This window comes from Cynocephalus volans, chromosome 11 (genome assembly GCF_027409185.1).
Source record: "Cynocephalus volans isolate mCynVol1 chromosome 11, mCynVol1.pri, whole genome shotgun sequence".
Taxonomy (NCBI): domain Eukaryota; kingdom Metazoa; phylum Chordata; class Mammalia; order Dermoptera; family Cynocephalidae; genus Cynocephalus; species Cynocephalus volans.
The window spans coordinates 100,320,414-100,464,592 of record NC_084470.1 but is presented as its reverse complement, the minus strand read 5'-3'; the positions used below and the strand labels follow the sequence as shown (position 1 = coordinate 100,464,592).

The 144,179-nt window shown below is 40.9% G+C and overlaps 2 protein-coding genes and 1 pseudogene across 2 annotated transcripts; all 3 read left to right on the top strand.

Annotated features, from left to right (window-relative positions):
• Window positions 1-13,985: 13,985 nt before the first annotated feature.
• On the top strand, window positions 13,986-14,926 carry LOC134390158 (CUE domain-containing protein 2-like; annotated as a pseudogene).
• Window positions 14,927-81,921: 66,995 nt separating this feature from the next.
• Window positions 81,922-109,565, top strand: FBXO28 (F-box protein 28). The gene is made up of 5 exons (XM_063114996.1): window positions 81,922-82,227; window positions 93,144-93,253; window positions 96,903-97,041; window positions 102,552-102,747; window positions 104,977-109,565. The coding sequence occupies exons 1-5, from the start codon at window positions 81,961-81,963 to the stop codon at window positions 105,369-105,371; spliced, it is 1,107 nt and encodes a 368-aa protein (XP_062971066.1). The 5' UTR covers window positions 81,922-81,960; the 3' UTR covers window positions 105,372-109,565.
• Window positions 109,566-128,361: 18,796 nt separating this feature from the next.
• DEGS1 (delta 4-desaturase, sphingolipid 1) lies at window positions 128,362-138,871 on the top strand. Its single transcript, XM_063114474.1, has 3 exons — window positions 128,362-128,541; window positions 133,006-133,748; window positions 138,079-138,871. The coding sequence occupies exons 1-3, from the start codon at window positions 128,460-128,462 to the stop codon at window positions 138,223-138,225; spliced, it is 972 nt and encodes a 323-aa protein (XP_062970544.1). The 5' UTR covers window positions 128,362-128,459; the 3' UTR covers window positions 138,226-138,871.
• The last annotated feature ends 5,308 nt before the right edge of the window (window positions 138,872-144,179 follow it).

Genomic DNA, 144,179 nt, shown 5'->3' with positions numbered 1-144,179 from the left:
TTTTCAGCTTAATTTGATAAACCCTACTGAATGTTCAGTATGATCGAAGCACTGTCTGGGGTACATCTATATGAAAGGAAGAACCCGTATAGAATTGAAGGCACTATTTTAAGAACACTACTTGTAGGGAAGCTTTGAATTGTCCTAATTGTGAGATTTATATTTTATTCTCCTCGTATTATGAAGGCAGAAGTTGAGGCACTGAGAGATTAAGTAACATATCTGAAACCTCACAGTTGGTAAGTGGCACAAGCTAGGATTCGAACCCAGGTGCTTTGAGTCCAGAGTCTGCTTTCCTAATCACTAGGCCATTGTCCCTTTATCACTATCTTTTCCTTCAACACTGCTGTACTGAGTATCTGGAGACACAGGGCCAGTTGGTGGTGGCACAAAGACAAGTAAGATTCAAAGTACATGCAGTCTAGCACAGGAAACCTACCTAGGAGCGCATGAGTGAACTCAAATGTACAGCTGCTCTGGTGGATAGTCACCTTGTCCTCTGATCCTGCCAGGATGGGACAGTCAGAGGAGCCCTCGTAGGGAGGAGGGCTCATGTACTGAGCCTAAAAGATGAGCTTACCATGAAGTTGGAGTGTTTTCTGTTTCACTAATTTGAAGGTTTGATTTACTAAGAAGAAATTTTATTTCATTTAAACTAAGTTTTATTGAGTGTCTACTAAATATACAGCAATATGAAATACACGAATAAGACATCATCTGTGCCCTAGAGGAGCTTATATACCCAGGAGGGGGGAAATGCATGTAGAAATAATAACTAGGTCCAGCATTAATAGCACAATTACTATACCCCAAACATCATACTAAGCCCTTTACAAATATTTTCTCATATAATCTTCACTAACCCTATAGGGAGGTACTATTACCTCCATTTTACAAATAGAAAAACTAAAGCTTAGAGATGCTAACTGATGGATCTTGGATGTGAGGGGTCCCATTGTGCACACAATAAGACAAAATAGCCGCCAGCCTTGTCTTCCACTCCAGGACCAAAACCCTCCCCTCTTCCCTTTACAAGAAGCCTCCTGACTTCTGCAAAACAGAAACCCTTTTGCTTCTGCGAGGGCGCAGTTCTCCACCCTGGTTGCATACCTTTGGCATTAGCATAATGCCCCTCCTTGATGGTATCAGCCAGCCCTTGGCACCCTATATAAGCTCTCTCACCCCCACACCTGGTGCTGTCCTCCATTTTGAGCGCAGCCTGGCAGATTCTTTTCCTTTAATAAAGCTTGATGAGCAGCCGGTGTCTCAGCTCACTTTCTTTCACTAATCAACAAATACTTCCTAAGAACTTCCCATTTATGTGCTGAGGACAATTCTAAGGTGAAACAGATAAGTTCCTGCAGTGCTCCCTAGAAGTTTTTATTCTAATTGGGGATGACATAAAAAATAAGCAAATAAGTCAAATGCTATAAAGACACTAAAATAAGATGGTGTAATAGTTACTGGGGTGTAGTATTTTAGAAACAGTGGTCAGGAAAGTTCTATCCAGAGAGATGACATTTGGGCTGGCCAGTTAGCTCAGTTGGTTAGAGTGCAGTGTTATAACACCAAGGTCCAGGGTTCAGATCCCCACACTGGTCAGCCACCAAAACAGAAAACAAAGAGATGACATTTGAACTGAGATCTTAATGACAGGAGGAACTATCCTCAGAAGGCATGGATGAGGAGGGTCCAGATAGAGAGGACAGCCAAGGCAAAGACTGAGAGACGCAAGCTCAGAGTGGTCAAGGAGCAGAAGAAAGCCCAGAGGGCTGAGCAGAGGGCCTTCCCCCAAATCACACAACACCACTGATAAACAGCAGAGATGGTTTTCACATCACATCTGCTTAAGGCAAAAGCCCATACTTGCGTGATGTGCAATATTGCCTGAAGCAACAAACAGGACATTCTGCATGTCGTTATTACTGAGTGTGTTTTCAAGTTAACTTGAGCAACACCCAAAGACAAGGGAACATATGGAACCAAAAGTCAAAATAGAGGAAAGTCTTGCAAGCAGAAGGGCTTCCTCTAAGACAGGACATACAAAAACAGAGCATTGTACTGCATGAGTTGTTCCAAGCTCAGCTTCATCCAACCCCAGTCATTACGCATCCTCAATTCCTATTTTAGACTGAAATCCCTTGTAGGACTAATAGATTGTTGCTCTGATACTTCAGACAAGAGTTCAGATAGGCTTAATGTCAAAAATTCTTCCAGCTTCTCACAGATGCCAGCAGAGAACCATTCAGCCTGAAAGGTCCACACTTCTGGTGGTTCCGAGGGAAGAACAGGCAGGAACCATCTGGGCAAGAAGTTCTGCAGCAGACAGTGCAGGATTGGCTAGTCAGGCAGTGATTAAACTGGTGCGTGTATAAGAGAGGGGGGTAAGTTCAGACAGGAGTTGTTACTGAGATAGGAATCATAAGGTAAGTGGCAGAAGACCAAATTGTAGGCAGAGTAGGCTCAAGTTGCCAGGCAAGCCATCGTAGACAAGGAGGGCAGAAAACCTCACAAATCCTAACACCACAGGTGAATCCAAGAGAAATGTGTTGTCTGACAACTCATTGGGTCAAATGAGCCCATCTTAAGTCAGCTGGGATTTAACTGGACCACCCTGCCTGAAAGGAATTTCATTTCATCTTAAAGAGCTGGGCTCTCCCTGTATCCAGGCACACAGCATATTATACTCCAGCTCAGTTGGGGGAGGACATTTAGCCCGATTTCCATGCTGATAGTTGGTATAAAAGAAGATGCTAGATTTGTGTGTTCTGCCTGTGTGATCTGTGGGTAGTGGGCAAAGGAGCACATCTACTTTGAGATCTGTAAAGGCAGCTCCTTTAAAAATGAGGTGAATTATGGACTACAGTTTTTCATGATGTGATTAGGAAAAATGCATAAATAGTAGTTGTAGGAAAAGTTAAGTCAATTGGTCAGGATCCCTCAATGTTCAGAATCTTGCCGAGCATTTGATGTAAATATGATAACTGTGCACATGTGCCCAGGTGTTCCTTGGTTATTGTCTGATGTAATCGCACATGTGTACCCAGGTGTTCTTTGGTCGTCTGACCCCACCCAGGTGTTCCTGTGTTATCGGACTTGAGTATAAAGGATGAGTGGCTCTGGTCCACAGTGCTCCCCAACCCCAGGATGCCCCCTGGTGGGCGGGGGTGCACCATGGGGAGGCAGCCCTGGGACACTGCAGGAGGCCACCACTGCTGTTGCTGAAGGCTGCTGTAAGCTGCAGCTGAGGAAGCTGAGGACTGAGCTTGTGTCATCTGCCAGTGGCTCCCAGGATCTTTCCCAATTACCTAGCTTGAGACCTGCAAGTGAGGGGTCTGGTGACCCAGCCTATACAATGGGTTTGAAGGGTCTGAGTCCTAGCCTGACAGTAGTGATAGGAGCTACGTTTAATGTTAAGTTCCATGCCAGACCCTGAAAGTATACAACATATCTTATTAGATCCTCACAATCCTACAAAATTGATACTATTCATAATCCCAGTTTACAGACAAAAGAAATTTGGATTTAGATAAGTAACTTGTGCAAGTTCACATTTTAGTGAAAAGTAATAACACGTCACTCAGATGCAAAAGCCTGTGCTCTTTATTTTTTATATCAACTTTACTGACGCGTGTATCTTAAGTGTATAGTGTTTATTCATTCCCCAGGCATAGCAGCTGTCTAGTTTTACCACAAGCAATCTGCTATGGTCTGACTGTGTCCCATCAAATGCATATGTTGAAACTAATTGCCAACATGATAGTATTGAGAGTGGTGCCTTTAAGAGGTGATTAAGTTACAGGGTGGAGCCCCCATGAGTAGGATTAGGGCTGGAGGAATTAGCATCTGCCCCTCTTGCCCTTCGCCTCCTGCCACAGCGGACACAGCATTCTTTCCCCCTGGAGGATGCAGCAACAAGGCAGTCTTGGAAGCAGAGAGACCAGGTGCTCACCAGACACCAAACCAATGTCTCAGCACCTTGATCTTGAACTTCTTTCTGTTTATAAATGACCCAGTGTAAAGCTACAGGACCACGCCAGTTGTTAGGTTGAGGCAATAGTTACACTTATTGTATGGCTAGGGCAATTTCATAACTAAATCCAAAATGTTTCATTATTTTAGTTATTCAGGGCTAAGGCTCACACCCTCAATCCTGTTATACAGACTGGGTCACCAGACTCCTCACACGCAGGTCCACGCTAGGTAATTGGGAAAGGTCCCTGGAGCTATTGACAAATGACAGGAGCTCAGTCCTCAGCAGCAGCAGCGGCGGTGGTCTCTTGGGGCATCTCAGGGGCACTGGCAGCAGCAGCACCAGACTCCCAATGCCCCCCTGGGGGGCATCCTGGAGCAGGGGGCCCTGTGGATCAGAGCCACATTATACTTAAGTCCATAACCCAGAACACCTGAGCGCACATATGCAATTACATTAGACAATAACCAAGGAACACCTGGGAGCACATGGATATTTACAACAAATGCTCGGCAAGATTCTGAACATCTGAGGGGCCCTGACCATTTTCCTCTATTTTCCCAACACCCAGTCTTGCATATTTTGCTATAGTAGCACAAACAAAGACAAGACTCTTTGATTCACGTTATTTCTTCACAGGTCTGTCCTTTCTCAAAGCCCTACTTGACTCTCTCTAAGCCTCAGTTTTGTCTTCAAGATGGGCTAATAATGCCTACTTTACAATTTTTCCTACTTCATAGGATCACAGTGGGGATGAGATATTAACGTTATATAGAAAGTGAAACCTCGAAAACATGAGGCTTAGGTCAAAATGGTTGACTCAACTCAAGAACCAGCAGCTGGGGAGAAGTGGGAAAGCACGGGAAGGTGCTTTTCAGGAAACAGCAAGTGTGTGAGCAGAATTGAGTGGGGAGGCCAGCCACCTGCCAGAGCAATGGGAAAGCAAAAGAAAATGGAACCCAGTTCCCAAGTACCAAAATGGCCCAAGACTAAGACAGGACATGTCAGATGTGCTCAGCTCTGTACCAGGACCGAAGCAATTGACCAGAAGATTGGGGAATGAAATCACCCAGCTGCTCATTCACTGTACTTCAGAGTAGAGGTGCTTCCCACAAGAGAGGGGCTGCAAAGAGGGCAGGCAGAATCTCTGGGTGCAGGTGTTGTAGCTGCAAAGGACATGCCACCCAGACGCTTAAAGCAGCAGCAGCACTGGTTACCAAGATAATCTGGGGGCAACTAGAGTACCCCACAGAGACCTGGCTGCTAAGAGGCACATCAGGATGTGCAGAGCATGCAGGTATGTAAGATGGCCCGAGGGAATAACAGATTTATTATTATATCACAGGGAAATACCTGCTACATATGTGGAAACACTGCAAATTGTGTAAGATCATACAACTAGTTACAATGAGGTTATTAAAAATTGAATTAACAATTAAGTTATAACAATAAACATTTGCAAAAATAAACTTTCATTGGGTTGAAAAGTGACTTTTTAAATAATTGTTTATGAATTCTGTGAAGGCATTAGTTTTTAAATTTTAACATTATTGTTTTGCAAGCCTGAATAAGGTTTTTACCATATGCCAAAGTCCACATCGTTCCTCAGCTTTGCAAGTGAGCCTGTTTCTACAATTATCATATACATAAAAGTTGTCACATACAGAATTTGAAAGTGAAACCATATACCCCTCTGAGTATCTGATGTTTAAAAAAAATGACAAAGATCTCTTTATGTAAATCGTTTCTCATAAAAAGGTTCAAAGTATCACTTAAGAGTACTCATTGAGGGCCGAGCCCGTGGCGCACTCGGGAGAGTGCAGCGCTGGGAGCGCGGCGACACTCCCGCCGCGGGTTCGGATCCTATATAGGAATGGCCAGTGCACTCACTGGCTGAGTGCCGGTCACAGAAAAAGACAAAAAAAAAAAAAAAAAGAGTACTCATTGATAGCTGATGATGTAATAATGTTATTGTATGTTTAGAAGTAATAAATTATTGTTTTTTTTTAATCCTTACCTTCTAGTTATACATACAGAAATATATATGAGTAGAATAATAGAAGATCCGCGACTTCAAAACAGTAAAGGATGGAGGGAGTAGAGGAAGGCGGAATGAAATAAGATTGGTCTGGAGTTGATCATTGTTGAAGGTGAGTGATGGCTACATAGGGCTCATTATATAGTCTACCTTTATATATGTTTAAATTTTTCCATAATAAAGTGGTTTTTTTTTTTAAGTAAGAACACTTCTTCAAGTATTTAAAGTGTTGCTGTGTAGAAGAGGACTGAACGAGTAGAGATCTCAGGAGGAAATTTAGTTGAATTAACCAGGAGGGAAACGTCCTGCCTTGTGAGGCTGTCCCTAGGAAGTGATGATGACCTCATGGCTCTAGGCAATGATGACTGATGGCTGCTAATGTCACAAGAGGAGAGACAACCAGACATTATGCCTCCTGACAGAAGTACGCTACACTGTGAATGAAGTACCATTTTTTTAAACAGCTTTATTGGATATATTAGATTTCTATTGCTCCTGTAACAGATGACCATAAAAATACCTTAAAACAACACAAAATTATTATTTTACAATTCTGTGGGTTAGAAGTCCAGTAGAGGCCTCAATGGTCTAGAATCCAGATGTCAGCAGGCCACCTTCTTTTCTGGAGGTTCTAGGGGAGAATCCATTTCTGTGCTAACTTGGGTTGCTGTTGGAATTCAGTTCCTTGTACATGTAGAGCCGAAGTCCCCATTTTCTCACTGGCTATTAAATGACAGCTGTTTCCAGCTTCTAGAAACTGTTGTTTTCCTTCACTCATGGGCTCCACTTCAAAACCGACTCAAGTCCTTCTCAGGTGGCATCCCTCTGACCAACTTTTCTGCCTCCTTCCATTTTCCAGAGCCTATGTGATTACATTGGGGTCATCCAGATAATCCAGGATCATTTACCTATTTTAAGGTCAGCGGACTAACAATCTTAATTCCATCTGTAAACCTTAATTCCCTTTTGCCATGTAGGTAATATATTCATAGTTTCTGGGGATTAGGACATCTTTGGGGGGCCATTATTTTGCCAACTACATTGAGGTATGATTGACATTTTTTAAACTGTAGTATTTAGAGTGACAAGTTTTGGCACATGTACAAACCTTGAAAATGTAACCACAATCAAGATAATGAACGTATCCCCCAAAGTTTCTTGGTGCCTCTTGGTCAATTTGGGCTTCTACAACCTTAGACTGAGTGATTTACAAACAAAAATTTCTTTCTCACAGTTCAGAGGCTGGGAAGTTCAAGATCAGGGCTCCAGCAGATTCAGTGTCTGGTGAGGGCTCTGCTTTACAGATGGTGCCTTCTTGCTGTTTCTTCACATGGCAAAAGCAGCAAACAAGCTCCCTTGGGGGTTCTTTTGTAAGGGCACTCATGACCTAATCACCTCCCAAAGACCCCACCTCTTAATACTATTGCATTGGGGATTAGGTTTCTCCCACTCCATCCCCATCTGATTTCAGTCAGTATAGCCACCATCTTATTTTTGTCAGTAGAGATTAGCTTATTCTAGAATATTCTAGAATTTTATATAAATGGAACTATATAGTATATAATGTGGGGGGAAGGTAGCTGGCTTCTTTCACTCAGCTTAATTATTTTGAGATTCATCTATATTTTTCCATATACCAAATTTTATTCCTTTTTTGCTGTTATTGTTGTTGTTAAGTAGTGCTCTATGTCTGGATATATCACAATTAGTTTGCCCATAATCTATGTAATAAACATTTGGGTTGTTCCCAATTTTGGGCTGTTACAAATAAAGCTGTTATGAACATTAGTGTACAAATGTGCACAACACATGTTCTCATTTCTTTTTTTTAAATTTTGTTCTGGCAGCTGGCTGGTATGGGGATCCAAACCCTTGAACTTGATGTTATCAGCACCAGGCTCTAACCAAGTGAGCTGACTGGCCAACCCTACATGTTTTCATTTCTTTCAGGTAAACAACTAGGAGTGAAATGATTAGGTCATAGAGCAGGTGTATGTTTAACTTCTTTAAAAGTTGTAAAATTGTTTTCCAAAGTGTTTGTACCATTTTACGTTCCACCAATAGAAAATGAGAGTTCCACATCCTTCACATCCCTGTCAACACTTAATATAGTCAATCTTTTTCATTTTAGCCATTCTATTTAAGTTGCTAAATAAACAGTGGTATCTCACTGTGATGGTAATTTGTATTGAAAATTAAAATTTAAGTACATTAATATAATTAATTTTTCTTGATGTAATTACTTTATTTCATCACCTTCTTAATCTATTTTTATTAATTAATTTAAATAATTAAAATTAAGTACATTTACTCATGACTAATGATGTTGAGGATCTTTTTGTTGTTAGAAGTAATAAATTTATTAAAGTTGTAGTATATATAACCAACATACATAAATCAGTAGCATTTCTATATACTGAAAACAAACTATCCCCAAAGGAAGTTCAGAAAATAATTCTGTTTACAATAGTGACAAAAATAAAATAAAATACTTGAGGGTAAATTTAACCTCGTATACTGAAAACTATAAAACACTAATGGAAGAAATTAAAGAAAACACAAATAAATGGAAAGCTATCTTAAGTTTATAAATAGATTGGAAGAATCAATATTATTAAAATGTTCATACTACCCAAAGTGATCTACAGTTTAATACAATTCCCATCAAAATTTTAATGCCATTTTTCAAGAAATATAAAAAGTAATTTTTTAAATTTATGGAATTATGAAAGAACCCAAATAGCCAAAACAATCTTGATCAAAAAGAACAGAGCTCAAGGCATCACAATCTCTGATTTCAAAATATATTAGCTGTTGTAATCAAAGTAGCATGGTACTAGAATAAAAACAGACACATCAACCAATGAAACAAGACAGAAAGCCCAGAAATAAACCTAAACATATATGATCAATTAATTTTTGACAAAGGTGCAAAAAACACACAATGGAGGAGAGGCTCTTAAATGGTGCTGAAATAACTGAATATCCACGAGCAGAAGAATATAATTAAATCCTTATTTTACACAATATACAAAAAAAAAAAAAAGTTTAAATAGATTAATGAATTAAATGTAAGACCTCAGACTGTAAAACTTCTAGAAGAAAATACAGGGAAAAAACTCCACAATACTGGTCTGGGCAATGACTTTTTTGATATGACCACAAAAGCACAGGCAACAAGAGCAAAAACAGATGAGTGGGATATGGCATCAGACAGCTTCTACACAGTAAAAAAAAAAATCAAACAAATAAAATAACAAAGTGAAGAGACAACCCACAGGGTGAGAAAAATATGTGAAAACCATACACCTGGTAAGGGGTTAATATTTAAAATAACCCAAATATAAAGAACTCAAACAACTTTACAGCAAGGAAACAACCGAATTAAAAAACAGGCAAAGGATCTGAACAACATCACTCAAGAGAAAACATACAAATGACAAACAGGTTCATGAAAAAAAAGCTCAGCATAAATAATCTTTAGGAAAATGCAAATTAAAACCACAATGAGATGTCACCTCGCACCTGTCAGAATGGCTGTTATCAGAAACATGAAAGAGAAGTGTTGGCAATGGCCTAATTTTCAGCCTAATGATGAAGTCCTGCTGGTTCGAGTCCCTGAGTCCAAACACTGAAGAACCTGGAGTTCTGATGTTCAAGGGCAGCAGGAGAAGGGAGAAAATTCACCCTCCTTCTGCCTGTCCATTTCATCCGAGCCCCTGTCGATTGGGTTGTGCTTGCCCTCACTGAGAGGGGATCTTCCCCACTCCGCCCATGGACTCCCACGTCAATCTTCTCTGGAAACCTTCACAGACACACCCGTAAGTAATGCTTTACCAGTCCTCTAAGTGTTTCTTAGTTCAGTCAAGTTGCCACCTAAAATCAACCATCACAAGTCTACCCTCGTCAATTTGGCACCCATGAGTATCTCCTTAAACCATATTTAATCTCCAAAAAAGATGATCAGAAGGTAATAGTTACACTTCCTATGATACAAGCACCCTGTGTACAACTAAAAACACACTTCCCCAGAAAAGGAGGTAAAGTTCTTGGTTGGTGCTTAATCTTTTCCTGATACTCTACACCTCAAATACTATGCTGAAGTCACCCTTTGGTGACCATTCACGTGGAACACAAATATTTTCATGTCTTTTGCCCACATACCTCTTCCCCATATTTCTTTGTTACTATTTTCCAGTTATGTTTCTTCAGAGTCCCTGAACATCCAGCCAAAGAATTGACGACAGCTCATGAATAGGTATATAATCACACATCTGGCCATTCCTTCTTCCAAGCAGAGTGCACAACCAGGTGCAATGCCTGAAGTTCTCCCCACTGAGAAGATGTCCCTCCACCACTGTCCTTCAGTGATGTCCCAGAAAAAGGCTGTAGCGCTGCATCTGTCCACTTCTGAGTGGTACCTCATATTGTGCAGAAACATCTGTAAATCAGGCCATAGTTTTTTTCTTCCTCTATCAGCTGATCATGGGGTACTCCTCATGAGGTTATAGGTACAGTCTTGGAGAGGGAAGAAAGCAGAACAGGAGTAGGAACCATGGGCATTTGGACCACTTCTTCACGTAATTTACTTGTGTTTTCAGGATGTGCTTGGGCACAATCACTTATACAGTAGTCCCCTTTTATCCTCAGGGAAAACACCTCAAAATCCCACGTGGACACCTGAAACCATGGTTATATTTGTACACTACATTTTTTCTAAACATACATACATATAATAACTTTTAATTTATAAATTAGGCATAGTAAGAGATTAACAACAATAACTAATAATAAAATAGAACAATACTGTGACAGTCCATCTGATAACTGAGATGGCTACTAAGTAACTAACTGGTGGGTAGCATACACGGCATGGATATGCTGGACAAGAAGATGGTTCACACCCCAGGCTAGACACAGCAGGACAGCAGGAGATCTCATGAAGCTCAGCAGGTCCAATTAGTGTAATGTCATCAGTGTTATTTCTTGTGGAAGGAAAAGGTGACCAAAATCCCTGTGAGCCAGATTGTGACATAGGGCTGGAGAGCTGGTGTCCCCCTGAGGTGGGACAGTGAAGGTGCACTGCTGGTCTTGCGAGCTGAAAGCAGGTTATTTCTGATGGGCCTTGAGAGCAGACACAAAAAGTAATTCACCAGATCCAGAGCTGCAGAAACAAGTACCAGAGGATGTTAACATTAAACACATTTACTCGTGACTAACTATGTTGAGGATATTTGATATACTTATTTGCCACTTTTTTTTTTGGTGAAGTAGCTTTTCAAATCCTTGTTCATTTTTTAAATTGGATAGTTTTTGTATTACTGAGTTTTGAGAGTAATTTATATATTCTGGCTATAAATCCTGAAAGATCAAGCCTCTGGTCTAACTACTGGTTTGCAGGAAGTACAGGGGACAAAAGAGCAGGGGAGATGACAACTGGGAGACACAATCGGCAAAATCTAGAATATGAGAAACTCTATAGGCCAAATGAGACCATTTCTTCAAGATAACATTGCAAAGAAAAAAGAGATTGTGAGATAGGGGCCGGCCCGTGGCTCACTTGGGAGAGCGTGGTGCTGACAACACCAAGTCAAGGGTTAAGATCCCCTTACCAGTCATCTTTTTAAAAAAAGGAGAGAGAGAGAGGAAGGACCTACAACTGAGAGACTTAGGAGACACATCGACCCACTGCAATGCACACACTTTATTTGTGTCTTGACCTGAATATCAAACTACAGAGAGAGAGAACTGGGGAAATGTAAACACTGACTAGACACATGACAATAGTAAGTAATTATCATTTGTTTTCACTGTGATAATAATGTAGAATTTCTTCAAAATAATCAGCAGACAGTGGGAGTGAGTGGGAGTGGGTGGGCACATACGTGAAGTGATGTTGTCCACACCCTGGTAGCTGAAGCCGTGGTGCACATGTGAAAGCTCATGATACATAAGCACCTCTTTACTTTTGAATATATTTGAAATTTTATATTATAAAAAAATTAAAAACAAAACAAATCAAAAAAGTAAATCCTTTCATTTCACCCCAGCAGACCAGCATAGGCAAGTGGAAAATCAACGAGCCCATGAGACTCCATCCAAGGAAGTTATACAAGGACAGCAGAATAAACTCAAATAAAGCAGAAAGAAGGAAATAACAAAGGACAATAATATAAGTTGTAAATAAATATAGAAAAGAAAGGAACAACAAAATTGGACTTGGCCTCTTTGAAAACCTCAATAAAATTGGTCTTGGTTTGATAATGACCAAGAAGAAAAAAAAGATAGAAGGTTCAAATAATCAACATTGTAAATGAAAGGGGGGACATCTTAATAGAAACTGAAGACATTTAAATATTTTAAAAGGCCATTTTGAACAACTTCATGCCAATGAATTACCAAATTTAGGTGAATTGGCCAATGTATTAGTCCATTTTGTGTTGCTATAGCAGAATACCAGACACTGGGTAATTTATAAAGAAAAGAGGTTTATTTGGCTTACAATTCTGGGACAGCTGCATCTGGTGCAAGCCTCAGGCTGTTTCTACTCATGGCAGAAAGCAGGTGGGCAGCCAGTGGGTACAAGCAGATCACGTGGCAAGAGGAAACAAGAGAGAGGGGAGGTTCCAGGGTCTTTTAAACAACCAGCTCTTGCAGAGAGATCTCACTCAGGACCCTCACCCCCCAGAGAGATTTGGCACCATGACTCAAACAGCTCCCAACACTGCCACATTGGGGATCAGATTTCCACATGAGTTTTGGCGGGGACAACACATCCAAACTCTATCAGCCAATTCCTAGTAAAATAGAATTTACCAAGCTAATTGATGAAGAATTCAAAAACTAATATAGTTTTAAGATGCACGAGACCGCTACAAAGTAAAGCAAAAGAAATTATTGAGAGAAAATAAAGAAAACATAATAAATGAAAGGACAAATCTATGAGTCAGTATTCTAAGTATAGCAATTTTCCCCAATTGATCTATACATTCAATACTAATATAGTCGAAATTCTAACAGGTACTTGCACATGTGTGTGTGTGTGTGCACATGTGTGTATAAACTGACAAACTGGTTCTGAAATTTATCTGGAAATACAAAGTGACACAAATAGCCAAAATAATATTTTTTTAAAAGTACAAATTTATTATTATTATTTTTTTAAATTTTTTTAAAAGATGACCGGTAAGGGGATCTTAACCCTTGACTTGGTGTTGTGAGCACCACGCTCAGCCAGTGAGCGAACCGGCCATCCGTATATGGGATCCGAACCCGGGGCCTTGGTGTTCTCAGCACCGCACTCTCCCGAGTGAGCCACGGGCTGGCCCCAAAGAAGTACAAATTTAAAATGCATATTATTAAGTGAAAGAAGCCAATCTGAAAAGGCTACATACTATATGATTCCAACTATATGACATTCTGGAAAAGGTGAAACTATGAAGACAGTAAAACAAACAAACAAAAAAAATCATTGGTTGCCAGGCAATAGAGGGGGAGGGATAAATAGGTGTAGAGAAATAAAATGTAAATTCTTTGAAATATACAATGTCTTAGAAAGTTTACCAACCAAATACCCTCACTGAAAAATTACCAGAGGATAGACAAGAATAAAAAAAGATGTAAAATGTGAAAAATAAGATTGAACATAAAAATTGGTTATAGATCATAATATATCTAAATATAAAAATGTATTGATCATTAATAGTCAATTAATAGTATTAATTTTTGCATGTTTAAAGAGAAACTAAAACAAATGCCAATATCAGACTTAGTATAGGAGTAGAGTTTGGAGGTAGGTTGAAGTGCACTAAATTCTTCCCTCACTCAGGAAGAGGATATAAATACTAATTAACATTAAGCTTTGTTAGAAAAAAAGGCATGCATGATAAAAATTAAACTAGGGACTGGGGATGAGAGCTGCACTGTGTGGGACAAATCACTGGTGGCGCCCAACGGAGCAGAAGAGGAGAGAGCATGGAGCTGGAGAGGATCACAGATCGAGCAGGAGAGCGGAGAGTGTGGAGCTGGAGAGGATCAAGCAGGAGAGTGCAGAGCCTGGAGCTAGAGAGGGTCATCAGTGCAGCCCTCCTTGGCTTTGTCCAGACACACCTCCCCGAGGCCGGCCTCAGTGCCTTGGATGAGGTCATCTCCTATGTGCTTGGCGTATTGGAGGACCTGGGCCCCTCAGGCCTATCACGGGAGAACTCCAACATGGAGGCCTTCACTGAAATGATGGAGGCCTATGTGCCTTGCTTTCCCCATATCCCCAGAGGCATAATAGGGGACATGATGCAGGAGTTCTCAGGGCAGCTGAATGATGCCTGGAACAAGGAGAATCTGCAATTGCAGAGCTCTGGTGCCCAAGGTCAGGTGCCCATCTCCCCAGAGCCCCTGCAGCAGCCTGAAAAGTTCAAAGAAAAAAACAGTTCTTCTACTGCTGATGCTGCAGACAACCCAAAATGAGGCAGTCGGCGCTGAGGAGGAGCTGCTGCCAGGGGTGGATGTACTCCTGGAGGTGTTCCCTACCTGTTCAGTGGAGCAGGCCCAGTGGGTGCTGGCCAAGGCTCAGGGGGACGTAGAAGAAGCTGTGGAGTTGCTGGTAGAGGGGAAAGAAGAGGGTCCTCCAGCCTGGGATGGCCCCAATCAGGATCTGTCCAGGCATCTCAGAGGTCCCCAAAAAGATGACCTGAAGTCCTTCATCCTGCAGAAGTACATGATAGTGGATAGCGCAGAGGATGGGAAGACTCACTGGCCCATGGCTCTGAAGGAGGCCCCCAAGAAGCAGAGCCAATACATTGACAACAAGTAGTGAGCAGCAGAGGGGAGTGATCCAGAGATGTGCAGAACCCTGAGGCAGAGCAGACAAGGCCACATATGTCAACCTCACACCCGCCAGAAAGGACTGCTTCCACTGAGGCACTTGTCAGACTCTGCCCAAGCCTTCTAGGCTCAGATCCCAGAGGAATGGAGGAGCACTACACCCCCACACAGGGGCCTCTCTGACTCCTGTCCCCCATCTCTATCCCCTTTCTCTACTTTCTTGCTTCATAGTGTTAACCTACTCTCAGAGCCACCTCCATGGGCGCAGTAAAGGTGGCCCAAGGGAAAAAAAAATTAAACTAACCACCAAAATATTGCACCTAGAATTATCATAACAAGAAGAAAGAAAAAGGTATCTATTCAATAAAGGCAGGAAAGAAGAAAAAAGTAGTTTTAAAAAAGCATGGAAAGGGCCAAGCCCGTGGCGCACTCGGGAGAGCGCGGCGCTGGGAGCGCAGCGACGCTTCCGCCGCGGGTTCGGATCCTATATAGGAATGGCTGGTGCACTCACTGGCTGAGTGCCAGTCACGAAAAAGACCAAAAAAAAAAAAAAAAAAAAGCACGGAAAAAAGAATACACAAAATTAAATTGTAGTGACAAGTCTAAATACATTAGTAATTATGATAAATGTAAATAGTAAAACACATCAATTAAAAGACAGACGCAGATTAGATTTTAATATTCCAATTAAGTGCTCTTTGTAAGACATACATCTTACCACCTATCAAACAAAATTAACACCACAATAAACACATTACAAACTTTTAGAAAAAGCAGTGAAAAAAACAAAGAGGGATATTTCATACTTAACCCACCAAGAAAACAATTAAAAATGTGATGGAAAACGCTTGTAAAAATTATTCAAGAACTTTCTTTCCCATGGAACTTCACTTATTTCATTGCGCTCTACATTTCTCTTAACAGTTTAAGATTTTGTCCTTTATGTGTCTTTCTGTATTTAAATATAATGCAGTACCAAATATGTTCTGGCATAAAAGTAATTCAGGGACTCTGAGGAACCGATACTAAGAAAGACAAACGGAAGGTAAGAAAAGCCAATGGCCTCTTACTGTGTGGAGAGAGGAAAATGATTCCAGCTACTCCCGTGCATGCACAATGAGTTCATTATCATAAAGTGCTATGAGGTGCAGAGCACGGAGGTAGCTCCCATTAGAAGGGGTCAGAAAAGGCTACCTAGAAGAGGAGATATGGCAGGTAGAATTCTAAGAATGACCCCCAGTAACCTCTCACTCTTGTATAATCCTTTTCCCTTTGAGTATGGATGGAACCTGTGAATATCACTCCCATTAGTATGTTGCCTTATAAGGCAAAAGGGAGCTTATCCAGGTGGGCCCAATCTAATCACATAAACCTATAAAAGTTTTCTCCAGGTGGTGGTAGAAGACATCAAGGAAATGAAGTGTGAGGGGCATTTGTCTTGAGGGAGTTTCTCTGCTGTTGAGACAGAAAGGCGTCCTGGAGAGACCTGAGAGCAACAGCTAGCGAGAAGACAGGGACCTCATTTCTACAACCACAGGAAACTGAATTTGGTCAACAGCCTGCATGAGCTCAGAAGCAGATTCTTCCCCCAGAGTTTCCAGGTAAAACATCTTGATTTCCACTTTGCAAGACCCTGAACAGAGAACCCAGTTGAGCCTTTTTCAGACTTCTGACCTCTAGAACTGTTAGGTAATATATAGCTGTTGGTTTAAGCCACTGTCTTAGTCTGTGCTGCTATATAACAGAATCCCTGTGACTGAGTAATTTTGAATGATCAGAAATGTATTGGCTCACTAGGAAGTCTAAGGTCAAGGCACCGGCAGGTGCAGTGTCTAGTGAAGCCATTCTATTCTTCCAAGATGGTGCCTTGCACACTGCGTCCTCTGGAGGGAGGAAGCCTGGATCCTCAAGGGGAAGGTAGAAGGGCCAAGAGACACAGCTTGCTCCTGAAAGCCCTTTATTTTGAGTCATCAAAGCTAACCCTGATGGTGGAGCCCTCGAGGCCTAATCGCCTACTAAGGCCCCACCTCCAAATACCATTACATTGACAGTTAAATTTCAAAATGAGTTTTGGAGGGGACAAATATTCAAACCATAGTACATCACATCCCTTCAGCCCACCTGCAATTTCAGGTGACATCCAGTGATCTTTTAGCTGACTGTCCCAGGCTTTCTCTAAGACTCAGAGATTCCCAGGCCCCAGGCAAGTGCAGCTCAGAAATGCAGAGTCCCTCTCAATTAATGGGGGACAGAAGCGTTGAACAAATATGTGTCTTCTATCCTTCAGGTGAACTATTCTTGAAGGTGTTCTCTACCCTTCTTAAAAGGTCCCTGCGAAATCGTATCTCCATTGCCCAAAGCAATTTGGACCCTCAGTAATACACCCAGATATTGGCTTTTCCTCCTTTCCTCTCTTATTCTCCTCTCTCCCTCACTCCTGCTTCCTGCACCCAGATCCTTGAATCAGGTTCTGCTTTGAGGAAAATCCACACTGCTACACTCTGGCAAGGGGGCCCAACCCAGGTTGGTAGTGTGGATAAGAGAGAGAAACACTGCACAGATAGATTGGGCAGTAGACAGCACCTTTGGATATGAAGGGGACATGAAGGGAAGAGCCCAAGAGGACACCAGGTTTCAAACCCAAGGATCATCATCAGGAAAAGGTAAGTGTGGAGGGGAATGTGTAATCTGTGTGATCCTTGAACAACATTTATACTAACACCAACAATATATATACTAATCATAGAGCCGTGTACCATAATTATTAATTCATATCCTGTGCCTTATATCCCGTTGTTCTTTGTCATAAAATACTAAGTTATAGATGCCAATTGTTATTTGTGCAAAGGGGTGAGGAACACAGAAAAAAGTCACAGATGGTAACCAACAGCTCTTAAAATATCACATGGTGGCTTTGCCTCTGATGGTCACAGCATCTCTCAGGCCTTTACCCAGAGTCACCCACTATTATATGCCCAGTGGGTTTCTGCATAGCTGATGTGCTCAGCTCCTGTGTGTTCACAATCTACTAGAACCAATGTCAAGCTTACTTCCTGGGTAGAAAGAGGCAAGATTTTCTCTTATACTTATCTGCAAGGAAACAACAACATCAAGAACAAAAAGTGTGTATTTTCTGAGCCACCAGCAAAACTACAGTATTATAACTTAATCTCAATAATGTGGAAATAAAAACAAAAGCCTGGAGCCAAGATTCTAATAGCCAGAATGAAAGATGAAACTTTAAGGCTTGTCAAATGTCTTTTCTTCTAGCTGACTAAAAAAATAAAATGACATCATTTGGTCTTCCAGATAATGAGGGTTTCCTTTATTGAACTCTTACAACTTATCGGGCATGTCTACAATATCACTTTGTTAAATTTCACAACAACTCCATGAAGCAGTTATATCTTCATTTTACAGAGGAAAAAACCAGCACTCAAAAAGGTAAAGTAATCTGAGCAGAGTAAGAAGAAGAGCTGTAATGAAAACCCAGGTCTGTTTGATTCCAAATCCCGCTCTTTCTGCTATGCACTCCTGACCTACTTGGGGGCTTGGTAGCTGAAGAGCAGCATGCAGCAGAGGAGACAGGTCAACACTATTTCCTTTGTGTCAACAGCTCTTAATCTCTTACTTCATCCTTGTGGTTACACAGGGTTTTCCATGTTTATTTTCCAGAAGAGCAGAGTCAAGTGGTTTGCTTACATCATTGTGGATCAATACTAATAAGTTAACTCTAAAACAAGTGCACACAGTCTGACACTACCTCCCATCCCCACCCATGTATTACATTTCCTGAGATGATGACTCCTATCTGGTCCTCACCCACATATCAACCTGCCAACAATCCTGAAGGCATTCATTCACACTTAAACTGTATCTACTTCCACCCTCTGGGATGTCCACTTAAAAGACCTTCTGCCTCAGTGTCCAAACACTGCCAGCTCTCTCTCTGTGCCTGTGAGGGGTTTGTAGTGGAACTGAAAGGAGACCTCCACCATGTGATTTTCTAAAATTTTCTTAGGGAAAACGTGAACATACACACATACACACACACAATCCTGCAACATGGTGTAGTGCTGGAAGCAGTGTCAACAGGTAGGAGTTATATAAATGAGGAGCCCCTGGGCAGAACCAGAGCAAATATGAGCTAAAGATTCACGATGGAAATGATGGTTCAAGGGAAAGGTCCTGCCCCACTCTTTGTATCAAAGCTACCTACTTCTTCTGTGAAAGGAGAAATTGGAAATTAACAAAGGCGAACACAAGATGTGTTGCAGGAGTTTGTGCAGACTCCAGAATGCTTCATGTGTGTGACTTGTCCTTCTTTGCTATAGCTGCAGAGAAGGGGTAGGATTACTGGGAAAAGGGGTCATGTTGATTTCCCAACATAAATAACAAACTAGCCAACTTGGAAAAAATTCAGAGAATCTGAAATCCTTCCCAAACTTCTGATTTAATACATTCTATTAATTGAGACAGTAATCTACCCCTGAAATTCTGGAAAATTTGACTCTGTTTCCTCTGCCAGGCCAACAGAAATAGCCCTTGATTACAGCATTAATCAGTGATACTGAAGCCATCTAAAGAAAGAATGTGTTAGGGAAGAGCTGAACTAGGAGACAAAAGTTGCCAAAAGCATCTAGCCCTGTCCAAGGCCTTGCATCTAGGGTCACTGGACAAAACCCTGTCACTGGAAAATTAGCCTCTGATGAGAAGAAGAGATTTTTCACCAGGCTTTGCAGGGACACAGGCGAGGTACACCCACACCATGGTGCCTTCCTTGTCTGGGTCCTAGGCTTAGGAAAGAGACTGCTGACTAATGATGAGCCACCAGAGAGCCCCTCCACCAGAAATGATGGCTGCACTCCCCTAAGGGCATGGACTGGAGATCCAGCCATTCTGGTCACTGGAAAGAGAAACCCCCATGGCAAATCATGCAGCTGGAATTCTAGTGAACACATCAGTCTGCTAGCAGATTAGCAAGTATGAATCTTTCACCAGGTGGGTGAAGGAAATCTAGGTGCTGGACCTAAAAATCCAAGGACTGAGCTAAGCACTGAGCTCAGGGAACCCTCAGCAGTGCCACTTGGGGCCCTGTGTGTGGCCCATGGATTCCCATCAGTGACAACTCCCCACCCACCCCCAAAAATCCTTTTACACGTTAGGATGCTTAGAAGTCACACCTGAGTTATGATGATACTGCTTGTAAAGAAAGGCCTTGCTTGGAAATAATTGTTAAGTATTTGATTGCCCACAGAAATATCTGATTTTTTCCTTCTACCCACAATGAACTTAGTATATAACACATACAAATATACACATATTCTTTCTCTCTTCCTCCTGCTTTATCATCCATTTTTATATCTCTCTGCATCAGGACCCAAACTTGGGTGCTCAGGATATCAACCACAGTCTTTACCACAACTCATACATACAGGTGTTAATAAAAAGTTGCAGACAGAGGCTCCACCTGTGTTATTTTTCTCTCCTGCTCTGCCCATCTGATCTTCAGTATTGGACACTTTCATTTCTCCTGGTGCTGAGAGTTATGACAAGAATTCCTTTCCCTCAATTCCACATATCTAAATCCTCTCCATCCTTCTGGGTCCTGCTCAGAAGCCACCTCCTCCATAAAGTCTTTCCAAGTTCTTTGAGCTAGAAACAGCTCCCCTCATTTGGACCCCAGCACATTTGATTTATTCTTCTCTTGACACTTTAACTTTTATAGCTTTCTGCATACTTGGCTTGACCCCTTTCTAGATATGAAAATCCCAGTTTGGTAGACCTGTTTTATCTTTATTTTCCTCCCAGCCTAGAAGCACAGTACACTGGCCATAATAAATTATAAATATTTTGTCAAATAGATGAATGAATGAATTATCCTCTCACTCTGGAGCAAATTTTAAGTTTTCACATAGTTTTTACTAGTCAAAGCAGGGTATCTCAGCCTTTCAGAATATAAGTCCATGGACAGTCATCCAGGCACTTAAATCCAATTTTAATCACCAAAACACTGGACTACTTTTGCTACGTGAGCCCATGAGAATGCTGTTGTAAACTTTTTCATAATTATGCAAGCCAGAATGATTACCTAGAAGAACCTCTTTTGGCTGGCCAGTTAGCTCAGTTGGTTAGAGCACAGCCTTATAACACCAAGGTCATGGGTTCAGATCCCCCTACAGTTCAGCAGCCAAAAAAAGAGAAAAAAAAGGATCTTTTTTAACAGATACTAAGTTGTCAGTATAAGTAAGTACTCTACGTACCAAATGAAATGTAATGTTCACATAAATGAAATATATTTAATGCACACTTAAATGGAGAGCCCCATATAATAAAAATGCTTAGCCTAACTAAAGAGTATGTGATCAAGGGCCCATTTCAGTGGCCACCTTCCAGATCAGCAAAAAAACACCAAAGACATTAAAACTAATCTCCAAAATAAAAGTTAGTAGGCAGAGGGCAAGGAACTATGGATCCAAACATCACTGTCTCACCAGCACACCCCCTCCAAGGTCCCTTTCTATTCTGTAGTCTGGAGACTAACTGACCTCTTAACAATCATGCAAGGGTGACAAGAAGATGGGATTGATATCTCAATCAGGAGTGAGTAGAAGAGACCCATGCAATGCTCTAGCCCCCCACAGCTGGGGCCTCACCTTTGCATAATGTGATTACTTCCTGTAAAAAGTGTCCTTTGAGTTGAAAATCATTAATCTTTTTTTGGTTATGTAAAAGGATGACTGGGATTGCCACTAAGGCCTTCATCAAAACCATAAAGACAAAAGGCAAAACCTTGTGGTTTGGGGGGTAGAGAAGAGATCACATACTAAATCCATGCTTTAATTTCTTAATTGCTGGCCAGGAATGAGTAGAAGAGACCTATGCTATTAAATGAACTCCTCTAAAAAAATTAAATAAATGAGCTCCTCTAGTGGCCATAGACCCATTTTACAGCACATGAAAACGTGAGCAAGATCCCAAAATTCTAAACCAGAGAGAGAACAGTGCCAAAATGGTTTTGACCCAGAGCATATTTTAAAATGTTTCCCATAGAACATTTAGTTGAGTGACACAGTTTCACATCTGTTGGCACCACAACCTTGGAAAACCTGTGGCAATTTCTTTCAAATCTGAACACACACATACCCAATGACCAACCAATTCTACTTCTAGGTACATATTCAGTAGAAATGCAAACATGTATTTACAAAAGACATGTACAAAGAATACTCATAGCAGCACTACTTATAAACAAAAACTAAAAAGAACCCAAATTCCCAGCAGCAGTAGAATAGGAGAAACAAAGTGGAATGCAGAAATGAGCATGACCAACTATTGCTGCACACCACGCATGATTCTGCAGGAAAGACTGCAGACACAGAGCAGCACATGCTGCAGGATTCCATTCACACACGGTGCAGGATGAGCAAAACTAATCCGTGATGACAGATGGGGAGACGGAGTGGTCGCTGTTGCAGGAGTGGGAAGTAATGGGGGGTGGAAGGGAGCAGGAGGGAAGGCTCCGGGACTGGTAATGCTCTCTCTCTTGATCCGGATGGTAGAGGCACACTCATGGTTTGTACAGCTCTCTGTATGCATTTCATACTTCAATAGAAATTTTACTACAACACACACACACCACCCTAAGTAACAACTGACCTGCTATATGACTATCACAGCAATTACATTTTTTAAAATATCCACTAAAATAATCATTTAAAATATGGATTTTTGATCCCAAATTCTTCTTTCTGATAATAATCATATAGCAGAACAAATTGTTTATGAGACCACTTCTGGCTCATGACAATAAAACCACCCCACTGGCATGTAAGAAAGCCCTTGATGACAATGGGAGTAAGTATTTGGAGCATCTGAATCTGGTTTCTAGTCATCGGTTCTCTTACGGTATTTAAATCACCTGACAGTGGGACCTGATTTCTCCAGGCCTTGAAACCAGTCTGTGTGCAGACGGGAAATCAGGGCCTGGGGAACAGCTCAAATGAGCATACAGTGACTCAGCTGGTGAGCCTCCTGCCTTCATGTCCCCCAGGCCAGGCCCAGTACTGCCCTCTGACCCATTCCTGGGACAGAGCCCCTCCCCGTACACCCGCTCTCAGCTTGGGAATTTGTCCCCACATCTCTGCTCTGTTAATGACATGCTACTCTGGTTCTGCCAAGACTGGAGTCCTGCCTTGTTTGTACTTTTTCTGTATTTCTTAGTAATTATTTTTAAATTCCCTTTTTTCCTCTATTACACATCTGTTAAATTTTGTATTCCTTCCATTAGTTGGATATAAACATAAGAGTTTAAAAGTATTTAAAGAAACATGGGGAAAGTTCTATAATTTTAGTAGGGAAAGCTATCCAAACCATGACACAAAATCCAGATGCCATTTTTAAAAAGATTGATAAATTACATTAAATAATGGATTCCATAACCACGCAGAGGAATTTATGCAAATAAATTACTAACGCAATACTCCATCAGTAAGACATATTATAAGGACAGAAAGAACTAGGAAGAAAGTGAGTTTTCCTTAGGTTTATTGCCAGTAGTGGCACTGCTGATGCAGTGCCGAAACTATTTTGTGTGTATTGTAGGATAGAGCAATGAGCAAATTCATTGGCATTTTAGGGAACAAGGTTTTCTTGGGAGAAGGAAGATATAATAGAGAATGGGGAAAGGTGGGAAGAAGCTTCTGGTGTCAGATGTGATAGGAATAAAAACTTGTGGATCTTGTATAATATATATATATGTACGTATGTATGTATTTTAATTGCACATATTTAATTTCACATATATTTAAATTCTGCTGGAAAATATAATGAAAGAAGACAAAAGACAAAAAAACTGCAGAAAATATTTATAACACATATGACAAACAGCTAATTTCCTTAATATAGAAAGTACTTCTATAAATCAATTTTTACAACTCAACAAAGCACAAGGGACATGAACAGATAATTCTCAGAAAAGAAAAAAAATTGACCCTAATACAACAATGAGATACCACTACACACCTCTTAGAACCCAGAACACTGACAACACCAAATGCTGGTGAAGACGTGGATCGACAGGAACGCTCCCTCACTGCTGGTGGGAGTGTAGTTGGTACGGCTACCTTGGAAGACAGTCTGCAGGTTTCTTATAAAACTAAATGTACTCCTGCTACACGATCCAGCAATCGTGATCCTTGATATTCACCAAAGGAGTTGCAAGCTTATATTCATACAAAAACCTGCATATGGATGTTCACAGCAGTTTATTCATAATTGCTAAAACCTGGAAACTAAGATGTCCTTCAGTAGGTGAATTGATAAACTGTAGTACATTCAGACAATGGAATATTACTCAGTGCTAAAAAGAAATGACCTACCAAGTCAAGAAAAGACAGAGAGGAACCTTAAGTGACAGAAGCCAATCTACGTACTGTATGATTCTTACTATATGATCTGGAAAAGGCAAAACCATGGTGACAATAAAAGGATCAGTGGTTGCCTGGGATTAGGAGGTGGGAGAGATGAATAGGCAGAGCACAGAGACTTTTAAGGGCAGTGAAACAACTCTTTATGATACTGTAATGATGGATACATACCATAGAATGTACACCACCAAGAGTGAACCCAAAAGTAAACTATGGACTCTGGGTGATGATGATGTGTCAGTGTGGGTGATCCATTGTGACAAATGTACAACCTCAGTGGGGGATGTTGATAAGGGGGAGGCTGTGCTTGTGTGGGGTAGGAGATATATGGGAAATCTCGGTACCTCCCACTGAGTTTTGCTGTGAACTTAAAACTGCTCTAAAAAAGTCTATTTAAAAAATGCTTGAACTCACATATGGTGTTATAAATGCACATTAAAATGTAAATTTAAAACTCTATGCAGGAAAAATGACAGTAGCTACCAAATTTCAAATTCAAATACTCTTTCATCCAACAATTCCTCTTCTAAACATTTGTATTACTCCATTTCTTTTACTTATAACAGAAATACCTGGAACTGAGTGATGTATAATAAAACAAAATTTATTGCTTACAGTTTCAGAGGCTGGGAAGTCCAAAGTCCAGGGAACAATCCGGTGAGGGTCTTCTTTGGTGGTGGTTTTACAGCAACGCAGGAGTCTCACATGCCAGAAAATGGCAGAGCAGAGAGAACTTCTCATGTGCTCTTCTTTTAAAGCCCTCAGAGCCACACCCATCACTTTAAACCATTCATTATGGCAGGGTCCTCACAATCTAATCACCTCTTCAAGGCCCCAGTTGTCAATTACCATAATAGGATTTCCCACCATCAACAGTTAAGGGAGAATTAAGCTTCCAGTATATGAACTTTAGGGGACACAATTCAATCAATCCACAGCAACATTTATCCTACAGACACACACAGATGCAAAAATGTGTGTAAAAGGATATTCACTGCATTAATATGTTCTTATAGCAATGGAAGTTTACAAATAACCTTAATGCTTATCCAAAGGAGACTGTTTGAGGGCCAAGCCCGCGGCGCACTCGGAAGAGTGCGGCGCTGGGAGCGCAGCAACGCTCCTGCCGCGGGTTCAGATCCTATATGGGAATGGCCGGTGCACTCACTGGCTGAGTGCCGGTCACGAAAAAGACAAAAGAGACTGTTTGATAAATTATGGTATATCCATACAATGAAATATTATGCAGCTGTTAAAACAATGAAATATACATCTTGATATGGAAAGATTTCCAAGATACATTGTTAAACTTTTAAAAAGGCAAGGTACTAAAAGTCTCAGTGTTTAAAAAGAAAAGCACGTACATATAAAAACATAAATACAAAAAATACTTATTGTTTATACATTGAATATATTTGGAAGAATATGGGGGGGAACTGATAACAGTGGTTCTTTCTGAGAAAGAAAGCTGGGAGATTTGGGGTGGGGGGTGGAAACTTACTTCCACTTATGCACTCGAACTTTTTAAATTTTATTAACCTATTTAAAAGTAATTAATTATTTAACTTTAAAACAGCTTCCAAAGAAAAATATAACCACAACAAAAAATTTTTTTTGACCGGTAAGGGGATCGCAACCCTCGGCTCGGTGTGGTCTGCACCACGCTCAGCCAGTGAGCGCACCGGCCATCCCTATACAGGATCCGAACCCATGGCCTTGGCACTACCAGCGCCGCACTCTCCCAAGTGAGCCACGGGGCCAGCCCTAACAAAAATTTTAATGAAAATTAGAAATTGGAGAAATAAGAGTGAAAAACATAACTTACCAACATAATGTTAAAAAAACTGATAAAGTTGGTGCTCAGATTTCCAGGGATGAGTGGTCAGAGTTGTTAAATAGTTTTCAAACAAGTAAATATAGACAGGTAATCATTGTGAAGGAAAGCTGAGCCTTGTTGTTAATGAAGGAAACAGATTCAGGCAACATCCAAAACAATTGTACTATCAAAAATGAAAACCGATAAAATTGGAGCTTTTTGAATGGTTCTACTCATTTGAATGATGTGTGAACACCTTTTCCCAGTGTCGATACACGTCTGCTGAATATAGTAAAGTTCCCATCCTACCTACTCTCTTAGAAGGAGCAAGTTCACATGTCAGTTGAATAAAGGTAAGTGGTACAGGAAAAGGGGAGGGTGAGGGAAGTGTTTTACAACTTACCAAGATACCAGCACCTGCAACTTGTTTTTTTTTTATTGGGGGTTAATGGGTTTAGGGAAAAGTGGCAATTGAAAAGAATTTTTTTTTCTATAAAGCAACCTTGGAATAAATAACAAGAATTGTAAAATCATTCTTTGATCCTCTAATTCTCTTTTAGGTCTAAAACTCCCATGTTCATAGCAATGCTATGGAAAAATGAGAAGCACATGGAAACATTATTTAACATTCTGAAATATGAGTATATAGGCTATATTAATTCTAACATGTGAGATAACATTGAATTAAAAGCAGGGGCCGGCCCGTGGCTCACTCGGGAGAGTGTGGTGCTGATAACACCAAGGCCCCGGGTTCGGATCCCATATACGGATGGCCGGTTCACTCACTGGCTGAGTGTGGTGCTGACAACACCAAGTCAAGGGTTAAGATCTCCTTACCGGTCATCTTTAAAAAAAAAAAAAAAAAAATTAAAAGCAGAACACCAAACACTTGTTACAATTACATAAAGTCTATGCAGAGACATTATTAAAGGTTAAAAATAAGTTAGGAGGAATGGAAACACTTTGTAATGAAGTGTTCATTAGGTTTTCTGTGAATGGTGGTTAAATTCACGGGAGAGACTATCCATCTGGCAGGTGTTACAACAGAACAAGGAGGACAGATGTGCACAGTAATAGGTCAGTACTGGCAGAGGAAAGAATACCTAGGACAGGATTGATTACTGATGCCCCCACATTTGGCACCCAGGGCTGTCCAACTGGCCCGCTAGACTTATCCCCAGTACACCCAAGAGAATGAAAGGCCACCTGATGGCTAAAACAGAAAATTACAACTAAGATGATTCCTGGAGGTCAGCTGCCCCAAGAAAAACTAAATAGGATCTTGGACAGACCACAATATATTGGTCAGCTTTGCATGACACAAAAACATCTTAAGTGGCTCTCTGTTGATTATCATTTCCTACAAATTCTATTCCTTCCTGTCCATTTTTTCCAGGGTCCTCAGTCATGCCTTTTCTCACTCTCAATAATATTCTTCCCTCTGAAACTGCCATGTGCAGAATACGTTACTACTGCATGTGAATGCCCAAGATTCAACACTTAAATACTCAGAACCATGTCTTTGCTCCAGCATATTCTCTAATTTTTCTTCAGAAACACAGCAATGTATTTTATTGTTAAACAATAACGATAATGCAGAACTGCTTGATTCACGAAGACAAGTATGCATTATGTTTTACTCTCCTTCCTTAATGGTTCATTCATTGTAGGACACTATATCCATCAGTCAGTCAACTCTTGACTATCCTTTGGGACGTCCCGAGTAATTAAAATATTTTCAGGTCTATTTTTGATAGAATTATTATTACTACTGTCAGCAGAAAGAACAATCTGCCTTAAAGGACAGCCCCCCAGGTGATGAGTCTTGATACGATATTTAAAAGGCATTAAAAAGTTGAGGAAAGTCTCTTTGGAAAGGAACTTCTGGATGCTGACACCTGCACCCATCATTCCTTCAGTCCATCTTCTCCCAGCCTGGGCCCGCCTGGGCTTAGTCAGGAAATGTTTCGAATCCTCTTTCTTTAAATCTGTCTTGCCACAGTGCTACAACTGCTTGTTTTTTCCAAACTAATTGCAAATTAGAAGGTGTTGAAACAGAGACACAAAAAAACTCCAGAAAATGTATGACATTTGTCCAAGAAGTCCTTCTTCCACTTAACTGGGTTGCAACACATTGGTTATTCTTGGTTCCCTAGTTCTTACTCTGCCTGTCAACGATCAAAACATCAGAAAATAGTTAACATCACCAATAGTGGGACAAACTGACAGTATGAGTTTCCTGATGTAATGCACCAGCAGGGATGCACCACCGCTTCCGGGCTATTCTCACCAAAAATGTACAACATGAACCAAATCATGACAAAACATAAAACAAACTCAAATTGAGAAATGTTCTACAAAACTACCGGCCTACATTCTCAAAAACCAGCAAGGTCATGAAAGATAAACCAAGGCTGAGGAGTTACTCCAGATTAAAGGAGACTAAAGAGTCACCTCGAGGACATTATTAAGAAAAGTGGCAAACATTGAATATGGGTGGTATATTAGATAACAGTATCATATCAAGGTTAAATTTCCTGAATTTTATAATTGAACTATAGCTATGCAAGAGAAAGTCCTTGTTCCTAGGAGATTTCTGCTAAAGTATTTTGAAATAAATGGGCACCAATAATTTAGGAAATAAGAAATATGAACATATGGAGATAATAGGAGTGATAAAGCAAATGGGCAAAATGTTCACAGTGGAGTATAGCTAGTATGGGAGTTCTTTGTGCTATTCTTTTAACTCGACTGTAAGTGTGAGATTATTTCTAAGAAAAGAGAAACACAAAAATAGGAGAACATTCAAGAACCAGGTCCTCCACTTCTATCTTTTGATAGCTTCATTCATGTGAGTAAGAAAGGTGGAGTTTACCTGTAGCTCTTACATCACTTGGGTTTTTTAATCAAGTTGTAACACTGGTCATTGGGATTAGGTTACTGGGCTATGTGGACCTAGCAAGATTATATCCTTATCAGAGAGAAGGCATTGATTGGCCTCATAGGTTCCCCTAATTAATTCTAAAGTAGTATACTCATCTGATCCAAGGGCACGTTTACTGCTCTATGTTCACAGATAATAGTAGTTGATGGGTATTGAGGGCTTATGTGTGAAGCACTGTGCTTATATTTTAATAGAATTATGACATTTCCTTCTCACAACAATCCTATAAGCTATGTACTATTATTATGCCCATTTTCACAAATGAAGAAACCAAGGCACAGAGAGGGTAAGTAAATTTCACAAGGTCACAAATCTACTGTATGGAGGAGCTAGGAATTGAAATCAGATCTTCTTGGCTCCAGCACTGATGCTTTTAACCATCATGAGCCTACCAGACATTCAGACTCAAAGAGCTCTCGTTGAAACAGCGTTTTGCCAGGGGAAGCATTTATCTGGTGTGCCTACTGTTGGTACTGGGACTGAGTGCTGTCGTAAGTCTGGATATCTATGTGCCAGAGATGGCTACGAATAGAGGAGGGGCCTCATTCCCGCTCCCCCACCCCTTCCTCCACCGTCTACCGTCTAGTGTACCAGCACCTGGAGGAGGTCTTTAACTCAGGGCGTGTAAAGACCACGTGACGCACAAACCCACAGTGTGGAATTAGAATGACACAGTTTGCCATGGACCAGCTCCAACATTGCTGTGTTGCCATCTCAAGCTCTTCTCCCCACTGTGCCCGGTTCTGCAGACCATCTTCCTATTCCTGTCCCGTGCTTCCCATGTAACTCTTCTGCAGAAGGGTGAACATACACTTTGCATCAAGAGTCTCCCTTTCACTTTGCTCCATGCCAACCCAAAATCCCACTAAAGTTCAACATGGCTTTCGACTTTCCTTCACCCTGCATACGAAATGGCACAGCCAGTTACACCTTCTGTCCCCTCCAATCTGAGGGTTTCTTTCTATAAGAATTCTCTGGTAGTAACCTCTGTGTTTAGTTGTTTTGTTCCCTGCTCAGCCCTTGTGGAGGCAATGGGAGGGGTATTTTATGTTCTGTTCCTTTGGGCAGGAAAAGTAAATTACATAAAGGGGATCCAAGCTGAAAACAGATTTCTATGCCAGACAGAAATGTGGATGCCTATTACACTTTCTGAGTAACACCTTTCAAAATCCCCTCTCGATGCAAAACTGTAAGCGAAGTATAGAGTATGTACGGGGTGGGAGGGACGGAGAACAGGTCCCTTCAAGTTCCTAGAGGGGGGAAAGTTTGTGATGATCTGAAAATAATAAAACTGTTGGAAGCATGTGAAATCAGACTTATAGAAGGTTCACCCTTCTTTAAGACACAGTTCTGTCTCCTCTGCAATGATGTAGAACCCACAAATCACTCACATAGACTATATACACTTACCACCATCTGGTAATCTTTATTCCCATACACTTGAGCCATGCCGTGTCCATGTTCAGGGCTGTTCCCCCAGTTCTGAGTGCTGGCACAACAACAGGATGGGCATATCTAGACTGGATCTGTCAGCCGGGGTGTGGTAGGTGCTTGAGAAATGACCAGCAGCAGGTAGGAGAACAGCATCTGGTCTGACCAAGAGAAGACAGTCTCCAGGAAGGGAGAGCAATGACTCAGGTGGTATACAAAGTCACAGTAAGTATCCAGGAACCAACACGATGTCTCAGGGTGCCCTGTGAGGCAGGTGGAGCCCTTACTGTCATACTCAGAAATCCAGGTAGTTAGCATCAGGTAACTGTTAGCAGGTTGCAGGGCACCAGTCACAAGGATGTGACTCCTGCACAGACTCTGGTCTGGGAGTAGGATGGTACTGGTGGAAAGAAGGCAAATACCCAGGTTTGGATGGAGAGGGTACAAGGCAGACTTAAGCACATCTGAGAGCACATCCAACTAGTCATCAAAACAAGCTCATAGGCTCCTGGAGTCTAGAAGCAAAGGTGAGTTGGGAGCAGTCCTAGAATGTTGATCTACAAGGTCAAATGCCCCTCTACAAGGTCTGGATTGGTCCTAGAGACTGAAGCCCCAGCTCACACATATCAAGGGCCCTAAATTCAGGGAGGTGGCTTCAATCTGGGTTCTCCAATGTCAGGAAAAGACATTCTTCATTCATGTTGTCACCATTTTCCAAGCAGTCAGTATGTGCCATGAACTGGGTCACATTAGAGAATAGTCCTTGCCTTCTGGGAGCCCTGAGAAACAAGACTCATTGGCCCGTCAGTGAGGAGTCACTGAAGCAGGATTCTTTACAGCACCTTGGGCACAGTCAGCACAGACTGGAGACCAGACTCCTACAGGACCTGCAGACACAGTTTGTTATGCCCTGCGTAGCAAAATACATACATAGTGAGGACCTTATATACCCACCTGCACAGAGTTCTAAAAGGTCAGTCATTATAATGTCCACTCTGAATATAGAGAGGAGGAAAGGTGAATCTGGAAGGTGGAACGATAGCCTCCCAAAGACATCCACATCCTAATCCCAGATCCCATGAAGAAGCTACCTGAGAGGATGAAAGTGACTATGCAGATGTGACTTAAGTTAATCACCTTGAGATACAGAGATTAGCCTGATTTACCTGGGCTTGATCTAATTACAAGGTCCTTAAAACCAGAGAAACTTTCCTGGCTCACAGTCAGAGGGAGATGTGGCCACAGAAGATGGTTGGAGAGATGCAACATTGTTAGCTAAAGATGCGGGGAGGGGGCACCAGCCAAGGAATTTGGGCGGACTCTAGAAGCTAGAAAAGGTGAGAAAACAGATTCTCCCCTGAAGCCTCGAGAAAGGAATGTAGCCCTGCAAAACCTTGATTTTAGTCCAGCTGGGCATGTGTCAGACTGGTGACCTACAGAACTGTAAGATAATAAGTTTGTGTTGGTTTAAATTTGTGAGTGGTTATTTGTAACAACAGTGATGGGAAACTAATACAGTGGGAGATGTGCCACATTTTATGAAGCCCAAAAGATTGGATACTGTCTTTCTATTTCTATTCCCTAATATTTGCTAAATCTTCAAGTATCATAACAGAAAATCAATAGGTAGTGTTCAAAATGAGTAAATTAAAAGCAGCAATTTAAGCATATTCTTTATATATGGAGGTAAATACCAGAAGAAATGCCTAAGAGAAGTCAAGGTGGCTGCCTCTGAGGAGTGAGACTAAAATGTGGGGCAGGATTCTACTGTTTTTAGTATTATTAGAGATATTTCTTAAAAACTAAGTGCAGGGCCGAGCCTGTGGCGCACTTGGGAGAGTGCGGCGCTGGGAGCGCAGCGACGCTCCCGCCACGGTTCGGATCCTATATGGGAATGACCAGTGCACACTCACTGGCTGAGTGCCGGTCATGAAAAAGACAAAAAAAAAAAAAACTAAGTGCAGTAAAACCTTGATTTAAAAAATGCTAAGGCAATGTAACTAGACAGGTATGTTATCCTTAATATAAGCAGCTGTTGTCTAGAGCTGTACTCCTCTACATAGTAGCCACTAGTTATATATGGCTTTTACATTTTTAATTAAAATTAAATAAAATTTAAAATTTAATTCCTCAGTAACACTAGCCACTGCTCTACACACCCCTGCAGTCATTTGGGTTAATGACATCTGCTTAGAGGCAAGACAGATCCGAAGATGTGAAGTGTGTGGGAGATGGCAGGCCAGTTAGAGAAGTCACGCCTGACAGGACTAAAGGGGAGGGAAGAAACAGACCGGTCAGCTCTGGTCATCTAGGACTGCACGAGAAACCACCTCAAAACAGCGAGCACTTCAAAAAATTCGTGGAAAAATTGAATTAAAAGATAATATGAATCTTTCCATGAACTTTATGAAGTACCCTCATACTTACAAACTGCATGAGACAGAAACGCTGAGAGGCCCAGTCATGGGGAAGGGGCTCATCTCTGGTCTGTAACACCTGGGGCCTCGGCTGGAAAGAGTCAGTAACTGGGGTCATCTGAAGTCATCTCTGCTCACACACCTGGCAGTTGAGGTTGGCTGTCAGCTGGGACCTCAGGTTGGAACCTTAGGCTCAAACATCTAAGTGTGGTCTCTGTGTGGCTTAGGTTTCCTCACGGCATGGTGCTGGGTTCCAGGAGACAAGAATTGGAAGCCACCAAGTCTCTCGGGCCTGGGCGTGGAGACTGGCCCTGTTCACTTCCGCTGTATTTAATTGGTCATGTACGCCCAGAGCCCAGATTCAAGGAGAGGGGACATGGACCTCACCTCTCAATGGAAGGAGTATCAAAGAATTTGAGAGCTGTGTTTTAAAACTTCCACAGCTCATAACTCCCCTCCCTTCCTTATCAACACCTACTTTTCAAGGAAAGAATATTTTCCTTTACAGAACGAGTCTTTAGAAAACCTTTGTAAAGACAAAAGTCTTTAAAACCTGTATCCCTTCAATATTCCTAAAATATAAAGTGCCCTACTATATGTCAAACACTGTGTAGACTACTACTCTTTTGAGCAATGATGTAAAGGAGAAAATAGAGAAATGCAATATCAAGAAAGCTGCTTTTTTAGATTAAGGAAATTTTTAACATGTTTATAGACTAGGGGGGTGGGCAAGGGTGTTACAGATATAGAAAAAGAATCCAGATCTTAGCAGAGAGGGAAGGGCTTGGATAAAGAGTGCCAGGGAAGAAATTCACATCGGGCCACAGGGGCTACTAGTACTTTGTCCCTTCCAGAAATTTTTACAACTTTCCTTTTAATGGGGCTGTACTTTTCTCCCCCTGAACATTTAAAAGCACATTTGGACAGAACAGTGCGTGGGCATTAGCAGAAACACCCAATGGGAGTCCAATTCTAGAGCATTAGGGCCCTCAATGCTGTTATTTCTACCACTACCCTCTCCCCATTTAGAAGAGGGTGAACATATAAGTGTTCAATACTGCTCCTCCAAGGTTCTTCCAAGAAGCAAAAAAACATAGGTGGTGGGCCGAGCCCGTGGCACACTTGGTAGAGTGCTGCGCTGGCAGCGCGGCGCAGCGCAGCGACGCTCCCGCAGCGGGTTTGGATCCTATATAGGACTGACCGGTGCACTCACTGGCTGAGTGCCGATCACGAAAAAATGACCAAAAAAAAAAAAAAACATAGGTGGCTGCAATGAGCTCTTTGAGCACTTCTGATTTGCAGGAACTTGCAAACTTTTTTCTTTACTCAGTGTTCTATGAGGTTTTGCTTCCATCTTCGAGAAAAGAACCTTTTGCCACTCTCCAACTTTCTCAGCTGGAGAGGCCCTTCCAAGTCCACAAACACAAACACAGCATTAAATGTCTGAGTCACTTGCAGGATAATTATTGGATGAATACGGTATAAGGTTGCATTATCATCAACATCATCATTCTTGGTATTTTTATAAAGCCATTCTACTCTGCAGTTTAAAAGAAATGACTACTAACAAAACATTTTTATTGAATACTGTCAGTGATTAGCTTTGTAAGGCTTTTAAATGGGCCGTGTGATTTTCTAAAACTGCTGAGAAAGTTCTTACTTTCTGACTGTAGAAATATGTGTGATGCTGATAGGTACAACATCTAGTTACTGAGGGGGAACAAAATCTAAAAGTTATGGAAAATCAAATGCGCTAGCCCACAAAACCTATCCTGCACCCATCTGTGCTGCTCTTGTGTGTCTATCTCCATCTGTTGGATAAGAGCTGTCAACAGCTCATGGGAAATTCCAGGTTTCTGACTTAATTTCCATTAGAATTTTAACAACTATTTATGAAGCACATATTATATATAGCACTGCAGAAGAGACAAGTCAAATAGGAGGAAGAAAGTGGTAAATTTGTTTTAAGCTGGAGCGAGAACTGAAACTAAAGAATCAAAGAAGATACCTCTTGTCTTCTAAATCCAGTGACATGAGAAAGACAATAGAAAAAGTCTGATTAGGATGTAGGCATCAGAGTTTACATAAGCATAAACAGACAACCTGAGGACAGAAAAGAATAAGAAAACCGAGTTAAGACAATGAATTCTGAGCCAAATCTCCTTAAAAGAGCAGTTCTGTGGATGCCCATTGTGTAACTGTGGGGAAACAAAGGAAGAGATGAGAGCTGAGGCAGAAAAGGGCAGACCCAGGGTCCCCAACTCCCCAGGTACACTTGACCGTCAATGCCTAAGTTAGACACAAGAAGGGGAGAGGATATTTTCCTAGGCTCCTGTTTTGTGTTATCTGAGGTGTTCCTTTTTCAAACAATCTAATCTAATGTATCAGGTATCTGATTCAAGGGACAAATTCATTGACACTCATGGTTAATATGCAGACTCATGTCTAATGATATTTCCTGGTCATCATGTAACTTTACCTGCAGCTCTTAAGCATTTCTTAGTTATGAGCAATATGGATTTAAATCTTTTTTTTAAAAGGCTCGTTTGTTTTTAGTTGTTTACTTTTTGCAAGATGTCTGTATAATAATAGAACTTTGGCACTTTTGCTAAAGGAAGGGAATCCTTTGGTTTTCAAAGCTAACTGAGTTTTTTAGCAAGCTCAGGTTCCAAGGAACCTACGGAAGGGACTTGGGAAAACATGAGATATAAAGTGAGGTTTGGCATAAGGTTTGAATGATGAAGAGCAAAGGCTGATTCCAAAGTGCCCAATGGCACAGAGCATCTGCTAAGCAATTTACCAAGACAACTTGGTAATGCTTCCTTGCCTTTTTGTTTATACAAGTATGCTAGAGAGATCTCAGAACAGTGACTGAAAAGCCTGTCTGATATTATATTCTTATTATTCCTTTTTTTTTTTTTAAATGAGGTGAAGCAGGGAACTAATTTTATTTTATTTATTTATTTTTATTTTTTTATTTTTGTCTTTTTCGTGACCGGTACTCAGCCAGTGAGTGCACCGGCCATTCCTATATAGGATCCGAACCCCACGGCGGGAGCGCGCGCTGTGCTTCCAGCGCTGCACTCTCCCAAGTGCGCCACGGGCTCGGCCCTTATTATTCCTTTTTTGACAACAATAACAATCATGAGTTTTTTCCAACTCTAATAATGAGTTATGCTGAATCTGAACTAAGATACAAAGGAAAAAATACAAAATGATACTGGTCAAGAAAAATCCCATTGGTCAAGATATGAAAAGCTAATGGGCTGCAATTATTCAGAAACCTAACCCTAAAGGAGATCTAATCATCTTCACCATGAAACAGATTGCCAAAAGTAAACAATGAGTATGCTCTCACTTCCCAGAAAGCCCCACATGCCACCTCCTCTGGCAGGATATTGAAGGGAAGTAAAAGATGAAAGAGCATAAGGAAGTTGCAACCTAAGCAAACCACTAAACCGTCCCCCAATCCATGCAGATGATTTATGAAAATTTCGTTGCTATTCTACTATTTTTAAGGGTAATTTTCTTAATTTTTCATTCACTTTTTTTTTCAAAATAAGTTATAAATCTTCCTCATGAAAAATTCCCTGAAATATAAAAATTTACTCCAAGCAACCGCAAACAACAAGCCTCACCAATCCCCAGCAGCTGTACATCTTAGATTCTGCCATGCAGAGCAGATGAAAGGTTGAGGGCTCTCCTGGAACTCATTTTCCATCTGCAGAAACCACTGTCTGGATGAATCTACCCAGAGAACCTTCACCTTTGTTCCAAAAGCACTAGAAGGTCTCCTAGTGTACAGGGCTCTCTATACCTCATTCTCCTCATCTGTACTTGCCATATGCAGTTGTGCGAATGCCCCGTACTGCTTTTAAATGTGTACCACCAATATTAAGATGAGCTCCAAAGGAACACTTGGTAGAGCTTGAGCAGTACAACCTACAGCTGCCCTCTTTAAGAATTAATTTCCCTATTGAACCTTGTAAAACCAAAAGGGCTCTGCAGATTACCAGTGGGTTAATTCTTTCTCAAAGTAAGAAACACCAGGATGAATTTAGTCGAAACCCAATTCTTTAAGTACTTGCCTAAGTGTCTAGGATGGTTATGAGTTCTTCCCTGAGAGTCTTTAAGAAAAGAAATTCAGTTTCCTGAAATAGTTCAGGCTTCAAGTGAAGCTGTTACTCAGGAGAGTTAGATTTAAAAACCTCTAAAAGTGTTTTAAACCATGTTTTTTTCCTTAACTGTCTGATGCTTTTCTCCCTCTCTCATTTCAAAGATAATCAGGAAGGCTGCTAGGATAAGGTTATTATATTTAAGTCTTACCAAAAAAAGGTAAGAAAGAAACTCCTATTTTGTTGGCTCAAGAGGAACAATTATACTTCCTACAAATAAAATGAGACTAAGCTAAGAAAATGTAAGGCTTTATAAAGAAGGTCAGTATTTCTTTTCTGGTCTCCTTTCACCACCATGTGATTTACTTTAATAGTAGCCTGTTTATTCAAACTAGATGACTCAGTGTCCTGGTCATGGCTTAAAGAGCATTTCATCTGTGGTCACCCATCCTGCCTACGAAGAAATGGATATTTAGTGACTACAGAGAAGTGCTGCTCACTGATTATCATTCTGCACTGTAACCTCCTGACCCTTGCCTAGTCAAAGGGATTGGTGCTACTCTGCTTTTACCTACACAGAGAAAGAAAGGAGAAGATAAAACAGGACCTCGATGTTAGGGGGTTGTGGCACATTTCTGATGGTTGGATGTGAAAAGCTATTTCGAATTTTGCCCTATCAGTTCATAAAACCACAACATAGGAATTTATAATCATAACTGCCCTTTACATGTCTGCTAAGAATGAAATTGTTTTCCCTAATAAAAACTTAAGGGAATAAATTAATTGGTGTTTTTGTTAGGAGTATGATGAGTATCACCATACAGTTTTTTCCTTAGATGGTTAATTAGAAGTGTATGTATGGCATGCTTACAGCTATTTCCTATTAAGTCAGCAGACCCTACCAAGAATCTGATCCCCTCTCTGAGCAGATAATAACAGCAACAAGTGACTTTCATGTTCATGCCCATGCATTCCCAGATTTCTGATATGCCCCAGAAGGAGGTTCCCATCCCAGTGTGCGAGTACTGGCCCCTGACCCCAACTCCTCTCTCTGCTAGATTTTGAACTTTTTGCCTGCCCCTTAACTTGTGACTTGCCCCCTGAATTCCTGACCCTTGATCTCTAGCAATGTCATGTTCCTTAACACTTGTTCGGCATGCGTAGATCCTTGCCTTCTTAGTTCTGATTTTGGGGATCCTGGACCAGGTCAATCCTTATGTACAGTCTGGGAGAATGGAGACAGACTGAAATAGCCATGCCCAGAGTTCATGATTAATGAGGACAGATAACCCAAGATGTCAGTGACCACACAAATGCTCACACGGAGGAAATATGATTTGCTATAAGACCTTAAATTTCATATGTCATACTTGTATATATATAAGGTTCACAAATTACAGCTAGCATCAGGATACTAACAAGTGACAAACTATTCAAACCTAGGTCACAGAACACAGATCCCATCCTTGAAAATACCTTGGATCACAGGGCAAAAATACGCAGTCACTGTTGCTGGGCTGACTGTCACTCGTGCCCCAAGGACAACAGGCTTGGTGTCCATTTAAGACCCGAGCACTGAGGGCCGGCTCATGGCTCACTTGGGAGAGTGTGGTGCTGATAACACCTAAGGCCACAGGTTCGGATCCCTATATACGGATGGCCGGTTAGCTCACTTGGAGGGTTAAGATCCCCTTACCTGTCATCTTTAAAAAAAAAAAAGACCTGAGAGAGAGAGGAGTTTGAGTGAAGCAGGCTTCCAAGGAACTTTTGGCCAGGTACCTAGCTTATAGACCTGCATGGGAGGGGTCTGGTGACCCAGCCTGGCATGTGACGGGTTTTTGACCCAGTCTGTGAACGGGCTTGAGGGGTCTGTGGGCTCCAGACCCAGCCTTAGCTCGACAATCGGCCCAGTCGGTGCAGGATTACCAGCAGGATTAGAAGTTTTCTGATTTGTCTGGTTGCAGAAAGACCAAGTAACTCACCATCAACACTTCAATTGAAATGTAAATTTCCAGCACTACAGCAGGATCGAGAATGGGTTCTTTTAAAAATATGGAGAAAGGTTTCAAGATGGCGGCGGCTGCGGCGGCTGGCGCGGAGTAGCTGAGGTGGAAAAGGTGGCCACTGGGCCTCAGGCAGCCGGGAAACTTGTGGACCTTCCTCTGGCCATCTCTTAAGGGAGGACTGCTGCTGCTGGCCGGTCGTGGGGGCTCAACGCCACTTTGCCCCGGGCAGGAGAGGCTGCCTCATTTACAGGCAACAGCTTTGAAGTGTGGAGCAGGAAAAGAACTGATTCTTAGCTGCAAAAGCGAGTCTTGAAACAGGGAACACGGCGCCAGGGCTGCTGTGGATGCAGCCAGGATCCCGGAGGCTGGGGCCGCACTGAAGGCGGCCAGCTGCCCTATTCAGGATTCGAGGTTTCAGGCCGGCATTAAAGAAGATTCCTGGGAGCGCCCGAGCGGCGCCGCGACTGAACAGCCCGAGGCGGCAGCGCCGAGAACACGGAAGGCAACAAACCAGAGACAGAGCGAGCGCCTGACCTGGCACAGCACTGTGAGTGATCCCTGGCACAGCTCTGTTCGGGGGGTGGATGCCCACGCGGCTCCCTCCTGCACCACCAGGCCACTCACTGCCCCGGTGCTGCCTCCATTTTCCCAGGTGCGGGCAGCTCCGCCCTGCTCGGCCATCACTGAGCCCATTTGCTTGGCCTGGCGCGGGGCTTTCCAGACCCTGTGGGCCGGCCTCCTCTCCCACTCCCTCCGCGGTTCTCTGGCGGGGCTGGGGGTGTGGGGCGTCCCGACCAGTGTTGGGAGGGCTAGGAAGTACTGGCGGGCCGACTGTCACTCCACCACACCCTGGACTCCGGCCCCGGTAAACTTCCTGTTACTGGGAGGCAGATACCATCTCTGCGACCACCAGTTTGGAAAAAAGCCTAACGAATTTCTGGTTGGGAATAGTGTGGTAGGAGAGTTCCCAGGTCCGCTTGAACCTGCCGGAGAGCAGGCTGCAGGCGGGCACTAGACTCGGTTTATACTGGGGGGGATACAAAGGTGAACAAGACCCGAGAAAGATCTACACAGTGCTACAAAGGCACCCAGAGAGACCGGTCGTCTGTGCCTAGCAGAAACCTGGTAGACTTCCTGGGCGAGGCGGTGCTGAGCAGGGTCTTGAAGGCCCAGCTGATAGACGAGGGGTGCAGAAGACACGCCCCAGCCCAGCACAGTGTGCACAGAGGGGGGAGACGTGCGGCCAGGGAGGCGGAGACTCGACAGAAACCACACACCCGGTGGGGTCGCCACTGCACGATCTAACAGCCTGGGCCAGAGCACACGGAACAGGGAGAAGTCCTGTACAGAAAGTGAAAGCTCAACAGAGATCACACACCCTGTGGTACGTGATCCACCAGCCCAGCAGAGTACAAGCTGACCAGAAAGGTGGATCCCCGGAGAAGCCCAAGACCCGAGGCAACCACACACACAAGACACTAGAGGCCAACTGAGCAGTCACGGCGGGAGCCATACCAAATTGGCAACCACAGCAACATCCTAGTTAGTCATTAGTCTCAAACCGGTGGACTGTGAAACCCCCTGCCACAATGAATAAACACCAAAAAAAAGACACCAGAAATACAAAAAACCAAGAAAGTACACCACCAAAAGTTAATAAATCTCATACTCTAGATCCTATAGAACAAGAAGCCCTTGAAATAACTGACAAGGAATTTCGAGTGATAATTCTAAGGAAACTGAATGAGATACAAGAAAACTCAGCTAGACATCATGATGAAATGAGGAAAAGTATACAGGATCTGAAAGAGGAAATATACAAGGAAATCAATGTCCTGAAAAAAAATGTAGCAGAACTTGCTGAACTGAAGAAGTTATTCAGCGAAATAAAAAACACAACGGAGAGTTTAACCAGCAGGCTTGTCGAAGTTGAAGAGAGAACCTCTGAACTTGAAGATGGGCTGTTTGAAATAACACAAGCAGACAAAAAGAAAGAAAAAAGAATCAAGGACATGGAAGAAAATCTGAGAGAGATATCAGACAACCTCAAGCGCTCAAATATCCGAGTCATGGGTATTCCAGAAGGGGAGGAAAATGGAGATTCCATTGAAAACATATTCAACAAAATAGTAGCAGAAAACTTCCCAGGTATAGGAAAAATCACAGATCTTCAGATCCAGGAAGCTCAACGATCTCCAAACGTATTCAACCCAAAAAGGCCTTCTCCAAGACATGTCATAGTCAAATTGGCAAAACTCAGAGACAAAGAGAGAATCTTAAAAGCTGCAAGAGAGAAGCGTCAAATCACCTATAAGGGAGCCCCAATCAGGTTAACATCAGACTTTTCATCACAAACCCTAAAAGCTAGAAAGGAATGGGATGATATTTTCAAAATACTAAAAGACAAAGATTGCCAGCCAAGAATACTCTACCCTGCAAGGCTATCCTTCCGAAATGAAGGGCAAATAGTATATTTCTCAGACAAACAAAAACTGCGGGAGTTCACTACCACAAGACCACCCTTACAAGAAATCCTCAAGGGAGTACTGGGTTTGGTTCCTGAAAAATAACTACCACTGCCATAAAAACCTAAGAAAAATCTAAACCCGCTAGTACAATAAAAATGGCATTCATGAAGAGAAAACAAGCTAACAAAAACACTATCTACAACCTAAGGAACCAACAAACAAAGAAACCAAACAGTAAATCAGAAAGCAAGGAACAAAAGACACCTAAGACAACCAAACAACCAATAAAATGCTAGGAATAAATCAACACCTTTCAATAACAACTCTTAATGTTAAAGGCTTAAATTCCCCAATCAAAAGACACAGACTGGCTGACTGGATCAAAAAGCAGGACCCAACTATATGCTGCCTACAAGAGACCCACCTCACCCATAAAGATTCACACAGACTAAGAGTGAAAGGATGGAAAAAGATTTACCATGCAAACAGAAAAGAAAAACGAGCTGGAGTGGCTATTCTTATATCTGACAAAATAGACTTTAAACTAAAAACCATAAAAAGAGACAATGAGGGACACTACTTAATGATAAAAGGACTGATCCATCAAGAAGACATAACAATCATAAATATGTACGCACCCAATGTTGGAGCAGCCAGATTTATAAAACAAACTCTATTAGACCTAAAGAAGGAAATAGACACTAATACCATAATAGCAGGGGACCTGAACACTCCACTGTCAATATTAGACAGATCATCTAGGCAAAGAATCAGTAGAGAAACACAAGATCTAAACAAGACTCTAGACCAATTGGAATTGGCAGATATCTACAGAACATTCCACCCAACAACCTCAGAATATTCATTCTTCTCATCAGCACATGGATCATTCTCCAAGATAGATCACATATTAGGTCACAAATCAAGTCTCAACAAATTCAAAAAAATTGGAATTATCCCATGTATCTTCTCAGACCACAATGGATTAAAACTAGAAATTAATAACAAACAAAACTCTGGAAACTATACAAACACATGGAAATTAAACAGCATTCTACTTAATGACATATGGGTCCAAGAAGAAATCAAGCAGGAAATCAAAAAGTTTATTGAAACTAATGAAAACAATGATACATCATACCAAAACCTGTGGGATACTGCAAAAGCAGTATTGAGGGGAAAATTTATAGCATTAAATGCTCACTTCAGAAGAATGGAAAGATGGCAAGTGAACAACCTAACACTTCACCTTAAAGAACTAGAAAAACAAGAACAATCCAATCCTAAAGTTAGCAGACGGAAAGAAATCATTAAGATCAGAGCAGAACTGAATGAAATTGAAAACCAAAAAACAATTCAAAAGATCAACGAATCAAAAAGTTGGTTTTTTGAAAAGATAAATAAAATTGACAAACCATTAGCCTGGCTAACAAAAAAAAGAAGAGAGAAGACTCAAATAACAAAAATTAGAAATGAAAAAGGCGATATTACAACTGATTCATCTGAAATACAAGGAATCATTCGAGACTACTATAAACAACTATACGCCAACAAATTTGAAAATCTGGAGGAAATGGATAAATTTCTGGACACACACAAGCTCCCAAAACTGAACCGTGAAGACGTAGAAAATTTGAACAGACCAATAACAATAAAGGAGATTGAAGCTGTTATCAGAAGGCTCCCAACAAAGAAAAGCCCAGGACCAGATGGATTCACAGCAGAATTTTACCAAACATTCAAAGAGGAATTGACACCGATTCTTTACAAACTATTCCAAAAGATTGAAACAGACGCAAATCTCCCAAACTCATTCTATGAAGCAAACATCATCCTGATACCAAAACCAGGTAAAGATATAGCCAAAAAAGAAAACTACAGGCCGATATCCTTGATGAATATAGATGCAAAAATCCTCACTAAAATACTAGCAAACAGAATACAGCAACACATACGAAAAATTATTCATCACGATCAAGTGGGATTCATCCCAGGGATGCAAGGTTGGTTCAACATACGCAAATCAATAAATGTGATACACCATATTAATAAACTCAAACACAAGGACCATATGATCATCTCTATAGATGCTGAAAAAGCATTTGATAAAGTTCAGCACTCATTCATGACAAAGACCCTCTATAAGTTAGGTATAGAGGGAAAGTATCTCAACATAATTAAAGCCATATATGACAAACCCACTGCCAATATCATCCTGAATGGGGAAAAGCTGAAAGCTTTTCCTTTAAGAACAGGCACTAGACAAGGATGCCCACTCTCACCACTCCTATTCAACATAGTGTTGGAAGTACTAGCCAGAGCAATCAGAGAAGAGAAGGAAATAAAGGGCATCCAGATTGGAAAAGATGAAGTCAAACTGTCCCTGTTTGCAGATGACATGATCCTATATATCGAACAGCCTAAAACCTCTACAAAAAAACTGTTGGAATTGATAAATGATTTCAGCACAGTAGCAGGATACAAAATCAACACACAAAAATCAGTAGCATTTCTTTTCTCCAATAGTGAACATGCAGAAGGAGAAATCAAGAAAGCCGGCCCATTTATAATAGCCACCAAAAAAATAAAATACTTAGGAATTGAGTTAACCAAGGAGGTGAAAAATCTCTATAATGAGAACTACAAACCACTGCTGAGAGAAATTAGAGAGGATACAAGAAGATGGAAAGATATTCCATGCTCTTGGATTGGAAGAATCAACATAGTGAAAATGTCCATACTACCCAAAGTGATATACAAATTCAATGCAATCCCCTTCAAAATTCCAAAGACATTTTTCTCAGAAATGGAAAAAACTATTCAGACATTTATATGGAACAATAAAAGACCACGAATAGCCAAAGCAATGCTCAGCAAAAAAAATAAAGCTGGAGGCATAACACTACCTGACTTTAAGCTATACTACAAAGCTATAATAACCAAAACAGTATGGTACTGGCATAAAAACAGACACACTGACCAATGGAATAGAATAGAGAATCCAGAAATCAACCCACACACTTACTGCCATCTGATCTTTGACAAAGGCACCAAGCCTATTCACTGGGGAAGGGACTGCCTCTTCAGCAAGTGGTGCTGGGATAACTGGATATCGATATGCAGGAGAATGAAACTAGATCCATACCTCTCACCGTATACTAAAATCAACTCAAAATGGATTAAGGATTTAAATATACACCCTGAGACAATAAAACTTCTTAAAGAAAACATAGGGGAAACACTTCAGGAAATAGGACTGGGCACAGACTTCATGAATACGACCCCAAAAGCACAGGCAACCAAAGGAAAAATAAACAAATGGGATTATATCAAACTAAAAAGCTTCTGCACAGCAAAAGAAACAATTAACAGAGTTAAAAGACAACCAACAGAGTGGGAGAAAATATTTGCAAAATATACATCTGACAAAGGATTAATATCCAGAATATATAAGGAACTCAAACAACTTTACAAGAAGAAAACAAGCAACCCAATTAAAAAATGGGCAAAAGAGCTAAGTAGGCATTTCTCTAAGGAAGATATCCAAATGGCCAACAGACATATGAAAAAATGCTCAACATCACTCAGCATCCGGGAAATGCAAATCAAAACCACATTGAGATACCATCTAACCCCAGTTAGGATGGCTAAAATCCAAAAGACTATGAACGATAAATGCTGGCGAGGCTGCGGAGAAAAAGGAACTCTCATACATTGTTGGTGGGACTGCAAAATGGTGCAGCCTCTATGGAAAATGGTATGGAGGTTCCTTAAACAATTGCAAATAGATCTACCATACGACCCAGCCATCCCACTGTTGGGAATATACCCAGAGGAATGGAAATCATCAAGTCGAAAGTATACCTGTTCCCCAATGTTCATCGCAGCACTCTTTACAATAGCCAAGAGTTGGAACCAGCCCAAATGCCCATCATCAGATGAGTGGATACGGAAAATGTGGTACATCTACACAATGGAATACTACTCAGCTATAAAAACGAATGAAATACTGCCATTTGCAACAACATGGATGGACCTTGAGAGAATTATATTAAGTGAAACAAGTCAGGCACAGAAAGAGAAATACCACATGTTCTCACTTATTGGAGGGAGCTAAAAATTAATATATAAATTCACACACACACACACAAACCGCGGGGGGGGGGGAAGAAGATATAACAACCACAATTATTTGAAGTTGATACAACAAACAAACAGAAAGGACATTGTTGGGGGGGAGGGGGGAGGGAGAAGGGAGGGAGGTTTTGGTGATGGGGAGCATTAATCAGCTACAATGTATATCGACAAAATAAAATTTAAATAAATAAATAAATAAATAAATAAAAAATAAAAATATGGAGAAAAAAAAAAAAAAAAAAGACCTGAGCACTAAGAGGCTAAAAGATGTATATAAATTCTGAGAAGGTTTTCATCATTTAGAAACACAAATGCACCGTATGTAAAATTACACGCATTTCCATGGGGAAACTCTTATTCTAAATATTCAAATATGTTAGGGTATTTAAAATAACAAAAGTGAGGGGGGACAGGGAGGAGGGAGGGAGGTTTTGGTAATGGGCCCCAATAATCAACCACATTGTATATCGACAAAATAAAATAAATAAATAAAAATAATAAAATTTAAAAAATTTTTAAAAATAAATAACAAAAGTGGTTTAGACAATAAAAGGCTGTGGAAGACCAGAAGGAATGCTTCGTGGGAAATTAGAAAGCTTGGTTGGAGAACTTGCTCAGGCACTAATCGGTTGGCTCTCAATTTCTTTGTAAAAAATGAGGAAGGTGTTTCTAAATCATATTCATGGCCCTTCCAGCTCTGAATGATTCTTTGACCTTGAGATAGCCTCATAGGGCTGTAAAGAACCTTAGAAATTACTTAATTCAACCACTAACCCTACAGAGACAGGGAGAGAAGACCTTGCCCTTTCCAAACAGCTCTTATCAGGAGGAGTTCTTTATCTTGAACTGCCACCGTCCTCTCTGTACGTTCCACCATTAGTCCAAATTCTAGCCTCCTGGACATGATCCAGATGTAATCCATAACTCACATTACAGCTCCTTACATTCCCCTCTCAAGTTCTCTGTCTCAAACCAAGCATTGTTGGCTGCTTCAAGTACTACTCATATGCTGAAATTTCCCATCTCCACCCATTCACTTTTGTCTGTTTCTGTTCTATCTATCATCCTTCTAAAAGTATGGGGCTTGGGACACCAGGGCATCCACGGACAAATAACAAGGAGAGAGGGAGTATCACCTCCTCTTCCCCATTCTGAGTACTATACTTCTATTAATTCAGCCCACATACGAATTAGTGTCTGAAGAACAGTCATATCACATCATTGAATTACATTGATCTTATAGTATTTTTCACATATGTGGGCAAGCAACACCTGTTCTATTCTGTGTTGTTTAATTGGGGGTTTTCTTCCAAGTATAGAACCTTACAGTTTACCCCTGTTGGATTTTATCTTGCTAGTGTTGAAAGATCCTATATGAAAAGTCCAAAGCAAAAAGGAATCAATAATGGATGTTCAAGGAAAAAGGAATAAGAAATAGGCCCAGAGAAGCAAAGGTTTAACTAGGAAGCTTGACTATGAGACTGCTGGAGTGAGAGGGCAGACTGAACCCTGCATTCACTTTTGCTTCCTCCTAAAACTCCAGTAGATCAACATAACAGCATTCTTTTTAAGGCACAAACACAAAGATAAGGAGAATAGAGAGGTCATAATAGCAGCAAAATTTTGGAATTTGAAAAGCTAATGGACAAGTGGTAACTACCTTAGCACAGTAGCATATCTGAGAAAGCTGGTCCTTAGACCAGCAGTGGGAAAGCCAAGAAACAATTTGATGCGCACCCCCAAAGTCCTAAAAGGCTCAGGAACTGGTGGCATGATGTTCTACTGGAAGTGAGGAGGAAGGTGGGCTAAAAAGAGATTGGATGAATATTACTTTAAGAAACTATTAGATCCCTGGAGCCCCTTCCCCGCCTCATCAGTAGAAGGTATATTATCTGTACAATAAGGCACTGTGAAGGTTGGAATACCATTTTCAGGGAATTAAAAGGAATATTTTCAGCTAGGCCTCTTTCCAACAGACAAAATATTAGAGGATCCTCCTCTATAGAATCCAACCAGTCCAAGAGGAAGGATGTAAGAATTTAGACTTTAAAGTTCCTCAGTGACATGCCCCAGCAAGATCATCATAAAGTCAAGTCCACAAACAAGCCTCAGCCACATACTGAGAACTTCTGAACAGCTTGCAAGGGTGCATCTCCTAAATATAAGGAGACATCTAGGGCTAACCAAGCATGTGACGAAAAATCTCCGACATGAAAAACAGACCACAGTAAACAAACACAAAACAAAACAAAACACCCAACTCGGAAGCAACAGAGACTGCAGAAAAAATAAGACATTACAAAACTATAATCAGTAACCTCAGAAAGATAAGAAGATATTGCATTTATAAAATGAGACTGTGTAGAGATCATTAGCAAAAATGAAAATCTCAGCAAAAGGTTTAGAAGATACAGTTGGAGAAATTTCCCAGAAAGTAGAGCAAAATGACAAAAAGATGGAAAATAAGAGTGTGGAGATAAGAAAATAAAAGGATCATTTAAGAATAGCTAACATTTGAATAACAAGAGTTCTATAAAAATGAATAGAACAAAACGAAGGGGAGGAAATCATCAGGGAAATAATTCAAGAAAATTTCCCAGAACTAATAGGCATATTTCAGATGGAAAGGGCCCATCTAATGCTCAGTACAGTATTGAAAATAGAACCACAAATAAATACATGTACATGACACTTAAGAACACTGAGGACAAAGAGAAGATCATAAAACATTTCAGAAAAGAAAACAGCTCATATGTAAAGAGTCAGGATCAGAATTCTGAAAGCCAGAAGAAAATGGAGGATTGCTTTCAAAATTCCGAGGGAAAATTATATTCAGCCCCAAATTCTACCACATATATCAATTTAGTGCAAAGGCAAATAAAGATATTTTCAGACATGAATGGTCTCAAAAATTTACCTCCTAGTACAGTTTCTCTGGAAGCTACTAAAGGATGTATATCACCAAAACCAGAGAGGCAACAGAAGGAGAGGAAGATACAAGAAACAGAAGTTCCAACTCAAGAGAATAGGAAAGGGTTTTCCTGTAATAATGGTGGAGAGACATTTTGGGAAGACAGAGCTCAGCAGGCTCAGAGAGCAGCCATATCAGACTGGAGCACGTTGGAAAGCTCAGGGAATGATTCCTCCAAGATGAAAATGATAGAATACCTGACAAGTTTGAAAGTGTTGAAAGGAGCTTTAGACAGCTGGGGACAGTTTGTGGTTGAACTAATGATAAACATACAGAAAAACCAAGGGGGGAAAAAGACAATTATTAGCCTCAGAGAAAATAAAAATCTGTTCAAGAAAGGCTACTCACAGTATGCTACATGGCTCCTCTGCAAACAGTACTTACACAGTTATAATGGAAACATGGAATCTTGCTCTTACCAGGATGGGACAGGCAATGAGAGTGTCCATATACATAGCGGTGGAATGGTGAGTGCAGTGATGAAAGAGAATTGAATCTTTATCTTCCATGATACACAATGTCTGAAATGGAAATGTGAAGAAATAACAACATAAGCATGTTATTTAGAAATAGGAAGCCCAGCTTCTGGTCAAGATGGCAGAATAGACAGTCTCCGGTGTCACTCTCTTCCACAAATCAACCAATTTACAACTATTAAAAAGCAATGATAGCCAAGCTGGGGCTGCTAGAGCTCAGAGGAAGAGGAGAGACCTACCGAGTTCACAAAGGCAGGAGAAGCCACAATGAAAGGAGAAAGAAAGGAACACTCCCATCAACTCAAGCCCTGGCCACTTCAAGGCTGGAGCTGGTGAGCGCATAGAGAAGAAGCTAGCAAAAGCCTCAGCTGTGCTCTTTGTATGAAGTTGCTTGGAGGAGGCAGGAAAGAAGAACGCTTTGGTGGCCCCCAGGCCAGCAAGACCATTGACAGGGTTCCCATGGACCCACATAGGAGCAAGGAGCCACAGACAACAGAGAAAAGGAGCCACTCAAAGGCTAGTGAGTCATCACAAGGGACTGGTGCATGGCCTGCCCATGGGAAGTATTTGGAGTGCAGGCAGTGGGGGAGACAGGTCCAGCTGGGAACACTGGGGCACAGCATGGACAGCTGATCTGCTCCCCAATCAGCACAGGACCACTCAGTGGAGACTGGTCAGGTATACTGAACTGCAGTGGGTGCAGTTTGCTGAAAAGACTCAGGCCCAGACCAGAGTTTCCACAACCCAGGTGTACCAGATCTCACAAGACCTGGAAGTATCTACAAAGTCAACCATGAAAACCTGAGCTGCACAAAAAGCCTTCCCCAGAGAATTAGCAGCAAAGCAGAAATTTAGTTCAACCACAGGGCTTAAGTGCTGGTCCTCACAGGAAGTTCCCCCATTTTAGAAGTAAGCAAAGGACAGCAAATTAGTTCCAGCACAGACTTTAAGTGGTGGGAACAGCAAATAATCCAACACAGAACTTAAAGAAAAAACAAAATGACCACAGCTCGGAGACAAAGTTTGATACTAACTAGTAAAGGTCTAATACCACCAAAGAACACCTATAAAACCTAGAAGGACCTGAAGACCCCTGGGCTCCCAAGCTGGGGTGAGGAGAGGGCTGAGGGCCTCAGCCATGCATCCCTGATGTCCCCATCCAGCCCAGTGATGACCACCATGCTGCTGCTGGAAGTGCCCTGGGCTCTTGAGCCAGGGTGATGAGGGGCCAAGGGCCTCAGCCATGCACCCCTCAAACTTGCAACCAGCCCGGTGACAACCGCCGAGCTGCCATAGGAAGTGCCCCAAGCTCCAGAGCAGGGGTGGTGGGTGGCTGAGGGCCTCAGCCATGACCCCTGACATCTGCAACCAGCCCAGTGACAACCACCAAGCTGCCACCAGAAACACCCTGGGCTCCTGAGCTGGGGCAGCGGGGGTAAAGGGCTTCAGCCACACTCCCCTGATGTCTGCATCCAGCCCAGCAATGACCGAGCTGCCACTGGAAGACCATGGTCTCTCCTGCCGGAATGGGAGGGTGCCACGGGCCTCAACCATGCCCCCCTTCCCCTCTCCCCATCCCCCCCAACTGCTCCACAACAACATCTTAGCATGAGGCCTGGAGCCGAGGGAAGCCAAACCCAGCCACAGCTAGGCAAGCTCAGTGGTCCTAAGGCATGGAGCCAGGGGAAGCCGAGCCCAGCCGCAACCAGGGAAAGAGCTCACCAAAAACACCATTTCCACGCAGGCAGCCCACCATAGCCACTGTAGTTGCCATGGCTGTGGCAAAAGCAGCTAGTCTCTATAGCAGCAGTCACAGCCACCATGCAGATGGCACACCACACTCTCAGCTGCACTGATACAAGGAGAGGCACCAACGGAGACCAAAAAAAAAAAAAAAAAGTCCACAAAGCACACTCCAGAGTAATAGAAGCATCATCTGATTTATGATAATAGCGGAGGACTTGATCACACCTTTCTCAGTACTGGACAGATCATCTAGGCAACAAACCAACAGAGGACAAATCTATGGTTATTAGAGGGAGAAGGGGAAAGGGGAGGAGGAAGGGGAAAAGGAAGGGGAGGGGGAGGGGGAAGGAGAGAGATTGGATCAGGGGCAAAGAGTAAGTATGATTTGTAACAGTGAATATGCTGATAAAAAATACATTTAAAAAAAGATAGGAAGCTCCCCCTACATCCGCACCCTGCCCAGCAACTACCCAGCAGCAGCTGGAAGCTCATCCGCCCACGCCCCCCACTCCCTGCTCCTGAGCCGGGGTGTGTGTGTGTGTGTGTGTGTGTGTGTGTGTGTGTGTGTGTGTGTGTGTGTGTGTGTGTGTGTGTGTGTGTGTGTGTGTGTGTTGGGGGGGGGTTGGGCCGACGGTCTCAGCCACACCCCCACGCCCCCGCAACAGCATCTTGGAATGTAAAGAAATAACAACAATAATAATACTAAGTTAAAAAAATTTTTTTTTTAAAAGAAAGAAATAGGAAGATAAATACCAAAGAAGCAGCTTAAGGATTTGAAAGTTGTCGCCTCTGAGGAAAGAAACAGGGTGCAGGATAAAGCAATATTTTTTTTTTTGTAATAGGCCTCATCGAATCATTTGACTCTTTAAAACATGTGCATATTAATTGTAATAAAAATAAAAACTAATTTGAAACAAGAATGAATAAATGAACGAGTACAGGAAGAAAGAAAGCCATCTGGCCTTGCTAAGAAAATACTGTGATTATGACTAACATAATAGGGAACAGAACTCGTCCAACACCTCAAAGTCCAGTGGGAAAGGGAAAGAAATTAAAATTAAAGTCAATCATATCACCCTTGATAAAATGCTTTAATGGCTTTGCATTGCCCTTAGCATAAGACCAAGCAATCTGACGGGGATTGGGTGTTTTTGAACAGTCTCTCCAGCTTCTTCTCTCCCCGTCCATTAACCTTGTGAGAATGGTGTCTATATTAGTCTGTTTCTGTTGCTTATAACAAAATACTCAAAACTGGGTGATTTATAAAGAAAATAAAATGTATTACTTACAGTTTCTGAGGCTGGGAAGTCCACAGTCCAGGGAACACAGCTGGTGAAGGTTTTGGTGGAGACAGTGATGACAGGGTACAACATTGTGAAGTGGCGGAGCAGACAGTGCAGAGAGCAGAGACGCTCATGTTCTCTCCTTTTAGAGCCCTCAGAACCACGCCCCTGACCACCATTTTTAATCCATTCACTATGGCATGGTCCTACAACCCAATCACCTCTTCAAGTCTCCACCTTTCCATTACCATAATAGGATTTCCCACCCTCTTAACACTGTCACAGTGCGGGCCACGTTTCTAATACATAAAACTTGGGGGACACAATTCAAGCTTTGGTGAGTTTTGGGGGGACATGTCCACTACAGTGTCCTTTCTCTCTTTTACCCTGCTTGATCTCTACAGAGCTTTCACATCCTTCCCCTTTTCCACCTGTTTAATTCCTACACATCCTTCAGGATGTGGCTCTGCAAAGCTTTCCCTGACTTCCTAAACTGGGGTGGTTCTCCCTGCTGGGAGCTCCTGTGGCCCCCCCATCATAGAATTGAGCACACCTACACCAGTTTCTAGAATTTTCCCACTAGACTCTGTTAGAGTTGAGATAACTAGCTAAAGTTGAGATAACTAGTTAAAGATATAACTAGTTAAAGTTAACATTAAAATAACTAGGTAAAGTTAACTAGTTAACTAGATAAAAATAACTAGGTAAAGTTGAGATAGCTACCTCTGTTAAAATTGAGACCATTCCTGTCTCGATCCCACTATTAGCCATGACTTAACTGGTTACAAGTGGTAGTTCTCCACCTCAAACCAACTAACACAAATGGAAACATATTGGCTCATATGCGTCTAAGAGTAAGTCAGTCTCAACCATGGCCTCTCTCCTTCTTATCAGACCTAATTCTCTGAGTAGGTCTTATTCTTTCCTACTAGACACGCTTTCTCCACGTGGCAGGGACCACCAATTCACACCTTTCCAACTTTGGGATTGAAAATAAAGAGGCAGTCTTTCCTACTGGCTCCAGGAGAAGAGTCCTGGGAAAGAATTTGATTCACTTTGCTTGAGGCATATGCCAATCCCTGAACAAAGGAACAGGGTACTCTGGCCAGCCCCGAGTTATGGTAGCCAAAGGGACTGGGCACTGTGATTGGCCAGGCCTGGGTCTGTTACCAGAAGGCAGGAAGGATGACAACATTTTTGGAACAACACCTGCTACACTCATTTCATGTAACCAGTGCCCAGTAAGTGGCTGACACACAGTAGATGTTCAATGACCACGTGTTGACTAGATCCACCCATGTCCTGAGTGTATGATACTATGTCTGTTCTGTTTGCTGGGAATAATGTAGTAAAAGCATGTAATTGCTACAGCCAATTAGAATAAAATAATGATAATAATGGCCAACACTTACATAACTCCTTTTGGCATGTTCTAAGTGCTGTATGTACATTAACTTGCTTAATCCTCACAAAAACTCTATAGGGTAGATACTATCATTAATGTTGAAATTGGAATTGTATCTAAATCAATCTACAGGGACAGCAATAACAGCAGACACTGCTTGGTAATCTAGAGGTTGTGGAGTTGGGAGGAATAGGTAACTGTTGACACCGAGACTAGGTCCCACCAGAGAATTGAGCTGTCCTCATCTAGAAGATGCTGCAGGACTCATCAGTGGCTACACACTCCTGGAGAGATTCTGAGGGCATGATAACTAAGACCACAGCCACATCTACCAGGGACTTGCCTCAAGGGAAACACATCCTGTGATGCAGCCAGGCCTCCCCAGAGAACATGCTGGTACAGCACCTCTAACGCTTCCCTGCCCTGACAAACACTCTGGGTTACAGAAGAGCTGCCAGTGGGGGTCCCTCAAACGGGGCCCCTCCCCACTCTTCTCAACAAGGTCACAGGAAAAGCAGAGACGACAAACAGGGAGAAGGAGATTGAAATAGATAGTAACTAGAACAAACTGATTACATTTGATTTCTCATTGCGGCCAATAGACAGCACTTATCATTATTTTATTCATTCATTCAGCAAACATTTATTCAGTCTCTGCCACGTACAGGCACTGTAATAGGCCCTAGAGAATCAACAATGCTAGGGCAGTCCCTGTCCTCTATAAGCCCCATCTGTTGGGAGTCTGCCTACTTCATTTATACTTCTTCAGAGTGTGACCCTTTGAGAAATGGTGAACAAGGAGATGGTGCAGAACAGAATGTCAAAATGGCCAGGGTACTCTGCTGGGTGACACAAAACTCTCCTGAACTTTACTCTGGGCAGCTCATCATGTGTATCATGTGCTAGCACATCAGCCCTTTTCCATGGAGCAGCTTAAGCCACGCTCAAATGGCCAGGGATAAAATTTAGCACAGAACAGAAACTCAACATGCTGGGACCAAGTGCAGCCAAAATCACATCCTCAAGAGACTCTACTTCCAAGAACATTTGAGAAATATCCTGATAATGTTAAGGAAAAATGAAATGATTCCTGAAAAGAAAGAGAAAAAATAAGGGCTCAAAACCAATAGTAAGTGGGGAAATATAACAGTTGCAATGACTGCCTAAGTCTAGAACGAAATCTGCCTAAGTCTAGAACCAAATCTTTCATCGGTTTATGACACCACAGCTCTTGGCTTAATCAAAAGTAGGATGATGATGTGTTCCCGTAGATTTCTTAAATTTCATCCTTGTATCATAGTTTTTTTATTTATGTGTTTGCTTGTGTATTTGTTTAAAATCTGCCTTATTCCCAAAAAAGATTTAAGATAAGATGCTACTAGAATATCTTCAGAGGGAAGTTAATCAATCTGTGTGGTTTTCTTTACCCTCATAAAAAGGGATTTTCACTGACTGGAGAAAAAGATTATCCAAGTAGGAAAAGAGTACAATATTCTGGTATGCTAAAATAACACTAAGAAATGCTCTGAGTCAAAAGAATGACATTCAAAATATGCATTTTGAAGCCAGTATCTTGCAGAAGAAAGAACACAATGCACTATGTAAATACTTAGAGGAAGTCAGATTATTATTTTTTTAAGCTACAGAGATGAAGGTGGTACTGTCAGAGATACCTTTGTGGCATAATGATGTGTCAAGCTTTGTGACAGGAAACATTTGTTGCAAGAGTTTACAATGTAATCATAAAATAACCCACTAATAGCAAACACCTAACCAACAGTCAACTCTAGGTAATGCTAAGAACACATCATTTTTTCACTGGAAAAGAAAAGGTGGTTTCTTTTCTAGTTTAAGTATATTAATAACTTTTTAGCAAAACTTTATTATTGTGAATCTTTCTCTTGAAAATCTTGTTTCTAGCATTTGCCACCTTGACTCTCTGGGGATATCATTACATCAATGGGTTTTTAAGCTTGTTATATAAGAAATAAAAGCTTAGGAGGATTAAGGCATTTTTCCTTGGTCACTGCTATGGGGACAAGCTAGGGACCATGACTGTGGCCCTTTGCTGCCACTCCAAATTTTGAGCTTCAATGACTTTTCAGAAGGCCCAGGAAGTGTTTTTAAATATAAATGGGAAGGAAAATAGGTTTTGGCATTCCTAAGCCTATACCAGGTCTTTCTGAATTCTAACAGAAATCTCGATTTCAATTTTCAACATTTCAGCTTTGTTCAAAGACCATGCTGCAGATATTTCCACTAATCACAAGTATGGGTAAGGTTTGATGGATAACAGTCCTCTACCACCTTGTACAGGTGAAACTGGACCCATGAATATTTACAGAGCAACAATTGTGTGATGCCATACTACATGCCAGCATAACACAGTCCTAGCTGTTTAGAAGCCTTCAGGCCAGAGGGGAAATAAGATAAACCACATGTGCAAAATGAAATGAGTATAGGGCTATGCACCATGACATGATAAAGGAATGCAGCAGGCATCGCGTAGCTACGAACTTTCTGAGAAGGCAAGTATCTCTAGACAATAGAGAGGCATCGTGTCTCAATGCAGCCTGACTGCCTGCATTCAAATCCTGGCTCAGCCATTTGCCAGCCCTGTGACCTGAAGCAAGCTACTGTACCTCTCTCTGCCTCAGTTTCCTGATCTGTAAAAAGCCAAGGTGGGGGTGGGGGATAACGTAGAAGCAAAGGCTGACACTTCGTTCATCTCCAATATGATTAAATATTTTACATTCCATAGTCAGGAAAAACGCCTTGAATCTGGGGTAAACCAAAATTAACAGTCACCCTGACTGATTCTGATCCCCCAAATAAAATCTTGAATATTTTCTATAAACTCTCCAAAAAAATCAATTTCACCTCTTTTTTTTTTAATGTTGGTATATGAAGATATATCGTGACTTTTGTGAATATGATAACCCTGTCAGGAAGTTGTTGCTTTTCCACTATGAACAGATATGTGAACTTCTTAGCCTTGGTGATTTTATAGGTTTTATTCCTTTAATTACTTGTGTTTGTATTCTTTGCAAGTAAACTTTTTCTTTCCTTTTCTTTTTTCTTTTTTTTTTTAAAGATGACCGGTAAGGGGATCTCAACCCTTGCCTTGGTGTTGTCAGCACCACACTCTCCCAAGTGAGCCATGGGCCAGCCCTATATAGGTTCCAAACCCGGGGCCTTGGTGTTATCAGCACCGCACTCTCCCGAGTGAGCCACAGGCCAGCCCATTTTCTTTCCTTTTCTAAATGCTTTTGTCTCTGTGTCTTCCTTTAAGAGTAATGATAGTACCTACCTCCTAAAGCTATTGTGAGGATTCAATGAGGAAATATTTATAAAGCACTTTAGCACAGTGCGAGGCTTTTGTTAAATAATGACATGGAGCAGAACGAGAAGGCTTCCCAGAGAGGAGCAGACTCGGTCCAGAAAAATGAAGATTTAGATGGAATGAGGGAATGGTGAGGACAAGGACGTGACAGTGTGACTGAGGAACACTGAGTAGCCTTGCTGGAATGGAACAAAGAGCTCACCTGAGTGTGCTGAGAGAGAGAACACTGATGAGAATCCAGTGTTGAATTACACGTCGCAGAGCCTGTTCTTGTTGGTGGAGATAACGGGGAATCAGTGACATGTTTGTGCACACTTGGGGACAGGACCTGACCACAACTCTGCTGTAAGAAATCTTTTCATCCAAAAGCGCCTTTGGAAACCAGAGTCACAGTTAGCCCCAAATCGCTGAAGTTCCACTTTACCTGGAGAGCTGCCTGCAGCCCTCACTGAAATGAAGCACAGCGCTGCTTCCCATCTACTCCAGCATCCGTCATGTCAGTGGCTGCTGTTCTCTGATGATCTGCCAAAGGCCACAGCTGAAGTTATTTTGTAAACTAATTAGAGAAGCCACAATTAGCTTCTTTAGTATGTCCTAATAGCATTTTTTCCTGCCATCTTATTTGAGATCAAACCACTTCAGCTCATCGTATAATTTCTGCTACCACACTGTGTGCCATGCAACGTCCATTGATACAAAACTCATCATAATGGACCAGTCTACAGAACATTACTAATACTCTGTTAACTCTCAGTCTGAAACTTGATTCCTTTTTGCTTCTGTATTATGTTTTCTAGCTTCTGAAATCTTATGCTTCCTTCTTAATTTAATTTTCGGGGGTTTTTTTTGTTTTTTTTTAAAGATGACCAGTAAGGGGATCTTAACCCTTGACTTGGTGTTGTCAGCACCATGCTCTCCCAAGTGAGCCAACCGGCCATCCCTGTACAGGGATCTGAATCCGTGGCCTTGGTGTTATCAGCACCACACTCTCCCAAGTGAGCCACGGGCCGGCCCTATTTTCTAATTTTTTAAAAAAAATCAGTACAACATGTATAGGAAACAAAAAGCTTTTCACAGTTTTCTGTCAGTTAAAATACTTGCCTGCCAAAATCTTTGGCCCTACCTGAATCTCCTCATCCTTGGTGTTTTTCTATCTCTACAAAAGAGTCCATAAGTTTTGTGGGTGTGCTTGAGGGAATGTAACTATTTTCCTATAGCAGTTCCAATTTACTTGGCAGCTGTATTAAATCATTTAGTCAGCATGGTATTGGGATGACAGTATTGAGTTTTTGTTCTCACTTTGACACTGGCTCACTGCACACTCTCAAACAAGACACCTGCATTCACAAAGCCTGATTTTTCTCATCTGTAAAACAAGAGGGTTGAATTAGACTGGACAATACCTAAGGTCCTTCCCAGCATTGGAATTTCATAATCTATGATCTCATGTGCATTAATCAATCAAGGTGCCCTAAAACAAGTTGCCATACTCTGTGGGCTACACTGGTTATGACAGAAAGCCTCTGAGATGGCTCCCAGTGTTCCCTGACTTTCTCTGTAATCCCCTCCCCTTCAGTGTGAGCTGGATCAGCAACTTGCTTTTAACCAATAAAATACAGCAAAGGTGATGGGATGTCACTTTTATGAGTAAGAGTGATACTGCAATGCCAACTGACGCTAATCTGATGCTAACCACCTGGAGTTAGAGCAGACTCCACAAGTTGAAGGGCACAGTTCCAAACAAGACCGCCTGTATTTGAAATGCCAGCCACAAGCTTCAGACTCCCCAGGCCACCAGCATTTCTGAGCAATTGTCTACAAATGTGGGGTGTTTTCACCACTCTTCAGGTTCAAAAGTTCACTAGAATAACTCACAGAACTCAGAAAAGCACAATACTTACAATTACAGTTTTATTATAAAGGATAAAAATCAGGCCAGCTAAGTGAAGCGACACATGGGTCAACATCAGAAGGAGTCCAAACCAGAGTTTCCATGTCCTCGCCCTGTGGAATCAGGATGCATCAACCTGCTGGTACTCAAGAGCCAGGAAGCATACCCAAACTTGTGTCCGGAGTTTTTATTGGTGTTTCATTATGGAGGCATGATTGATTAAATCATTGGTCATTTAATGTGATTGAGTTCAATCTTCTCCACTCCTTTATCTACTCTCCAGAGGTTGAGTTGGAAGTTCCAACCCTTTAATCGCATGGTTTGTCTTTCCAGCACAGCCAACTCCTATCCTGAAGCTATCTAGGGCCCATCATGAGTCACCTTGTTAACATAAACTCAGGTGCATGGAGGGGCCTACCGTGAATAACAAAGATACTTCTATAACTTAGAAAATTCCAAAGATTCTGAGGTTATCTCCCAGGAACCAGGAGCAAAGACCAGACAAATTCTTTATTATACATTAGGTTGCAAAATATTGTAACTTTTTTCTGGTTAGTAGAACATTTCTCATACTGGCTTTGATGAAGCAAATGGCAAGGTACTGAGGGAAGCCTCAGTTAACAACTGTGAAGGAACTGAATCTCATCAACAAGCATGTGAGTGAGGGTGGAAGAGGATCCTTCTGCAGTCAAGCCTTCAGATGAGTGCCCTGACTGCAGCCAGTGAGAAATCCTGAACTAGGAGACACAGCTAAGCCCTTCCCAGGTTCCTGACTCAGTAACTGTGAAATAAGAAATACGTGTTATTTTAATCTGCTAAATTTTGAGATAATTTATTACACAGCAATACACATAACTAATATACTTACTGTATTATGACTAAAAGCCACTGATGTACTAAACACAGAGAACCAAGAAGATTAAACCAGACAAATGGATTTCCTATGCTAACACTAAGTAATTATAAAGAGATGGATCTGTTTAAACAGAAAACTATCAAGAATCTGAACTTCTTACCTTAGAAACGAAGCTGGAAGAGCTTGGCAATAAGCCTAATAGTTAGCAAAGTTCAGCTTAAACTGTATGCCAGGCATAGTTCTATATTATATATATGTAAAATCTTGTTAATTCTCACAATAATTGCATGAAAGAATTATCTTTATTATTCCTGTTGCATATAGGGAAACTGAGGTGCAGAGATATTAAGTGATTTACCTTAGATCAAACAGGAAATACATAGTAGAGTGAAGATTTGAACCCCCAGTAGCCAGAATTCAGAACTGGTGCATTAAAACACATTACACTGCCTGCAATAAAAACTCAAACTGCAAAACCACAGGTTAATTGCCCAAAGTCTCTTGCTATCAAAGGGTTGCTCCCCCTCAAGTTTTTAACTACTATTCATTTGTATGCCATGGTTTCCAAAGAGGGTATGTTTAATAATTCTACAATATGCCATAATCAAAATAAAAGCAAGTTAATAAATCAGAATGAAGAGAATATAACAGTAGAAAAAACAGAATGAAGCTAGAAGCAAAACTGAAACTATAAAGATTTTTTCACTGGGTGGAGATAGAAGCCACAAATCTAACTCTGAATGTTCAAGATCCCTGGCAAAGAGAAAAAGAAGTATGATCTATTACACGATCCACACAGTGCTTGAAAAGATTATAGCAGCTAGCTGCACAGAAAAAGAATAATTCATTCCTGGTTGAAACCAGAGAAAAGTTTTTCCTGTAGGTCCTCACAAAGGAAATACTGTGTGATATAGTCATCAACCTCCATAAAAACATCTATAGGAGACTGAAACCATGGCATCCAACCTCCTGCTGCTGGCTCAACATGCATGCAGATTTCAGAATAATTAGAAAAAATGGATGAAATGCCTAGCCTCTTTTTTCTCTTTTTTTTTATTTCCCAACATTTTTTTTATTCCTCATACTCTCTGATACCTGCTCATTGGTGGCTTGAGCAGTGGTGAAAAGGCTGTGAAATTTGGGGCTGAAAATGAAGACCAAGTTCAAAATCACTATTACAATTATGGTTAGCACTAAGAGTGGGGAGGGGGGTTGGGGAAGAAGAAAGATGTAATTTTCCTACATAAACCACTTCCTTCATTTTGACAAACTAACCTTCTCCCAGAGATGTACACCCTGCATTCTGCTATGCCACTAATCAAATTTTATTTTTTAATTTATTTTATTTTTCAATATATTTTATTTTTCTTATTATTGATTTTGGGCAAGTAGCATCCGTAAAACAAATTTTAAATGTGCTCTTAGGACACTCTAGAGTCCAACACTTACATCTTCTCCTTTTGCAGCAGCAGTATGATACTTCTTAATTTCTTTGCTATGAAATCTAAATCTTCCAACACTACTCTCAAAAGCCCAGCTGGGGAATGCTCCGCCCCATGCAGCTATTTGGAGACTCTGGCTAGCCTATTTGAACACTCATTATTTCCTGGATTCCAATGACCTCATAAATGAAGCTATTATATGATTATGAAAGAACTATCAAAAATAATATTAGGAAGCCAAAGGATATAAAACAAAGACATGAGTAATTGCTTTGGTCTGTGATCGTTACATGTTTGGTATCCATAAAAGGCCAATAACTTAAAGTGAGGCAGGATGAGGCAAAACACTGCACAACTTCTTCCCAGAATGTCCTTTAGCAGATCAATGTGTATGTGAGTATCAGAACAGATAAGTGATTCTCGAGGGTGAGGACTAAGCCCCACCAAAAGGATGACTTCTCAGAACCTGGAGAAGTGAACCATGCAAGTTGATATCACATTATAATGTTATAATATTACCTTATATTGGTAAAAAGGAAAATGCATATTTTTATTTTAAAAACTTCTGAAAGTAATGCTTAACAAGATCTTCTGGGCTGCAGAGAATATGAGGGAAAAGTGCTTCTCAAAGTCATAGGAAAGTAGGGGAAATGGGGGCATGTCTCTCTCTGGACACACTCAGCATCTCAGGATAGGACCTGAGATTTCTGTTATTATCAAAAGAAGATATAGACTTAAAAGTTGAGAAATACCGTACCAGACAGTGGACTATATCTAATTCATCTTTCTTTTCCCAGTGCTTATGATTCCGTTTAAATAAAACCCTAGGATAAATTTTGCATGAGTATATATATTTGATGTTACTCATCAAACTGTACAATTAAAATGTGTGCATTTTGTTACATGCAAATTATACCTCTATGAAGTTGAGTTTAAAAGGAAATGTAACATGTTCAAACAGAACTCTTTTTTGGGGGGCGGGGGGCTGACTGGTACAGGGATCCAAATCAAACAGAACTCTTGATTCCCCTCCCCCAAACCCACTCCTCCCAGTCTTCCCCATCTCAGGAAATGTCTACTCCATTCTTTCATTTGTTCAAATCTTGGAGTTATCTTTGACTTCTCTCTTTATCTCATCTATATTTTTTTACTTTCATCTACATTTGAAAGATATCCAGAATCTGATCTCTTCTTACTACTCTCCTCTCTTCCGTCCTGATTCAAGCCACCATCATCTCTTGCCCAATGCAGGAAGCTCCTAACTGGTCTCCGTGCTCCCATTCCCTCCTGGCTGCTCTGCTGATCTCCCCACTGTAGCCAGAGTGACCTGTTTACAATATTTTAGCTCATGTGACTCCTCTGCTCAAATCTCCACAATAGTTTCCTTTCTTATTTGGTATAAATTCCAAAATGCTTACACGGCCTACAGGACCCTACGCGATCTGTCCCCAACCCTCTCCCCCACACTCATGTATTCTCCCCCCAACCCCCCCACACACCTCTCTGCACTTCTCTTCTACAACTATCCTCCTCTCTCACTAGGCTCCAGCCACACTTTCCAACGTGCTGTTTTTCAAACACACCAAACACATTTTTGCCTCAGGACCTCTGACTTGTTATCCATTTGCCTTCAGTGACATTGACATTCTCCCAGATATCTCAAGGCTTCATCAGAGGCCGTCACTGACTGCCCTATGTAATAGCATTCCCTGTCACTCTCTATCACCTGATCTCACTTTGTTTTTTCTCCATAGCACTTGTCACCATCTTACATATTATATGTGTTTTTATCTCCCCTAACTAAAACATATTTTGTATGTTTTGTTTACTGCTGTATCTCAAGAGCCTAGAATAATACTTGGCACATTGAAGATGATCAATACATTTTTGCTGAATGAATTAGCAAGTCCATTTTTCTTTCTTTTCAAGTCCTGAATCTATGAGCTTCTTAAAATTGGTGTGGTTGAAACACAACTCTCAGTTTCTTTCACTCTGCTGAGACCTGTGCCTACCTGAGTCTCTCAATCCCATTAAATGACTGCATCATTCACCGTTTTGGTCAAAAACCTAGGAATCACCCCTAATTCCACTCTTTACCTCATCTACCACATTTAATCCATCAAAGATCATTTCGGGTCTACCTTTAAAGTATATTCTTAATCCATCTATTTCTTTACATCTCCACTGCCACCATCCTAGTCCAAACTAACATTATCTCTGCCCTCGATTATCAAAGCAGCCTCTTGACTAGTCTACCTATATCATCTAATCCTTTTCCAATTCAATATCCACACAGAAGCTGGTGATGTTTTGAACCTGAACATATTCTTTCCTCCTGAACAGATTACAATATCTTCCTGCAGCCCTTAGAATAAAATCTAATCTCCTTCCCATGGCCTAGAAGACCATATGTGACCTATCTCCTAGCTATTGCTCTCCCTCTCACTATCATCCAGCCACCTGGCTTTCTTTCAGAAGTACCAAGTTTGCTCTGGCCCCACAGTCTTTGCATTTGTAGTTCCCTCTGCCTGGTATTCTATTGCTTGAGTCCTGTGATGGGTAATTTTACGTATCCACTTGACAGGGCCATGGGGTGGAATGGCCTTTTGAAGACTCAGTGGTCCAAATATCCATGGTCCCCACTCCTACTACATTGCCTCTGTCTCCCAGCCTGCACCTGTTGTCTCATGGGGAGTTCCCTACCATCAAGTGACAGAGGAAGATAAAACTTGGGCCTTGTTTACAGATGGTTCTGCACGATATGCAGGCAGCACCCAAAAGTGGACAGCTGCAGCACTACAACCCTTTCCTGGGACATCCCTAAAGAACAATGGTGAAGGAAAATCTCCCAGAAGGCAGAACTTCAAGTAGCACACATGGTTGTGCACTTTAATTGCAAGGAGAAATGGCCAGACATGCAGTTATGTACCAATTCATAGGCCATGACCAATGGTTTGGCAGGATGGTCAGATTTGGAAGGAACATGATTGGAAAATTGGTGACAAAAAAATTGGGGGAAGAGGTATATGGATAGACCTCTCTGAGTGGACAAAAAAGTGAAGATACTTGTCTACCATGTAAATGTTCACCTCAGCAGAGGAGGACTTTAATAACCATAAGTTTACCTGTTCTGTGGATGTCAGTCAGCCTCTTTCCCCCATCCACTTCTGTCATCGCCCGAGGGGCTCATGAGCAAAGTGTCCATGGTGGCAGGGATGGAGGTTATGCATAGGCTCAGCCACACGGACTTCCACACACCAAGGCTGTCCTGGCTACCGCCACTGCTGAGCACCCAGTATGCCCGCAGCAGAGAACAATGCTGAAGCCCTGCTATGGCACCATCCCCACCAACCAGCCAGCCACCTGATGGCAGATTAATCACACTGGACTGCTTCCATCATAGAAGGGGCAGCATTTTGTTTCTGCTAAAATAGACACTTACTCTGGATATGAATTTTCCTTCCCTGCATACAATGCTTCTGCCAAAACTACCACCCATGGACTTATAGAATGCCTTATCCGCTGTCGTGATATTCTACACATCATTGATTCTGAGCAAGAAACTCACTGCACAACAAATGAAGTGTGGCAGTGAACCCATGTTCATGGAATTCACTGGTCTTACCATGTTCCCCACCATCCTGAAGCAGCTGGTTTGATAGAAGAGCACAACGGCTTTTTGAAGATTCAGTTACAGTACCAGCTAGGTAGCAATACCTTGAAGGACTAGGGCAAGGTTCTCCAGGAGGCTGTATATGCTATGAATCAACATCCCATATAGGGTGCTTTTTCTCCCATAGCCAACATTCACAGGTCCAGGAATCAAGGGGTGGAAATGGGAGTCACACCACTAACCATTACCCCTAGTGACCCACAAGCAAAATTTTTGCTTCCTGATCCCATGACCTTATGCTCTGCTGGCCTAGAGATCTTAGTTCTAGGGAGAGAAATGCTTCCACCACACGACACAACAGTGATTCCATTAAACTGGAAGTTAAAACTGCCACCTGGCCACTTTGGGTTCCTCATACCTTTGAATCAATAGGCAAAGACATCCAGGCCAGCAACAGGAGCCAGCCTGAACCCCTGGGTCACCCCCACCACCGCTGCTGCCACTGCTGCCGCACATCCAAGACAGCAACAGAGCCAGTCCGAGGTCCAGGATTCTGAGAGACTGGGGCTGGGACAGCCCCACCTCTGCCTGCAACCAGATCCTAGAAGATACTTGTAAACCATGTGTATTTATTTGGGTGTGTGATTTTACTGCTCATGTCCTTCACCAAATTTCAACTTAGATTTTTTAAAATTCATTTTTATGAGTTCTTTTTGCAATAGGGATATTAATCTTTGAGTGTTAAAAAAAAAAAAGAAAGTAGTATAATGGTTACCAGAGGCTGGGAGGGGTGGGGGGTGGGGAAGATGATAAGGGGTGAACTAATGGAGACAAAACTATACTCTCTATCCTAAGTGAATCATCGAGCAGGGTACGTATGTATTGAACCAACACACTGTACCCCACAAAAATAAATATAAATAAAATTGAATTAAAAAACAGGCAAAGAAGGGAGTTACTATGCTGGCTGAGGTAACTCATCCTGACTCCAAGGGAAAACTGGACTACTACTCCACAATAGAGGTAAGAAAGAGTACCTCTGAAATACAAGAGATCCCTCAGAGAATCTCTCATGTTACCATGCCCTGTGCTTAAGGTCAACGGAAAACTTTAGGAACAAAGGTTTGAGTCAACCCACCAGGTAAAGAACCATGACCATCTGAAGTGCTTGCCAAAGGCAAAGGGAATACAGACTGGGTAGGAGAAGAAGGTAGTTATAAATACCAGCTATGACCACATGATCAGTTATAGACATGAGGACTGTAATTGTTATGAGTATCCCTCCATATTTTGTTAGGAATATATATTGTGTGTGTGCATATTAAACAAATATCTTTGTTTTCTTTCCTCCTTTATTCCCTTATCATGTAATATAAGATGTATTGACTTTATATCACAGTATTTAAGTATTGTTAAATTTACATAACAGTATTTAAGTTATGGACTATCAAGGAGAAACATAAACATCACTTTATCACCTCTTCTGGGGAAGGGGTTAGTGCATTTCCAGCTGTGTACAGAATACTTATGTCATGTCAGGTGGAATTATGACCTTGTTATTGTCTTTATTTGGACATTAGGTGTGGTTTATGGAGATATATACGGATGCCAAGTTGACAAGGGGTGGACTTGCAATAGTTAATTTTGTGTCAACTTGACTAGGTCACATGGTTTGCAGATATTTTGTCAAACATTTTCTGGGTGTGTCTATGAGCATTTTTTGGATGAGGTTAACAATTGGTTCAGTAGACTGAGCAAAGCAAGTTACCCTCCCTAATATGGGTGGCCCTCATCCCATCAGTTGAAGACTCGAACAGAGCAAAACAGCTGAGTAAGAGAGAACTCCTTGTGCTAGATTGCTTGAACTGCAACATTGATCTTTTCCTGCTTTTGGACTTGCATGAAACAGCTTTTCATGGGTCTTAAGTATGTCAGACTGGAACTTACCTGCTCGCCTGGTTCTTAGGCCTTCAGACTCAGACTGGAACTATACCATTGGCTCTCCTGGGTCTCCAGCTAACTTATTACAAATCTGGGGACTTCTCAGCCTCCATAATAAATCTCTTTATATATTTTTTATTTATATGAGGGTACTTCAAAAAGTCACATTATCTTTTAATTCTTTTTCACAAAATTTTTGAAGTAACTTCATATATAAACCCACATGTGTATGTTATTTATGCACACACATAAATACACATTCTGTCAGTTCTGCTTCTTTGGAAAACCCTAACACACACAAATTCTCACCTGGCCAGCCCTTTCTTTGTTATTCAGGTCACAGCATGACCTCATCTCCTCATTACCACCCTCCTGCATGCTCAATCTGAATTACTCTCCACATGCATCTTGTCACGTTCTGTATCACTGCTGTCTAAATTACCTTGTCTCCTTATTTGTGCAATCATTTACTGTCTGTCTTGCTTCCCTATGAGCTCCATAGAAGCTTTTCTCTCTTGCTCCCCATGACCCAGTGACAAGAACTGCCGAGAAACTGGCATATAAGAGGCACCCCTTATACTAATGAAGGAAAATGCACTTTTAAATATAAAGAGATGTGGAGAAGAAGTATTATAGAAGGTTTGCAAGCATTTTAAACATGAAACTAGTTAACCAATTTCTACCAATGATGAAATATTTTATATTCCAATATTAGTCACTGTGGTGGGGGGAACGTTGAAGGACTGATAATAGTCATTTTGACTTTAAAGTACTTGAACTCTTTGGCTCATTAATATCATTCCTGAGGAATTATTCTAAAAATGTTTTAAAGTAAAATCTATATACAAACTATTTATTACATCATCTGTAAAGCAAACAAAAAATTAGAAACAACCAAAATGTCCAATACTTGGTAAATGGATAGGTAAATTATAGACAATTAACATTTTAATTATCAACTGCTATGGTCTGAATTTTTGTGTCCTCTCCCCTTACCGACCCCCACCTCCACCCAAGTTCATATGTTAAAACCTAATCCCCAAAGGGGTAGTGTTAAGAGGTGGAGGCTTTAGGAGGTGATTAGGTTGACGGTGGAGCCCGGGTGCCCTTATAATAGAGGCCCAAAGAGCTCGGTTGTCCTTCCATCATGTGAGGACACAGTGAGAAGGTGTCGTCTATGAGACACAGCAGGCCCTCACCGGACACTGAATCTACCGGTGCCTTAATCTTGGACTTCCCAGCATTTAGAACTATGAGAGAGAAATGTCTGTTGTTTTTAAGCCATGTTAACAATTTCTGTTGTTTATGGTATTTTTTGTAATTGCAGCCTGAACAAAGTCAGCTACCCTACATAACGTCAAGGAAAAAGTGTTTCTAATATGTTATGCAAAAAACCCCACAGAATTTAAATTTGTATTTTTTATGTTTACAAATATGTAAAATATGAGTACAGTGTACAAGGAATTGCAGAGAAGTGAAACTACTGCATTTGAATGGCAGAAATAGACGTAGTTTATGTTTTTAAATTTTTCTTTTTTCTTTTTTTTTTTTTTTTTTGGCACTGGCTGGTTCAGGGGTCCGAACCCCTGACCTAGATTTTTCTTTAATGTTGGTTCAGTAAATTTTTATAAGAAAAATTTTGTACAAAATAAAATGATATATACTGTCAGCTCCTGCTAGCACTATTCAGCAATATATCCCTGAAGACAGGGTTTTCCAAATCTGCTGGACCTGAATTCTTCTTAATACAGGTTCCCTGAACCTACTCCAGATTCTCTGAATCCAAATCTCTAGAGGAAGTACAAAGGAATCTTTATTTTTAATAAGCACTGATGATTTGGAAATTACTAATTTAGGGCAGCAAATGACATCATTGTGACTTTAAAGAGTAAATGTAGTTTTCAGTCCACCAATTGATTTGCCCCCATAGTATATGTTTGTCATTTTTCTTTTTACCTCCTTATGAAAGAACCTCAACCTAGTTCTTCTACAGGCTCATGAGGTAGCAATGTTCTCATTTTCTGTTACTTATAAACAAACACCTAAGTTGGGGTAATTGATAAGGAAAAGAAATTTATTTCTTACAGTTCTGGAGACTGGGAGTCCAAGGTCAAGGGGCCTCATGGTGAGGGCCTTCTTGCTGGTGGGAGACTCTGCAGAGTTCTGAGAGGTGCAGGACATCACACAGTGAGGTGGCTGTGTGTGCTAGCTCAAGTCTCGCTTCCTCTTCTTATAAAGCTTCCAGTCCCAGTCCCATGATAACTTGTTAATCCATCAGCTCATGCATGGATCCATTTATCATTACAGAGCCCTCATGACCCAATCACCTCTTACAGGCCACAACTTTCAGTACTGCCACATTGGGAATTAAGTTTCTACATTAGTTTTAAAGGGTACAAATATTCAAACCATAGCACATGGTAACAAAAAAGAAATCTGGAGTCCGACTTGAGTTACTCAATGAATTACAGGTAGAGAGTAGACCGAGATATTGTTTATGCAGTCTGGAGGCAGAGAGGAGGAAGCTATTTTTTTAAGTGGTATTAAAGTGATTCTGATGATAGACTTGGGAGAAGGTAATAACAGAAGAAAGAAGATAGGAACCCAAAGTTGAGCATCCTATGATCTGAGGGAAAGAGGCCCCTGTTTCTTTATCTCCTCCCCACACTCAGCCCAGGAGAAAAGTGAGTGGACAAGAGGCCATAGCCTGTCCAGGAACCCAGCTCAAGTTTTACTAGGCTAAATGCAGCCAGGAAGTGCCCAAGGGGAGATGACAGTCAGACATTCACTCACAATGTGTGATGAGGTGGAAGCGTGTCAAAGGCCTGTCCAGTAAACTGTAGGGACATATAACAGAAGAGTCAAGAGAAAGAACAAACTCCTAAACAGGTCAAGTGACTCGGTGGTTCAGTCCTTGGATGGAGTATATGCTGTTTTTTGGGGGTAACAGCTGAAATTTGATAGTGAGGGCAGCCAAGTTACTTAATGCACTCCGCTCTCCTGAACAAGAGCTTTTCCCTACTATTCATTGTGCTGGCCCAGCCCTTATGATTAGGTCCCTGTCTGCCCTGGTTTTCCATTTAACTCTGCAATTCCACACTTAGTGTCAGAGTCCAGCCCAGAACATTATTAGCTCATCTAGGAGTTCTGACACATGCCTTTTTCTCATCAGCCCCTCCCCCCTCACCTCCTGCTATCTGAAATGGTTTCTTAAATCATTGTTCTGCCAAATATTGCCCCAACCCACCAGATAAAATATCCTCTGATAAGAATATCATGATCCAGATTGCCAAGCCCCTTGGGATGATGGACTGCTGACTACCCCCTCCTAAGCAGCAGTTTCTCCAGCTCTGGTTCTGCCTAGTGCCCTTCAGCCCAGTCCTTGACATTAAACTGGAGTCAGCATAAGGGATACTGACACACAAAGGACATCTGAAACATGCTCCAGGACCTTAGCTACACGCACAGACCTAATATTTTGTAATAGTGCCAAGGATAGAGACACCTTCAAAAGGGTGACAAAAGCTTATTTCCTTCAGAGACAACAATGCCTCAAGAAGCTCTGAATCTGGGTAGGAAGGCAGGCATCTAGGTTTTTAAAAGCCCCTCCCTTGGCCTCTTGCTTTCTGGGATGCATTCAAATCTAGGAGATGGGGTCTGAACCTCAATTGTTAGTTGAGATCCCATGACTTAGAGTCAGAAACATTCCAGACACTCCCAAGACTTCAGCTCTTGCTATCTCATTTTTTTCTATTGGTTCCCTAAACACCAATGCCCTAAAACATGCCCCTCCAGTGGGTACAGGACAATGATCAGAGGACAATAAAGACATTGGAAATGCTGTATGGTGTGTTTCCACCCAAAGTTTGCAGGCTTTTCTTCTTTTTAAAGCTGCAGGGGCACTTCCAGTCATGATGGCAGAATAGACAGTCCCCAGTGTCACTCTCTCCCCCAAATCAACCAATTTACAACTATAAAAATGTGTTAACAACAGCCAAGCTGGGGCTCCTGGAGCTCAGGGGAAGAGGAGGAGAGACCTATGGAGTTCATGAACGGGAAGAAGCCACAATGAGAGAAAGAAAAAACTCCTCGGAGTATTTTGGGCTGCGGTTGCTTTAAGGCTGGAGCTGCTGAGTGCATGAAGCAGGAGCTGGCAGAAGCCACAGCTGTGCCCTTTGGATGGAGTTACTTGGAGGCAGCAGGGGAGAAGAGAACCTTGGTGGCCCCCAGGAGAGCAAGACCACGAATAGGTTTCTCATGGACCCATGCAGGAGCAAGGAGCCAGAACAGCTGAAAAATGGGAGCCATTCAGAGGTCAGCGAGTCATCACAAGAGACCAGTGCATGGCCTATCCCATGGGAATTGTTTGGAGCACAGGTGGCGGGGGAGACAGGCCCACCAGTAGAATGCTGGGACACAGCAAGGACAGACAATCTGCCCCCCAGTCAGCACAGGACCACTCAGAGGAGACTGGTTGAGAATGCAGAATTGCATGGGGTACAGTTTGGTGAAAAGAATCAGGCCCAGATCAGAGTTTCTGCACCCAGTCTCTGGAAAGCCGGAAGTACCTACAAGGTCAACCATTAAACCCTGAGCTGCACAAAAAGTCTTCCCTAGGGAAATAGCAGCAAAGCAGCAATTTAGCTCAGCAACACAGCTCAAGTACTGGTTCCCACAGGAAGTTCACCTGTTTTAGAAGTAAGTAAAGGACAAAAAATTAGTTCCAGCCCAGGCACACCACCAGTGCCTTGGGCCCAGGGGTCCAGGGTATGGAGCCAGGGACCAGACCCCCCACCCACAATGAGGCACACTGCCAGCACCAAGGAGCATGCCAAAAACATCACCTCCATGTGGGTGGCCCACCACAGCCACCACAGTAACCACGGCTGCCACAAAAATAGCTAGACATCACAACCACCATGCAGATGGTCCACCAGCCACTGGAGTGCATTGACACAAAGAGAGTCACCAGCAGAGACCAAAGAAAAGAAGAGGACGTCTCTCTCCACAAAGCCCATTCCAGAGTGACAGAAGAAGCATCTCCTCTACAATAATATTGGGGGACCTGAACACGCCTTTCAGCATTGGACAGATCATCTAGCCAACAAATCAACAGAGTAACCATTACTCTTTCAGAGGCAGAGAAGAAATCTAGGGTTATCAGTGGTGGGAGGGGGGAGGGAGAGGGGGATAGGGAGAGATTAGACAAGGGACATAAAGAATAAGTAAGTACAATTTGTAATAATATACATACTAGTAATATTCATTTGATCAACATATGTCAACATTGAATCCCCAAAATATGTATAATCAGTTATGATTCAATAAATAAATAAATAAATAATAAAGCTGCAGGATCATTCTGGCTTGTGTTCATAATTTAGGACTCCAAATGATGGTGTCACATTTAGATGAAAGCTGTTGGGAAAAAAAATGAAGCACATATTAATGAGACACGTCATCTCCAGGACCATAATTTCTGTCGAAGACTCCATAGGCTGGGGCCTCTAGTTAGTCTTAAATCAGAAACACTTTTGATCCTGATGCTATGTAGATTAGGATTTAACTTGGGGAATAATATCCTTCAGACTGAAGACGGCCTGTGGCTCACACGGCAGTCAGCTTGTCTATCTACTGCCACCCAGCCCCTGAAGATGCTGAGTCCTCTACTGTTAGAGAGCTGGACAGCACCCCCCATTTGAGACCAATGACTGATCACTTTACACACTGCCCACTGTGCACTACCATCGTTTCATCTCATTCATTAGACATGTGTAAGCATCTGTTGTGCCAATGCCCCATGCTGGGTACTTGAGGCACACAAAGACAAATGAGACAGAAGAATTACAAATCCAAATTTAAGGGAGGGAAAATGAAATTATTTGTCAGAAAAAAATGAATGAACTATTCCCCACAAAGCTTTATGAAAATCACTAAAGTAGAAGTCAATGCCTGAAAGTAAGAGGAAAATGGCAAAAAAGAAAAAAAAAAGAGTTTTTAAACGGTTAACTGCTCAGAAAATCTGAGTTCTAAAGGCACTATGAACTTGAATACGCTATTACACAATCTAAAAACAACAGCTTCTTCACAGATTGTGAGGGGAAAACACATAAACACCCAAAATCAAACCCTATAGTTTCCTTAAGAAACAGGTGTGGAGCTTATTTACAAAGAAGATTCTCAGTTTCTGATTTGGTAGATCTTGGGTAAGGCCTAGGAAACAATTTTTAACAAACACTCCAGATGCTTCTTTTTTTTTTTTTTTTTTTTTGTCTTTTTCGTGACCGGCCCTCAGCCAGTGAGTGCACTGGCCATTCCTATATAGGATCCGAACCCCCGGCGGGAGCGTCGCCCCACTCCCAGCGCCGCACTCTCCCGAGTGCGCCACGGCTCGGCCCGGATGCTTCTGATGCAAGTTTCTGGCCACGATTTTGAGAAATACTGACTTTTAACAATAGGAAACGGGGAGATCATGCCTAGCTGGCCCACGACTAAATTGGGATATTGAGTTCAAATATCCAAACAACCTGCTCTCTCTCAGTCCGTCATCCCTCACCATACTCCATTAAAATGTTCTCCGGAAGTGACAGAAGGAGCCTGCAGTAAGTGAAGGACCCCAAAGCTCAGGATGCATCTGCCTATAGTGAACCACCTCCGTGAAGTAAAGGACTTTCTAGGCACAAGGTCCTTTGACGTGACCCTGAGGAGGGAGCATGTCGGTGTGAGGAGGAGGAAAGGTGGGACTGCAGCTGACGAGGGCTGAGGAGAGGGCAAACGATGAGCTCAGAGCAGATGCAGGGGACACAGCCTGCCAAGTCCTCTGGGCCTCTGTGAGGACATTGGGCTTTTATTGAGTGGGATGGAAACCACTGAGCAGAGAGATGTGATATGACTTATGTTACAATAGGATCATTCTACCTGACTGAGAACAGACTGGAAGGGGGTCAGGTAGGATGCAAGTCATGGTGGCAGCTTGGACGAGAGGTGGAGATGGTAAGAAGTGGTAAGATTTGTGATATATTCTGAAGATAGAGTCTCCAGGATTTGCTGATGGATTGGACGTGGGATGTGAAAGAGAGGAGTCAAGAATGACTTCAACTGAGGGGCTGAAGTTTACTTTTTTGAGGTAATGAAAATGTTCTAAAATTGATTGTAGTAATGATTACATAACTCTGTGAATACACTAAAAGCCATTGAATTGTACACTTTAAATGGCTGAACTGTGTGTTATTTGAATTATATCTCAATAAAATTGTTTTTTAAAAAAAGAATGACTTCGGGCCGAGCCAGTGGTGCACTCGGAAGAGTGCGGCGCTGGGAGCGCAGCGACGCTCCCGCCGCAGGTTCGGATCCTATATAGGAATGGCCGGTGCACTCACTGGCTGAGTATCGGTCACGAAAAAGACAAAAAAAAAAAAAAAAAAAAAATGACTTCAAGGTTTTGAGTCTGAGCAACAGGAAGAGCAAAGTCACCATTTAACTGAAATAAGGCACACTTCCAGAAGACCCAGTTTGATCGAACTCAGTTGGGGACATGGTAAGTTGGGGATGCACTAAGTTTGAGATGCCTACTAGATACCCAAATGGAGATACTCCTTAGGCAGTTGGATATTTGAATCTCAAACTCACAAGTGTGGTACAGGCTGGAGATATGTTTATCTAAAAACGGACTAGATGAGATCACATAGAGAGTGCGTGCAGATAAAAAAGAGAAGAGGTCCGAGGACTGAGCCCTGAGGTACTCCAATATGAAGAATCAGGGAAATGACAACAGACTGAGAAGGAGAGACCAGTGGGGTGGGAGGAAAATCAGGATGGCATAGTGACCTGACAGCCAAGTGCAGAAAGTGTTTTAAAGAGGGTAGAATGATCAACTCTGTCAAATTCTCCTGACAGGTCAAGGAAGATGAGAACTAAGAATCGACCACTGGATTTAGCAATGTGAGGTCAACAGAGACCTTAATAAGAGCAATTTTGATGACATGGTCAAGGTAAAAGCCTGTGCATTTGGGGATTAAGAAGGACTATGAGAAATTGAAGGCAGCAAGAGTGGTCAACTCTTTCAAGTAGTTTTGCTGTGAAGGAAAGAAGAGAGATGGAGTAGTAGCTAGAAGGGTAGGTGGGGTCAAGAGGTTTTTTTTTTAAGATGGGAGAACTGATGACACGTGTGTATGATGAGGAGGAATATTAGGTAAAGAGAAAAAATTCAATGGGAGAAAAGAAAATCGCTGGAATGATTCCTTGAGTAGAGGAGAGAAGATGAGATCTAGTATGCAAGTGGAAAGGTTGGCCTTAGCCAGGACCTGGTAAAGTTCATCCAAAGTAACAGAGAAGGAAGCAGAGCACATGGGTAGGTGCAGGACAACGGGTAGATGTGGGATGGGAGCTTGTGGAAGTTTCGTCTGATTGTTTCGATTTCGACACTGAAAGAAGAAGTCAGGTCAATAGCTGGATAGGGGAATTGAAAATGTGAGATGAGAGGAGAAGGCATAGAAAAATGGTAGAAGAAATATTCTATGACTGCAGGGCAGTGGTGAGGCTCACTTGAGGGACAAGAGCATGAGTTTAAAGTGAGAAGAGTCAGCATGGATGCCTATTTTTCATAACTACATTCAGCTCTCTAATGCAAGAAGCAGTAAGTAGAGAATTGGATTTAACCATACTCTAACCATATTTGAAACCATACTTTAGACAGAAGCATGACAAAGCAGAAGATGGCAAGAGAGCAGAGGCCTTCAGCAAGAGATTCATGATAATGACCGTCAATGAAACTGAAGTAGGGTTAAGCAGGAAGAGATGTTATGAGAAGGATGAGGGACAGTAAAAAAAAAAAAAAGGTAGTGGGATCAATGGATATAGGTCCCAGTGGTTTCAACGGATTATTAACATTGAGGTATTAGAGAGAGTGAGCTGCAAAAATAGGAAGAGACAGCCAGAGATTTGAGATGTTTGAAACAGACATTAGAAAAGTTGCAGTTACTGATAATGACAAGGTCTGGGACATGACATGGGAATAAGTAGCTGAGAAAGAATAGAGGACAAGATCATTGGAGGATATCAGATTAAAAACTGAGAGCAGCAGGAAGGTTAGAAAGGATATCTGAATAATTTTTTTTGTTTTCTATATTGTATGATGCTTTGACATCTTGAGGCCTTGAGGATGCCAGGAGGAACTGCCCCTCCCAGGATTGGCTAATTCCTAAAGACAGCAAATGACTTGCCGGCAAACACACTTTGGTATGTAAACCAGCCAATCCTGAGTCCCCACCAGCCTCCTTCTAACAGAGGCTAGTAGTCCAGAACACTATTCCTCAGCCCTAAATCACCTCAGAGCTAGGTACCAGACAACTAGGTGCCACCTCTGTTGCCCAGGGCCCACTGGAATTATTCAAGCTATCCAATCCCTAGCTTTCTCAGCTTGCCTACCTTGCCTCACCAATTCTTTCTGGCAAATACCATAATAAAGGCCTTGGCCTGTACTTTCCCCTCATTCCTTCTACCTCCAGACTGACCTGGTACTTTGCCAAGTAGTCTTGTACAGCATGAATGTCCCCTCTTGGGAACTGTAAGTGATAAACTCTTCTTTGAAGGCAGTTGTCTCCATGTCTGTCTTACCATACCTGATTAAAACAAAATGCCAGGTTCAGTTTAAAATAGAAGATGAAGAAAGAATTTAGGGCATCTGGAACAGTCATTGGCACATAGGAAGCATCCAATATATTACAAATATTGTTATAATCCTCTTGAAATAGTTGCCTTATAGGCACTTAATCTCAACATGCCCAAAACCAAGCTCATTTTCTCTCCTCCCACGCCCAGCCTGCTTCTCTCCCTGTAACCCCCGTCTCTATCAATGGCACATCCAAGCATCCCACTGATGAGTTTGCATGGCAATGTCATCTTCAACTTCTCTTAATCTCAACATCCAATTAGTCATTAAGTACTGTTAATTTTTATTAATGCTGTCAATTTTAACAATTTTTAATTCTCCATCCATCCCTCTTTTCTATTACAAGTCACTTTTCTAATTCAGTCCCAAGGTCTTATTTTAAGTACTACACTAGCTTCCTAACTGGTATCCCTAACCACCAACTCTCTGCTTTTCAGTCTAGTCTTCCCATTATCACTAAAATGATTTTTCTAAAACACAGAATTGATCAAGTTATTCCCCTAACCCAAAATGGCTCCCAATTGTCCACAGCAACAGTTTTCAAGTTTTCTGCAGAGGTCTAGGGTTTTGAGAACCTGCCTCAGTAAATAAGAGAAGGACTGAATGAGGTGAGTCTTGGGTCTTCCACCTGGGTTTAACCAGAGATCTGCTTTTATTTGTTCTAAATATTATGGTTCTTTGAAAGATTTTCTTTGTAAAAAAAAAAAGAGGGGGGATTCAATATGTATAATTCTGGTCCAATAAATCAGGAGGAAAAAATATACAGTAATTTGAATAAGGAAAGTTTAATATCAAGATTTATTAACTATAGCAGGGGAATTGGAGCAATGAGGGAGTGGGTAGAGAGAGGTAAAAAGAACTATAAGGAACATAGCAAGTACAAATAGAAGGAGCAGCTGTGTTCTTTGAGCTGGGATACAGCACCCAAGGAAGACACTCCCCAGGAATGAGACCCAGACCTTGTTGGAGTGCAAGGCTATGGCTCACTGGATGACAGATAAGTTGCTCTGGTGCTGTGCTGGCAGAACTTGTTGGAAGGGCGGGCCAGTTAGCTCAGTTGGTTAGAGTGTGGTGTTACAATACAAAGGTCAAGGGTATGAATCCCCTTACTCCAACCGCAAAAAAAAAAAAAAAAAAAGAATTCACCAGAAATCTGCCCTTTGGAATTTACTGGAAATCTGTCTTCCAGGATGCCAGAGAAAACGGCTCACAGGGAGGTGTCACACCAGGGGCACTTCACTACAAAGTCACCCAAAGGAGGAGGAGTGCCAGGGGAAGCTGTTGGCCAGGGGGGTGCTACTCAGTACCATGCACTGCAGGAGCTGGTGCTGGAGAAGCTGCCCATGTACCTGCCAAGCAAGCACACTAGAACCAGAAAGCAAAACCCTTTCCTCCTGCAATGTCTCTCCAGAGCCCTCTACTGACATAGCTTAACATGTGCCAGCTGATAAAGGAAACACAGTTAAAGAGCTCATATATATTTTCACAAAGCAGGCAAGAAGGGTAAATTTAGAACTCAGAGGCAATAAATCAATAATTGGCACAAGAATTTTAAAAAGACTTAAAAACAAAAACAATCACCACTTGGTCTACGGAATTAGAGACCAAAATCCTGTGCACACACGCACTTCTCTTGTTTCCTGGATGTTTACATAGTTCGTGCTGTTTGTGCTTATGTTATGTGCCTTTCTTTTGTTCAAAATGTCCTCACACCCTTCTTCGCTTTTTAATTTAAAAAGCCTCTGCAAGTATCCCAACACCATCATCCTTCTAGGTCAAGCTGAAATATAATCTGCTCTGTAAAGCTTCCCCTGATCTTTCCCTAACTGCTCCTATTCATGTGTTCCCACCATTTTTTACACACCTTTTTAATGGCAGAACACAGCTAGCTGAATCATTTTTCTGGAAGAATGGCCCAGGAAATTAAACTTTTCTTTCTGAATGTACAATTTCAGGAAGACTGCATATGAGGGAACAAGGAAACACAGTCCAGCCTGCCAGGTTATGGGATCGATTTAGAGTATCCATGTGGTGACTGATACTGCAGCCACATTCACATCCCCCCAAGGATGAGAAACATTGTTTACATCTTAGTATTTTCCTAGTGTCTCACCCATTTAGCAACCAATAAACAGTTGCTGAGTTGAAAGTTTTTTGGTTTTTTTTTTTTGTCTTTTCCGTGACCGGCACTCAGCCAGTGAGTGCACCGGCCAGTCCTATATAGGATCCGAACCCGCGGCAGGAGCGTCGCTGCGCTCCCAGCGCCGCACTCCCCCGAGTGCACCACGGGCTCGGCCCTGAGTTGAAAGTTTAATGGACTACCTTTCCCTGGAGTCTAAGCTTCAAAGTTTTTTAAAAAGGTATCTAATAATAGAATTTCAGACATTAGCCATGATAGGAAACTTCTCATCTAGTCAAAAGATGAGTCTTTATACAGTTCATTTCAATCCATGGAGACTCCAGGCCTCTTTTTAGTTAGGATATGAGCTCATCTTTCATTCTTTCTAATTATATTTAAAATCTGCTAACAAACAGAAAAAACAATGTCTGATTTTAGCTTCGCCTTTTTCGTATATAAAGACAATGGCATCTTCCTGTGGAGATGCCATTGAATAGGTTAGATCGCCCCTCATCATACCCTACCACACCCACCCCATCCTAACCCCACAACACACACTCTGACCAGAAAGGCAGAAGGATAAAGGGGCCAGGGTGACATACAGTGTCTGCACTGCAGTAGCTTGACTTTTACACCTTTAATCAGAGCAATTCAAAACCCCACCCATTTGGTGTCTCAGTTCATCCTCATATCAACTGTGTGAGATATAAAAAAAAAGGAAAGTAATATTATTCCCTTTTACAAATATGAAACTAGAAACACAATCTTAAGAAGCATGTGTCCATCCCATACTTGAGACTACTGTCTCACAAAGGTCCTATGGTAGTTTGCTGGCATAAAATCATATTTAGAACCCAGAACTCGTCCTAAGAGTTCAAATATTTGTTTTAGTTACAAATAATAGTTTTGATTGGAAAACATATCCAAAATAAGCATTGATTTTAATAACTGAAATTTGTCAACCACTTGCTTTGAAATTCTTTTTTTTTTTTTTTCTTTTTTTTAAAAGATGACCGGTAAGGGGATCTTAACCCTTGACTTGGTGTTGTCAGCACCGCGCTCACCCAGTGAGCTAACCGGCCATCCCTATATAGGATCCGAACCCGTGGCCCTGGTGTTATCAGCACCGCACTCTCCCGAGTGAGCCACAGGCCGGCCCGAAATTCTTTTTATTAAAAAAAATGTGGGGGCGAGCCCTTGGCGCACTTGGTAGAGTGCTGCGCTGGCAGCGCGGCGACGCTCCCGCCGCGGGTTCGGATCCTATATAGGACTGACCGGTGCACTCACTGGCTGAGTGCTGGTCACGAAAAAACGACAAAAAAAAAAAAAAAAAATGTGTAGGGAACATAAGGGTGCAAATTCAATATATATAAACAGAGGACAGTTTGAATGAACCAACTGGCAGGAACTGGTTTAAATTGTTCCCAAAGTCGTATTCTGTTGTTTAGATCAACAGATCTGCATGTTAACTAGTTGACTACATGTGGAAAGTTAAGGGAGTAGGCTTTTCACATTTGCACTTCAAGCAAACAACTGCATGCATGTAATGACTGGATTTACAAAATAGATCAGTTAAGTTAGAGTGATGATTCATTTTTAAAGGATTTTCTATGGGTTTCCTTTCAAAGGGAGTTCCCCTAATGTATTTAAAGCATGATTCCATTTACAGAAATTCTATTTCAATCTAACCTATCAAGAAAGCACCTAAATTTAATAAAACAAGGTAGAATATGAATTCAATTTAGAGTAAATTGTAATAGCTTCTATGAAGAGATAGCAATACCCTAAAGTAGAAAAGTGAAATTACAATCTATTAGTGGAGATAAAGCTAACATATTATAAATATGCAAATGTATGAGAAACACTTAAGCGTGAAGCATACGTATATTGAATACTAAACAACCCAGGATAGGAGAATCAAAGAAATAACTTCAAAGGTTTTGTAACAATGATAGGTAAAATGACCAATTGTTTACAAGCCCAGTGCATGGAGAAGGATGCCAGTTCTGACAAGTTCCAATTAATTTCCTTGCTTTAGTTGTCCCCCTTCCCTTAACTTTTAATTATACTTAGATTTTCTGCAGTCTTCATTCTACTGTGCAACGATTATGTTCCTAATCAAAGTTGCAAAAGGAAGGACATACTAGAAACTTTTAGATTAAGAAAGAATTAAGGAACACAAAGCTTCAAAATTTAGTGATCTGTGCACCTTTACCTTTGTCATAGGGTCTTATGAGGATACAAAGATATGGAACATTAAGCAAACTTTTAAAACTTTTTATTCTGAAGTAATTGCAAAATAGTACAAGGGACTCTCGTATGCTCTTCATCCAAATTCACCGCATGTTAACATTTGTCATATTTGCTTTGTTAATCTCATTGTCTATTTAAACCATTTGAGAGTAAACTGAGGCATCATTCCCCTTTACACCAAAATACTTCAATGTGTATTTCCTAATAACAAGGACATACTCTTATAAGAGCACAAAACAATGATCCAAATCAGAAAATTTAATATTATTAGTCTTTATCTTTCACGACAGTAATATTTTTGATGAGCAGGGCCAGTCATCTAGATGTCTATCTCAAACACAGGTTATGCACTTTTTTGTATATATACACTATGTTGTGTCCTTTTCAGCGTATCATATTAAGAGGCACATGATGTCAGTTCCTCCCATAACTTGTGATGTTAGTCTTGATCATTTGACTGTGATGGTGTCTACCAAATTTCTCTATTGTATACTTATTTTTCTATCTTTGTAATTAATACATCATTTGTGGGGAGTTATTTTGAAACTACGTAAAAATTATGTTCCTCGTCGTACCTTTACCTTCTAGTGTTAGCATCTTTTGATGATTCCTGCCTAAATCAATTGTTTTATTGGGATACAATTCATACATAAAGAAATTCATTATTTTAAGGAATACAATTCAGTGGTTTTTAGTATATTCACAAGGTTGTGCAATCATCATCACTATTTAATTCCAGAACATTTTTATCACCCCAAAAAGAAACCCTGCACCCATTAGCAGGCATTCCCCTTTCCCCAATCTCCAAACCCTCCCACCTCTGGCAACCACTAATCTACTTTCTGTCTGTATGGATTTGCCTATGGAATCATACAATCCTTTCTGACGTCTTTCATCTAACATGTTTTTACGGTTCATCCACGTAGTTTTATCATTATTTCGTTCCTTTTTATTTGCCTAAATCAATTATTACTATGATTCTTGAAAAATAGTGATATTCTAATTCCATTGTTCCATTGACACTTATTAGGCAACATTATTTTTATCACCCTTTGTCAGGAAGCTTTTTAAGAAAACTGCATTGGTTAAGTTCACTTTAATAAACAGGGTTGCCTACTCTCCGGTAGTTCCCAATCCTAGATAAAAAGGTCTACGACGACCACCTTTCTTGAGGTTTGCACGATCTTCCCTTACTTCACTTAAGAAACAGCAGCTTGCGCGTCTCTCTCCGCCTGTCATCCACAGGTTCCTCCCCTTCCTCCAGGCGCCCCCCCCCCCGGCGGCAGCAGGAAGCGGAAGTGACGCAGAGGAAGTGCCTCTCTTCCTCTCGCCGTGGGGGAAGGAATCAAACCTCCAAGATGGCGGCGGCGGCCGAAGAGCGGATGGCTGAGGAAGGAGGAGGCGGCCACGGCGACGGCGGCTCCCCTTTGGCCGCCGGCTCTACCCAGCGGCAGCCTCCACCGCCCCCGCCCCAGCTCCCGCAGCCAGGGTCCCAGGCACCCCAAATGCCGGCGCTGGCTCCGGACCAGCTGCCTCAGAACAACACGCTGGTGGCGCTGCCCATCGTAGCCATCGAGAACATCCTCAGCTTTATGTCCTACGATGAAATTAGTCAGCTCCGCCTGGTGAGGCCCCCGCGAGACCCCCGCCGTCCTCTCCTCCGGGCCGACGTCTGGGGAGGGGAGGAAAAGGGAGCCCGTTCCTCAGGAGGGAGCTCCCGGCTGATCGCGGATCGCGCCCCTCCCGCCCGAACTCTCCCTCGGCGTCCGGCAGTGGCAGTGGGCTGGTTGCCGATGACGCCCGTGCTGCGGGCTGGGAGCGACTTTCTGAGGGAACTTCGCTTTGGGGGCTCCTGGCCCCCACCCGGAAGTGGGCCCGCGGGCGGAGATGGGCTTAGACCTTCCGCCCGGCCTGAGCCCGGACCCCGACGTCCTGTCGCCTACCTTTTGTGTGCCACCGTCCAGCCCCCGGCCCGGGTGGGGGGAGGAAACTCAGAAGTGGCCAAAGGATCCCAGCAGACTTGGTTTGTTCTTGCAAGAATAATGTATTGTTCCCCCAGCCACCCAAGTTTCCTTGTTGGAGAAGATAAGTAGGGTTAGTCAGTTCCCCCAAACCCTGGCAGAGGTTCTGCAGAATTCGAACGTGTTTTCGTGGCCTTAACCCCAGCGCCCTAATTAACCACTGAAATAGAGTCCTGGGGTATGACCATTCTGGCCGTGCCCTACCCTGACCCTTCCTTCCCACTTAACACTGAAGCAACTTGCTCCTTGACGGGTTTTCTCTCTCTTAAAACTTATTTTGTGACTGGTGATTTACGCCCACCCGCCAGCTTTAGGAGAGAGTTATTTATACCTTTAAATCACTGTAGTTCAGTCCATGATTTTAAAAATAATTAATTTGCCGTTGGGATTTTACTTCACTCCAGAGGTTTGACTGAGGGTTTGATGAATGTCTTAGTTCGGTCAGATACTTCGCTTTATTGAAGGAGGTGGACATTTTGAAGTGATTGCAAACCGATCGAGTGTAAAAGCTAAATCTGCTCGGGATTGTTTTTAAGAGGACAAAGACGTACTTCTGCATGTGATGTTGTATAGCATTTTCTTATTATTCAATTGCCATATTTTAGACTGACACCTCCAGTTTGAAGTGGGTTACAGGTGCATTTTTAAAGGAAATAATACTTATTTTTAAAAGAAAGCTTTGAATATTAATTCAAACGTTGGCCAGTTATTTCTGGTAAACACAGCAATTCAAACATGCCAGGCTGCAGGATAGAAGATTTCTTCAGTTGAAAATAGATATTTCAAAATTGATTGTCCCTGAATTTCTAAAACATTTCATCCTAGAATTGCATGTAGAATCTTAAGTTTTTACAAAGAATGATGTTTGATCAAAATTCACTCTATGCGTTCATAGTGTCTGGAAATTGGGCATAACATTTGATTGAATTGAGCCATTCAGCCAGACAGTGGCTTTGTAAAGCTTGGAATGTTCACAGTTCTGTTGTATAGGTGTTAAGTAAAACTGTGACTTTTGTTTGTTCGTTAGTCATTTGCTTTTGAAAAATTAAAACATTATTAAAGGGGAGGAAACCATCCTATCCTAGGAGACAGTTAAAATACATCCCACAATTTTTTAATAATGACATCTTTTTCAAGTGAAATACTCAGCTGCATTCTTTATTTTTAAGCAGTTATCTCCTGCTCTTTTAAGGTTACGTATTTATGATTTCAAACACAGATTCTTCATGAGGAATCCTTTTTGCACCACCACCCCAGTCCCAGGAAAAGATTTTGTAGCCAATTTTACATCTGCAAATATGGTTTTTTTAGTAATGGGAGCTATTCTCTTATTCCTTTCTTTACTTTAAGATTAATGGATAATTCTAAAATAGATTAAATGGATAATCTTTTGTGGGGATTTGGAAGTGTCTTTTGTTTTAATTAATTTATTTTTTAAAAGATGACCAGTAAGGAGATCTTATCCCTTGACTTGGTGTCAGCACCACGCTCATTGAGGTGAGCTAATTGGCCTTCCCTATAGGGATCTGAACCTGTGGCCTTGGTGTTTGTTATCAGCACCACACTCTCCCAAGTGAGCCATAGGCCAGCCCCTTGTGTCTTTGGTTTTAGATTCATTGGTTTGGTGTGGAAAGATACAAGTCAGGTAATGTTATAAAAGAAAGATGTTCTTTCTTGCCACTAGATGTCAGCATTAATTTAATTATGATCTTTTTATGAATTGGTGGTCAAGAGACAGTGCTTGGTAGGTGCTTTACATGCCTTTTCAATTTAAGTGGCCATTTATATCTAAAGATCCTGTTTGCCAAAAAATCAAGGGACTTTAGTATATATGCTACTATCTGGCATAAAAATTACATAGTTTCTTTCATTGTAAGTTTTGCTGTTGTTGTTTTAGTGGAATTAAGGCTGGATATACTTGGAAGGAAGTAATATTAAGAGCAGAATTAGTTTGCATGGGGCCGGCCCGTGGCTCACTCGGGAGAGTGTGGTGCTGAGAACACCAAGGCCCCGGGTTCGGATCCCATATAGGAATGGCTGGTTGGCTCACTGGGTGAGCTTGGTGCTGAGGGTTAAGATCCCCTTACCAGTCATCTTTAAAAAGAAAAAAAAAAAAAAGTTAGTTTTCATAAAGCTAAATGTCAGCTATTTGGTGGTTAATGAGCTAGTTTACATGTTGTTCAGGTGTTTGGGGTTTTTTTTCTTCCTTCCCCATTTTCTTACTTGTCTTATTAGGACTTCAATCATAGCTATTATTAGCACCTAACTTAGAGGACAGGTACGCAATTCATGTACTTATTAGTCTGTTTTCTTTAAAAGATTTGCTCTAAGTTGAAATTGCTACAAAAACATTTTTCAGTTATTTGTGCAGTTTAATTGGTAATAGTGTTTGCTTCCTTTTACCATGAATAATAAAAATTTGACTCTTCAGTTCATTGATTTCCAAGGGACTATCTGAATGCCTTATTAAACTGGATTTTTTTTCCTGCTGTTGACTGTCGCTCCAAAAATCTACCCAGAACCTGGAAATCCTGTTTACACAGAAGTAATTCTTTAAAGATTTAACTCCTCCAATGTATTTAAAAATATTCAGTTGAATGCAACTTTTGCAGTGGCAAAACATGTACTTTTGAGCTGCTTTTCCATTAAACCAGACAAATTTGTGCTAACGCAGCATTAGTATGTACATGAGAGACTTCAAAACAAGTGGCAAAGGTTAAGAAGTGAGGTCCTACCTTTAGGGAGCAGATTAGAGCTAACTTTGAACCTATAACTGGCTCATGAGCACAGTGTTCTTACCTGCTGAAAAATAAATACAGGAGGCTTTTAAAAGATGTTCTAGAGAGACGCCATTAATTTTTTCCTCCGTGGTTCAAGGGGAGCTCCTATAAATTTAATGGAATCCTGTTAGTCCTTCAGAACTTGAATTTGACTAAATATTAAATTGAGAATTCTTGCTTATTATCTGGAATGAAATTTTCCAGTCCACGAGAAAATGCGTAAATAGATGCTTTTGTCCCAAGATAATTCTCTAGAGCACCCTAGCTAGTTAAATCTGTTACCTGTTTATAGTTCCTTTCACATCTTTTCTTCAAATATGTTAGAAAATTTCAGTTATGGAGTGGGTTTGATTGATAAGGAAATACGAAGGAACATGAAAGACCATTACTTCTTTTGTTTTGTTTTTAAGTAAGCAAGCTGTCTTCCTCATATCTCTTGCTCTATACCAGGAGTTCTCAATTTTTTTGTCTCAAGAAGCCTTTACACTTAAAAGTTATTGAAGACCTTAAGAGCTTACCTTAGAAAATTCTAGAAAACACAAGATTACACAGCACATAGTTCATTAGCTGTCAGAACAATAATGTCGCATGTCATATTGCCTCTGGAAAACTTCACTGGCTACTTATGGGAGAATGAGTGGAAAAGGCAAATAACTTCTTAGTATTATGAGAAAAGTTTGGCCTTGCAGATGAAAGGGTTGGGGAACCCCAGGGACCCTTAATAATTGCTGTATTACAGAGAATACACTCTTGCTGGTTTTTGGTTGTTTTTTCCCCCCCCACTATCTCTTCTTCAGGCTGTTGCTTTTATTAACAGATACTTGGGTACCGGTAAGAAATTATAATCTTTTGGGGACAATTCATTCTTCCTTCCAGTCCTGATCTCACAACGTGAAGGGGTTTAATCAATAACCCCTTTCATAGAATCATCATCGAGACAGAATGTACACACCTTTTTTGAGCATATTTATAATGCACCAGGTTAACAAATGCAAAGATAGTAAATACCAGAATGTTGAGGTTAATCAGGAGGATTTAATCAGGAAAGGCTTAGTAAAGGTGGAAGAACATTCCCAGCAGGAAAAAAAATGACATATAAAGTAATGAAGTAATTGGAGAAGAGTGGTTTAGAGAGATTAAGATAAGCTTGAATTTGAATGTGTAAAGTTTTAGTTCTAGATTAGTGGTCAATCTCCCCCTGCCCCCCGACTTTTTTATTTCACAGACCAGTCAAATTTAAGGAACTATTTTAGAGAACCTCCAGGGTTGACAGCTTTTGGTGAGGGAAGCTAATGAGGACATTAAAAAAACAAAACAACTTATATCTCTTATTGTCATCATTTCATAAAACCAGATACATCTGTATACACCAATAAACTCAGTAGTATAGATTCTTATAATACTGAAGAATGATCTATAGTAAAAGGATAATCTATGTATATAAATCCAGTTTCATGATTTTTGAGACTATGAGCAAAAGATAACCTTTGATAGAGGTTCCTCCCAACCACCGACTTCTAGCATCTTACACTTAGTATTGATTGAAACAAACATCAAGCCGTTTAGTTTCTCAAATATCTCAGGCCTCTCCAAGCACATGCTTTTTCTTCTGTTCTCCCTCTCCTAGAAAATACAGGGATACTTGAAAAAGTTGATGGAAAGATTCATATTATCTTTTTTTTTTTTTTTTTTTTTTTGTCTTTTTCATGACCGGCACTCAGCCAGTGAGTGCACCGGCCATTCCTATTTAGGATCCGAACCTGCGGCGGGAGTGTCGCCGCGCTCCCAGCGCCACACTCTCCCGAGTGCTCCACGGGCTCGGCCCCATATTATCTTTTAATTCTATTTTTTCATGAACTTTTGAAAGACCCTCATATACCTCAAGTGTACCTCATTAAATCCTTCTATGGTTCTCTGAACTTTTCTTGGGTAGTATTTCTATGTCCTATTGCATCATTATGTTGGAATTATCTTTGGAAGAGCCTGTTTTCCCACTAAATTTAAGCTCTACAAGGGTGAGGACATAACCTTACATCACGAATTGTTATGGCCTTAGATAGTCTATGAGACAATATGATTACTCAGTATTTGTTGAATGAATGAAGTAGTTCTTAAAACATTTCACTGGTTTGAGTAAATATGGAATATATGTTATTGTGAAATAAAAGTATTTTCTATATAAATTACAATAGTGCTAAAAAAAATTTGTTGCTTAATATTTACCTCCAACAGAGGAGATGAGAAAATTTTTTAATTTTAAGATTTTAGTTCACCCAGAATGTCTTTAACATTTTAGAGAACCATTTTAAGAAAATTGGTGCCTAAAGAAAACTCTTATGAGAATAAATATTGATAAGGTGGTCTGAAGCTAGTATGTAATTAACAAGATAATCATTTACAGTAGTGTATCAAGGCTCCTTCATTTTAATCAACACTCAGTTTGTATATTCATGAGGAGAATAATGGTACAGACAATCAAAAACAGAATAATCAGAAAGGCTTTTCCGTTTAGTGTTTAGGGTGCATTATAGGAATCCTGGGAAAAGACTTTCTTAATTGTTTTGCTCAGGCTAATATTAAAATGAATTTATATTTTCTTTCCAAGTGAATATTTAGGAAAGATACCCAGAGACTTTAAAATTTATTGTGATTCTATCTGTAAATAATTGAGAATTACATATGCATATGAGGGTACTTGAAAAAGTACTGGAAAAACTTGTATTATTTTTTAATTGTTTTGCTACGAACTTTTTGAGGCACTCTTGTAAATACTTGTGGTGTACACACACACACAATATAGTAACACAAGTGATATTAGGCAATTCATACAAAGTAGATAGAATTTTTTATAAAGGGTTAAAAAGTATTCACATGAAAGAGGTAACAAGTTGTATCCATATTTAGGTGAGGGAAATTAAAATGAGTTCATTGAAAAAGCAAATAGGAGAAGAGCCAGAATGGTTGTGGCTCATTCATTATTCATTCTTTAAACGGTTTTTTCATCCGTCATTAACTTTTTTGCCACATTTGCTTTATTTCTTTCCCTTGTGTGCTCATTCTCTCTCTGTCTCTAAATATGTGTGTGTGTGCATATCTCACATTCATTATTTATTTTAAACTAAACCATTTGAAAATAAGATGTAAATATAATATTTCATAATCACAATATCATCACTTCCGAGAAATTTAACATTACAGTTTATATTCAGATTTCTCGGTTGTCCCCAGAATGTCCTTTATAGCTTTTGGGGGAGTGAGGGGGGGTGTCTTTTATCTAATAAAAGATAGTCACTTTAATCTGGAACATTCCAGAAGGGCCATGGTGGCAAGACAAATCTAAAAAGATTCCTAAATAAATACAATAAAGAAAAATTTTTATTACTGACTACTTAAGTTAGAAAATGATAAAAATGATAAACTTGACCTTTTAAATCCTGAGAAAATTAACTAAGAAAAATCACATGTATTCTTATTCTAGAACAGCAAATAACAGAGTGTCCCAAGCTAAATTATCTTTGTCATACAATGATTTATTCTGTTAGTCTGCTTTTGTTTTTATAGTGTATATTTTTTCCTAATCTTTAATGCCCTGATAGTTTTTGACATAGTCATGATCTTTGTATATTAGGCTCCAGAATTTTATTTTACTCTCTTGGGTAAATTGCTAGGATTTCTGTTTTGTTTTTTTTGTTTGTTTGTTTGTTTTGGTTTTTTTTGTTGTTGTTTTTTTAAACTCTCCTTTTATTCTATTCTTGAACGAGTCAGCAAATTGTATTTCATTCTTGCTACCATAATGGTCTTTATTAAACAGCATATTGCTGGATCTTATGAGGCCAGTTTGCCAGATGTGATGGGGGTTGAAGATAAAATCGACTTACTTTGTTTTTTTTTTGTTTTTTTTTTTTTTTTTTTTAATTTTATTTTGTCGATATACATTGTAGCTGATTAATGCTCCCCATCACCAATCTGTTTTGTTTTAATAACTGGGGAAATAAAGTTTCTTCCATTTAGCCTGAGGAAATTATTAAAATACTCTTAAATTTAGAGCTACACTTTAAATGAGATCATTTTGAGTTGTAAGATAGCATACATTGTCAGCAGTTATCATTACATTGCTTGCCTTGGGGAAATTTAGTGTATTTCTGTTTTCCAGAGGTTACTTTGCTTCTTTCTGAATCTTAAACAAAAGATAGGCAATATCAATGTAGATGAACCCCAAAGGAAGAAGTAAAAAATAAGAAAACAAAGGCTTATAAATGAACCCTCAACTGACATTGATAGTTAAAAGCTGGTAGAAGAGGAATCGGTAAAGGAACATGAAAATCAACTACATCGTATAATGATAAAATAAAAAAAATTTTTTTTAAAAGCTGGTAGAAGACCAGAAAATAGAAGGTCACAAAGACAGACAAATTAGAATAGCACAAAAGCCAATGTCAAAAAAATTTAAGCATTAGTCAATATTGTAGGAAAAGAATGGTACTTAATGTGGTACTCTTCCTTTTATGAATGTTCAAGAAGTACTGACTGATAACACAAAAAGACACAAAAGATCATACATCTTATCTTTTACTTCTTCATTTGGGATCCATCTACATTGATACTGGCTATCTCCAATGACATTTCCAGAATCCTATCTTTAGTCCTCATATTAACAGCACTTACAGAAAATGACCAACCAGCTGTCCCAATATCAGATCTTTCCCAAAGATGAATAGTCTTTTTAAAGTTATTTCTTATTACCATCTAATTTCTCTTTTCAAAACCTGGGGATTTTATTCCTCTTAGCTTTGCCCACATATCTGATCTGTCTTCAGAAGTAGTTTGATTGTTAATGATTTGTTCATTCCAGACTTTGTACCTTTGCATACACATGACTTCTAGTTTTAGTTCTCGCCCTCACTTCCTTCAAAGCCTAATGCAGATCTTTTGTAATGTAAAGTATTCCTTAGTTGACCTTAATCTGGTTATTTATTTATGTTCTCATCACCCAGTAGGTACGTAACATACTCATACTAGTCAGCACTCATATTCAGTTGAGTTTCTAGATTATTGAAAGATATCTAAACCCTGGAAGTTAGCTGGGCTCAGTGCACTAAAACTCTAGTACAATATAATAAGTTAGACTGAACCTTGAAAATTGTCAACAGTAGTAATTGATCTTAATGTTTTTATTTGTAAATATATTGCTGCTAAAAAATTATCTCAAATTATCAGCAAGGTTGTAGAGTCTACAGAGATAGCAAGTGTTAGAGGGGTTTTCTTTCCATCTGATGATTTAAAACATCAAAAAGATTTAACAAAAGCAAAAACAGTTTTTACTATCCCCAATTTTTATTCCCTAATAAAAACACCTCTCTTAAGTCTTCGGCTGATTTTCTTCTATGTGATATTATCTGTTGACTTTCTACTATAAAAGATGAAAATTTAGCCCTCTCTATTCCCCTTATTTCACATGCATAGACACACTCCCTTTTCCTTCCTCTAAAAACACAATAAAAGTTTATCTTTTTCCTCACATGAAGTTCAATACTGGGTTTTGTCGCAATGTGATTATTCAGTAATGGGACACTGGTTCTCAAAGTGTGGTTCGGGGACCCCAGAGAGGTCCCGAGGATTCTTTCCGGGGGGGTCCATAAGATCTAAAATATTTTTGTTACAGTAATAAGATGTTATTTTTTATTTTCACCCTCAGTTTTTGATAAGAATACAGTAGTTTTCCAGTAGCTATGTGACGTGATGATGTCATCACACTAATAGCTAATGAAATGGGTTCTTGTGTTTTCTAGAATTTTCTTTCTTTCTTTCTTTTTTTTTTTTTAAAGATGACCGGTAAGGGGATCTTAACCCTTGACTTGGTGTCAGCACCACGCTCACCCAGTGAGCTAACCAGCCATCCCTATGTAGGATCCGAACCCATGGCCTTGGTGTTATCAGCACCGCACTCTCCCGAGTGAGCCATGGGCAGCCCTTAGAATTTTCTAAGGTAAGAATACCTCAATAAATTGAATGCAGAAGTAGATATGAAAATTCATTCACATGTGTCCTATTTATTAAGCCAGATATCAAAGAGCTTTACAAAAATGTAAACTAATGCCACTCACTAAATCTTTTGTCCTAGGGGCCGGCCCATGGCTCACTTGGGAGAGTGTGGTGCTGACAACACCAAGTCAAGGGTTAAGATTCCCTTACCAGTCATCTTTTTAAAAAATTAAAATAAAATAAATAAATCTTTTGTCTTGGAAAAAAGTTATTTTTCATTAAAAATGGTTATATATGTTAATATATATTGGGTTTATTGGCTTTTTTTTTTCCAGGATACACTAAACAAATGTTCGAAACTGATATAGTTTAGTTAGAAATATTCTACCATGTTTTAAAATATAATTTATTAGAGATTACTTAGTATCAGTCCTTAAAATTTATAATGTTTTGATTTATTTTGAAATTGAAAAGAACTGTTTTTCTTAATACCTTTCATTTGGTATTCTGTGAGTTAGGAAGTATCTGGTATTTAGTATTAGAATATTAAAGCCTTCAATCCAGCTTAACAGAATTTCAATCTCCCCATATTCTCAGGAGGAAACTTTTATCAAGAGTTTCATCAGCATTTCATTTCAACAGATATTTATCAAGATTTGTGTTTATGAGAGATGGAAAGAAGATGGGTGTTATGAGAAATGCAAAAAAGCCTAATTGATTTGGCCTTAATAGAGATTTATCTCAATGTCTTGTGCTTTCAACATCTACCCCTATACAGTGAGAACTAACCTTCGGGTTGATGATTCTGAGTCACTACAAAATTCTCAGGAATCAAAAACAAACATTTTGCATGCTAGATGTAATTAAGATAAGATGCTAGGATACCTCAGAAGTATAACAATTAACTACATGGAGCAGAGTTTTCAAATCAGTACAAAGAGAAACAAACTTTATTTAACTAACAATTTTATATAGCACTTTAGAGTTTATGAAGTGATTTAGCGTGTTTTATTTCATCTCATCCTAATGATATCCATAGGGAGTTAGATACTATCCACATTTTACAGATGTGTGACTCAGGCTTTCATATGGTAGCTGACTCGTACAAGAATGCATGTAGGTTGGACTCAAATTTAGGTGTTCTGACTTCTCATCCTGTGCTTTAATTGTTTAAAAACACCATATTCCTTAAAGTTCAAAGTAGTTGACATTCTACTACACATGTTAAGATATTTTGGAGGGTATGAGAGTATCAAGTGTAAAGGCCTTGGCTATCATAAACTCTTTGTAGTTAACCCAAATCACTAGGAGAAATAAATAAAAATTCTCATTCTGGTAATAGATCATACAAACTTTGAGAGAGGTTAGACTCAAGTTTGAACATACATTTTTGGCTAAAAGGGAATTTTTCTTGTTTGAAACTACTAAAAACCTTCAAATATGCTGTTTTACTGATGTTCAGGGCTATAGTCTCTGACTGTAATAGTGGGGATACATACAGAACATCAACAAACATGTAAAGTAAATGATACTTTGCCTATACATAATATTAATTTCTTAATGAGCTATTGCAGGAGTTATATGGTATGAAAGATTCACCCGCAAATACTGATTCAGAGCTTCAGACAGCAAACTGGGCAACAGTACTAGCATGGAGAACTTTCAGCCATCAGTTATAAGTCTAAGTTGTTTATTATTAATTTGTGTAATTATTATTGATTCATTATTATTGTTGTTCTTTCTCCTCTCTCCCCATAGGTTTGTAAAAGAATGGACTTGGTCTGCCAGAGAATGTTGAATCAGGGATTTCTGAAAGTGGAGAGGTACCATAATTTATGTCAGAAGCAAGTTAAAGCACAACTCCCAAGGTATTAGTTATGGCTAGCAATGGCAATAATTTACAGTTTTTGTTCGTTTGTTGATTTTTTTTTTTTTTTTTTTTGTCTCAGGGCTTACATGTTAAATTGTTCCCAAGTTTTTATAACAAAGGGCACACAGATCACAATAAGTGACTTCTTTTCAACATTTTACTGGAGGTGCTAGCTTGGGCAGTTAGGCAAAAAAATGAAATGAAAGGTATCCACATGAGAAAGGAAGAAGTAAAACTCTCTCTGTTCGCAGATGACGTGATCTTGTGTGTAAGGAATTCACCAATTAATTATTAGAGCCAATAAATGAGTTCAGCGAGGATATAGAATATAAGATTGATACACAGAATTCAGTTGCATTTCTGTACACTAGCAATGAACAATCTGAAAGTGAAATTAAAAAGACATCCATTTACAAAAGCATCAAAAAGAATAAAATACCTAGTAATTGTATTAGTCTGTTTTTGTTGCTTATAACAAAACTCATGGAACTGGCTGATTTATAAAGAAAAACAAAACCGATTGCTTACAGTTTCTGAGATTGGGAAGTCCAAAGTCCATCTGGTGGTGGCAACAATGACCCAGGGGTCTCACATTGCAAGGTGGTGGAAGCAGAGAAAGTGAGAGACAGACAAACTTGCTTCGTTTAGGGCCGAGCCCATGGCGCACTCGGGAGAGTGCGGGGCTGGGAGCGCAGCGACGCTCCCGCCGCGGGTTCGGATCCTATATAGGAATGGCCAGTGCACAGTGTACTCACTGGCTGAGTGCCGGTCACGAAAAAGACAAAAAAAAAAAAAAAAACTTGCTTCGTTTAAAGCCCTCAGAACCACACCCCTAAACACCATTTTTAATCCATTCACTACTATATGGTCCTATAATCCAATCACCTCTTCAAGGCTCCACCCTTCAGTTACCAGAATAGGATTTCCCACCCTCTTAACAGTCACAGTGGGGGCTAAGTTTCTAATACATAAAACTTGGGGACACAATTTAAGCTTTACTGAGTTTTGGGGGGACATAATTCAATCCACTACAGTAATAAATACAACAAAAGAAGCATGAGACTTGTACACTGAAAACTACAAAACATCATTGAAAGAAATTAAAGAAGACTTAAATAAATGGAAAGACATTCATGAATTGGAAGAATTCCTTCTGTAAGATGGTAATACTCCCCAAACTGATCTACAGATTCAGTGCAATCCCGATCAAAATCCAAGCTGTCATTTTTGCAGAACTTGACAGACCAATCCTAAAATTCCTAAGGCTAACACCAGTGTCAAGGGTTTGGATCCCTGTCCCGGTCCACCATCCAAATAAATAAATACATAAAGTTCCTATGGAATACAAGAGACTCAGAATAATCAAAACAATCTTGAAAGAACTATGTTGGAGGACTAACACTTCCCAATTTCAGAACTTGCTACAAAGCTACAGTAGTCAAAACAGTACAGCATAAGGATAGACATATAGATCAGTGAAATAGAATTGAAAGTCCAGAAAATAAACCCTTATATTTTTAGTCGATTGGTTTTTTTGGTTTTTGATTTGTTTTTTTTTTTAAACAAGGATGCCAAGACAATTCAGTGGGGAAAGAATAGTGTTTTCAACAAGTGATGCTGGGACAACTGGGTTCCTACATGTAAAAGAATGAAGTTGGACCTTTTCCTCACATTGTAAACAAAAATTAAGAGAGATCATAGACTTAAGTGTAAATGTCAGCACTATAGTATAAAACCCTTAGAAAAAGGGAAAGGGAAGCGGGAGAGGGGGCCGTGGAAAGGTTGGTAGACCTTTACAAAGTTATAATTAGATAAGAATAAGTTCTGGTGCTCTAGGCTGACAGTAATAAATAATATGATATTGTGTATCTCAAGATAGCCAGAAAGAAATGATGAATGTTATAACCACAAAGAATGATAAATGTTTAGGTGATAGATATGTTAACTATTCTGATTAGATCATTATACAATATATGCATGCATCGAAGCAACAAACTCTACTTCATAAACATGTTCAATGAAAAAAATAAAAAACCCTTAGAAGAAAACATAGTAGTAAATCTTTATGAACTTGGCCAAATTAGGCAAGTTGTGGGTTTTTTGGGGTTTTTTTTTTTTGACATTTTGGGTTTTTTGGCAGCTGGCAGGTATGGGGATTCAAACCTGTGACCTTGGTGTTACAAGGCCGCACTCTAACCAGCGGAGCTAATTGGCCAGCCCAAGGCAAGTTTTTAGTAATGACACTAGAAGTACAAATGACAAAAAAGGAGGCAAATTGGACTTAATCAGAGTTTAAAGCTTTTGTGGAAAGGGACACCATCAAGAAAGTGAGAAGACAACCCACAGCTGGGAGAAAATATGTGCATATCATTCATCTGATAAGGGACTTGTTTCCAGATTATGTGAGGAACTCTTACAACTCAATAATAAAAAGATAATCCAATTTAAAAATAGACAAAATATTTGAGTAGACATTTCTCCAAGAAAGATACACTAATGGTCAATAAGCACATTGAAAGATGCTCAGCATCATTAGTCATCAGGGAAATGCAAATCAAAACTACAACGAGATAATACTTTACATCTACTGTGATGGCTAAAATAAAAAAGACAAAAAATGTTGGGGAGAATGTGGGCAAATTGAAACCTTTATATGTTACTGGTGGGAATGTAAAATGGAGCAGCCACTTTTTAGAAAACAGTTCGGCTTTTCTCAAAAAGTTAAAAATAGTTACCGTTATCACCCAGCAATTTCACTCTTATGTACCTAAGAGAAATGAAAACATGTCCACACAAAAACTTGTACATGAATGTTCTTAGCATTATTTACAATAACCCAAAAGTGGAAACCACAGGTATTCTTCAGCTGATAAATAAACAAAGTGATGGTATATACATATAGTGGGATATTATTTGGCAATAAAAAGGTACATGCTACAGCATGAACAAACCTTGAGAACTATGCTAAGTGAAAGAAACCACACACAAAAAGCCACATACTGTATGATTTCGTTACCTAAAACTTTCAGAATAGGTGAATCCATAGAAACGGAGTAGACTAGTAGTTGCCAGGGCCTGGGAAAATGGGAGTGACTGATAATGGTTACGGGCTTTCTTTTTGTGGGATGAAAATGTTCTGAAATTAGATAGTGTAGTGATTGTACAACTCTCTGAATATATTACTATACACCACTAAATTGTACCCTTTAAAATAGCAAATTTTATTATATGTGAATTATTTTTCAATAAAACTGCTAAAAAAATTTAAAGAAGCTAAATTTTATGGGCAAAAACATAGTCTCTTGCCTGTATGTCCATGTGTGATTCTTTTGTTTGTCTAATTTCTCCGATTCTAATAACTATTAGGCTTGATATAGCCCCAAAACAAAATTAAAAAACACATTTTTTTTTTTTTAATAAAGTTTTTAAAAAATATATTTTGTCAACAAGTATTAGTTCTTGGCAAGGATTTTTGGGCATGGTGATTCATTGATCATTATAGTTAAATTATGACCCAATTATAGATTTCTAAATGAACATGTTAAAGTTAAACTGTTTCATTAAGTCATTTTGATTGCTTAACATTTTAGTCCACAGTACTGCTTTAATGGTTGCTTTCAATATTATCATCATCATTATTATTATAGGAGAGAGTCAGAAAGGAGAAACCATTCATTAGCTCGTCATGCAGACATCCTCGCTGCTGTTGAAACAAGGCTGTCTCTATTAAATATGACTTTCATGAAGTATGTGGATTCCAATCTCTGTTGCTTCATCCCAGGAAAGGTAAAATAGAATTCCTTGCCTAGAACAACTGGATTGCCATTAAACTTTAATTTATTATAAAGTTATAAAGTGATTTTTGAAATGTCAGAATTTTTCCTACTTTTTTCAGTGAGTTTCTATTTTTGGGTTTGTTTAACTTCTGTACTATAAATGTAAATACATATCATTTATGTGATCTTATATTTAAAATTCTAGTTATGAAATATACAGTAGAAGCCCTAATATTCTTTGCAGAAGTTTGTTAAGAGTTCATATTCAAGGCAAAAAAAATTTTTTTTTATATTTTTAGAGACTGGTAAGGGGATCTTAACCCTTGACGTGGTGTTGTCAGCACCACGCTCAGCCAATAAGCTAATCGGCCATCCCTGTATAGGGATCCGAACCCGTGGCCTTGGTGTTAACAGCACCACACTCTCCCAAGTAAGCCACAGGCCAGCCCTTAAAACTTTAAAAAGAAACTGTAACTGATATTCTAAGAGAAATAAGAAAAGATAACATTCAAACAAACATGCCATATAAAGAATATTCAGAAAATTTTAAATGCACTTGAAACTTTAAAATGTGGAAGTAAAAAATTTAATTAAGTAAAAGGAGTGGAAGGGAAAGTTAAGGAAATCTTAGAACAAAAAGACAAAGATGGAAAATGAGGGGAAAATGAGAACATATGAGCTTCAGTATTCTTTTTTTTTTTTTTTTTTTTTTTTTTAAAGATGACCGGTAAGGGGATCTCAACCCTTGGCTTGGTGTTGTCAGCACCACGCTCAGCCAATAAGCTAATCGGCCATCCCTATATAGGATCCGAACCCGTGGACTTGGTCTTATCAGCACCGCACTCTCCTGAGTGAGCCACAGGCTGGCCCTGAGCTTCAGTATCTAATAGGGTATTTGTTTACTGAACAATACATCTAAAAAAGAGGTTTTCTCTCGCCCACAGTAGTCTAAAGGCTTAAATGATATTCATAGTATATAATTTATTATTGTACCAATTTAAACATAAGTGTGAGGCAGTGAACTGTATGTGTTAGAAATGTGATAGTTGTTCACTACCTTTGTTTTGTACCATACTTTTTTAAAACTTAAAAACATTTTTTATAACTTATTATGTCTAGCCTGGGTAGTTCAGCATGCAGCATATTATTTGAAAGGCATAGAAACAGCCATTAAGAGTTTGTGACCTGCCTAAGGCCCATGGTCTTCCCACTAGACCTCAAGACTCATACCATTACATTCTTGTTAAAGTAATTTGCAGAAAATGAGTAAACCTACTCAGAAAATGAACTGTTTTGAAAATTGGGTAAGTACTGTGTGTTCTTAATATGTGCCTCTAAAGCCATTGCAGTCACTGATAACTGAATGGGAGAAGTGTAGTTCTAACACATGGTGTTTTTTTTCCTTCATCTTGTCCTCTGCTTATGTAGATTTTGGACAGAGGAAAGAGACTTTTGTGGGTGGGTGGGTGTGGTAGCTAGCCAGTATGGGAATCCTAATCCTTGACCAAAGAAACTATTTTAAATGTTATCAAAAACATGGAGTATCTCACTTAACTAAAATAATCTCTATATTAAGATTTGAAAATGTTACCTTTCCTAATGGAAGACTTGAGCCTTGCTTTCACTTTATTTAAAAGATTAAATACAGCAAACCTAAAAATACTTCACAAATTAGTTTGTAGATGTAATTTGTTACCCGTTAGCAATCGCTGTGGGATATTTTGATATAAAGTTCATTCTGAAAAGTAAGGGTGATGGAAAAGGATTCATTGTATAAAGTATGTTTTAAAAAACACCCTGAAATAAATGTCTGTTGTGTACTACTACTGTGTAAATGTTCATTTCCTGTCCTATTACTTATCCAACCACATCATTCATCTGCTCAGTTCCATTCTTTTCTTTAACCAGATGTACTCTCCTCCTGCTCTAACTTCCCTTACCCACTGAAATTCTACTTATTCCTCATTACCATGTCCTTCATTAGTTCTACCTCATTCTCCCAAACAGATCTTATCCCTACTTTCTTTGTTTCCCCACAGCACTTTGCACATTGAACTTATTACAATCTGACTTATATTTTGCTGTTTAAGTCATTATTTTCCAGTGGATAGGATCTATGTCTTATTCATTGCTAACTGTTACAATAGTTATTTCTAGTCTAGCTGAAGCACACTATAAATATTCTTCTGTCTACCAGTTTTTATATACATAAACATAATATCTAGAGATCTATTAATAAAGCTGCGTATACTAAATTAAACATATAAGCACCATTTTAAGTATTGTGTATTTTTAGAAACCCCTCTCAATAGAAGTCCTGTTGACTGTGCCCTTTGTGTTCAAAACACAATCTGACCTCTAAAAACCATATTCTTATATTGAACTTGTTCTTTATATTGAACTTCTTATATTGAACCTGTGGTTTGCCCCTAAACAGTTTTGTTTAGATGTGTCAGTATTAAGCAGTTAAAATATTTGACTGTCCTTATCCTTTATTTAACAAACATTTATTGAGTATCTGCCATGTGGCAGACACTGCTAGGCTCTGGGGATCTGACAGTGAAGCTACGTATGATCTCTTCTGTCACAGAGCTGACTATAATATGGGGAAGATAAACTGAAAGATGTACTTACAACTTGGAATGTTTATTCTGAAGGGAGAATAAAGTGTTTGATGAAGATATTAACATGATTTAAAATGGAAGAACGTTCAGAAAAGACTACTCTGAAAAAGTGCAGTGTTACTGAGACCACAGGTATAAGTAAGGAATTTGGAGTGGAGGGGATATACAGGGAGAACATTTTTAAGAAGGTATCAGAATGTACAAAATCCCTGGGGCAAAAAGGTGTGGGTGTGTACTTGATTTAGTTCAAAGATCTGATGGCCAGTTGGTACTTACAGAGAATACTAGCCTTGGGGATAACGTGTAAAAAAAAAAAAATGGAGTATTATGGTGCTTTTCTTATTTATAACCCACATGTAAAACAATAAACACAAAACTAATAATTATGGGTCAGTGGCTCGGTTAATATCCTAGCATTAGCATATAAAATATTAGTCAATATGAAGGACATTTTAAAAATAGGAACTATCACTTTAACCTCTTTTTTCCTCATGGCACTATTTTAAATTATTTTGTTATTTACTTCACGTCTTCATGAGAATGTGCGTTGTCATCTTTGTTCACTGTTTTTTACCCCAGTATTTTGAAAAGTGACAGGTACATAGTAAGAATCAATAAATACTTGAATAATGTTTACTTTACAAGTTAGAATATCCTTACAGAATTAAATTGTAGGCCCAAGGGAAAGTACTCCATTCATTTCTTTTTTTGTGTGCGGCTGACCAGTAAGGGAATCTGAACCCTTGACCTTGGTGTTGAACCCTTGACCTTGGTGTTCTAGCACCTCACTCTAACCAACTGAGCTAACCAGCCAGCCCCCCCTTTTTTAAAAAAATATTTGCACTAGTTCCTAAGATGGTGGTAGTTCAGTAAGTTATAGAAAAAAAATGTTATCTTGGGCCAGCCTGTGGCTCATTCGGGAGATTATGGTGCTGATAATGCCAAGGCCATGGGTTCAGATCCCATATAGGGATGGCCGGTTAGCTCACTGGATGAGCGTGGTGCTAACAACACCAAGTCAAGGGTTAAGATCCCCTTACTGATTATCTTTTAAATAAAAATTTTTAAAATAAAGTTAATAATAAAATAATAAATAAAATTAAATATAAAATGAATAAAATAAAATAATTAATAATTAAAATGATAAAATATAATAAAATAAAACATAACATAAATAAAGAAAAAGAGAAAAAAAATGTTATTTTCTTCTAAAGTGATAGTACTTCTAAAGTAATAGTAATGCCATAAATAAATATTTCACTTAACCACTAGTGCCTCAGATTTTGTCTTTGACTTTCTTATTTGGCATGTTCTCCCTCTTATGCGATTGGCTGCTGAAAGCCTCACCATCATTTGCACTTTCTCTCTTGAACTCCTGGTCTGTATCTCCAGCTGCCTGCTGACTTGCATCTCCTGCGTGTCTCATGTGTAATTCAAAACCAGCACATCTTATCTCCATTACACCTGCCTACACATACACCACCTCAGCTCAAGCCAGTTCCTATTCAATTCTCCAGGCCTACAAACCTGGCCTCTTCTGTGACGTCTGCTCCAACTTATGATAAGGACACGTCTTAACGGTTTAATTTTGATTATTAGGCACACATCATGCTAGATTAACAAGGATCATAATATTGCACTGAGAGTCTGGAAAATGTTAAGGGCCGTGAATTTGTCCTGCTACTGTTCTGCAAAATTATAGGTCTCTAGCTGTGCTCAGCAGACTGAGTAAAGGAGATGAGAAGGCAGATTATAAGATTGATCCAGAGTTGGGAACTGGCTAGATAAATGCAGTGGGAGACGTGTGAGATTCAAGGTTGTTTCTGATTTTGATGACAGAATGGTTTGATTGATTAACCCACGCTTCTTGTGAAGTAAGGGCCCATTGGAATAAATGCCATCCAGACTTTGGTCTTCAGAGATGTAAATTATTACCTTTAGGTCTGTGCTGAAGCTAGGGGAATTATTAAGGATAACCTCATAGGGGCAAAAGGTGAGGTGTAAATTCCTAAGGAAGATTCAGTTACCATTCCAGCAAGAGTTAGGAACCAGGATTGTAAGAACTTTGTTTCTTCTCCGTGTATGTTATGGCTTGTGTTTTCCCATTGCAATTATCATTAAAACGAAGAAGGATCTCTTATTACCTCTGGGATGGCAAGGAAGTGGGATCTGAGACCTCGTTCCAATACACAGCAAGACTTAGAGAAAAGAAACTTCCAGGGATAGAGCATGTGGGGGCAATGTGAAACAGAGAACGAAATCAGGGTTCATCCCTTGGGGTTTGGAAGATTAATAGAGTATGGGTTTGGGTAATCCCCCACTTCTTCTCCCATACAGGATTTAATTTCTTCGTTTAGTCCACTAGTTTCTTTAGCAATTTGTATACCCTTCTTTGTATTACTTGCGTGCACCACATATGTCTCCCTAGTTACACTGTTATTTCCTTCAGGGCAGGAGCTACAATTTATTCATCCTGATTTCTTAGTCCCAGCACAGTACCTGGTATATAAAAGGTGCTCAATAGGGCCGAGCCTGTGGCGCACTCGGGAGAGTGCAGCACTGGGAGCGCGGTGACGCTCCCGCCGCAGGTTCGGATCCTATATAGGAATGGCCGGTGCACTCACTGGCTGAGTGCCGGTCACGAAAAAGACAAAATAAATAAATAAATAAATAAAAATAAAATAAAAGGTGCTTAATAAACATAAGTATGAAGTATTATAACAAGCCCAAAAGCCATGTGTTGCAGATGGTAATGTTATCAGTGGCCCGCACTTCAGTTAAATCACCCTATAGGACTTTACAGGAATTGCAGAACAAGCACTTGCTGCTCTGCCTGTTTAGCTATTTTCTTTTTTTTATAAAAATCTAAAGTGCTAATGAGAATTTGTTATTTTAGGTGATCGATGAGATTTATCGTGTATTAAGGTATGTCAATTCTACCAGAGCTCCTCAAAGAGCTCATGAAGTACTTCAAGAGTTAAGGGATATTTCCTCCATGGCAATGGAATACTTTGATGAAAAGATTGTTCCAATTCTAAAGAGGAAATTACCAGGATCAGATGTGTCTGGAAGACTCATGGGCTCTCCTCCAGGTATCTCTTGCTTTTATATATTCAGCTTATAATAGCATCAACACAGTTTTGTAACTTGCTTCTTTTTTTTCCCGCTTAGCCGTGTATCTTGAACTTTTCTGTGTCAGTACATATTTATCTGCAACATCATTTTTAATGACAGATTGGATTATAGACCCTAACTTGTATAACTAATCCACTACTGGTAGGCACATTTGTTGTTTCTAGTTTTTCAGGATTACACTTGATCTTAACCAAAAGGTCAAGAAGCAATTAGTTGTTTGCTATTTAAACTACATGCTGAAGAACAATCTTGTGGCTAAATCCTTGCACATATCCACAACTATGTACTTACGATAAATTTGTTAAAAGAATTGCTGGATGAAAAGTTATATATATGGGGTTTTTTTAATGTTTCTGATTAGTTGATAATCATTTTTTAAAAACAGTATTAAATATGCCACATTTTTTCATGGAAATATCCAGTGAATTGTTTCAGCCCTGTGTCTGGCTACGACTTTAAAAGACAGGGTGCATAAGGCTATTTTGAACACTCACTTCTGTGGTAGCTATTTTGCAAAAGTATATTGGATCCTAGAGATTTGTGCCCTTATCTACTGAAAGACTACAATGTTCAATATTCTTAACCCTTGCAAATACTTTAAATTAAGGGGGAAAATTTAGTAAAACTTTTTGTTTTGTTTAGATTAGTTAGCACCCTGCAGTACGCAGTGGTTCAACCGAGTGGCTCTCTCTAATTTAATAATAAAGGCTGCCCATCTCAGCATTAATTTATCTATTATTTGTTGAGTACCTATTATGTGCACAGCACTGTACTGTGTCCTGTGGAGACTAAAAAAGAAGTGTAATTCGTGGTGTCTGCTCTCAAGGATCTTACTATTTCAAAAGGTAAGACATATCCAGACTCAAAGTTAAATTATTGTAGGCAAGAGAAATATTTTAAGGCACCGTCAAGTTAAATGCCAAATGAGTAGCAGAGACAGAATTTTAGGGAAGATAAGATCAGTGTTGGCTGTTCTGTTTGAGACTTTGCAAGAGGTAAGAATTGATCTGAGCCTTGGTGTTTGAGTGGAAGTTAGATAAGGATAAGCAGAGAGGGAAAGAAGAATGCATCAGTCAAGGAAAATGTTATAGTTATTAGGTGTGCAAGGAGAAAATTAGCATGATGGGATTAGGTTATGAATGTATCTATCTGGTTCTTTTAGAAAAACCTTCAGGAGATAAGCTTTTTTAAAAAGTAGGGTCTTCAAAAAAAAAAAGAAAAAGAAAAAGAAAACAGGCCGAGCCTGTGGCGCACTCGGGAGAGTACGGCACTGGGAGCCCAGCGACGCTCCCGCTGCGGGTTCGGATCCTATATAGGAATGGCCGGAGCACTCACTGGCTGAGTGCCGGTCACGAAAAAGACAAAAATAAAAATAAAAATAAAAAGTAGGGTCTTAGTTTAAAATAGTTATTTTTATGTCCATGTTACATTCTAGTTATTCCTAAAAGAGAATAGTTCCAAAGCCTTCCTATACTGTGTCAGAAATTCTTCGTGATCATCATGTGTGACATAACCCATTCTTTTGATGGACTCCCTATTGTTTGGCTAAAGTTGAAGCCTTTGCATATATAACTATGTGTAGAGTGAACTTAAGAACATGATAAGTCGGGCCGACCCCGTGGCTCACTAGGGAGAGTGTGGCGCTGGGAGTGCAGCAGCGCTCCGGCCGCGGGTTCGGATCCTATATAGGAATGGCCGGTGTGCTCACTGGCTGAGCGCGGTGTGGATGACGCCAAGCCAAGGGTTGCGATCCCCTTACCGGTCACAAAAAAGACCAAAAAAAAAGAAAAAAAGAACATGATAAGTCTGTACTTCTAACTCAAAAGTTTATGTTTGTTTATGTAAAATAAGATAGATAGAAAATAATAATTTTCTAATTTTACTACTTGTATTTTCTTACTAGGTCCTAAAAATGTTTTACAGTATTTTAAGTCCAAGTTTATGCTATTAAATGCCCTTCTGCTGGCAGTTCACATATTGTCACTTGAGCACAAGAATCAGAACTCAAACTCATTTATAGTTAAAACAAGGTGTCTGATTAATCCATTAGACAAAGTAGATTGCACAAAAGAAGGAAGCCATAAGTGATAACAATAAGGATGCTCTATTTAAAATAAGTTTGACTAAGTATTACACAGTAGGGAAACATTTTAAGTGATTGGCCCTTTTAAACTATTTCTTCACAGTTCCAGGACCGTCTGCAGCACTAACAACAATGCAGCTCTTCTCCAAGCAAAACCCTTCAAGACAAGAGGTTACCAAACTTCAGCAGCAGGTTAAAACAAATGGTGCTGGCGTGACTGTTCTCAGGCGTGAAATTTCTGAGCTTCGCACCAAAGTGCAAGAACAGCAGAAACAGCTTCAAGACCAGGACCAGAAACTGCTAGAGCAGACCCAGATCATAGGTGAACAGAATGCACGGTTGGCAGAGCTGGAACGCAAACTACGAGAAGTAATGGAAAGTGCAGTAGGAAACTCCTCAGGGTCTGGGCAGAATGAGGAGTCTCCTCGGAAACGAAAAAAGGCAGCAGAAGCCATAGACTCTCTTAGGAAATCTAAACGTCTTCGGAATAGAAAATAAATTGGAATGTGATTCTAGCTCCAGAGAAAGACATGGCTTAGTAGCTTAAACTGTTATGCATATCAGGATACTGTGAGCACCATGGTATCCCTTAGGCTTCTAGGCTTTCAGAATACAACTTAAACTTGAACTTTTATGGTTGGGACATTCTTTTCCTGCTTCTCCTGGTTGAACTGATGCACACAATCTTTTTACTTTGCAATAGATTTGTACTAACCAGACCTGTTCTATCTTGTTTTGAGGAGTTAACTTTTTTCCTGTGCAGATAATGTTTAAAGTAAGTTTTATTTGTTTCTGCATATATGCACATTACATAAAGATCTTAAACCCAGTCTTGACAGACTAGAAGTTAAGTTTAATACAGAAAATGTCCTGTTCACTTGAAACAAAAACCTAACTTTTTAAATGGACACTATCTTGTTTTTTGTTTGTTTGTTTTTTTTAAAGTTGACTTTTCGTTGTAAGTGACCTTTGTCTGGAATGTCTGAAAAGTAATTAATGCTTTTTGGTATTGAAGTAATGGGTAACTAAAATGGACTTCCATAGTATTGACTGTAGAAGGAATCTCTACAGTACTGACTATATTTTTTTATAAACTACTGGCAAGGAATTTATCTAGTCGTTATACACATGTTTTTGGTTCTCTTTTGGGGCCATGTCCCACATTTGCATGGATGGATGCATGCGTTGCCTAGTCAACCACTTAAAAAGCTCTTGCACTGGTATTGATCTTGAACCTCTATTCTTCACTTTTTAGAGCAGCACCTTAGTTTATTTAAGCACTAACATCTTCCACTGCAACAGCTTGCCTCTAGAGTGGGGATTGTTTAGTCCATTTGTCCTCCAGCTTTATAAGAACAAGAGACTATTAAAGCCCATTGCTTTATCTATTCTCCATAAGGTTCAGGTGTACTGGCTATAGCAGAACCCCATATTTCAAGGCTCTTTCTCTTGATATTGGACCTCCCACAACTAACACTGTTCTTCACTCACCAGTGTGTGTGCTCATTGATCAAATGTGATTGAGTGGGATGCAGTTTTGCCATTGAAGAAAAGTTTATTCAAGAAAATGTACCATGAAAAAGCATTTTGATCATATTTCTGGGGGACGACCTGAGGGAAGCTTTTTGATATTAATTTTAAGCTTTCCTTATCCTGCAACTTTAAACAAAAGCTTTAATTTCGTTTGCACTCCTGTTTTGAGCTTGTAACTGGAAAAGCATGTCTTGCACTGTTCAATCTTCTGAGTGGTCACTTTAACAACTTCCAAATTGTGTACAGTGGTTATTTTCCCCCAGTTGTATATTTTTGAGACATTCAACTATCACTGTCCAAGGTTTATTTTAATGTACTAAATTATGTAGTTATTTGACTAAGTTCTTTTAAACAACTGTGGCCTTGGGCTTCAGTTATTTAAAGTAAATTTAGGTGTAATATCGAAAACTATCCCTTTCCAGGTGGAAGTTTGACACCTGTATAAAAACCTAAGGTTTTGGTAAGTACCTTACTTGAGTAAAAGCACAAGGTTATCACCTTTTTTATCCGTCCAAAATGACATGGTTATGCATCCTTTAGATTAAACTCACCAGGTGAAACTTTTTTCTATTTATTTTTAATATTGTCCTTACATAATATTGTCCTTAGATTTTGATCAGTTCTGTGTCTAACTTTGAAACTCCATTTACAATGTCATATGTTTTCAATGAAAAACCATAAAGTAACATTCAAGTGTTTCATGGTTTGTTGGTAAGGTAATTTTAAAATAAACAATTTCCAAAAAACACTTGTCAGCCAAGGTCATCCATAAAAGTCCCTGTCTGGAACTCATTTCTAAGCAGTTCTCATTTTTGTAATTACAGGATTTAGCCATAATATCATAACTTTGGAGGAGGGCTACTGGAATACTCATGGCTTTTTATAATCTGCTTTTCTGGTAATAGGAAGACTTTAAGTATCAAACTATATGTTTACTGGTTTACAAAGTATGATGCTTATTCATCGAAGGGGTACAGCCTCATTATTTCTTTAGTAGTTGTTTACAGATTATTAAAAGTTTCCTGAATTTCTTTTTGAGCTAAATCTAGAGAGCCTAAATGTATTTGTGGTCTTCCATTAGTTAATGTGAGTATATGGCTTTCATAATAAGCATTCACATAATTAGAAGGTAGATTTTCTGTTCCAAAATCCAAATTTCTGCAGCATATACTTGTAATCACCTGCCCATAAGGCTGATGAGTTGAACTTGTTAATGATGAGCATTGTATAACAGTAGGAGAATAAAGCACTGTAATTCAGTTGTCTTAAGTCTTACTTAGACTAGCTACAGCATGTTAGGATATTGCCTTCGTCACTTATTTGATAGCTGTTATACCTACTTTTGGGTAGCATATGGTATTTAAGATTCAACAAATCACACATTTTGATCAGCTAAAACTGACATATGTTACAGGAAAAATTGTAGATTAGCCTCCTGAGAGAACCAACCTGCCCTGCATTTTATGTCAATAATTTAAATGCATTGTGTTGTCTTAGTGAAACATTTCATAAAGTGTTCCCGTCTTCTTCCTTGGCTGTCTTTCAGAGGAGACTTCTCTGTTTTAATGGGTTGGTCCCGCACATAAATTTATTATGGTACAATACTATAATGTGGATAAAAATGTCAAAAGGCATGTATATGAAGAGGACCAGCACTCCCTGCACCCTAACTGGATCCTCTGCTATCTCCCACGTGGACTCGGATTACTTGGTTTTCACACATTCTGAGGTTATAGAACCTGTCGTTTTTCAAACTCCTCTTCTGATGTACAGAGCCTGGAAATAATGGGGCAAACACAAATGTATTCAGAGTAGTCATACTGTTTTAAAGTCTGTTGGGATGCCATCAGGTTTAAAGCCACTGGTTTGGGAAGCAACATTTTTTGTAAAATGTGTTTTTTGGAGTACTGAACTTTACAGGGGCTTGCCTTAATCTCTATTTAGTAGTTTCAAGATGTATGCGCTGTTATTCTACATGTTAAAATGTTAAAATATTCTATGTAGCCCCAAAGGTGGGTAAAACAGAGTATAAGTAATGCCTAAATAAATAAGCTAAAAGGTGTCCCTACAGCTGGAATTTTTAGAGGAAATGGACATATAAAAATAGGCTATGTATAATAAACAAAAATAATGGCACCTTAAGATTGCACTATTTTATGCATTACTTTATATGCCGTTTCATAGCCTGCACTTTAATCTCCAAAGAAACAATGTATGATGTCCCAGTTGTTCCTTATTAAACTTTTTCCTAAGACAGGGCACTTATATACTGAATTAGTTTCTTGGAGGTGGATTCCTTTTTTGAGTTCTCTATTTCCTTAGCCATAATGTTTCTAGGATCTAGGAACTCCCTATCTTGTCTATTTCCAGCAGTATGTAATTTTAATTTAATGTAACACAAAGCTCATACTTGGTGATCAGCACATTCTTATATCCTGCTCAAGTAATGTATCTATTAGTTACACTTACCAAGCACTCTAAAAATATATGTTGTGAGATTTTAAGCCAGAAATAAAAGGCTTTCTGAAAGGAAATGTCCTGTATGGTGCAGTCTCAGAAATGGCTGATTCTGTTATGAAACCCAGTTTGAAATGCTGACCAATTGTTTGACTTGGGCTCTATGTGAATTTAATTAGTACATAAAAGGTTAAAACTATTTAAAAATAAACTTTTATAGCCCACCATCTGAGATGAATTATTTTCAAAAAATATTAAATCTACAAAATGAGACTAGCAACTAGTTGGCTGCTGCCTACCATGATTTTACTTTTAATAGCAATACAGCTATATTAGTGTTAAATATGATAGGCTTAAGTAATGTTGGTCTTTTGCAGAAAGAATCCTGGTTAAATTTTTGAATTTTAAAAATTCAATTCAAATTTGTCCTGTTGTATCTGAAGAGAACCGTTGAGATTTAGAAGCATATTGAGAATCTGTTAGATCTATTGCCTGAGTATACTGGTCCATATTCAAAGCTATATCAAAAGGTTAGAAGTGTTTAAAATTCCTTTATGTGGTACGGTGTGTGTTTATCTATGCTTATGAGCAACAATAAATTACTAGTTTACCTTCTGGAATTTTAATTGTTATAACCTAATCAATTATTGGAAAGTGAAAAACACCTCCCGGTCACACAACAGGGTACGTAAATAAATATGTTGTTACCAGTGCTACTTGTTTTCTTTGTATTTCATGCACAAAAGAATATGGAGCTATGTTGCTAACACATACTGTATTAACAGCTACTATGTTGTGCAGCACTGTCCTGTTTTTTACACGTTATTGTAGTCCTTACAGCTAACTTGCAAAGCAGGTTATACTCTACATGGGGAATTTGAATTTAGGTTAAGCCAGATGTCCACAGTACACAAGTAAGGGACACGAGGGATTGACCCAGACCTACCTGCTTCTGCAGCTTATGTTCTTCCTGCTACACTATCCTACATTCTAAAAGCTAGGAACAGTGAGACCCTAAATTTATTATGTGGATAATCATTCCATACTCCTACTAGGAGTTGTCAGTGCCAAAATCACTAATGCTGAGAGGAGCGTATAGAACTTAAAATCAAGAAAAAGCTGGGCTTGGAGGAGGCAACTTTTATCCTAAAGTTCTTTGGTAATGGGTTTGCTGTAGGCATGCAGGTAGAAGAGAACATTTTTAAGACTTCTAGAAACTAATCTTAAATAGGAGGAGTCAGTAGATGTGGTCAGAGCCTGCCAACACAAGTCTATACTTGGTCACCAGGTCAATACCTGCCAGGGAAGAATACCGGTTCTCTTTTCAAAATTCCTTGTAGCTCCAAAACTAAATAGATACAAATTATACAAATCAATTAAAATGTAGTTGCTAAAAACAATTGAGGAAGAGCACACTCTTCTCTGGTAAGTGCTTTACCCCCAGTTTGGAAAACAAGTGTTCAGAGAAGAGAACACAGATGACTGTGCCGAAGGGAGAGGGTGGCAGCAGCAGCAGCAGTTGTCCCAGCACATCACTGTGTCCTGGTCATCCAGATAACGGCCTAGGAAATAAAGGCTGCTGTTGTGTATCCTGGTCTTCAGGAGGTAGGTCAGGGTGGAAATCTTTATCTCCATCATCTCCAGGTGGAGTTTTCACATTGTTAGAAAACTAAGGGTATTCTTACCCTTCTTTAACAAAAAAAAAAAAAAAAGTTTATGATCTTCCCCATGTTAATTCCTGAAACAATTTTATAGAATTCTTTAGAGATGGCGTTTGTCCCCAAAAAAAGTGTTTTAGTTTGCTGGTTTACATTCCTCTGGTTTTTGTTGAGTCATTTCCTCAAAGCAAAATTAGAATAAATTATAAGAAGAAAAAACTAGACTGGTGGGTGTTTGAGCAAAAAGCACAAATTATATTCATCTTCATGTGGCTTTCTGTAAAAAGTGCAAACTGACTAGAAAGGAAATACAAATCAAGGATGGATGTCCCAAAACTCAACAAATTATTCTGTTCATGAAAATAGCTTTCGACTTGACTTTTTGTTTTTTTAAATGGTGGAATACATATATATTTATATTCTGGAGAGAGAGAGAGAGAGTGTGTGGTTAGCCGGTGCAGGGATTGAATTCTGAACCTTGGTGTTATCAGCACCACTCTCCATTCAACGAAGCTAACCAGCCAGCTATCTTTTTGTGTGTTTTTAAATTCTTGTTCCCTTAGGGCCGGCCCGTGGCTCACTTGGGAGAGTGTGATGCTGATAGCACCAAGGCCACGAGTTCGGATCCCTATGTAGGGATGGCCGGTTAGCTCACTTGGGAGAGTGTGGTGCTGACAACACCAACTCAAGGGTTGAGATCTCCTTACCGGTCATCTTTTAAAAATAAATAAATAAATTCTTGTTCCCTCTTTCCTTTGGATTGAACAAAAGTCAATTTCCAATTAACTGATAGGTTAAGAATGTGAAGCAGCAATGTAAATAGAAAACTGGCTCTGGAGATGCAAGACCTAAGGTGTACCTTTCTGTGTTAAGACAAAGAGAACCCCCTCCCTTCTCAAAGCCAAGCAAAAGAGGGTTACCCGGGTGCGAGGGGGAAAAGGGAGGGCCAAACTTCTTGTTCTCTCTCTGGTGGCATGGAGCAAGCTTACAGGAAAGTGCTCCTTAGATGACCAACTTCTGTGGCCCCAGGCACTGCCATAGCAGCTGCCCTCCACTCCGGAAGCAGATGTGAAAAGCAACTTGTGTCATTCCTTAAGAGGACAATGAAGGAGTGAATGTCAAGGGGGAAAAACAGTGCCCGGCACTTACTAAGCACATAATAAATAGTGGTGATGCACACAGATATCAACATGACTATGCAAATAGTGATAGAGAGATGTATAGATACACACACGTGAGTGCCCTCCAGGTGGAGTGATGCACGTTTGGTTAGTGGTCTCGCTCCAAATGTAGCTGTTCAAGGAGCTTACAAAATATACTGGCTGGCTGCCTGGGTTTACTTTAATTTCTGCTCTAAGCATATTGAAATGCATACATGCAGCTATATATGAATGGTCTTCAAAAAGTTCATGGAAAGATTCATGTTATCTGAAATACCCTCATATACATGTGTATGTGTACTTTTTTTTTTTTTTTTAAAGCAGAAAACAATGTTACTACTCTTACAGGCTTTCTAGACCCTCGGAAAATTTATTTTCAGTCCACCTTAATTGTGGCATCTCTTAGAATCCTGGAACAAGGAACCTTGGAGATGGCTTAAGTTAATTAACAGCCCTTTCTTCATCCCTGAGGTAACACTGATTTGCACAACCACACACACATTGGGCCGAGCCCGTGGCGCACTTGGTAAAGTGCTGCGCTGGGAGTGCGGCGACGCTCCTGCCGCGGGTTCGGATCCTATATAGGACTGACCAGTGCACTCACTGGCTGAGTGCTGGTCACGAAAAAAAAAAAAAAAAAATGACAACCACACACACATTGATAGTGGCAACTCAAAGTCACGTTCTAGGCTTCCGGTCAAGGCAGCAGAATAGACAGTCCCAGCATCACTCTGTCCCACAAATCAACCAGTTTACAACTATAAAAAAGCAATGACAGCCAAGCTATGGCCACTAGCATTAGGGGAAGAGGAGGAGAGACCTACATAGTGCGTGAAGGAAGGAGAAACCACAATGAGAGAAAGAAAAAACCACTCCAACGGTTTCATGCCATGGCCGCTTTAAGGCTGGAGCTGCTGAGTGTACAGGGAAGGAGCTGGCAAAAGCTGCAGCTGTGCCCTTTGGATGGAGTCGCTTAGAGGCGGCAGGGGAAAAGAGAGCCTTGGTTGCCCCCAGGCAAGCAAGACCACTAATAGGGTTCCCATGGATCCACACAGGAGCGAGGAGCCAGAACAACTGACAAAAAGGAGCCACTCAGAGGCCAGTGAGTCATCGCAAGGGACTAGAGCATGGCCTGTCCCATGGGAAGTGTTTGGAGTGCAGGTGGTTGGGGAGACGGGCCCACCAGGAGAACACTGGGACACAGCAAGGACAGCTGGTCTACCTCCCAATCAGTGTAGGACCACTCAGAGGAGACTGGTCGGGAATGCAGAATTGCAGGGGGTGCAGTTTCATAAAAAGACTCAGACTCAGACCAGAGTCTCTACACAACCCAGGTGCACCGGGTCTCTGGAGAGCCAGAAGTACCTATAAAGTTAACCATTAAACCCTGAGCTGCACAAAAAGCCTTCCCTAGGGAATCAGCAACAAAACAGCAATTTAGCTCAACCACACAGCTCAAGTACTAGTCCTCAAAGGAAGTTCCCCCTTTTTAGAAGTAAGGAAAGGACAGAAAATTAGTTCCGGCTCAGGCACACTGCCAGTGCCTCAGGGTCTGCCTGGGGTATGGAGGCTTGGAGCCAGGGACCTGACCCACCCTCCCACAACCAGGCACACTGCCAGCACCACAGAGCAGGCCAAAAACATCACCTCTGTGTGGGTGGCCCACCACAGCCACCACAATAACCATGGCCGCCGTGAAAGCGGCTTAGATGTCTCAACCACCGTGCAGATGGTCCACCAGCCACTGGAGTGCATTGACACAGGGAGAGTCACCAGCAGAGACCAAAGAAAAGAAGAGGATGTCTCTCTCCACAAAGCCCATTCCAGAGTGACAGAAGAAGCATCTGGCAACAAATCAACAGAGTAAACTTTCAGAAGGAGAGAAGAAATCTAGGATTGACATAGTGAATAAAATCTTTGTCCAGAACCTTGAAAACCCACCACTGTATGAGAGTCACCCTCCACTAGCAGGTGTAATCTACTGGGAACATCTCTGCTCCGTCAGATTAAGCACAACATTCTCAGATTTCAAGAAGTACCAGAGTTATTGGACAGTGACCGAGGACAGGAAGTACGTTCCTTTTGCTGGAACCGTCTCCTTTTGTGTTTTAAATTTTAATCCTAGATGGGTAGGCTTCCCTGAGGCCATCCAGGAGAGTGATTCAACGTAGGCGGCTGCTGCCCTGCAGTGGGCTACACAGAATTGCCCGTGTGAGAAGCCGCTCAATTTCAAATCCACGCCTGCAACTTAGAGGGTCTTGCCTATGGTTCTTGACTTAGGGCTCAGATGTAAAATTACCTTTCGTGCTCTTTCTCTTTGACATCTTAATACATGGGACATCTTCCAGGTAGTGGTCACATGGGCTTTTCCCTGTAGTTGATCTTCAGTTTCTTTGGAAGATGATTACCATCTTTTTAATATTATCCCTCCCTCAATCCATGGATTTTGGTATGTTACATAGCAGAGGTTGGCAAATCGTCTCTTTAAACATCCAAATAGTAAATATTTTAGGTGTTTGGGGGGGTCATACGGTCTCTGTTGCAACCACTTAACCTTCTATTGTTGCTAGAAAGTAGCCCCAGATCACATGTAAATGCACAATCATGGCTATGTTCCAATAAAACTATTGATGGATGCTGCAAAAAAAAAAAAAGGTCACATTCTAAACTTCTATTTTTCACAGGACTTTTGCACTGCCCCTCGCTACCTCCTTGAGAAACACAGGAGAGAAAGCCAGTTCTTGGGCTGAGAGGCATGACAGAAGAAGTGGGACCTTGAGCTGCAACTGGTAAAATAGAGAAGAGCCTCTCCCAAGCTTCCTGCACCTACCACACAATTTAGAGTAAGGATTGAGCTGACATGCCCTAGAATCAGAATGAATGGGCTCCTAATCCTAGCTCTACTAGTTACCAGCTCAGGTACTGAATACCTCTGAGGCTGTTTCATCATTTGTGAAATAGCTCCTACCTCATAGGGCTGTTACAAAAATTTTAAAATCCAGGTAAACCATCAGTCCGAGCACCTGGCACATAGCATGTGCTTCACAAATGTTCTAACGACTACGTCTTGCTAGAGACCGTGAAGACCAATGTCACACACGGTGCACAAAGCCGAGATGCTTTTCATGCTGTAGATGTTTCTCCTCTAAAAAAGCACAGGCGTTCCTGGTAGGTCATGGCCTCAAAGTGTGTTTCCTGGATCAACAGCTCTGGATCACCTAGCAGTTTGCCATTCCAGAATCAAAATCTGCATTTTTTTTTTTTTTCTTTTTGCTGGCCAGTACAGGAATCAACTCCAGACATTGGTGATATTACCACCACCTCTAAACAACAGATCAACCGGCCAACTTCAAAATGCATTTTAACAAGATTGCCAGGTGAATAGTTTGCACATTAAAATCTAAAAAGTGCCACTGCAGGTAGGACGCTTTTGCCATTTTGAAACTATTGCTAAACAACTCTTAGCTCCCTATCTATTTAGCAATAGCAAAGAAAAAGGTGGAGGAGAAAGAAGAAGAAATAAGAAATTTAGAGACCAGCAGAGATCATAACCATCAGCCAATCAAATTTCTATGAAAATTGGGCCGGCCCGTGGCTCACTCGGTAGAGTGTGGTGCTGATAACACCAAGGCCACGGGTTCGGATCCTATATAGGGATGGCCGGTTTGCTCACTGGCTGAGCGTGGTGCTGACAACACCCAGCCAAGGGTTGAGATCCCCTTACCGGTCATCTTTTAAAAAAAAAAAAAAAAAAAAATTTCTATGAAAATTCACACCAGTACCAGGCCTGTCACTAGCACTTAAGAATAAAGAAACAAGGGCCGAGCCCGTGGCGCACTCGGTAGTGTGCTGCGCTGGCAGCACAGCGACGCTCCCGCCGCGGGTTCGGATCCTATATAGGAATGGCCGGTGCACTCACTGGCTGAGTGCCAGTCACGAAAAAGAAAAAAAAAAAAAAAAAGAATAAAGAAACAATACAAAATATCAAAATATCCATCAATAGGGGACTGGTTATGTAAATTATGACATATCCTTACAATGCACTTCCAGGCGACTATAAAATGAGAAAGTTATTTATATACTAATATGAAAAGACCTTCAAGACTGCTAAGGGAAATAACAAAATGCAGAATAGTATTATAGTATACTAATTTTCGTGTAGAAAAAGGATGGAACTAATATACTGCTATCTGGTTGCATGTATATGCTTAAAGAAACTCTAGAAAAATACACAAGGAATTGATAACATTAGTTATATTTTGTGGTTGGGTGACATGGCAAGGGGAACAGGAGTCAGTAGTTGCTTGCAGTAGATACCATTTTTGTATCTTTTTCTATTTTTGAACCACGTAAACTAACCACCTGTACAAAACTATACTAATTGCTGTAGACTGAATGTGTCACATCAAAATTCAGATGCTGAAAACTCATCCCCAAGGTGAGGATGTTAGGAAGTGGGCCTTTAGGAGGTGATTAGCTCATGAGGATGGAGCCCCCATGAATGAGATTAGTGCATGTCCTTATAAAAGAGACCTCAGACAGCTCCTTTGCCCCTTTTGCCATGTGAGGTTATCGCAAGAAGATGGTGTCTATGAATCAGAAATCAGGCCCTCACCAGATATTGAATCTTCCAGTGCCTTGATCTTGGACTTCCAGCCTCCAGAACTGTGAGAAATAAATTTCTGTTGTTCATAAGCCACTCAGTCTATGGTACTTTATTACAGCAACCCAAATGGACTAGGGCCTTAACAAAAGGAAAAAACATATATTATGTATCTTTCTTTGAAAATACAAGTAATGGAGGGAGGTTTCTGATCAAGATGGCAGAATAGACGATCCCCAGCGTCACTATCTCCCACAAATCAAACAATTTACAACTGTTAAAAAGCAATGACAGCCAACCTATGGCCACTAGAGCTCAGGGGAAGAGGAGAGACTTACAGAGTGCATGAAGTAGAAGCCACGATGAGAGAAAGGATCACTCCCACCATTTCGAACCCTGACCACTTCAAGGCTGGCCCTGGTGAGCACACAGAGCAAGAGCTGGCAAAAGCCACAGCTGTGCACTTTGTATGAAGTTGCTTGGAAGTGGCAGAGGAGAAGAGGGCCTTGGTGGCCCCCAGGCCAGCAAGACCACTAACAGGGTTCCTGTGGACCCACACAGGAGCGAGGAGCCAGAACAACTGAAAAAATGCACCACTCAGAGGCCGGCGAGTCATCACAAGGGACCTGCGTGTGGCCCACCCCATGGGAAGTGTTTGGAGTGTGGGAAGTCGGGGAGACAGGCCACCGGGGGAACACTGGGGCACAGCATAGACAGCTGATCTGCACCCAGTCAGCACAGGCTCATTCAGTGGAGACTGGTCAGGTATACTGAACTGCAGTGGGTGCAGTTTGCTGAAAAGATTCAAGCCCAGACCAGAGTTTCCCCACAGCTCAGGTGTACCAGACTTCTCAAGACCCAGAAGTACACACAAGGTCAACCATTAAAACCTGGGCTGCACAAAAAGCCTTCCCCAGAGAATCAGCAGCAAAGCAGCAATTTAGCTCAATTACAGGGCTCAAGTGCTGATCCCCACGGGAAGATCCCCCATTTTAGAAGTAACCAAAGGACAACAAACTAGTTCCAGTGAAGAGTCTAACTGGTTGGAATAGCGAATAATCCAAATCAGAACTGAAAGAAATACCCACAAATCAGAGACAAAGTCTGATATTAACTAGTAAAGATCTAACACCACCAAAGAACATCTATAAAACCTAGAAGGACCAGAAGCCCCCTGGGCTCCCAAGCCAGGGTAGGGGGAGGGCTGAGGGCCTCGGCCACGCCTCCCCAACATCTGCATCCAGCCCAGTGACGACCAGCCTGCTGGAAGCACCTTGGGCTCCTGAGTTGAGGTGGTGGGGGGCCAAGGACCTCAGCCACACACACCCCAAAATGCACAACCAGCCACCGTAGGTAGCACCCAGGCCTACCGAGCCAGAGCAGTCAGGGGCTGAGGGCCTCAGCCAGATGCCCTCCAAGATCTGCAACCAGTCTAGCAACAACCATTGAGCAGCCACAGGAAGCATCCTGGGCTCCTGAGTCAGTGGGGGGGTAGGGGGGGAGCCATGGGCCTGAGCCATGCCCTCCCAACATCCACAACCAGCCCAGAGATGACCACTGAACTTCCTCCAGAAATACCCTGGGCTCCCTCGCTGGGGCATTGGGGAGCCTAAGGCTTCAGCCACACCCCCTCTGACATCTTCATCCTGCCCAGCAATGACCGAGCCACCACTGGAAGCCCCCAGTCTCCAATGCAGGAATGAAGGGTGTACCACAGGCCTCAACCATGCCCCCTCCCTCCTCCCCTTACCCTATTTCCCTCCCCCTTTTCCTCTCCCCCTCACCCCCGACTGCTCCACAGCAACGTCTTAGAATGAAGCCTGGAGCCAGGGGAGGCTGAAACCAGCCACAACCAGGGAAAGAGCACACCAGAAACACCATTTCCTCTCAGGAAAATAGCCTATCATAGCCACCACAGTTACCATGGCTGCCACAAAAGCAGCTAGACTCTATAGCAGCAGTCACAGCCACTGTGCAGATGACACGCCAGACGCTCGACTGCATTGACACAAGGAGAGGCACCAGCAGAGACCAAAAAAAAAATATAGCAGCAGTCACAGCCACTGTACAGATGACACGCCAGACTCTCGACTGCATTGACACAAGGAGAGGCACCAGCAGAGACAAAAAAAAGAAGAGGTCCTCTCTCTTCACAAAGCACACTCCAGAGTAGTAGAAGCAGCATCTGCTTTACGATAACAGGGGAGGACCTGATCACACCTGCCTCAGTACTGGACAGATCATCCAGGCAGCAAACCAGCAGAGGACAGTTAATCTATCAGATGGAGAGAACAAATCTGTGGTTAGCAGAGCGGGGAGAGGAGGGGAAAGGGAGAGGGGGAGAGATTGGATAGGGGCATAAAGAATAACTATGATTTGTAATAATGACTATGCTATAAAAATGAATTAAGAAATGAAAATACAAGTACTGTACATTTACTATAACTGAATTTTGGCACATTTGGTGTCAGTGATGATGGAGAAAAGAGGTAGAGAGAACATAAAGGACTTTACAGGAACTGATGATTATGTTTTCCATCATCTTTTTTTAATTAACAGTATTGAGGAATCATTAATAAAAGGAAATGCACCCATTTTTAGTGTACAGTTATTTAAATTTGACAAATGTAATATACTCATGTAAGCACCACAGTCAAGATATAGAATATTTTCATCACGTCCCAAGGTTCACTTTGATCTTTCCTAGTTGATCCCCACACCCACCCCAGCCTCAGACAACCACTGACCCACTTCCTATCATTGTAGATTACATTTGTCTTTTCTACAGTTTCATGTAAAAGGGGTCCTATAGGATGTGTCCTTTTGTGTAAGGCTCCTTTCGTTCAACATGTTTTTGATATCCATGTATGTTGATGCACGTATTAGTAATTTGTTCTTTTCTATTGCCAAGTAATACCAGAATTTGTTTATCCTGTCACCTACTTATAGATATGCAGGTTATTTCCAGCTTTAGGTGCCACTGTAAATAAATCTTGATGGAGTGAGCAGGACGGAAGCAATGTTGGGACCTAAAACTTCATGGACTGTGGGCAGATTTTTAAAGGACACAGTTTTTTTTCTTGGCATGAATGTCTCTGAGTTCCCTCCTTTTCCCATGGTTATGTAATATTTTGAATCTTCATTATGGCAAGATGACATTGTTTACGTGAATGTAAAGTTGTTTTCCAGCCAGCCTAAAGCTGCAGATTTGCACCTACTACCCAGACACTGAGAGAACAGCAAAGATGGGAACAGAAGCCAGACGGAGCCTTGGCAAGAATTGGCACCTGCCCCTTGCACATACCCCTCCCTCCTGCTTTTCTCTTCCCGTGTTGCATTCCCTCAGCCCCCTCTTTAAAAGCCCCTTCGTGGGCCGGCCCGTGGCTCACTCGGGAGAGTGCGGTGCTGAGAACACCAAGGCCCCGGGTTCGGATCCCATATACGGATGGCCGGTTCGCTCACTGGCTGAGCGTGGTGCTGACAACACCAAGTCAAGGGTTAAGATCCCCTTACCGGTCATCTTTTAAAAAAATAAAAAATAAAAAATAAAAAATAAAAAATAAAAAAAAATAAAAGCCCCTTCGTAAACCTGAGTCTTTGAGAGGGCTTTAGTTTGGCCATCTCCTTCAGGTTTACTGGAGAGATGGGTTAGCCCAACATCTCTCTTCAGGTCACTGGCATTCCTGAATAAAGCTGACTTCTATTTTCACTAACTTTAGACTTCTGAGTGGTTTGCTTCTGAAAGGGGGAAGGCAGCCAGATCTGTGTGCCCAGTATCAATCTGAGATGAACAGTCATGTCCAAGTCTTTGTGTGAACATGTTTTCATTTCCCTAGAGAAAGTACCTAGGAGTGGAATGGTTGAAACTCAGCCATATGACATACGGCAGATGCATGTTTAACTTTATAATATCACACTGTTTTCCAAAATGTTTATAACATTTTACATTCCCATCAACAACATATGAGCACTATGGTTGTTCCACATCCTCATCAACATTTAGTATTGTCAGTTTTGTTTTTTAATTTTAGCCATTATAGTGGATATGTGTTGGTATTTCATTTGGTTTAAATCTGCATTTCTCTGATGACTAATGATGTTAAGCAGCTTTTCATGTGCTTCTTAGACACTTGCATATCTTCTTTAGTGAAGTATCTTCAAATCTTTTGCCCATTTGGGGGACTGCTTGTCTTATTGAATAGGAGTTCTTTATGTATTCTGCAAACAAGGCCTTTGTGAGCATTGTGAGTATTTTCTCCCAATCCATGGTGTTGGGTTTGGCTAGCCAGAGAAAAGGGAGGTCTGAGCCAGGTGCTATATCAGCCAAGAAACTTTATTCCACCAGCATGGAGGGGAGACTGAGTCAGATCAGCTCTTGTCCCCATACACACTGAAAAGGTTGTATAAGGTTTGAATTAGAGGAAGAGCATTGGTGGTTATTTTTGCATAAGAATCTGTTTTGCACAAATTCCAGTTTTTCTCAGAAAGCAGGGGGTAGGGAGTGGAAAGTTGATTAACATGACATAGGGAGGGGTAAGGGGGAAAGGGGGTGAAAAGTTGCTTATTGTGGCTGCACAGATGTTAAGCTGGCCCATGAGGCCTTGCCACTTAAACCTGATGGCTGGCCAGGTGCCGTAAAACCTGAGAAAAGAATGCCGCATGCAGATGGGCAGATGACCTGAGGACAGGTGCCCCTGCAGAATTTCAAGTATGTTCTCACCTGGTGAAAAGGTGGAAAAGTTAGCCTCCATTACTATGCGCCTGTCTCTGAGGCAGTGGCTGCAGAATGGCCGCAGATATGCACAGGGGCAGGGCAGCCACTCCTTGATGGACTGGGCAAATGCAGCTGTTTGAACTGTGGGCAAATGCTGCAAACCTGCCTGAGACTGAGTAGTCAGTGTAAGCCAAGCTGATTGAAGTAATTCAAAAGCCAGAATGTAAAAGTGGAGAGCAGGAGAAAAACACAAGGGTGAAGCAGATAAACTGTTTGCTAAAGACATTATCTTGGTGGTGAGGCAGCCGGATGCTAAGAGCCAAGATAATGGGGAAAAGAGCCCTAAAGGCATTTGAGAAGTCTGGATGGGTGCCTCACCCACCACAGGCCCTGAGGGCATTTGAGAGGTTTGGGAGAGCGCCCCTCCCATCCTAGGAGAACTGAGTTTGTCCTGGAGGGCAGACCTGAGGTGTCACTGCCCTCAGAAACTGCTCCCTGCTTCCCAGCCACTCTGGCTGGAGCCATCCTGCCTCAGCACCTCTGAAGAAAAAAACACAAAAACCTCAGTGGCGTCCACGTTGTGTTACATTTGCAGGCCAGCAGTATGTGAGAGCAGTGGAGGTGTGGCAGCCTCCACCTAGATTTCGGAAGATGTGTGAAAAAGCTGGGGACTCAGGTGGAGACCTGCTACAGGGGTGGAGCTGCTGTGGAGGTCATCTATGGAGCAATGTGGAGCAGAAAAGTGGGGTCAGAGCCCCCACAGAAAACCCCCACTGAGGAAATGTCTAGTGGAGCCAGGATGATAGGACTGCCATCAGGAGCCCAGAACCGTGGGGCTGCTGGCAGTGTGCAGCGCCAGCCTGGAAAAGCCACAGGCTGTAAGAACCCAAATGCCCCAAGGGATCACACCAAGGAATGTAAGAACCCAAATGCCCCAAGGGATCACACCCTGATCACATAAGTCCTTCTCGGCCACACCCCATCATGGCGTTGGTTGCCCTCTAAGTAGGGATTGTATTTTAAGCCAATCAGCCTTCCCTAAAAGCCTTATATATATGTGTGTGTGTGCCGCCTAACAAACGAGCTCTCTCTGGATCATCAGCTGGTGTCGACTCGTCCTTTCAACAACACCAAGTCAAAGGTTAAGATCCCCTTACCAGTCATCTTTAAAAAATAAATAAATAAATAAATAAATTACCTTTTCCTCTTTGTCAAAAACCAATGGGCCATGTATGGACTCTACTCTGTTCAATTGATCTGTGTGTCTGTATTTACACAAATACCACATTGTTGATTACAGTAGCTTTTTAATTTCCATTCTTCTGCCTAAATAGTGTGAGTTCCCTTGTTTTCAGCATGTATACTTGAATGTGTTCTCAAATATTTTTGGCCTTTTTTTTTTTTTTTTTTTTTTTTTTTTAATTTTTTTTTGTCTTTTTCGTGACCAGCACTCAGCCAGTGAGCGCACTGGCCATTCCTATATGGGATCCGAACCCGCGGCGGGAGCGTCGCCGCGCTCCCAGCGCAGCACTCTACCAAGTGCGCCACAGGCTTGGCCCTATTTTTGGCCTTTTGAAGTTTGTTTAGTTGTGAGCACAAGGCTCTCCCCATTGTGGGGATCCCAAAGCAATTCCAGCAAGAAGGGTGTATGTTGGGGGAAGGCAATGAATTGTGGATGGTACTCATGCTTTAAAGAAGAACTTGATGTCAAGATTTGACATATCTTAGCCCCTGGCCCTAGCTGGTTATTTCTCATTTATTCCTGCTGTTCAATAAAAATTATAGGAGACCATTGTTTTGGACTAAGTTCCTGCACTAGGTTCCAAAAGCTCAGACTCAAAATCGTTTACTAAATTCCACGTCACTTAGGCTGTGGTAACAGGCCAGTTTAAATCTTCAATAGGTATGATAATGAAGTTCCATCTGTTTTAATCCTTACACAAAAGAGATAGCCTGAAGTAACCAGATGTTACTTTTCTATTGTTCTGTCTTCCTGCCCCCACTTTATAAGGAAAGTAACTCTGAAATGACCAGTTCTCTGTTCTTGGTTTCTGTTTCTTCAGCGTTCATCTGTCTGCAAAATCAAATCCCTCTGCTTGGCTCAGTGGAACACTTATTCTATTGTATGGAATAACGTGTTGCCCAATTCTAGAATCGCAATAAAGCCCATTGAGATCTCAACTAAATTTGTTATAATTTTGTTCTTTTTTTTTTTTTTTTTTTTTTAAAGATGACCGGTAAGGGGATCTTAACCCTTGACTTGGTGTGGTCAGCACCACGCTCACCCAGTGAGCGAACCGGCCATCCGTATATGGGATCCGAACCCAGGGCCTTGGTGTTATTAGCACCGCACTCTCCCGAGTGAGCCACGGGCCGGCCCATATAATTTTTTTCTTTTTTTTTTTTTTTTTTTCTTTTTTTTTTTTTTATAAAGATGACCGGTAAGGGGATCTCAACCCTTGGCTTGGTGTTGTCAGCACCACGCTCAGCCAGTGAGCAAACCGGCCATCCCTATATAGGATCCGAACCCGTGGCCTTGGTGTTATCAGCACCGCACTCTACCGAGTGAGCCACGGGCCGGCCCATATAATTTTGTTCTTTGACACTGCATATAGATCTGCAAAAAGTGACAAAAGGCATATTTCAAAAATGTTAGTCTGTGATCTTTTTCTACAATAGTGTGTATTGCCAGGCCAAGACAGAGAAATGACAGACCCCAGAAATCAGTGATGTATGTTCCCTTGCAATTAACATTTCTTCTTTTTCCTCCAGTGGTAGCCACTATCCTGAATTTGATGTAATCATTTCAATGATTTTCCTTAGTTTTTACCACCTATGTGCTAGAGAGACATACAGACAATGGAGTGCTGGTAAATGTTTTACAACAGTGGTGAGAAGAAGCCATGATGTGTAGTAATTGCTGATTTCTCTGTTATCAATAAAAACTCCTATTACAGCCAATTCTAAGGTACCAGTGTTGTGAGGCACCCTCCTGCAAGAAATGCACTTACACGCCACTCGTGCAGAAAAGGGCAGTTTATTCACTCCAGCTGGCCCGTGTCTGTCTCCCAAGGAGCAATCAAGGAAGAGCGGCCTTGGGCCTTGGTCTTGCCGGGTTTTTAAAGGCAAAAACTACATCCCGTTGGCACACGGGTTTGTGCAGGTGCACAAAGCAAGCTAGGGAGCTAGGTCACAGAAGCCAAGAATGAGCCGTTAGAGCAATCAAGCATACAAGTTTTCATTGTGTATGTTCCCATGTAATAGTTCACTGTGTGTGGCTCCTGTTTCTATGCAACGGCTTTTGTTTCTAAGAGAAGGTCAGCGGTTTCTCATGCGGGGCGGGGGGTGGGGTGTAGTCTGCAGATCAGGCAGGGGGTAAAATGGAGTTACTTAGGTTAAGCAAGCAATTCTACAGAAGCAGGTAGCGTACGTTATCAGGGTGTAGGGAGCTGTACTTCACCAATGTGACATCAACTGACCCATAAGTTCCAATCATTTAACAACAGGTTCTGGCAAGCTGGATCTAAAACATCACTGTTGATAGCTGCAGGATTTTGACAAAAATATTTTAAAAGCACATAAGATAAAAGCAATTTTTAAATTTTGCTTTTATTTTTTGGCAGCTGGCCAGTATGGAGATCTAAGCCTGTGACCTTGGTGTTATAAGGCTGCGCTTTAACCAAAAGCAATTTTTTGAAAAAAAAAAAAACACTGTAGTACCAAAGAATTATTAAATCTCTTATCAACTAGCCACCAAATCAAAAAACTATAAAAACACCAGCTGCCTTTCCATGTTTTTTGACTTACTTGATGGCATCCTTTGAAGCACAAAAGTTTTTAATTTGGGTATAGTCCAATTTATCTATTTTTTCTTTTATCATTTGTTTTTTGGTGTCATAGCTAGGAAGGTTTTGCCTAACTGAAAGACATAAAGCTTTACTCTTTTTTTTTTTTTTTTTTTTTTTTTAAGATGACCGGTGAGGGGATCTTAACCCTTGACTTGCTGTTGTCAGCACCACGCTCACCCGGTGAGCTAGCCGGCCATCCCTGTATGGGATCTGAACCCAGGGCCTTGGTGTTATCAGCACCGCACTCTCCCCAGTGAGCCACGGCCGGCCCCTGTTTTTTTCCTAAGAGTTTTTTACTTTTATCTCTTACATTTAGGTCTATGACACATTTTGAGTTAATTTTTGTGTGTAGTGTAAGGAAGGAGTTCAACTTTATTCTTTTGCATGTGGATATCCAGTTTTCCTAGCACTGTGTTTTGAAAACACTATCGTTTCACCATTAAATTGTCAAAATCAATTGCCAGTACACATAGGGGTTTGTTTGATTCAATTATACTCATCTATATGTCCATCCTTATGCCTATACCATACTGTTCTTGTTTACTGTAGCTGTGTAATAAGTTTTGAAATCAGGAGTGTGAGTTCTTTAACTTTGTTCTTCTTTTTCAAGGTTATTTTGGCTATTCTGGGTTCCTTGCATTTCCACATGAATTTTAGAATCAACTTGTTGATTTCTAATTACAAATGCTGGCAAGGATGCAGAGAAAGGGGAACTCTTATACACTGTTGGTGGGAATGTAAATTAGAACAGCCATTAGAGAAAACAACATGGAGATTTCTCAAACAGCTACAGACAGAGCTACCATATAATCTAGTAATCCCACTGCTGGGTATATATACCCAAAGGAATGGAAATCAACAAGTAGAAGGGACACCTGCACTCCCATGTTTATCACACACCCACTGTGGCTCTTACTTTCACTGGATAATGCTGGCTCCTTGGGTCACTTTCTTCTACCTGAGGAGGAGTCACCCACATGAGGGAATGAGGGTGGCTTCCCACATTGTCCTCCCTGTCCCCTATTTGCCTTTCAAGTCCTCCATTACTTCCACTGTAACCTGCATTTAATTCCTCTACTGCAAATATCTGAAGTAGTGTCTGGTTTTGGTTAGACCGTGACTGATCACCATTAGTTTCTTTTTCTGCTAAATTCTTTATTTCTTTTGTTTTATTTTTTCTATTGACCTCCCCACACTTTTCATTGTCAATTCCTAAGAGTTCATATACTTTAGATACTTTTCTTTTATTGATTGTATGTGTTGGAAGTATCTTCTGTTGGTCTATGGCTTGTCTTTTTACTCTTTTTTATGGTGTCTTTTTTTTTTTTTTTTTTTTTTTTGGCGGGGGGGGGGGGGGGGGGAGCTGCCCAGTACAGGAATCTGAATCTGTGACCTTGGTGTTATAAGCACCACACTCTCCCAAGTGTGCCATCGGCTGGCCCCCTAAATTTTTATAAAGGTTTGTTTGAACTGAATAAAGAATATCTTCTGCAATTACTCTCCTATGAATTAAAGTTGTCAAAGCTACTTATAGGTAGCATCTTTCAATAGATATCAACTGTATCATTACTGAAGTGGTCTTTAAAGTATATTGGCCATTCAAAAATCAAACATGGAAAAGGGAAATCTACGTGGAAAACACGTTGATTTCAAAAACATGGCTACCCTCATTTGAAAACTATCTCATCTGAAATTTCCTTATATCACTGCGGACTGTTGGATTGACCACAGCTTTTAACAGCCAGCTGGATAGTGTCATTCCAGAATAACTGGTATGATTACCTCAAGGCAAATTACTCGGCAAGAGTAAGGAGAAGATATGAAATCTTGATAACATATTAAGAACTTAAAAAAAAAAAAACCTCCAGGGCATTTTATTTACACTTCACTTTGTTTACTTTTCTGTTGTATATACACATTAAGAACTTTTAAAAGGCCAAACTAAAGTAGCAAGCCTAAGGTGTAATCAAAATACAACAATCCTGTAGCTCAAATTGTTTTCCTTTTCTTTAGAATATCAAAATCCATTTTTTCAGAATTCGCATTTTTTCAATTCAAATGTGAGAGATACAAAAGGATTTAACAAAAAAATTCCTTTGCAACCCTCTCCCCTAGACTCCCACTTATTCTCCCACAATGTAACCATTTCTTGGGTGTCTATTTAAACATATTTTATGCATATCCAAGGAAACATGTACTATATACGTGTTACCTATACACTCCTCTCCCCACATACCTGGTGTTTTGCATTTAACGCTATATTTTGGAGACCAATTCATATTAATACACAGAGAATTTTCACATTTTTTAAAAGGCATAGCTTACATTGTACAGTTAATTGCATGTCATGATTTGTTTTAGTTTGGTACTTTTTTTTTTCCTGGTATGAATCTCTAAAAGATAAGAGCTCTTTTAAAAAACTGAAACCATAACACTGTTTTGACACTGAAGAAATTAACAATAATTTCTTAATATCTTCACATACCCAATTGATATTTGAATCATCTCCTGCTGATTTTGTGAAACTTTGAATCAGAATCTAAATAAGGCCAACACATTGCAACTGGTTGATATGTTTTTTAAGCCTCTTTTAATCTATAGGTTTCCCCCTTTTTTTTCCCCTTGCATTTTTAAAATTAAGAAACCCAGAACGTTGTTCTATGGAGTTCCCCGCAGTTGGATCTTGCGGATTGGATCCACGTGGTGTAGTTTAACATGCTACTCCGTCCTCTCTTTTTTCTATACTTCAACACTGGGATGTAGGGGCTTGATCATATTTGGTTCTGTGCGTGGAGGGGGTGTTCTACTACGAGGCACGCCACGTCTGGTTTCTCTCTGTAATCTTAGTCAAAGTTGTTTTTTTAATGACGTGCTAAGTGATTGAAAGAAAATGTTAACTCTTGCAGGAAGAGGTTGTGGCGATGGCTTCTGTGACAGAGGGATGCAAGGTTGAGCAGTCCTCTTGTGGCAGAACCGGTCACACTGGAATAATTCAAGCCAAACACGACATTCCATGCACTTCACGCTTCTCAGCAATACTGTTTTTTCTTGATTAGCTTTTAATTGCCACACACTGCATTTTCCCCTGCGGTATCATTTCCAGAAGGCAGCCAAAAACGGCTCAATGAATAATTAGCTTTTAAAAATTAAACAACTTTGAGTCAGCTGCTGTGTTATCGGCCAAGGATCCTCGTGACCGCGGAGCCGCGGCAGCCCGGGTCGTCCCCGCCAGCGGCGAGAACGCAGCAGCCTCATCTACTCTAGGCCTTCCTTCCTCTTCTACGTCGACCCCGGCTCGGGCGCGGGCCCCGGGCTCCAACAGGCCGCGGATGCCAGGACTCGCAGGCACGCAGCCTGCCGCCGGTCGTCAAGTCACACAGCCTCTGAGGCCCACCCCCTGGCGCCGAGCCCCGCGGGCCCCCGGCTCAGGGCAGGGCGGGGCGGGGAGGCCTGGGGGCGGGGCCTCGGGACTCCGCCTCCGCCTCCATCTCCTGGGCCCCCCGCGCGTCGCGGGCAGACGCAAGCCGGGGAGCCACCGCCGCAGCCGCCGCCGCTGCCGCCGCCTCGGAGCAGTCGGACCGGGAGCGCCTGCCGGGAGCGGGCCGCCGCCGCCATGGGGAGCCGCGTTTCGCGGGAAGACTTCGAGTGGGTGTACACCGACCAGCCCCACGCCGATCGGCGCCAGGAGATCCTGGGTGAGGTCCGGCCGGCGCCCCGTTATGTGCGCGCGCGGCCTCCCGCGCGCCGGGAGCGGCCGAGGCCCGTTAGCCGCCCCGGGGCCGCACGGGGAGGCCGCGCGAGGCGGGGTAGCGGCCCTTCCGCGAAGAGGCGCGTGCCCGAGCGCGTGCGCCGCGCTGGCCGGGCTGGGCGAAGGCTGCCCCGGCTGGGCCGCCGTGGGCCGATGCTCTCGCTGGAAGCGTCCTGTGCCCTCGGGAGGCCGCCGCTCCTCGCCCCCGCCCCGGGCTCCCCGGGCCGGCACGCGGGGCGCGCACGCGTCCGGGGCCGGCGGGGGTCCTCGGGCGCGCGCACGCCCCTGTCGCGTTGGCGGCGGGACAGGCCTGGCGCCCAAGAAAGGAGGGTGGACGTTTTTCGTCCATCCGTGTTTTGTGGATGGAAAGGCGGAAATGTGGAAGACTTGCCATTTGGCTGCCGGTCCCCTGACTGCTAATTTAGGGCGCGTTACACCAGACTAACCAGGCCTTAACTCTGGCGTATTTGGGTAACTATGCCATATAGAGAAGTCTCGCCTGTCCCAGGTTACTCTTCGTGATGTGCTGGGCATTGTGTTGAGTACTTTCCAGTTTCATCCTCTCCCTCGGGGTAGGTAGTTGGACTAGGTCGGTATGATCCCTGTTTGAGGAGATGAGGTGAGAGCGCATGAGCAGGTGCTGGAGGGATGTCTGGGTTAGATTGCCCCCAACGCGGAGGCCGTTGCTTCAGCAACTAAAGAGCTGTGAGTTGATGGTGAGGAATTCTTTCTCATACACAGCATTTCCCTAGTTTTTCTTCTCTGTCCATTTGCCCATTGAGAAAAATAAGCCCCTGATTTCTGCTGGGGTATCTAAAGTTAGAAATTTCATGGGTGTTTTTTGTTTGTTTGTTTGTTTGTTTGTTTTTAATAGAAATGACCGGTAAGGGGATCTTAACCTTGACTTGATGTTGTCAGCACCACGCTCTCCCAATAGATTTTTAAAATCTATTTTAATGGATCTCCTAATTCCTGTTTGTAAAAACATGAAATTTCTAGGGCAGGCCCGTGGCTCACTCGGGAGAGTGTGGAACTGATAACACCAAGGCCACGGGTTCGGATCCCATATAGGGATGTCCGGTTAGCTCACTTGGAGAGAGTGTGGTGCAGACAACACCAAGTCAAGGGTTAAGATCCCCTACCGGTCATATTAAAAAAAAAAAAAAAATTGAATCAGTAAATTGGGAGCGTGAGCCTTTGCAGATGCTTATCAAGGGTAGCCCTTTAAGCGAGTTTGGGTTCTCGGTTTCCTTCCCTCCCTCCTTCTCTTTCTTAATTTGTGTATTTCGCAAATCACTTACACATACTTGATATGAGATAGCATATGATACATTTTATCTATGCTTCATCTACATATTGCGTAGGAATAATCTGGTGTCCACCCTTGTGAAAACCGATTCCTGAATACTGGAAAATCGAGGACGTGCTAAGGCGTTTATTGATGCTTATCTCAACACTGAGCCTTTTTTCCAGAGACTTATTAGCACTGAACCATTTCACTTGGAAAATAAAAGGACTACATATTTCTCAATGAAAATAGTACATTTCCCATGCAGGTTTAAATACTGTGCAGTGTTCGGTTTCAGGGGTGGGAGATGGAATAAAACTTTAGGAAAGATAAGAATCTAGAAATTTGTTTAAAGTACACTTAAGGGCCGAGCCTGTGGCGCACTCGGTAGGGTGCTGCGCTGGGAGCACCGCGACACTCCCGCGGCGGGTTCGGATCCTATATAGGAATGACCGGTGCACTCACTGGCTGAGTGCCGGTCACGAAAAACCAACAACAACAACAAAAAAAGAAAACAATAACTTAAAAAAAAAAATAAATAAATAAAGTACACTTAAATGATAAGAGATATTTCTGAAATTTATGTCAGGTTTTTGGGGCTGAAGAAGCATGTTAGAACATGGATATGTTTTTTAACCACAACATCTGTTCATGTTAAAGCTTATTTAAAAGGCATCTGTTTGAAGTCAATGAAAGCTAGGTTCTGGACCCTTCTAGTGAGTCAAATAAATCACAAAAACGCTTGCTTTACTGCTGTACTTTCACAGGGAAACAGTATTTTTATTAACAGCTTTATTGGTACATAATTTACATATCATAAAATTCACCCATTTTAAGTGTACAATTCAGTGTTTTTTACTCAGTTGTGCAACGATCCCACCATCTATTTTTAGAACATTTCATTATCCCCAAAAGAAATTATGAGGGCTAGCCAGTTAGCTCAGTTGGTTAAAGCGTGGTCCTGATAACACCAAGGTCCAAGCTTTGATCCCTGTCCCAGTCACCTGGTGGGGGAAACAGGGGACCCATTAGAAGTCCCCCTTATCCTCTGCTCCTGGACACCAGTCCTAGGCAGCCATTAATCCACTTTCTGTCTCTGTAGGTTTGCCTATTCTGGACATTTCATATAAATGAAATCATCCTTAGTCTTTTTTGTGACTGCTTTCACTTAGCATATTTTTAAGGTTCATCCTTGTTGAAGCATGCGTCTGTATATCATTGCTTTTTATGGCCAAATAATAATCCTTTGTATGGATATAGCACATTTTATTTATTCACCACTTGATAGACATGTGGGTTTCCCCTTTTTGGCTATTATGAATAATACTGCTATAAACATTCATGCCAAGTTATTGTATGGATATATGTTTTCATTTCTCTTGGGTAGATATCCAGGAGTGGAGTTGCTGGATCATTGATAACACCGTGTTTAAACTGCCAAACCGTTTTGCAAAGCAGCTGCACCATTTTACATTCCCACCAGTGTGTGAGAGTTCCAGTTTCTCTCTGTCCATGTTATTGACTACCTTTTTTATTAGAGCTATCTTAGTGGATGTGAGGCGGTATCTGTGGTTTCACTTTGCATTGTCCAAATGACTAATGATGTTGAAAATGCTTATTGGCCACCTGCATGGAAAATGTTTATTGACCATTTATGTATCTTTTTTGGAGAAAGGTTTATTTAGATTGTTTGCCCATTTCTTAATTGGATTATTATAGTTGTGTTTTAAGAGTTCTTTATATATTCTGGATACAAACAGGTCCCTTATGAGATGATCTACAGATATTATCTCCCATTCCATGATTGTCTTTGCACTTTCTTATTTGCAACAGAAAAGTTTTTGATGCAGTCCAAATTATCTATTTTTTTTCTTTTGTCATTTATGCTCTTGGTATAGTATCTAAGAAACCACTGAGCTAACAAAGATTTACTCATGTTTTCTTATAAAAGTTTTATGGTTTTCTTACATTTAAGTCTAGGATCCATTTTTGAGTTAATTTTTGTGTATGGGGTAAAGAAGGGGTCCAACTTTACCTCTCGCATGTTGATAAGACTACTGTAGTCCCCCCTTATCTGGGGGGGAATACGTTCCAAGACCCCCAGTGGATGCCTGCAACTGTGGGTAGTAACAAACCCTATATATGTACTGTTTTTTCCTATACACACATACCTATGATAAAGCTTAATTTATAAAGTAGGCACAGAAGGAGATAAAGCACAATAACTAATAATAAAATAGAACAACTATAACAATATGTCAGCATCATTACTCTTGCACTTTGTGGCCATTGTTAAGTAAAATAAGGGGTTCTTGAACACAAGCACTGTGTACAGTACCACGACAGTTGATCTGATGATTCAGTCTGCTATTGAGTGACTGACAGCAGGTAGCATCTACAGCATGCATCCACTGGACAAAGGGGTGATTCACGTCCAGCCCTGGAGTCAGACTGCACAAGAGTTCATTACTCAGAATGGTGCACAATTTAAAACTTAGGAATTATTTCTGGGATTTTCTATTTAATATTTTTGGAATGCAGTTGACTGAGGGTAACTGAAACCACAGAAAGCGAAACTGTGGGTAAGGTGGGACTACTGTATTCTTATCCTGTTTAATTACATTGACATGGGTTGTATTATTTTTTATATACTATCACAGCTTTGTGGAAATTTAGTACAGAATTACTTGGAGTGAGTTGACTTGTCTGAGAGAACTGTGAATATAAGTTTCATGATTTTAGGGTACCTACAAAATGTATATTATGTTCTACCCTTTGTCGATGTGTTAATTTAATCGAATTTTATATAAGGTAAAGATGCTGGAGCTCTGTCTAAACACTGAAATAACATATTTTAATACAAAAGAATATGGAGCTTCTGGATTTTGAGGCAAATTTTTCCTGCATAAATTCTCAAATCGCTGTGATGTGGTATTTTGTATTTTGCTATTAAAATATGCTGCTTCACTTTAGTAGATAATATTTGGTAAAGTCTCTCATAAAGGAAATATTATGATTTGGAGAAGAAAAAAAATCTATTTAATGTGTTAATTTAATTATGATTGCTGAACTGCTACATCCTTTTCTCAGTTCCTGATTTTTTCTTTTGTTTTTTCTTTACAGCAAAATATCCGGAGATAAAATCTTTAATGAAACCTGATCCTAACTTGATATGGATTATAATTATGATGGTTCTCACCCAGTTGGTTGCATTTTACTTAGTAAAAGACTTGGACTGGAAATGGGTCATATTTTGGGCCTATGTCTTTGGCAGCTGCCTTAACCATTCAGTGACTCTGGCTATTCATGAGGTTTCCCACAATAGCGCTTTTGGCCAGTGCAGAGCCATGTGGAATCGTTGGTTTGGAATGTTTGCTAATCTTCCTATTGGGATTCCATATTCAGTTTCCTTTAAGAGGTATCACATAGATCATCATCGATACCTTGGAGCCGATGGCATTGATGTGGATATTCCTACTGATTTTGAGGGCTGGTTCTTCTGTACCACTTTCAGAAAGTTTATATGGGTCGTTCTTCAGCCTCTCTTTTATGCTTTTCGGCCTCTATTCATCAACCCCAAACCAATTTCTCATCTGGAAATTATTAATATTGTGGCCCAGATCACTTTCAACATTATAATTTACTACTTTTGGGGAATTAAATCTTTAGTCTACATGTTGGCAGCATCCTTACTTGGTCTGGGTTTGCACCCAATTTCTGGACATTTTATAGCTGAACATTACATGTTTTTAAAGGGACATGAAACTTACTCGTATTATGGTCCTCTGAATTTACTTACCTTCAATGTGGGTTATCATAATGAACATCATGACTTCCCCAACATTCCTGGAAAAAGCCTTCCACTGGTAAGTAAAGGATTTGATACATATTCTACTTTCTTTCTTTTTTTTTTTTTTGACCGGTAAGGGGAGGTAAGGGGATCGCAGCCCTCGGCACGGTGTGGTCCGCACCACACTCAGCCAGTGAGCGCACCGGCCATCCCTATATAGGATCCAAACCTGCGGCCTCGGCACTGCCAGCACCGCACTCTCCCGAGTGAGCCATGGGGCCTAATTTCTGATGTAACCAAAATTTGTCTTTCTTTTTTTTTCTTTTAAGTGTTTGTTTTGTTTTTGGTGGCTCTCAGGGATCTGAACCCATGACCTTTGTGTTATCAGCACCATGCTCTAACTAGCTGAGCTAACTGGCCAGCCCCGCCAAATTTGTCTTGACTTGCCCCTTTGAAAAGGAATGTAGGAATGTAGTCAATCTAAACTCATCAAAAAAAACCTGCCAAGAATATAAATTCTGTACCTGCCAGCCTCATTTTACAAAGGGTTCACTCTCTTGGAACCTTAAGTTTAGTGGTTAAACTTAGCATTTAAAAGGGTTGGAGGATCTGCAAAATATACTAATTTGTAAAGTAATTCAGGAAGAGAAAACTAAATCCCTCTATGAAATAAGCAGCAGTTCATGTAAACATCATCGCCATTAAACCAAATGGGCTTAGCTAAGGTTTGTGTGTTGGTTTATTATGAAATAAAGATTTCCTACGTAATTGATCTGCAAAATAAGTGAACATCAATTTCCAATACAGTAATTTTCCTGAGGACAGGAACCGTCTGTTGCCCTTGACTTTTAGTGTATTGTGTATGTAGGAAATGAAAAGACATTTGGGGCTGGCCTGTGGCTCACTCGGGAGAGCGTGGTGCTGACAACACCAAGCCAAGGGTCAAGATCCCCTTACCGGTCATCTTTTAAAAAAGAAGAAAAGACATTTGATCCTCTTCTTGTCATCCTCTCCAAAATGACTACTTTCTGAACTTCAGTTGTCTTTCTGGTGAATTCTCTTGATAGCCTTCCCATCCTCAAAATGGGTAGCTTATAATTATGTTACCAAAAAATGTTTCCATAAGTCTAAAAAAGGTAATGTGTATGAAATGTAATATTAGTTTTAAAAAAATCTTTTTTTAGCTATAATGTAAGGAAACTCTAGCCAGATAACTTTATTCTTTCATACCCACCCAATCAAATTTTGTAGATTTTGGGCTGGCCAGTTAGCTCAGTTTGTTAAAGCATAGTGTTATAACATCAAAGTCGAGGGTTTGGATCCCTATGCAAAATAATTTTTGAACAAAATAATTTTTTGAACACCCTTTAAACAAAATAATTTTTTCCAACATAAATCACATACTTATAACCTGATCAAGCAGCCCTGGAACTGAAAACTTAGTTTTGGTCCAGCATCACTTGACTCAAGGCCCATGGGCAGCAATGACTCTTTGCGCCCCACTGTCCCATGCCGTCTTGTCACTCCTTGGTTGCCTAATAGGTGTCCCCAGAGTTGGATGCTCCTCCCTTTCCTGCTTTCTCTCTGATGTGCATCGAGAAACACCTTGTTTTGTTTTTCTCAATAACTGCTGGGTGTTTATTGCATAGTTAAATTACAGTAGTTACATTGCACATAGCTATCGTGTGGTTAATAGGTATGCAATAACAAGGTGTTTTTTTTTTTTAAGTTTTACTGAGCTGTAACTCACATTACCCATTTAAAATGTTTTTAATATATTCAGAGTTGTACAGCCATCAATGTAATCAATTTTGGAATGTTTTCATCATAATAACAAAGTTTCTAATAATGTAATTAAAAAATTTTTTTTATTAGCTAATTTTACTGAGCGTTGCTCTTCACAAAAGACTTCTTAAGTATGTATCTTTCCATTTGCTCACAACCTTGTAAAATACATAAACAGACATCCAGGGATTTATTATGTCAATACTTGAATTGAGCTGGACACATAAGTAATAAATTCGCTAGGTTTTCTAACTCCTAGTATTAAGGAATTTCTTAATTTTTTACTTTGTCTTTAAAAAATGTACAAAGTATAAATATTTTTGTTTTAATAAGATTGTTAATGTATTTTTGGTCTTATGGAGCATCTTGACTCAAGTACTTCTTCAAGACCTAAACCAGCTCTGTCATTTTGCTTTTTTGGAAAGAGCATCTTTTCTATTCTAGCTATTAAAATAAACTGATTGCTACTGGCTTTGACATAATTCATTGTGGCTTATTGTCCAGGTTTATGTGTATATATGTATGGTCTGTAGATTATCCTTATTTATGAAACAATTTTAGGAAGTATCAAAGGACTGTGATCAAGAGTATTGTCCCTTTGGATGGCTTGGTATCACATCTCTCTGTGTGTTTTGTTTTGGCAGCTGGATGGTATGGGGGTCCATACCCGTGACCTTGGTGTTATAAGCCTGCTCTCTAAACCAACTGAGCTTACCCGCCAGCCCGATATACTTTTCCTTTTGGTGGCTGGCCAGTATGGAGATCTGAACCCGTGACCTTGGTGTTATAAGGCTGTCTCTGGTTTTTGTTTTGTTTTTTTTTTAGAACACTCAAGTGAAAGGCCTCTGTTCATGCCTTGAGGATGTGTATTAATCTGCTACTCCACAACCACGAAGTATTGTTACATTTTCCAAATTAATTGAAGGAATAATTTAAACTTCCATATCTTTTCTTTTCCTTGCTGTCTCTTTTCACCATTTTGGATTCTTTTTTTTTTTTTAGAAGATGACCAATAAGGGGATCTTAACCTTTGACTTGGTGTTGTCAGCACCATGCTCTCCCAAGTGAGCCAACCAGCCATCCCTATATAGGGATCTGAACCTGTGGCCTTGGTGTTATCAGCACCACACTCTCCCAAGTGAGCCATGGGCCGGCCGTTCACCATTTTGGATTCTTCTTTTTTATTTTCCTTGGGATTTATGAGGATAGCTCTTGTACATTCTGATTATTATTACTCAGCACCAGCTAGTTTTGCTTGTTAGTCAAACTGGCAGTATTTAAAGATGTTTTCGACTTGGGATGGCAGGATTCCACACTTGATAAATGCTTCATTCCTATCTAATTTACATACCACAACAATTTATTAGTATCCGTAAGTTCCTTTATCACAGGGTTCAAGTGTTACCTTTATATTCTACTATGTCATCTGTGCAGTACCTACTTTTATTTTTTATTTTTATTATTTATTTATTTATTTTTAAATTTATTTTATTTATTGAATCAAAATGGATTATATGTATTTTGGGGGTTGAACATTGAGATATGTTGATTAAATCAATATTACTAGAATATATATTGTTACAAATCATAATTATTCTTTATGCTCCTTGTCCAACCTCTCCCCATCCCCCTCTCCCTGCCCCCTCCCACCATTGATAACTCTAGATTTCTTCTCTCCTCTGAAAGAATAATGGTTACTCTGTTAACTTGTTGCCTAGATGATCTGTCCAATGCTGAGAGATGTGATCAGGTCCCCCAATATTATCATAGAGCAGATGCTTCTGTCACTCTGAAATGGGTTTTGTGGAAAAAGACATCTTCTTTTCTTTGTCTCTGCTGGTGACTCTTCTTGTTGAGTGCACTCCAGTGGTTGGCAGACCATCTGCATGGTGGCTGTGGCATCTAGCTGCTTTTGCAGCAACCATGGTTATTGTGGTGGCTGTGGTGGGCCACCCACGTGGAGGTGCTGTTTTTGGCATGCTCCTTGGCACTGGCGGTATGCCTGGTTGTGGGGTGTGTTTGGTCCCCTTCTCTGTGCCTCTGGTCCCTGGGCAGGCCCCAAGGCGCTGCACTATGTGCCTGGTTGTGGGAGAGGGGTCCAGTCACCTTCTCCATGTCCCGGGTCCCGGGGTGGGCCCTGAGGTACTGGCGCAGTGTGCCTGGTTGTGGGAGGAGGGTCTGGTCCCCTTCTCCATGCCTCGGGTACCCAGGTGGGCCCCAGCAGTACCTACTTTTAAGGTGGCTCAGTTGGCAAGTGTGTGGTGCTGATAATACCAAGGTCCAGGGTTCAATCCCTGTATTAGCCAGCTGCCAAAAAAAAAAAAAAGGAAAAGCCAGTTAATTGAATTGCATGTATTTGTTGTTAGTTTTATATATAGACCAGTCCCTCAGAGCTTGATAGGAGAGAATCAGTAATCCTAGAGGGTCTAATGTATTCACCTGCTGAAATGCAAACTGCTTTTTGTTCAGAATTTCCTAAGCTGCTGGTGCTTTTTTTTTTTTTTTTAAGAGGGAGTTGGGAGAAAGATCTTGTGGTTTCCTTTCTCAGTGTTTGCATCATTCATCTATGACAGGGCCCAGTAACACTCATCATTCACCATGCTGTATTTTTTCCCTTCTAGGTGAGGAAAATAGCAGCTGAATACTACGACAGCCTCCCCCACTACAACTCCTGGATAAAAGTACTGTATGATTTTGTGATGGACGATACAGTGAGTCCCTACTCAAGAATGAAGAGGCATCAGAAAGGGCAGATGGTACTGGAGTAGACACCATTATAGCCTGAGGAAGTCCTCTCTGAAACTTTCAAATAGGTTATAAAGTGGGATTTTTGCATTACTATTAAACTTAAGACCAGTGATGCTTACAAGCTACTCTGGTACAATTTTAAAGTAGGATCTCCATGGTATCAAGAAACTAATCTGGCTTTAAACAGTCAGCCTGTCTCTGCAGTGCTCAGCTTTACTCATGGGAAACGTGTTTGTTGTATTATTGCTGTCGAAGATGTATTCACCCACGTCTGTCATTTTGTAAGCATATCATAAGAGAAGACTTTTGAAAAGCTATTTCTAGTACATTATTTTCACTGTAAAGTTTTGCTTTATTAAAACAGCTAATAAGCTGTGCTACTAATCACAATACATTAGTATTTACTGCATTTTTGTGTCACTATTTTTATACTATATAACATGGTAACCTGTGTACTGAGGGGAACTTTCTTGAAAATTTCATCCAGAAAATAATTTTTAAAAGGCCTGAGTTAAGGTAATATAGTATAAAAGGTTGAGATGGAAATATCTTTTCAGTGGAAGGTTATTACTCATTTTTAATTTTTACTGTTGTACATGGACCTAAATTAGACACTGCTGAATCCTGTATAGCCTTACTCATAAATAAAGTACTTACTGAATTTAATCGTGTCCAACATTCAGCTTCCTTTTTCAGGTGCATTGACCCTCACGTAAGAAACAGCTCAACTGATGAAGAGTTTCATGTTATTTCATTGCAATGGAAACTGGTTGTGGTCTGATGGTAGATAGTTGGTCTCAGGTAGCCAGTGTTATACCATCAGTCCTATGTCACTTGAGTAAATTTAGTGTAATATGGTGATCTATTTTAAAAATACATCAGCTGTATTGCAGTTTCATGCAGCATAAAGCAGCACCTAGGCTGCAGAGGGCAGAATGGAGAGTAGAATCCTCTGTGGGATTGGCAAACCTGCTTTACAGACCTAATTTCATCCCCAAAGTACTTTGCTTTACCTTCCTTACCCTCTTGCCCAGGAAAATTCCTAGTATCCTTGAATCTACTGCCTAGAGTTTAGGGTGAAAAAGCCAGTTTCTTACAATTCAGATTAACTTGGTAAGTCACTAAAAAAGTATCTGTAAAACATACCCATGGACTTGATGCTATATGTTAAATGGATCATGTATTCTCACTGAGCCCTCACCTCCCCCTGCCTCCAGAATGCTAGCCAGTGGCTTCAACTGCCGTGTAAATGCTGTCGACTCCCTGAAATCTGTCAGCTCAGACTTCTGAATTCCACTACCTGCTGGATGCACAGAGTGAATTATCATCCCTCCCCAAAATTGCTGTTTCCCTTTACAGTATCAATTCTTGCTAGGATAGAGGTTTCACTCTTCTTAGCAGGTCTCCTAACTCGTCTGGCTCCCATCTGCCAGCTCATTCCATTCTTTCAGAGCTCTACCAATCAGGGCAGTAGGAAGGCTGGGCCCAGAACCTTTAAAGAGTAAGCCCTGAAATCATTCTTTATCTTTGCACGCATCCTCTCTTCTGTGTTGACTCCTTTCCCCGTTTCTGGACTGGTTAGCTTGTCCTTCAAGACTCACACCAGCTTTCTGTCACCTACCTCCACTCCCCAGCAGGTCAGGCTCTACTTGTTTGGATTCTGAGAACCAGTGACTACCTTGTTTGTGGCCCTAACCATGCTGTTTTATAAACAGGCACTGTTTGCTTCCCCCTGAGGTGGTAACGCCTTAAGGGCAGGACAAATCTTTTATTTCTCTATTCCCCAAACCTAGCAGGGTGAGTGCTTGGCTTGAGGTAAGTGCTTAATAAATGGGGAGAGAGTCCTTGACTTCAGAAGCTTTATCTAAACAGAAACAGCCAGTGAGGGAAGGTATTTGCATAACCTTTAGGTACCAGTGGTATACTGCAGTCAGCGGACATTTATTGAGAATCCTTACTTTTACCAAGCCCACACCAGGTGTGTTACATGCATCTTATTTAAGTCTCCACACGTATGATGTAGATAGTACTATTAACATCTTCATTTTGTACATGAGAAAACTGAAGCTTACAGAGATTAAGTAACTGGCCAAATGTCACAGTAAATTACAGAAACAGAATCTGAAATTCAGACTGTGTGACTCCAGAACCAGAACTCTTGACTGTTCCACATGGCTTGTCTAATTAATCTGGTCCTGGAACAGTGATGGGAAGAACACACGTTCCCATTACCAAATACACACTCCCTGCACTGCCTCATTGACCACTCCTATTTGCCAGCAGTTTTGGCTAGATCTCAGTGGTTTTTTCCAACTCAACAGTTTAAAATTCTAATATAAAATATTAATATTTAAATCCATTGTAGAAATCCATTTATCCCTTCTACAGGTACTTTGCCAGGCATTGTATAGGCAGTGAGGATACAAAAACAACGTCCCAAATTGGGCTGATGCTCTAGTGCTGGGGGTGCCCGGTAAGTCAGAAACCAGTTAATAAAGGACTTAACGCACAAAGTAGGGGAGTCGGGATGTGGCTGGGCTGAGTGGAGGACTCGTCGTGATCACCGATCAGATGCCAGCACTCCGCTAGACTGCGTGCAGATTTATCATTCTCATCCATGCCAGCCTGAGGAGGTAGGTATTGTCCCCCATACTTTGCACATGAAGAAACAAGGTCAGCAAGTAAGTACCTAGCCTGAGGTCACAGCGTGTGCCAGGGCCTGAACCCAGGCTGGTCAAAGCCTGTATTCTGTGCCGTTCAACTTGGAAGCTCTTTGGACAACATGTTGTTTCTTGTTAGGAAAATCTTCCAGGAACCTTAATCATTTGGAATGAAGCAAGAACAGTGTGACGACCCAGGGCTGGGAAGGTCCTGAAAAACTACCCTCACAAACCCAAGAGCATTAATAAACCCCTACGACTCTCTCGGTATACTCAATTCTGAGACAAACAGGACCAGCATGGCTGAGGCACCTGGCAAAGGAGGCTCAGCAAGCGGAGGGAGGAGAGGGCGGACAGCCGCTTGGACCAGACCTGGCAACAGATCACAGCTGACCTCTGCAAGGGTGGTGGGAGAGGTCTGCAGGGGGGCATTAGCAAGCAGGGGATGGGGAACAGCCCAGGGAGTGTCCTGATTTGGGAAAAGAGTGGGATTTGACAGTAGACAGATGCACAGGTCAGATCACGTAGATACTTTTTGGTTGGAAAATTAATGACAAGTGATGGAGTTTGGATGGGTTGTCCCCTCCAAAACTCGTGGAAATTTGATCACCAATGTGGCAGTGTTGGATACTGATTGAGTCATGGGGGCGGATCCCTCATAAATGGGTTAATGCTCTCCCTGGGGGAGGGGGAGTAATGAGTGAGTTCTCGCTGTATTAGTTCCCGCGAGAGCTGGTTGTAAAAAGACCCTAGCACCTTCTCCCTCTCTCTCACTTCCTCTTGCCATGTGATCTGTTTGTACCCACCAGCTGCCTACTGCTTTCTGCTATGAGCAGAAGCAGCCTGAGGCCCATGCCAGATGCAGTTGTCCCAGAATCGTAAGCCAAATAAACCTCTTTCCTTTATAAATCACCCAGTCTCAGGTATTTCTATTATAGCAACACAAAACGGACTAAAACAAGTTACAAGAAAAAGAGTGGGGAACGTCATCCAAAAAAAGAGACAGCTTTGTTTTTGCCAGTTTTAATCCTAGTTGGCAGATGGGCTCAACTGAGGCGGGAGTTTTCAGGTGCTGACAAGTGTAGGCTGCACTATGGTTCAGAAGGTTGCTCCTGCCTCAGGCAGGTGTGAACCGGCACAAACCAAGGGATCAAGGAGTGTCCTGGAGGGTCTCTGTGGCTGTGGCTGCATGGAGGCTTGGACAGTCAGTGTCCTGCTGGGAAGAAAGGTGGAACCCTAAGAAACACAGGCAGCTTTTTTATAGAGTCAAGAGTCGATCACCAGTCACTAGGCAAACATCCCCTGTATTTGTAATCCTTGAGAAAGGAATAAAATAGATGCTTTGTGGAAAAGGCCTGGAGGAATTGAACTGCCCTCAGTATTGTTGTTGTTGTTTAATTTTTTATTGAGACATACTGATCATACATAATTATGGGGTACAGGGTTATAGTTAAACACACGCATACAATGTGTGATGACCCAGTCAGGGCGATTAGCACATTCATCACTGCAAAAGTTTTTGTGATGTGAACATTTGATCTCTCTTGTAATCTTTTGATAACATGAAGTCAGTCATAGATTTCCTGGGTCAACTGTACACCAATAGAATTTATTCTTTCTAGCTGTAATTTTGTATCCATTAACCAGCTTCACAATATCCACCTTTCCTGCCTCTAGTAATCAGTTTTTCTCTCTTTTCAAAAGTTCAATTGTTGAGATTTTAATCCTTGTAATCAACAATTTGCTAATCCAAGGGCCTCTATAATCTCCCTCCCTATAGGTTATTATAAAAGACTGTGCTCTAGGGCCGGCCCGTGGCTCACTTGGGAGAGTGTGGCGCTGACATAATAGGGATGGCCGGTTCGCTCACTGGGTGAGCGTGGTGCTGACAACACCAAGTCAAGGGTTAAGATCCCCTTACTGGTCATCTTTAAAAAAAAAAAAAAACTGCTCTAACAGGCCTTTAGGGTGGATCCGATAAGACCCAGAGTGACCCTTCATTTGTCCAGTTAGTGGTCGAGCCTCACATTCCCCTCCCATTAGGTAGCTGAGATTTTTTTTGGCACAAAGGGGTGTCTTGTTTCCTTCCCACACTGAACAGTAATCCTCTCTCTTAGCCATAACCACACATAACACATCAAGAAATTTGCTTTTCCCTTCAGGCGTTATATGTGGTAGAATGTGGGTTCTCTTCTGTTATTGTCTTTGGTAAAAGCACTTTCATGTCACATTTACAATTTTTGAGCAGATGTCTGCTCCAGCCCATGAAGCCCTGCTCCAAATCTGGCCTGCTGGGTCTAGCCACACACAAAGCGTTCAGTGCCCACCACGCGGAGTTGGGTCCCTCACGCTGTATCCATCGCTGCCTCCTGGAGCAGGACCAGAGCATCCAGCACCCCAGAGAGGCTTCCTTACACCTCTGTTTTCCTCCACCTGCCAGGGCTGTCTCCCCACTCGGGCCTCAGAAAAGCATTGCGAAGTCCTGGCGTTTTCTTCACAGAGATATAATCATAAATAAGTGGCAGCTCATTCCACTGGCTCACATTGAGGACTCTCAGAGTTGAGAAGAACAACTGCAGATTCTAGTTCAAATTCTGTCACCCTTCAATTCTGTAGAAGCAATATTTTCATCTCCTGAGGCCCTCTCAAAAATAGATTAATAAAAGTAAGAGAATTCATCAAAAATCAAGGCTGAATGACAAACTGCGCAAATTCTTGAAGATCATCCCTCAGTCCTTATACTGTGCTGTGCTGGTCTATGTGCACTGGTGCACTTCACCTTCAGGTGACCCGATTCCCTCCAGAGTTAGGCCTGGCTCAGCCCCTGCCCTGGCCAGGGAGTCAGGCAGCCTTTGACGGGTCTAAGGCAGTTTAGAGCATTTTGTTGCCCCCAGAGGGAGGGGCAGGGGCAGAGGAAAGGAATTAAGGAAAATTTTTAAAATGTCCTTGGTCCTTTGGGAAGTGAGTTGGCTTCTGGCTTATTGATCTGGATTCCCCAATACTCTGTGCGTGAGATGCACACGCAGGCCGCCACCCCAAGCACTTGGGTAGGAGCTCCCCGTGTGGACAAATGGCACTTTATCAATGCGTTCCTTTGATCCCTATGTCTCATTTTCTAAATAGTCAGAGTCAAGTGTAACCGTGTATTATGAAAAGAGCTGTCCTATTTCAATGGAATTTAGCATCATTATCTCGTTTCAACACATACAATGTAAAGTAGATAATCTCATCCTCACTGAGAATCAAAGATGTTGTGTAACTTGCCTCAAGTTGGCCAGCCTGATCTCCAGGTAGTGGCAGAACCAGAGCCCAAT

Bases quoted from the DNA above. Each gene is read 5' to 3' on its own strand.
- FBXO28 (XM_063114996.1), top strand. From the start codon at position 81,961: ATGGCGGCGGCGGCCGAAGAGCGGATGGCTGAGGAAGGAGGAGGCGGC. The intron at 82,228-93,143 runs GTGAGGCCCCCG...CTCTCCCCATAG, and splicing joins AAATTAGTCAGCTCCGCCTG to GTTTGTAAAAGAATGGACTT. The intron at 102,748-104,976 runs GTATCTCTTGCT...ATTTCTTCACAG, and splicing joins ACTCATGGGCTCTCCTCCAG to TTCCAGGACCGTCTGCAGCA.
- DEGS1 (XM_063114474.1), top strand. From the start codon at position 128,460: ATGGGGAGCCGCGTTTCGCGGGAAGACTTCGAGTGGGTGTACACCGAC. The intron at 128,542-133,005 runs GTGAGGTCCGGC...TTTTCTTTACAG, and splicing joins TCGGCGCCAGGAGATCCTGG to CAAAATATCCGGAGATAAAA. The intron at 133,749-138,078 runs GTAAGTAAAGGA...TTTCCCTTCTAG, and splicing joins CTGGAAAAAGCCTTCCACTG to GTGAGGAAAATAGCAGCTGA.